Source organism: Pyrus communis, chromosome 2, assembly GCF_963583255.1.
Source record: "Pyrus communis chromosome 2, drPyrComm1.1, whole genome shotgun sequence".
Classification (NCBI taxonomy): Eukaryota; Viridiplantae; Streptophyta; class Magnoliopsida; order Rosales; family Rosaceae; genus Pyrus; species Pyrus communis.
The window spans coordinates 6150385-6272140 of record NC_084804.1 but is presented as its reverse complement, the minus strand read 5'-3'; the positions used below and the strand labels follow the sequence as shown (position 1 = coordinate 6272140).

At 36.4% G+C, this 121756-nt stretch overlaps 8 protein-coding genes and 3 pseudogenes across 8 annotated transcripts; 9 read left to right on the top strand and 2 right to left on the bottom strand.

Moving 5' to 3' along the window:
• The first annotated feature begins 4701 nt into the window (after positions 1-4701).
• LOC137725753 (berberine bridge enzyme-like 8) lies at positions 4702-6519 on the top strand. Its single transcript, XM_068464531.1, has one exon. The coding sequence runs from the start codon at positions 4746-4748 to the stop codon at positions 6366-6368; it is 1623 nt and encodes a 540-aa protein (XP_068320632.1). The 5' UTR covers positions 4702-4745; the 3' UTR covers positions 6369-6519.
• A 3961-nt stretch (positions 6520-10480) lies between these two features.
• Positions 10481-13450, top strand: LOC137726645 (berberine bridge enzyme-like 8). Its single transcript, XM_068465584.1, has 2 exons — positions 10481-10794; positions 11486-13450. The coding sequence occupies exon 2, from the start codon at positions 11662-11664 to the stop codon at positions 13378-13380; it is 1719 nt and encodes a 572-aa protein (XP_068321685.1). The 5' UTR covers positions 10481-10794; positions 11486-11661; the 3' UTR covers positions 13381-13450.
• Positions 13451-18412: 4962 nt separating this feature from the next.
• On the bottom strand, positions 18413-20252 carry LOC137724632 (berberine bridge enzyme-like 17). Its single transcript, XM_068463382.1, has 2 exons — positions 18554-20252; positions 18413-18446 (listed from the first exon to the last, which is right to left on the bottom strand). Exon 1 carries the CDS (start codon positions 20250-20252, stop codon positions 18666-18668), a length of 1587 nt encoding a protein of 528 aa, XP_068319483.1. The 3' UTR covers positions 18413-18446; positions 18554-18665.
• A 17066-nt stretch (positions 20253-37318) lies between these two features.
• Positions 37319-38973, top strand: LOC137724631 (berberine bridge enzyme-like 7; annotated as a pseudogene).
• Positions 38974-45601: 6628 nt separating this feature from the next.
• LOC137726417 (berberine bridge enzyme-like 8) lies at positions 45602-47514 on the top strand. The gene has a single exon (XM_068465344.1). The coding sequence runs from the start codon at positions 45706-45708 to the stop codon at positions 47326-47328; it is 1623 nt and encodes a 540-aa protein (XP_068321445.1). The 5' UTR covers positions 45602-45705; the 3' UTR covers positions 47329-47514.
• Positions 47515-56296: 8782 nt separating this feature from the next.
• Positions 56297-57936, bottom strand: LOC137724630 (uncharacterized). Its single transcript, XM_068463380.1, has 3 exons — positions 57107-57936; positions 56802-57040; positions 56297-56400 (listed from the first exon to the last, which is right to left on the bottom strand). The coding sequence occupies exons 1-3, from the start codon at positions 57934-57936 to the stop codon at positions 56297-56299; spliced, it is 1173 nt and encodes a 390-aa protein (XP_068319481.1).
• A 4466-nt stretch (positions 57937-62402) lies between these two features.
• On the top strand, positions 62403-64099 carry LOC137724629 (berberine bridge enzyme-like 8; annotated as a pseudogene).
• An 8399-nt stretch (positions 64100-72498) lies between these two features.
• LOC137724627 (berberine bridge enzyme-like 7) lies at positions 72499-77708 on the top strand. The gene is made up of 2 exons (XM_068463379.1): positions 72499-72607; positions 76309-77708. Exons 1-2 carry the CDS (start codon positions 72499-72501, stop codon positions 77706-77708), a joined length of 1509 nt encoding a protein of 502 aa, XP_068319480.1.
• Positions 77709-84014: 6306 nt separating this feature from the next.
• Positions 84015-85718, top strand: LOC137726599 (berberine bridge enzyme-like 8). Its single transcript, XM_068465536.1, has one exon. The coding sequence runs from the start codon at positions 84063-84065 to the stop codon at positions 85683-85685; it is 1623 nt and encodes a 540-aa protein (XP_068321637.1). The 5' UTR covers positions 84015-84062; the 3' UTR covers positions 85686-85718.
• A 16589-nt stretch (positions 85719-102307) lies between these two features.
• Positions 102308-104045, top strand: LOC137724626 (berberine bridge enzyme-like 7; annotated as a pseudogene).
• Positions 104046-110684: 6639 nt separating this feature from the next.
• LOC137726420 (berberine bridge enzyme-like 8) lies at positions 110685-112582 on the top strand. Its single transcript, XM_068465348.1, has one exon. It carries the CDS (start codon positions 110798-110800, stop codon positions 112418-112420), a length of 1623 nt encoding a protein of 540 aa, XP_068321449.1. The 5' UTR covers positions 110685-110797; the 3' UTR covers positions 112421-112582.
• Positions 112583-121756: the final 9174 nt, after the last annotated feature.

Genomic DNA, 121756 nt, shown 5'->3' with positions numbered 1-121756 from the left:
ACAAACTCAATATCTATAAAAACTAAAGGGGAAGAATTTTTACTGAAGCCGAACGATATCCTAAAGGAAAGGTAGCACCACAATCCACCTAGATGCGGTCATCTTAAATGGTTCGCGTAACGGCAGCGGAGGCGGGTTCAGGATAATCCATTCAATCTTCCTACCATCGATCCCATATGTAATGAACCAATTTTGGTACAATTTAGAAAATGATTGACTATTAGAAAAAACTTGACTAACTGCAAATTTGTATGTACCTTTATATTGTTTTGAGGTATTTGTTGATTTGTTTCTCAAACTTGTAAGGAAAAGCTAGTTTTTTTCCATGAGCTTTAATTTTAGCCAATTACTCAGAACTTTTATAATTGACCAATCTTCTCCCTTAACTTTAATTTTAGCCGATTATCTGCTTGAACTTTTATAATTGGCCAATTTCCCCCTAAACTTCAATTTTAGTCAATTACCCCACTTGAACTTTTATAATTAGCCAATTTTCCCCATAAAATTTAATTTTATAATTGCGAAAAAGGTAATTTCATTCTAATATGGACAACATCTTGTTTTTTTCTTTTTCTTCTCTTCCGCTAGTTCAACGTACTCTTTTTGTTTGAATTTTAGGAAGGAAGTTAAAGTGAGAGGGGAAAATGGCCAATTATAAAAGTTCAGTGGAATAATCGGCTAAAATTAAAATTAAAGAGATAAATTGACCAATTATAAAACTTTACGGGTAAACTAAATTCAAAACATTAAGAAAAAAAATTGACAACTCTTTACAAGTTCAAAAAAGAAGAAGAGAAATCGGCCAGTTGTTTATTATTCACGTTCAAATCTAGAAAGAAGAAATTATTTTGTTGAGGAAAGAAGTTGCATGGTGGAAAATTCCATTTCAAACTGTTTTCCATATGTCTATATAAAGTTTGATGGAAGGGAGTCTCTGGCTACTTTTATTGAAAAATAACGCGGAGGATGCAGCAATTTCGGCAGCCACAAAGATTATTTCGTCCTCACCACAAACACAAAAGAGTTTATCCACAAACATGAGGATTTGTGTCTCCACATACTCCATTCCATCATGCATGGCCACATATCACATTAAACCAAATTTATGGGTTATCTAGTGATGTCTGCATGCTCTCATGTATACGTACCTTGATATCAAAATAAAAAGAGCAATAAGTCAACGAAAGTTAGTCGAGTTGGTAAAGATCGCTCTCTTCGCTAGGCTAAGCTTTAAGTTTGAGTTTCGTTGCCGGTAAATTTTTTTGATGAACGATATGTAGAAACTCAAATATAAGCTAAGACTAATTCTGTAAATTCACAAAAAGACTTATTGTATGTCTTGACCATGGGATGGGATAACATCCCCTCTCCCCAGACTTTTCTTAACACAAAAAAAAAAAAAAAAAAAAAGGTAAGAGCAATAAAAGGTTTTATTATTATTTTCTTTTGCGTGTATTGTCAACTAGCTTCCAGAAATAATGCACGGCAGTTTGAAATTCAATTTACACGCAATAATACTTGAGATGTTCCCAGGTGATCTTCATTCTTTATAAATAAATAAAAATACTAATTAGCAGAGAGTAGTCTCGAACTTGAGTGTTGGACATTTTACCATTTCAACCAGAGGACTTAGATTTTCATTTTTTTTAATTTGATCGAATATAATAGGGATTGAATTGTTTACTAATAATTAATTTATATTTTGTTTTGAGAATGTTTATTTAGCAATTAAGCATGATTTGATTTGATTTTGCGTGACGTAGCGTTTGAGTTTTAAGCAACCTGTCTCACTTAGCATTATTCTCTCATTAGCATTAGTTGACATGGGATTTGGATCCTCGCCGGATCCCCTTCCTGGGGATCCTAGGGATCAACGAACATGGACCGTTGATAAAAAATCGTGCGGTCATAATTTTTTCTTTTTTTATATTTTTTACGCAAAACGATGATGTTTTACTTTTAAAAATATAAAAAGCATATAATTGGGACCATTCAATTTTTTATCAACAATTCATGTTTATTGATCCTTAGGATTCCAAGAAGGGTATCCGACAAGGATCCAAATCCGTTGACATGAACCCAGATTAATCTTTTAATAATATTTCCGAGCTCCAAAGGATTTATCTAGCCTGGTCAGTGATAATATATTTGACTTTTATCTATATAGTTTGTTTGACTATTTTGCTGTGTTTTTTTTTTTTACCATTTATTTAAAATAAAAAAAAAAAAAAAGATAACTTGTGGTAAATCACGGTTATCTATTCATTTGGAGGTCGGAAAGATTCACCGTGGCATTTTAGCCTTCCTTGGTCACAAACCTGACCTCTACACCAGCAACAAGTTTCGAACCTGAAACTTCTAATTTTTAATTAAAAAAATCTTTAAAATCTGTCATTTATCATTCAACCATCCGTCTGTAGTTATTATTTTGTTGTGCTTTGACTGATGCAAAACTCTCTTGGCAGCGCAGATTTTGCATTAATTAATAAGTGGAAAACGGATAACGTTGGCGCCATATATCGAAGTTATCTGCCTAACTATCTGGTTTAGTTGATCGATTCTTGATCACAAAAAGTAATGGAAATTACGTACTTGATCAGATGTATAGTTTGACCGTTTGACTGCTATTTGATGTTTTTTTTTATGTTACATTTTGATGAATCGATGTACGGGATCCATGTGATTTTTTAAGAAGAAATTGTAATAATAGTTTCTCAATTTTAATTGAGACGGAGTAATGGTTTTTTCAATTAAAAATTCATGATTATTGGTCTCTTAACTTATCAAAACGTGCAGCTATAGTCATTTTAATCAACTATATCGGAATTTGCGTCAAAATGAGCTACGTGCCACTCACGTGAGGTTGAATCAAAGGACAAATATGAAAAACAAAATAAAAAAAATTGTAGTAATTGTCACTTAACTTTAACCAATTGGAGTAATGGTCCATCGACTTTAACCTAATTGGAGCATGGTCCCCCAACTTTAACCTAATTGTAGCAATGATCATTCTACCATGACTCATTTTGACGGAAGTTCTGACGAAGTTGACAAAAATGTTCATAACTACAGAAATTGATGAATGAAGGGCCAATGGTGACAAATCCCAGCACATGAATATGTGTATGTAAGCACTCGACTTCGAATGGTGATTATATTGAGGAAATGATCTGGACCTTCCACTCTCGTCCTTATGGCTGTGTTTTTATTGTAGCAGTAGGAAAAACCAAGATGGATATTCATCCAAGACAAAGGAAAAGCAACAAGAAAATAAAGACAGTTAAACTTGGAGTTTCCATCAAAAGCCAAAGGAAACTGCACAAATCTGCACAGCCCCAAGTTAGTTCCTTACCAAGAAATCTAACCCTTCCGCATGCCACTTAGGCTTCAACCGTAAGAGGATCAGAGAGCTATGTTTAGTCCTATAGTCCTGCAAAAAATTATACCTTAATGAACAGTGTCAGATCATATTTTATATCATCTCCAACCGAGGGGGCCAAATGGCGGTAGGCCAAAATAGCCTTTTGACAAAAAACAATGTCTAACCAAGAAGGTCAAAGGGTTATAGGCCAAACATAATTTATTATTTTAATTGAATTAGTATAGTTAATTAAATTAAATTACCATATTAAAATAAGATTTTCGAACATATTAAAAGATTATTGAAAGAGGTGGCCATTTGAAAATTATTGAAAAAATTAAAGGAAAGATTATTGGAAGAGAATAGATGTGAAAAATTGAAATAAAATAAGGTAAGATAGTATGAAATGGTGAAAAGTGTGTGAGAAATGATGTAGAAAAAAAATTTGTCCAAAAAAATAAAAATAAAGTGGGCTGGGCTTATTGGGTTGGCTGGCTAGCTGGAAATGGCCAGCTGGCCGGCTTGATTTGGTGGTTTTGGCCCGATGGGGCTCACAAGTCCTTTGGCCTAGCCCTTGGTTAGAGATAGTTTTTGTGTCATTTCAAACTATTTTTAGCCTTATAGCCCTTTAGTCGAGTCGATTGGAGATGACCTTAATTATTTTCCTCCAAATTACAAAAGCATATAATATTGCATATATGTAGATGTAGTTGCAAGTTATACGAATGATGATCCTCTTCGGATCCTCTTTGTGAGGATCCTGAGATCCTTAAATCGTGTTCGTTCATCGTACATCGTACAGTCAGAAATCATTTTAAATACTTTTATTTAAAATTAAATATGAATAGTATCTGATGAAAACTAACTGCATAATGTACAATAAACAGACACAATTTGAAAATCTCTAGTACCCTCACAAAAGGATCCGGAGAGGATCCTCATTCAAGTCATACAGCCTTAATTTTGTACTAACATGATCACAGAAATAATTTAATATTTATTTTTTGCTTTGAATTTTCTACAGACGACAGGTCAAAATGGTGGAGGTGACGTACATAATTCCTATTCATAATTTGGGAAATTGTCACGGTCAAACCCATATCCTTTATAAATACTGAATTGGATCCTATTCGAGGCAATGCATCGGGATCCTCTTGATCGGACAACACAGATCGTTAGATTTTGATCTAACAGCTACAAACAAAAAGATTCCTCTAAAAGTTATAATAATTGTAGTCGTTGGATTGAAATCCAACGATCCGTGTTATCCGATCAGAGCATTCGAGGCATTGCCTCGAAGAGGATCCAATTCCTATAAATACCAACCCACATCTAGAGATAAGTCATATACATACAAACGAAAAACAATTTCCATTCAAAATATATGCTACAAATGGCATTTCCAAGGCTTCCACATATCTTACAGCTTTTAGTTCTTTTGGTTCTATCTACTTCATGGGCAACTTCAGCTGATCCTGAGAACTTTGTTCATTGCCTTCTAAACCATTCCCAACCTTCTCACCCAATTGCCCCAGCAATTTACTCTCCCAACAATGCTTCCTACTCATCCGTTTTGGAATCTTACATCCGAAACCTCCGATTCAACACATCTACAACCCGAAAACCCTTCCTCATCCTCACTGCATTGCATGAGTCCCACGTGCAAATATCCGTTGTTTGTGCCCAGATCCATAACTTCCAAATGAAGATTAGAAGTGGAGGCCATGATTACGAGGGTGTATCGTACGTGGCTGAAGTTCCATTCTTCATCCTCGACATGTTTAATCTTCGGTCCATCCACGTAGACATCAAATCCGAGACTGCATGGGTCCAGGCGGGGGCTACTCTTGGTGAAGTTTACTATAGAATTGCCGAGAAAAGCAAAACCCATGGCTTTCCCGCTGGTGTTTGCCCTACAGTTGGCGTTGGAGGCCATTTCAGTGGCGGTGGATATGGTAATATGATGAGAAAGTACGGCTTGTCAGTTGACAACATAGTTGATGCACAACTTGTGAATGTGCATGGTGAACTTCTCGACCGAAAATCAATGGGAGAAGACCTTTTTTGGGCCGTTACAGGAGGCGGAGGAGCCAGCTTTGGAGTTGTGATCGCGTATAAAATTAATCTTGTACGCGTTCCAGAAATAGTTACTGTTTTCAGGGTTTCAAGAATCCTGGAACAAAATGCGACAGACATTGTCTACCGTTGGCAATATATCGCGGATAAGCTTGACGATGACTTGTTCATCAGGCTTACCATGGATGTTGTAAATGTTACTAGTTCAAATAATAGTGGAGGAAACAATAAGACTCTTAGGGCTTCATTTATTGCCATGTTTCTCCGAGACTCTGAGAGGCTCCTTTCAATCATGAACAAGAGCTTCCCTGAATTGGGTTTGAAGCAATCTGATTGCGCCGAAATGAGCTGGGCTCAATCTGTGCTTTTCTGGACGAGCTTCCCAACTGGGACTGCTACTGAAGCTTTGCTTTCTAGAACACCTCAAGTTCTTACACGCTTGAAGAGAAAATCAGACTATGTCAAAAAACCAATTCCAAAAACTGGTTTGAAGTGGATTTTTCAGAAAATGATTGAGCTTGAGGCACCAATGTTGACCTTTAACCCCTACGGCGGAAAAATGAGTGAGATATCGGCGTCGGCAACTCCATTTCCTCATAGAGCTGGGAATCTTTGGAAGGTTCAGTATGCAACAAACTGGGACATACTAGGGACCAAGGCAGCAGATCATTATATTGAATTGACAAGAAAGCTCCACATGTACATGACTCCTTTTGTTTCCAAAAATCCAAGGGAAGCCTTTTACAACTACAAGGATCTTGACATTGGGATCAACCATAATGCTAATGGCATTTCAAGCTATTTGGAGGGGAGAGTTTATGGCATTAAGTACTTCAAGCATAACTTTGATAGGTTGGTGAATGTGAAGACCAAGGTCGATCCTGGTAATTTCTTTAGGAATGAACAAAGTATCCCAACCCTTCCACACTAAAGAGGAAATAGTTATAACTAGCATTATGATTGATTTGGTCATTGTTTAGCTTGTTTGTTATGTTCTTTTATGTATATCTTTAATATTGTTTGTAAAATAAAAAATTGTACTCTATGTTTTAATCAGCCAAAGAAATAAAGAAGAAGAAAGATATTGCTTCCAATATTCCAATTTGTTAGTACTTAATTATTACAAGTTTCAATAAAAATCACTCCAAAAATTGAAAAATTAGTAGGTTTTTCGGGGTTTCACTTTTCTATCTTCTTGTTAAAAAATTTACATGTTCATTTAAAGACATTCCGTCATACAAATTTAGTGGGGACTAATTGGCTTTTTTCTAACTTGCTTTGATCAACATGTTGTAAAGTTGAAGGCAATATTAATAGTGATTAGTAATGTAGATAAGTAAATTGTAATTAAATTATAGAACTTTGACACAACAACAGTTGTAATTAGATTATAAATACTTCCAATAATCTAGAAATAAGTACCACTAAACTAAAATGATCATATGCAGCTTTCTGCAACCTTACAAAATGCCAACTAGAGTTGCAACCATTGAAGGATGATTTGTCATATATATTATTCATATTCGTAATTTTTATTTGCTATTAAAAATTAATGCCATCCAAGATACTAGATAGCGGGCGTTACATTGGCAATACGTTGCAATGTTCAAATAGGGAAGTATTTAAACAAAAAGAAGAAAAAGGAGGTGATCTTATCCATTTTCTCATTTTACATCCTTGTTTAATATGGCCGTTGAATTGAATATAAATATAAAAAAAAAATTAAGTGACAAAAATAAGGGAAGAGGATCCTCTTTGGATTCTCTTTGTAGGAATTCGGAAGTTCAATTAATTGTGTCCATTCATCGTACATCATACGGTTAATTTTTATTAGGTAATGTTTATATTTAATTTTAAGTAAAAAATTATAATTTTTAACCGTCCAATGTACGATGAACATACACGATTAAACAGTGTATACCTTTATTTAATTTTGGCCCATTAAATAAAAAAAAGAAAAAAAGTCATATCTTTTGAAAATTCTTCTTGTATATGGGCAGCTCATCATTTCTATTTTCTTCTCTCTCTTGATGCGGAGATAAATAGCATATATAAAGGAGTTTGCTTCAACTGAAGGGATACCGTGATCATATATCAACAAGGAAATATATCCGCAACCCAGTTTGCCTATCACTGTAAGTCGGAGGGAGGCTATTCGCAGGCCTTAAAAGCCATTTACAACTGAAAAATAAAACATAATTCTGTCCAAAATTATATGTGACATCCCACATCGCTCAGGGGAGTGATCTTTAAATGTATATTTTCATCCCTACCTAGCACGAGGCCTTTTGGGAGCTCACTGGCTTCTGGTTCCGTAGGAACTCTGAAGTTAAGCGAGAAGAGGGCTAGAGCAATCCCATAATGGGTGACCCACTGGGAAGTTGCTCGTGCGTTTCCAAAAACAAAACCGTGAGGGAATGGTAAGCCCAAAGCGGACAATATAGTGCTACGGTGGTGGAGTGGGTCCGGAAAGTGATCCAGCCCGGGCCGGGATGTGATATTATAGTTCTATAAAAAATTATTTTAAAATCAAGTCATATTCATATATCATCTTCATCTAACCAAAGGGGCTAAACATATCCGTTTAATAATTTATTTGTTTTAAGCTTGTACTTTAAAATTATTAGTTAATTTAATTAAAATATCGTTATATGTTTTCAAATATAACTGTTGTATTTGAATAAATTATTGCAAAACTGATACTTCTTTGGTTAAATAATGACCTAGTGGATTCCATAGAATTATAACATAGTTATCAGTTAGTGATGAGTTTTTCAATAAATCAGACTATTTTTTTACTTTTAAAACTTTAACCCTGTCTATTAGAGATTGCCTAAGTGACCCTTGGCTCCCTCCTTTCTTTTTTTTTTTTTTTTTTTTTTTTTTTTTTAACCCTTTCCATAGATTGAGCCTCAATTATTTGACTCCCAACTCAATGACGGAGCCAAGTACAATGCTCCTTTGAGCTATGATATGGGGAGAGTTTTCGTTCTTTAAGCTTATAAATATTAAAGGAAATTTTATTTACACCCAATAATTCTCTTTTTACACCCAACTTGAAAATTTTGTTCGGCAAACTTACCTTTTTACCCTCAAATACAAAATTGACAAACTTAAAAATAAATAAAAAAATAAAAAAGAAAACAAACGCATAAACCCTCCCAACCACCTACAATGGCAGTAATCGGACATGATTCCGATTGTCATTACAAAATTTGTCGTCGCGGACCTACTCTTTATCTCATCAATGTTCTTTGTGCTCATCTCTATGGGACTAGATTTTGGTCCGAATACTATTTTCTTAAAATAAAAAAAAATTAATTTAAAAAAAAAGGATAATGAGTGGCAAACCACGGTTATTAATTCCTTTCGGAGCCCAGGAAGACTTATAGAGGCATTTCAGCCCCCTCTGACCACAAGTCTGGCTTCCACACCAGCAGTGGATTTCGAACCCGAGACCTCTACACATTTTTTGTAGTTTCCTTAAAACTTAATGGACCAATTAAAACATAAATAAAAAACTTGCAAATTGCAGCTCAAAAGACCGGTGTGATCCTGCAATTCGTGGAATAAGGATGCAGTCCCAAACGTGGACAAGTTAAAAAGCTATATATGCTTTCAAGGATGAAAAAGCTGGTAGTCATTTGAAATTGGATGAAGAAGGAATTGATGAGAGACCAAAATTTGAGAGAGAGAGAGAGAGAGAGATCAACATCAGAAGCCCTATATTTTTCTGACGAACCCAAATTAGCTCAGGCAACACGATCTCCCGATTTCGTTGAAGGCCACAACCCTCCTCCATTATCATTTTACCTTCTTCTCCACCCTCCATTAATCCCTCTTTTCGATTTCCGGCAACCCACCCAACCACCAACTGGGGCTCTCAGGACCACTTCGACCCACTCATTCGCTAGTTGATAATATCATTCTACACCCATCTTTTTATTAGGTCTACATAAAATTTCCCAAATATTAATCATTTAGCTATTTTATAATTTTAATTGTAATATTCCACTTAGGGAATTAAAATTTTGAATATTAAGGCTGTTTTTGAGGAAAAAAAGAGCTAATAGATGTTAAATAAATTCATCACTTTAACCAATATTATAATTTAAAGGTAATAAGTTAAAACTTTCATACTACAAATGGTTTCTTATTTTATTCACTTGAAAGTTTTGAGGTTAGAAGCTTAGAAAAATAGTATGAATTCCTTGCTTCAATTGTTACTTTCAAGTTTACTATTATATAACTTTATGTAGGCAATAAAAGATTGAAAATTTGATTTCATAGTAATAATTTTAGCTTAACCCTCCCACGAAATAATTAATGGCTACGCCATTATCCCAACTACATTAATAATTTTGGAGGCAGATTCTCTGCTCTCCCACTTCCCGTGCCCTCCCATGCCCTCCTGTTTGTGTGGTCACGGTTAACTTACGTCAACATTTTATATTACTATTCTTTTTTGTCTTATTATCTTTATAAAAAAAAATATATAAAATGTTGACGTGGCTTAACCGTGACCACACAAAATAAGAATTCACGAAAAATAAGAGGACAGAGAATCTGCCTCCAATAATTTTATGCTTGTGGCCCCAAACCCTTTCCATAGATTGAACCTCAATTATTTGACTCCCAACTACTTTAATAATTTTAAGCTTGTGGCCCTAAACATTGAGGATATGTACCTCCACGTACTCCTCTCCATTGTGCATGAACAGGGGTTGACTGTTGAAAATTAAAATAGGGCAGATACAACACCAAATCAGATTACTTTCGAAAATATACACAGAAAAATAAAATAAAATACTGATTAGCAGAGAGTAGTCTCTAAATTGTTTTCGAAATTGAGCGTGGACAATGTTTACCGATCAATCAGAGGACTTAATTTTTTAATTTGATGGAATATTGGGATTGAATTATTTACAAATAATTAACATTATATATTGTTTAGAGAATGGTTATTTAGCAATTAAACATGATTTTATTTGATCTTTAAAGCAACGTGTTTCACGAGCTTTGAGCTTTAAAGCAGACCTCACTCAGTTCACTATCTTGAAGACTCTCCCAGACTCAGACTGAATTTTCTCTCCTCAGTCCTCCCTCTCGTATCTCGATCTCTCTCTCCCAAAGTCCAGGCTGACTGTCACCCCTCTCGATTCTCAGTCTCTCTGTCAAACTCGAAGGGATAAACGACGAAGTCAGTCTCTCTCTCCCTCTCTCTCTCTGTCGAACTCGAGGGGACGAACGATGAAGTCGAACAACTCGAAACGATGAATCAGTCATGTCCTCCATCTGACTCAGACCCATATTTGCAGGGAAGACGAGCTCTGCTGACGGACCCTTTCAGTTTCAAGGTATTATGTTTTAAGGATTTTGTTGGTTTCCTGAATCTTGATCTCTGTTCTGTTCCAATTTCAAATCTTTTGTTGAATTGAATTTGAATTTTCTGTTGGGTATTATTAAGATTATGTTTGGTTGATTAGTGGAACGTTTCATGTAAATTGGGTTTGAATCTTCTGTTGGCAATTTATGAAACATGTATTCTCCTCTCTGAGAACTGGGAGAAGGCTGCGATTCCTGCCTTGTACTGACTTACAGTGATAATTGGACCGGTGGAAAACAGGCCGAGTTAAGTCCAGTTCCAAATCTCAGAATTCATATACCCACCCCAGTCTGCATTTTAAAACAGGTCCGGTGTGGTCTTTATAAATTTAGGCATGGACCGGTAGGAAAAACCAAGATGGACATTCATCCAAGACAGAGGAAAAGCAACAAGAAAATAAAGATACTTAAACTCTTAGTTTCCATCAAAATATGCCAAAGGAAAGCGCGCAAATCTGCACAGCCCTAGCTAGTTCCTTACCATGAAATCTAACCCTTCCACATGCCACTTATTTTCCTCCAAAATAACAAAAGCATGTCCAAACATATAATATTTTGCATATATGTGGATGTAGTTGCAAGTTATACCGCCATAGATGTAGATGTACCAATAGTATCATAGAAATAAATAAATATTTATTTTTTGCTTTGAATTTTCTACAGGTCAGAAGGGGGAGGTGACTTCTGCATAATTCCGGCCTAATGTATGTGCATAATTCCTGCCTAATGTATTCTTAATTTGGAAATTGTCTCACTCAAACCCATATCCTTTGTAAAACCCACATTTAGAGATAGATCATATATGCATACAAACCAATAACAATTTCCAATCAAAATATATGCTACAAATGGCAATTCCAAGGCTTCCCCATATCTTACAGCTTTCAGTTCTTGTGCTACTATCTATTTCATGGGCAGTTTCAGCTTCAGCTTCAGCTGATCATGAGACCTTTGTTGATTGCCTTCTAAACCATTCCCAACCCTCTCACCCAATTGCCCCAGCAATTCACACTTCCAACAATGCTTCCTACTCATCCATTTTGGAATCTTACATCCGAAACCTCCGATTCAACACATCTACAACCCGAAAACCCTTCCTCATCCTCACTGCATTGCATGAGTCCCACGTGCAAATATCCGTTGTTTGTGCCCAAATCCATAACTTCCAAATGAAGATTAGAAGTGGAGGCCATGATTTCGAGGGTTTATCATACGTGGCTGAATTTCCATTCTTCATCCTCGACATGTTTAATCTTCGATCCATCCACGTAGACATCAAATCCGAGACTGCATGGGTCCAGGCTGGGGCTACTCTTGGTGAACTTTACTATAGAATTGCTGAGAAAAGCAAAATCCATGGCTTTCCCGCTGGTGTTTGCCCTACAGTTGGTGTTGGAGGCCACTTCAGTGGCGGTGGATACGGTAATATGATGAGAAAGTACGCCTTGTCAGTTGACAACATAGTTGATGCACAACTTGTAAATGTGCACGGTAAACTTCTCGACCGAAAATCAATGGGAGAAGACCTTTTTTGGGCCATTACCGGAGGCGGAGGAGCCAGCTTTGGAGTTGTGATCGCGTACAAAATTAATCTTGTACGCGTTCCAGAAACAGTTACTGTTTTCAAGGTTCCGAGAACCCTGGAACAAAATGCAACGGACATTGTCTATCGTTGGCAATATATCGCGGATAAGCTTGACAATGACTTGTTCATCAGGCTTATCATGGATATTGTAAATGGTACTACTTCAAATAGTAGTGGAGAAAACAATAAGACTCTTAGAGCTTCATTTATTGCCATGTTTCTCGGAGACTCTGAGAGGCTTCTCTCAATCATGGACAAGAGCTTCCCTGAATTGGGTGTGAAGCAATCTGATTGCAATGAAATGAGCTGGGCTCAATCTGTGCTTTTCTGGACGAGCTTCCCAACCGGGACAGCAACTGAAGCTTTGCTTTCAAGAACACCTCAAGTGCTTACACACTTCAAGAGGAAGTCAGACTATGTCAAAAAACCAATTCCAAAAGCTGGTTTGAAGTGGATTTTTCAGAAAATGATTGAGCTTGAGGCACCATTGTTGACCTTCAACCCCCACGGCGGGAAAATGAGTGAGATATCAGCATCGGCAACTCCATTTCCTCATAGAGCTGGGAATCTCTGGATGGTTCAGTATGCAACAAACTGGAACATACAAGGGACTGAGGCATCAGATCATTATATTGATCTGACAAGAAAGCTCTACATGTACATGACTCCTTTTGTTTCCAAGAATCCGAGGGAAGCCTTTTACAGCTACAAGGATCTTGACATTGGGACCAACCATAATGCTAATGGCATTGCAAGCTATTTGGAGGGGAGAGTTTTTGGCATTAAGTACTTCAGGCATAACTTTGATAGGTTGGTGAATGTGAAGACAAAGGTCGACCCTGGTAATTTCTTTAGGAATGAACAAAGTATCCCACCACTTCCATACAGTCATTATTTAGCTTCTTGTTGTGCATGTTTTTTTTCTCTTGCTTTGGGGTTAGTTATGTACATCTTTAATCAGCCAAAGAACTAAAAAAGAAGAAAGATATTGCTTACAAGGTTGCAATTTGTTAGTACTTAATTATTACAAGTTTCAAGAAAAATCTCTCCAAAAATTGACAAATCAGTAGGCTTTCTGAATTTCACTTTTCTAACTTCTTGTTAAAAAATTTACTTGTTCATTTAAGGACATTCCGTCATTGAAAATTTAGTAGGGACTAATTGGCTTTTTCTAACTTGCTTTGATCAACATGTTGTACCATGTCTCACATTGGAATCTTGATTGAATTATACATACAACTTATATTGAACGATTCTATTACTGATTACATCGTGCCCTTTTGCATAAAATTTCACACATAGTGAATGACACACGTGGTTAAGTTTGAGATAATAAAATTATCTTCGTATGCGTGGCCCACTAAAGAGTGGTCACATGTGAGAGGACATGTTAAAGCATGAGGGGGGCACAATGTCGTTGCGTGGGGATGCGATTCACCAAGCTGAGCCAAACAAAATTGTCTGCCCCCTCATAATAAATAATTCATAATAAAAATCATATTAATTTCTGAGCCTTCGGAGCATCAGCTTCGAACCGTAATCTGAACCCCCCCACTTTTCATGGTGTTGGAGTTGAGCTCCATGGCGGGTGGGTCTTCATCTTTGAGAATCTGGTTGGGGAGCCAAAATGCAAGGTCATCCAACGTATCAGCCATCTGGGTAGTCTTTGAAATAGCTGAGAAGAGCACAAAGAGAGTGAAGTGGAGAAAAAAGTAGAGAGAGAAAGTGGGGTTTGAGATATGGAGGTTTTGCTACTTGGTGAAGGTATAATAATGGCGAAGCCAGCTGGGTTTGATGATCCTACAGAGAGACTTACAGGGACCCAGCATATATGGAGAAGCAGAGGTTAGTGAGAACGAGAGAACAGAGGATGCAGATATCTTTGGGACGATGATAGGCTTTATTGAAAGTTGAGAGGAAGCCCCTAATAAATGACATTAAAATATTAATAAAAGACATTTAATAAGGGGTGTGGTATCCACACATTCTATTTTACTTCTCACACACCCTTTGATAATTTATGTCCGTTGATCTTCTTCGATTCATCCGATCTGACGGTCGAAAATTAAAAAGGTGTGTGTGAGAAGTAAAATGGGATGTGTGGATATCACACCACTTTAATAATTAGTAAAAAAAAATTGAAGCCACTGTCAAATTTGACAGCAAGCTCCTTTGCTCCCATTCAATGTCATGCTACATAGGATTTGGCATTTCGGTTGTAAACAATTAGTGGCGGTTTTTTTTTTTTCCTTCTTATTATAGCTTATGTTAAAAATTTGACATCTTCTTTGAAGATACTCTTAGAAGATCATATATGGATCATTTCTATCTTCTTCTTTCTCTTGATCGGGAGATAAATAGTATACATAGAGGAGTTTGGTTCAACTAAGGTGACACCGTGATCAATATCAATATCTAGTCTACAAGGAAATATATACGCATCTAAATTGGATTTTTTTTTTTTTTTTTTGGTGAAAAAGAAAAATCCCAGTTGGTTGGTAACTTGGTATGGCCTAAGGGTCTTTTATTCCTAAAATTATGAAATCTCCATGTGCCAAAAAATTGAAAAGTTGTCAGCGATGCTGAAACTGTGGCCACTTACTCACTTGTTCCCCCTCCATCTCAGCCCTTGCCATAGATTGAACCTCAATTATTTAACTCCCAACTCCTCTAATAATTTCAAGCTTGTGGCCCTAAACATTTAACTCTTAACTCTTAGGTGAACGGGTTCACCGTTCACGTGCTAAGCCACTAATACAATGTATATGCAGATTTTTTTGAAAATAATTTGTATTAATTGTTTAAAACGTCATAACGGTGATAAACTTGTTTTATGAAAGTTTCTTTCATCAATTATCTCATGTGAACCTCATTTTTTATCAGATTTTGTCAGTGGAGACCTCGCCATTCACATGTGTTGCTTTTATTTTTATATATTTATAGGTAAATTATATAAAACTACTTCAAGTATGGATCGAACCACAATCTCATACCTGAGGTTTTAAACATTGCAATGTTATACCTTATCCTACGAATTCATTGTTATGTCATACTTCCATTAAATTTTCTGTTAACTTTGATTGTTAAATGATGAGACGGCAAATGCGGAACTCGCATACTCACCCAACTAAATTAAAAAATTGATTAAATATTAATAAATATAGAAAATTATGAAAGAAATTGTGGGACCCACCCCCACCACCCACTTTTTCCCCGCTCCATCCTTCTCCTCCCCTTTTTCCCTCTTTCCGTTCCAGAAACCCTCCCCCACCATTTTTCCTCCGCAATTCTCCCCCGCAGCACCATCAACAAAACCCACCGCCATTGTCTCTTCCTGGTACTCGGGGAAACTCTCTTCCTCACGCACTCACTCATTTATTCTCTTCCAATCCTGCAACTCCCAATTCACTGACTACCATTCCCCTCTTCGCCACTCTCTCTTCCCCTTTCGAAAACCCGCCTCTGGCCCAAGATGGGCCCAACGGCTCTACTCGGAAGCCTATTAGACTCTGGTGGGGAATGTACCAGTCGCCGGTGACAAATGCGTTGTGGGAAGCGAGGTCGAAGATCTTCGAGAATCGAGAGGTTCTTTATGGACCCGCCCAAAGACGCGCCGCCGCAGAGTGAGTTGCTGAAGAAAACGCCGTCACATAACAGGACGAAGATTCTCTACAATGCATTTGTTGGTGTTTCGAAAACGTCGTTGAAGGCGAGGAGGGAACCTCGGCAAACTCCAGTTGGTGTTGCGGGAAATTCCTCTGATTCGGGCCGGGTTGGGTCGTTTGTTGTACCTTCTGCATGCTCAGGTCTGCAAACTCCAGTTGGTGTTGCAGATTCGGCAGATCAGACCTGAAATCGAACCCAAAAACGGTTCGCCTCGAGCCAGGTGCACGGGTCAACGGAGGTGGAGTTCCAGGTGGTGATCTTGTTGGATGGTTAGACATGGCTTTGTCAAGTGAGAAACAAAGCTAGGTGGTGCGCTGAGGTTCGGCCATGGCTGCCTTTTTTCAAGTAACAGTCAATTGAGAAAATTTATCAGAAGTTTGACATTGTAACAAATTTATAATTAAGGAATGACATTGCAATGTTTAAAACATGACGTATGAAATTGTAGTTCGACTAATAGTTGAGATAATTTTATGTAATTTATCCTATATTTATTTATGAGAAATGTTATTGGCACTTCAAAAATCTTATTCTACACTCCTAGCAAATTGTATTTTTTTTTCTAAATATAAAAAGTTTGGAAGTGTAAAGTGAGAATTTTGAGGTGCCAATACAATTCCCTTATTTATTTATTAATTTTACCATTATTGTTCCAACCGTTGTGATTTAAACCATACTAGCCTCTCTGCACGCACTAACGTGCGTGCGAGAGGCATTTTTGCATCACAGGCGCTACGCGCCCCAAAGATGTGTTGTTTTAGATATTCTTATATTTCTTAAGTGATTATTTTATAAATTGTGTTTGTGTCCATCACAACAATTTCTTATTATTTTCAATTTTTTATTATGTTCAATCATCTAACTTAGTCTTTTTGCACCTGCCCATTGTACCCAAAAATGAAATTTATGAATTGTACACTAACCAATCCACCGTTTTTTTCTTTTTTTTTTGCTTGCTAATTATTATGGTGTCTTTTTTTTTTGTTTGGCTGATAGAATTTGATTTCACGAAATGAGCTATGCTTGATCATTATTATGACTTTGGTAATTAAGTTACTCAGTCTAGTTAGAATTTTGTTATCTCCATCAGTACCATTTTATCCTTATATATTGTACAGAAGATCAAGAGTTAGGTTCCTTAAACTCTCATATAAAAAATAAAAAAATATGCTTAATTATTTAATGTTGTATAGAAAATATGAAATGATCAATATATTTTGTAACATGAGGATTAGTGGTTGTATTAAAAGGGTGCACAACAACATTTTTTTATTATGGTGGACAAAAAGGTATTATGGCAATATTTGGCGTCATTCGAGCAGGTTGGCAGATCATTTGTTCAATGGTTGTGTGAATGGGATAGTTGATGCAGTTAGAGGAGTGAGTACATAATTATGGGTGTGCCATTTTGGGTTGGGACTGAGATGTTCAACATTAGAGCATGGGCCAGGCTACGTAGTTCCAATTGCTTGAGTTGAAGAAAGGTTGATGAGATAATGGTGTTACCGTACAATCATCCCATCATTCCAAAGTGATAATGGTGTTATCGCATGCCATGTTGTCATATTGCTACATTTGTTGAATAATTTAGGAGCATATATTCCATCCAATTTACACATATGTGAGTAATCTCTCATACATTTTTTACGATTTTTTCTTTAAAACAACAACGAAGATAAAATGGGAAAACATATACTATTTATAAATAAAAAAATATGAAAATATGACATGTAATTTGATTTCTAAATACATATTGACAACATTTAATGTCCTTAAATCAAAATGTTTCAGATTCATAAGTTTTCAATCAAAGTTATAGGCTTGCTAGGGATGAACTCCTAATATATGAAGCAAAGCAAAATATGGACAACATGTACATATGTAAACATAGCGCCTACGTGTGAAATCAAAGCCATGCTTGCCACCCATTTGCTTGCACTTGATGCTTTAGATTTTCATGGTTAATCTGCAAGCAATGATGATAAAATAAGAAGTCTAACTATAATGCACAATCCCAACTATAAAGATTGTAAGCAACTTAACCTAAATACCTTTAAGTTTGACAATTTTCTCATGGCAATACTTTTACTCCAGTTACTTGTACAATACTGAAAGATAAATATATTTGTCAAGTTTGAGGTAACAAATTGTAACCATATTTAAAAAATTAAATAATAAGAAATATTACCTTAATCTTGTACTTCAACCTTTGTACTTTGAGACGGGTGTGATGCTTGTAAAACTGACAAAAAATGCAATTTTATTTATATTTGAAAATTGAATGCAATTTGAATTTATAGTATACTTTTGTATGAAAATAAGAGAAGACTTACCGTATTTAGAAAAGTTGTTTGGCCACTGTTAATCTTTTTTCTGCATCCATAAATTGTTTTATTTTATTTTATAATTTGAGATAATTAATTTGTAGAATGATATAGAGGATGGCATTAAAAATAAATAGGTAAGAAATGGTGTTGTACCTTATTTGTTGGACTTTATTCCAAATACGTATGATCTCAGGAGTTGTTGAAGGTTTTAATTCTTCCACAGTCTTTTTCATGCGCCACCTATACATTGAAAGTATATATAATGTTAGATTTCTTGTAACAAATTTGTATATAATTTAGTCTGATTATCCAGATTAGCCCCAATTTCTAGATCCCGGTAGTTTTGGAAGGCCTCTCTTGGGTTCTTGGAGACATATGGAGTCATCAGGTCAAAAAACTTTCTTGATAATTGAAGGTACTTGCTGGCTGCCTTAACACCTTCCTCTACCCATACCGCATAGTATTGAATCAAAAATAGATTTCCAGCTCTGTGAGGGGACGGAGTAGCCGACTCAGAAATCTCGCCCATTCTTCCACCGTACGGGTTCCAGTCCATCCAAAAATTGTCTATCTTAATCATCTCCTTCCATAAGGATTCTATAACTCGTTTCGGAATCGGTTTCTTCACATAGTCAGACCTGGCTTTGAAGAAGCTTGGTTGTCCATTAGTCCTGTTGAGAAGAACAGTTATCGGAGTTCCAAATGGGTAATCAGCAAAGAACACTTTGTTTTCAATCCAGCTCATTTCGAAACAATCTCTTCGTTGCAAACCTAATTCGGGCAAGCGCTCCTTTACCAACGGAAGAAGCTTGTTAGTACGTCCCAAAAAAAGACCAATGAATGATACTTTCACAGTCTTCTTTCCCCCGGTGCTGTTCACTTGTAGTGGCCTTACTCTGATGAAGAGGTCTTTAGGCAGCTGGGGTGCTACGTATTGCCACTTATAAACGACATCTGTAGCCCCTTTCTCTAAGGTTATTGAGACGTTGAACACAGTCACTTTAGCTGGAACCGAAACCAACTTGAGCTTCCACGAAAGAATGACCCCGAAACTAGCTCCACCGCCTCCTCTAATAGCCCAGAAAAGATCTTCTCCCATTGATTTTCTATCAAGGACTCTACCATCTGCAACAACTATCTTAGCATCGATAATATTATCGATGCTAAGGCCATATTTACGCATCAAAGGGCCATACCCGCCGCCACCAAAGTGACCACCAGCACCAACCGTTGGACCAACCCCAGCAGGAAACCCTAGAACGTTGCTTTTCTCAGCAATTTTGTAATAAATTTGGCCAAGGGTAGCTCCGGACTGAACCCAAGCGGTCTCCTCCCCAACATTAACATTAACGGATTGGAGTTGAAACATGTCAAGAATGATAAAGGGTACATGAGACACGTACGACAGACCCTCGTAATCATGGCCACCACTTCGGATTCTGATTTGCAATCCTTGCTGTTTTGCACATAGAACAGTTGCTTGAACATTGAAATCGTGCTTGGCTGCTACAATGGCCAAAGGTTTTGGAGTTGTGGATGTAGAAAATCTGCGGTTTTTAATACGGTCCGACAGAACAGATTGAAAAGAGGTGTTTTGAGGGGTGTAAATGGCTGCATGGATTGAGCTGGTAGACTGAGATTGTTTAGAACATTGCAGAAAGTCATCAATATTGACAAGTGGATCTGAAGTTGCCCATGAAACTGTGACGACTGAAAGGATTGAGAGAATGGCGAGTTGAAATGGAGAGCTTGGGAAATCATTGTTGTTGATTTCTGGCAGTGTGATAAAACAAACGACTTTGGAGTATTTATAAAGAAGCCAATGCACCAAACTTTGACTCCGTTTGTGCATGGTAATTAAAATATCAATCAAATTTCATTGAGCAAAGGAGTTGATGTGTGGCGGAGAATTCAGGTTTATCTGTTACTTGTTTGGTGAGAGAATCTGACTTAATCAAATAATACAGGAGGGTGCGGCCAATTTGGCCACAAATTTTTTTTCTACGCAAACACAAAGAATATGGTCCCGTCCATATATAATTATATATGGTCGACCCACCCAAAAAATAAAAGCGTATGGTCCCGGCCAAAATAACCTTTTCTCTTTTTTTTAATCTATATGTACCTTGAGAGTTGGGATCATATATAGTTAATAAGATTATAAACTAGTACAAGATTTTAGGGGAACTTCGTTTTTTTATTATTATTTTATTTTATTTTTTATTTATCTGAGTATCGTAACAGAGGGCCTTGAAATTATTATTCTTTTCTTTTTAGTTTTATAGTTTGGTAAAATATGGGATTGAATTATGTTTTATGAAGAGAAGAATCATAAATAGAAAAGCGTCTAGGGTAATCAGTAAAGGATATAGGTCCAGTTGAAGAGCTTGTTGGGCACAAGCAGGAAAAGAGTCGAGCCAAATACAATTCGAGGATTTGTGATGACCTAAATTAGCTAAGGCATCAGCGGAAAATTGGTTTCTCTAAATGCTTGGACATTTAGGTTGAATTGCCCTCAATTTAACAAATTCATCTCCACCAGTTCCAAAAGAGAAGGGCAATTGGATCAAGTGCAGCAGCCCGTTGGACTGCCCTTGCAATAATTGCTGTGCCTTGAGCCCGCGGCTGAGCCATGATACCTTGAGCCACCGGTTCCAACGGTCTTCTCATTTGGACAGTCAAATTTCCAACATTAAATTTTTTTTTAAAAAAAGTACAGGTTGTGCCACATGGCACAATCTTGTTCATCTAATTTAAAATAATTTTGAAAATCAATGGTCAGTATTAATTCAAAGGTAAAAAAATAGAAAATATTTTAACAACACACTTAAAATTAACCATACTTAACAAACTTACAAAGTTCAACCATCTTCTTCATTCGCTTTTATTTTTAATTAATTATGCTTGTTTGTAATCCTATTTTTTTTTTTTTTTTTGACCAATCGATCTACACTAAGTGGGAGGAGGTGGGCTTAACCTCATAATGGGCTAGCAATAATGTAGTTCAAATTCGTCTTTAGTGAAAATCGAACCTAATGCCTCTCACTTACTAAGTACACCCTTGTAAGGCATACAATGTGTGTGTGTGTGTGTGTGTATATATATATGTGAATAGTAATTGTCATTATCCTTGCTCTTCCTCTTCTCAAACGGGTGGACTTGCACAAATACAATTACTATTCAGAATGAATGGTAAAAATAATTTAACTGCTCTTGTCCTTACCTTATCCTTGTCTATCTAAAACGGATGAAGTTGCTCTAAAGACGTGGCTAGTTAATGGAGATTTCAGAAAATAAACTAACTAAACACAAAATTTCATTGCAAATAGTTTTAATCCTCCAAGGAATCTTATGCTTCCCAAGTAAGCAGTTGATGAGCACAAGTGTTCTACGAGCAGCCGCTTCCGCCACAAGAGTGCATGTTTTGCATGTCCAATGGTTTCGGCCCAGGCAATAAAGCAAGCAGCCGCCGAAATAACATGGATGTTCATTTTTGGGGAATTGTTATTAACCAATCAAAGATGATCTTGTTTGCTTTCCCGTCACGTCTTGTAGTGCTAAAGTAGGTATCTTCTTTTCTTTTGCTTTTGAACGACTCTGGGAATGAGTACAAATATTTACTTTTAACGAAAATAACATTTTTATTTAAAAAAGTTGCTTCTGATATTATTTATTTAGAATAATTTTTTGTTTTTTTTAATTTTAACTCAAAGTTTTCAAACTATTTTCATTAATTTTCTTATGTTTTTCAAGATTTTAGTTTTGTACGTATTGTGGGATTTGTGATACTTTCACAAACTTTGTATGACTTTGCTGTGTTCTACAGTGATCTCTCTGTGGGATAGTATTCTTGAGTGTGACTTTGGTATAGATATGTTGTGCACCTATTTTTGGCGAATTTGTAATTACCCAAAATTTACTAGTATTCTTAAGTGTGATTTTCGTACAGATATGTTGCGTTACCCCTATTTTTAGCGAATTGGGCATTACCCAAAATTTACTCATAGGCATTGTCTTTTAGACAATGCCTATCTCACTTCACAATCGAGACTTTGGTTTTTCACTCTTAGATTTCAGTATTTACAAATTTGAGTAAGTGCCGTCGATGCCTTCTCATTTTTATACTTCAGTATTTATAAATTTGACACCTAAAATATCAACACCATCAAAATTTGTTTTTTCCGACGGTGACAACGCAATTTGGTGGCTGAATTAGGCTTTAATCTATTTGTTGGTTGTGTATGCGTGATTCTATTTAGGTCATGTTAAGGTGTTGGAATTCGTTTTAAAACTTATGTTGAAACTGGTCATAGAAAAGTTATACTCATTTTTTAACCCATGTTTGTTCTTCATTGTAATGTTTATTAATTGTCATTTGGTGGAGTGGAGATACATTTTGTTTTTTCAATTTATGTTGCTTAGTCGTTCCCTAATCTTGTCACATATTATATATATATTTTTTAAAATAGTATCTCACTATTACTTGGAATATCCACGGATTTCACATGGTCTAATATTATTCATCTAGTCCAAATATTTGACTTTCTTTTTCTTGGGTAGAGTTTGTCTGTCTGCACTTGGTTGGGTTTTACAGATGCATTCGCTCTCATGGCAGCAAAGGTGGTACTTATCTGCATAGCTACATGTTTTATAGTTGGTTGAAACTGGAGAAAAACTAATGGATATCAACGAGTATACATGAAGGACGTCCATAATATGCGTAGTTCATAACACGTGATCATTTTGACGATTGCTTTGATTGACTGGTTCTTTGGTTTGTTAGCTAATTAAAGACAAAATCTTTAGATGGTTTTTTCTTTGTCAAGCAAATCTTTTGGAAAGTCGCACTTTTCTTGTTAGCTAATCAAAGATATAAATTTTGTTAGACGACGGTACCTCTAAAAGAAAGTAACATAAAAATTTAGTTTCGTAAAGATAAAATTGATTACATCATTACATTTTGTTATATAAAAATCCATGTATACTGTAATTATCCGTGACATCATTATTTTCACACAACTTTTGACACACGGTTTTTATAAGATCTACTTTGTAATGTATTTCAATGATCTGAGTCATCTATCTTTTAGGTCTTCCTTCAAAATCATGTCTACCAAAAACATTCAAATCTGAATCCATGCCCATTGGATTAAGGGTTTATGTTTCTTTATAGAAATATATTCGTCTATTTTATTCACTACAAATGAATGTCTTAATGATTTTGTATTTGTATAATTGTTTGTAAGGATGATTTATGAATGGCTTTCTAAAAAATAAACGATTTAGATCGTTAAAATACTTTACAAAATATGCCCCACAAAATATATGTCAAAAATAATGTAAAAAAAAAAAATAGTGTCCCGAACTTGTATATAGTATTACAAGGTTGACTGACTCTTTTCAAAAACCTTAAACCAGTAGGTTTGCTGGGACTTAATAATTGGTGTTATATTTATATATTATCCCTCAATTAATGATTGATACATTTGGTTGCGTACACTCCATCCGTATTTTCGTTAGATTCTCTTTGTGAAGATTTCGAAAATTCGTCAATCATATTCGTTTATTGTACATTTTGAGGTCAGAAATTATTTTAAATATTTTTATTTAAAATTAAATATAAACAATACTTGACAAAAACTGATCGCACGATATACGATAAACGAATCTCTAAGATCCTCACCAAAAAGGTCCAAAGAGGATTGTGTTGGGCGTACACTATCATGGCCATTATTGAGTATGAATTCAGATATAAGGGCTTGGACATATAACTCACATATATCATCACACATGAATTATATTAGTGGATAATCCAATTATCAATATCCACATCATTTGGTTTACAAATTTAGTTTAAAATTTTAATCTTTCAAGATTACCCCTTTCTCAGACTTTCATGAATTGAGTTAGACTCAACCAGACTTTGATATATACACATATATACACATGTATGACTTGGTCTCATTACGCGTGTGGAAAGGAAACCACTTACAAAGGAGACCACTAATATGTCTTTTGAATACAATGATATTCGAAGTTATTTTGACAATGTTACGTAAATGACTAGATGTGAGAACGAGAATGACCGAACGTCCCCGACTCCACAAAGATAAGTAACTCAAATCCTTGCACATCAAGAAAAACCTATATTGGAAAACAATAATGTGTCCAGAACGAAAAGAAACAAAGAAGCATAATATTTCTCAAAATATTGATCAAATGAGCCGGACTCAACCTAACATGTTTCTTGAATGTATAGTGGTTTGCTATTTAGCTGGGAAAAGATTGAAAGGGAGTTCCTACAAGACACATTTGTGTACATTATACACATCACATGATTTGCAAATTTGATCTAAAAAATTGGTTTACCTAGTATTACTCTTTGATAATATTTGCTCTCATTACTTGTGTGTAAAGGGAATTGCTAATTTGTTTTTTGGATACAATGAAACCGAATTATTTCTATTCTTTAAGAATATTATGCACGACCAAAGTTGAACTAAACAGAGTTACAGAGACAAGGGTAATCATGAAGATAGAAGATAATGAATTAAAGTAGTATTCTTCCTTATATATAGAGGATTAAGTGTTATTTTCCTTCATTATTAGAGGTAGTTTTATCTGTATATGTTAATTATTGTTAGATGCATTTATTGTTAATTTTCGCCTTTAAATTCCAGGAGGAGCGAATAAGATATTTGTCCCTAAAAGTATTGTGGCTATTACTATATCTGCACCTAATAATAGCAATTTTCGCCCCTATTGCTTTTTCTGCCATGCTGACAGTTAAAACAATAGTCATACAATTAAGCCCCTATTGTAGTTAACTATTCTAATCATTTAAATTTAATTTCGGAAAATTTTATTTAAACTCATGTAACCTATTTTTACACCTAATTTACTCTTTGCATCCATTTAATTTTTAACTAAACTATTAATATCTCTTTAAATCTAAATTTAATACCTAATATACCCTCATAAACCCAATTCAATATGTGAATTTATTTTTACACCCATTGGACATCAGTTAATGTCGGTCTTTGTCCCTGTTATGCTCTGCTCTGCGAAGCTAATAACTTTCCTCTGCATAAATGTGTCATCATGATTTGCTTGTACTAGGTTTTGGGGGCAATGGCTGGGTAAAGTATCAATGTGTCATCATGATTTGCTTGTACTAGGTTTGTTTGTGAATTACAAACCTTAAGGGTTGAAGGTGCAATTTCCGTAATGCTTGCGTTATTAAAAGAACAAAAATTAAGCTTTCATAAGATCTGTAATGCAGATTCATTGTGTTGCATTGCACAAGGAAATCAGATATGTACTGATTGGAACTGGAGCTGATCCTCGAGCATTGATGCCATCATCTGGACGTTTTGTTCCTCCTCTGCCAATTTGCTGGTGATGTTTTTTAACATTTACTTGCTCCAAAACATAGAATATTTAACACAAACCCAGATAGGGAACAAGAATTTCTGAGTGAGTTGCTACTGTGATATTTGATAGCAATGAATAATGCCGTTGGGCGTGTTTGTAATGGTAATTCCCCAAGTAAAAGGGCAATTATGCCCTGTTAGGCAAACTACTGTGATATTTGGTAGCAATGAAAATCAAATGAGATGTTATTTGTAAGTCACTGTAGAAAATTTGAATTGATACTTGTATTAACGAACGAGATAACAAAAATGAAGAACACAGATGCCAATTCATAAATTGTAATCAAATGAACAAAAAATTCATAAATTGAGTCATACCTAGGTTGGAGGATTCAAAACTTCAAAATCACCATCCATCATTAAAAAAAACTTATTTTTCTCTATGAGAACTATTAGGGTTTTAGCTAGAATGAACGTAGGATAAACAAAGAGTGATTGTAGAGTTTAATTATAGTGTTGGTGTTTATTGATAAATTTGAGTTTTATTATTAATTTCATTTTGTACTTAATATTAATTATGCAATAAGGTAAAATAGACAATTAACATTTAAAACTTAAATTAAGTGTAAAAAAAGGTTAAATGAATTTAAATAAAATTTCCCTTTAATTCCCTCGTAAATTAGATTTAAGGAGCAATTACACATGCATCCAAATTATAAGACTATATTATGGAGAAGCACAAAAAAATTTATTGATCTTAAAGAGGGACAAAATTTATCCATGTGGCATGATGTCACGACTGATTGGTTTTTTTTTAATTATTTTTACATTCATAAATTTTACCCTTGTATAATTGAGAGATAGTCTCTATCTCTTTATTAGCACTAGTTCTTTCTCTCTCCTCCCTTATCTTGTTCGTGATTTTCTCTCTGTTCCTTCTCTTCGTTCCCCTCTCTCTCTCTCCTCTCATTCTTCCTACCTTTCTCTCCCTTTTTCTCACTCTCCTTGTCCTTCCTTATTCTTCTCTCTTATTTCTTCTTTCCTCATCTTCTTCTTCTTGTTCCTATTATTCCTTGGACTCATAAGTGGTTTCTTTTCTAATAACGATTAGGATTTTTTTATTCTTTTTTTTTTCTTAAATATTGATTTGGATGCATGAATTTTGAAACTGATATTGTAGAAATGTTGAAATTTTGAAACTGATCTTGCATGAGTACTAAAAAATTTGAAACTAATCTTGTGAAAGTGCTAAAATTTTGAAACTAATGTTGTAGAAGTGTCACATCCCGGCCCGGGCGGGACCACTTCCCGGGCCCGACTCCACTACCGTAGCACGATATTGTCCGCTTTGGGCCCCGACCACGCCCTCACGGTTTTGTTTTTGGGAACTCACATGAGAACTTCCCGATGGGTCACCCATCCTGGGAATGCTCTCGCGCGCTACTCGCTTAACTTCGGAGTTCCCATGGAACCCGAAGCCAGTGAGCTCCCAAAAGGCCTCGTGCTAGGTAAGGATGGGAATATACATTTAAGGATCACTACCCTGGGCGATGTGGGATGTCACAATCCACCCCCCTTAGGGGCCCGACGTCCTCGTCGTCACACACGCGACCAGGGTTAGGCTCTGATACCAAATTGTCACATCCCGGCCCGGGGGCGGATCACTTCCCGGGCTCGCTCCACCACCGTAGCACGATATTTTCCGCTTTGGGTTTACCATTCCCTCACAGTTTTGTTTTTGGGAACTCACGAGCAACTTCCGAGTGGGTCACCCATCATAGGATTGCTCTAGCCCCCTTCTTGCTTAACTTCGGAGTTCCTACGGAACCCGAAGCCAGTGAGCTCCCAAAAGGCCTCGTGCTAGATAGAGATGTGAATATACATTTAAGGATCATTCCCCTGGGCGATGTGGGATGTCACAATCCACCCCCTTAGGGGCCCGACGTCCTCGTCGGCACATTTCTGGCCAGGGATTGGCTCTGATACCAATTTGTCACATCCCGGCCCGGGATGGATCACTTCCCGGGCTCGCTCCACCACCGTAGCACGATATTGTCCGCTTTGGGCTTACCATTCCCTCACGGTTTTGTTTTTGGGAACTCACGAGCAACCTCCCAGTGGGTGCATCATGGGATTGCTCTAACCTCCTTCTCGCTTAACTTCAGAGTTCCTACGGAACCCGAAGCCAGTGAGCTCCCAAAAGGCCTCGTGCTAGGTAAGGATGGGAATATACATTTAAGGATCACTCCCCTGGGCGATGTGGGATGTCACAATCCACCCCACTTAGGGGCCCGACGTCCTCGTCGGCACATTTCCGGCCAGGGATTGGCTCTGATACCAATTTGTCACATCCCGGCCCGGGACGGATCACTTCCCGGGCTCGCTCCACCACCGTAGCACAATATTTTCCGCTTTGGGCTTACCATTCCCTCACGGTTTTGTTTTTGGGAACTCACGAGCAACTTCCCAGTGGGTCACCCATCATGGGATTGCTCTAGCCCCCTTCTCGCTTAACTTCGGAGTTCCTACGGAACCCGAAGCCAGTGAGCTCCCAAAAGGCCTCGTGCTAGATAGAGATGTGAATATACATTTAAGGATCACTCCCCTGGGCGATGTGGGATGTCACAAGAAGTGCTAAAATTTTTGAAAGTGATATTGCAGAAATACTAAAAATTTATAACCATCTTAAAGAAGTGCTGAAATTTTGAAACAATAAGTGCTAGAAACTTTGAAACTGATATTGCGGAAGTATTGAAATTTTGAAACTGATCTTGTACAAATGCAAAAAATTTTGAAACTGATTTTATAAAAATGAAGAAAATTAGTGTTGGCCTTTAAAACTGATCATGCATAAGTAATAAAAGTTTTGAAACATTTTTTTTTTATCAAGGTAAATTTTTTGAAACTAATGCACGTAGTACAAAGCTTGGAAGAAAAAGAACACATCCATACTACTAAAAATGTATGAGAAATTCAATGTCAAATTGTAGTCTGACCTATCTATACTCTAAAACTATTAAGATTTCACAAATCACAAAAGGAACACTAAACACCTGCATAACCTGGCAAGTATTCAGTTTGATCACAAATCATAACGATATTTTCACAAACTTAACCACTTGTACAACTCGACATGTGTTGAATTTTATTACAAAAAGTATCATGCAATTAAGAATGAAACCATTCAATATGAATTGCAATTTATTCTATCAAGTTTTCGATGTGGAATTACAGTCTTCAACAAAAACCGGTATATCTGTGACATGTTGTTCCCTTTATTTTCAAAAAGTTTAAAATACTTTTTATTTAATTTTAAGAAAAGTATGATATTTCATTCATTGATAAAGGCCTTTACAAATATTTATCATGAAGAACTCGGCCCCAAAAGAGTCCTGGCAAGCTAGGTATAAAAATATTACAATAAAGCATCACTAATCGGCAAATAATGAGTAGACTTCAAGCACTCGTTTGAACTCATTGAAAACCGCACGATTACACAGATCAATAAAACTGTTAATTTTCGTGTTACATGGAAATTATGTGAGAACAAAATCTCAAACCATAAATTGGAACATGGAGTACGATGTCAATGGATCAATCACATCATCTAACCGTCCCCACAATCCTTGAACACCATATGAAGTAGATCCAGCTAATCAAACAGCTCCATCCTTTACACTTAGATCCAAAAGAGGTAGCACACCCAAAAAAAAATAAATTTAAATGAAGCAACTCTCCTATAGAGAGAAATCAAACTAGCAAACTCAAATCGAACCAAAGTCCAAGACAATTCTTGAAAAATATTAAATATAAACAAAATAAGAGGATAAAATCATGTCGCCGCACCACATCCTCCAAACATCCGAAAGTCATATCACTACACCAGCCAAACCCAAGTGTCGTAGTGACTAAACTTGATCCCTATGTAATTAGGCATCTTCCATGGCTTCCAGCTTCAACTCTATATCAAATGTGATAACTAAATTCAAAACTTTGTATTAACTATGTGCATAGGTCAAAAGACGACGATTACCATGTTGACTAAAGTGTTTCACGGTGACAATTTAACGTCAAAATAGAATAAACGGAAATTAAAAGGGAAGAGACTAAGAATGATTTTCAAGCAGATTGCCCCAAACCCCAAAGCCAAAGGCAGGGCTCGATGGCAGAGGAATTTTCCTGGGTTTTCTCTAGACGGCTACGGTTTTTCGTCAGATTTGTTAACACCGTTATACAATGAATTATTTACTATCATCCTAAACAAAACTTTACGGTACAAATAAAACCAGATTTGTTAACAACGTTATACAATGAATTATTTACTATCATCCTAAACAAAACTTTACGGTACAAATAAGTTTAAAATACTTGAATCCGTTTTTTTTTTTTTTTTTTTTCCGACTATTTTTTGTGCGTTGCAATTTCTCAAAATCCTTGAATCCGTTTTCTTTTTGCATTCTTCAACGTTGAATTAATAATGACATTGCAAGTCTCAAGCAATTAATTTTTGCAAGTTCACGACTAATTAATCTGATTTTGTTCTTTTAAGTAAAGGTTACTTAATTGATTTTCAATGCGAAAAAAAGAAGAAAAATAGCTTAGATGTTGCAACTGATCGCAAATCGTTAAACAATAAATTTGACATCAAGACAACTTAACCAAATGACTTTCGTTAGGAGGATTGCTGAAGTTCTCTTTTGACTGCAGAGCTTTTGCTGTTGTACAACATTGAGGAACACAAATGTCTCTGCCACTAATTAGCCACGTTGCTATATTTATATCATCTTTGCCATGCAAAAAATGACATTATTGCTAACTCACTTCTCTTATCTTGTACATAATTACAAATGAGTCCAACGCACATTTCCACGACTCACTTGTATTAAAAAGTGTGTCAACAATAATATCAATTTAGTGTGTCTAAATATAATTACTGATACCATATCGACTTGCAACATTTCAATTTACAAATTAATTTAAACTGAATAACGACATGTTTTTTTTTTCTTTTCTAGAGCAACAACTAGTATCTATTTAAGAACTTGCAACGTTCTAAATTAATTGTTTTGAGAAAAAGAAAACAGTTTTTAGGCAGAAATATTATTTGTTATTATTACTTCTTTGCAACATACTTTGTAAGTAATTGGTCATAAACATTACGTTTTCTCATCAAAAGGCAAAAAAAAACATTATGCTTTCAAGAACTCAAGAAGAAAATACTGCAGTAGAAAAAATTGCAAGACAATGAAGGGACGAAGCTCTGCAACAATACCCTTCATTCTCTCATTCCTTTTGCTCTTTGGAAGCACTGTTTATTGTCTCACTCCTTTCTGTGCATCTATTGATCCACCAATAAAGGATAAAATACACCCCCATACCGCTTCCGAAACATTCCCTGTAAGAATATGAGTATGAGATAAAGAAGTTTTGAGAACAGTTAAAGGTATTCAATTAGAGATGGAAAGTCCTATTGATAAGAGGAGTGCTGATCCTTTACAGTAAAGGATTTGGTTAGCATACGGAAAACAAGAGGTGGTTTCCAATTAGGATTTGATAGGGAATCCTGATCAGTCTTGGAAAAGTCTATATGTATATATATAGTGGCCTCTCTTCTCACAGAAATAATGCTCATACTGGACCATAACCTATCTGTGAGTCGAGCTCTTGATATTCTGCAAGAGAAGAGAAGGTTCACTGGATTGCTGCGATGGCTTCAAGTGCTGGTGTTGCTGCAGGTATGATTCACTTTCTGTTTTGTAATGTGCATATATTTGATTAGTCCTTTTGTGTTTGTAGTTCATGTTTTGGTCTTGGTGATTGGTTGCTAGTTACATCTTACATGTGGTATCAGAGCCACAAGACATACAAACTTGAGTTCAAATCTGTAAAGGTTAAAAGATGTGTGTATTCATTAAAAAAAAAAAAAAAAAAAAAAAAATTTGCCCTGACAGAAAATCGAAGTTGGGTTCTCGAGACCAATAGAACGGCTGTGGCAGAAAACAACGGCTCTTTTTGAAATTGAAAAATTTTGACCGTTGGAGCCACTAAACCACAACCGAATGGGATTTCCTCGGATTGGGGTCAAATTTTGATCTGGGTTTTCATAAAATTCGAAACCTTATGTTTTCAAATTCTAAATTCGCTTCCGCTATCTTCATCGAGAATTTGAAATCAGTAATTAAAAGGTATGGTTGTGTTCTGCAAGTTTTGAAATTCCAGTATCTGGTTGAATATGTATAAATACATGTTGCTGCATTATGTGTTCATAAATTGATCATGATAATCGATATTAAACATAATATAATTGTTGGTTTTGGAAGTAGATTAAAAGATTCTAGATTTAACCTTGTTTATTTTGCATCTATGACATGATTGCGAGGACTCCATGCTCAATAAATGTTTAAAGATACATGGCTGCTGCGACATGTTGATTGGATCCTAAGTATATCATATGTTCTATATATGCTTATCAACAAATTGTTGATTAAGACTATGTATATGAATCTATGATTATAGTCATGATGTGCAAAGGGATGTTGGAATGAAATCTGGAACTAATGAGTTCTTATTGGTGATTTCATTGTTGCTGCAGCATCTGCAATATCATTGAGGACTATGAACTTAGCCAATATACCTATTCTAACTGGAGGAAGCAATTACAAGAAGTGGAGGCGAGAGATTGGCCTCTTGTTGACACTTAATGAGTTTGACATTGCTCTTGACACTCCCAAGCCGGTTTTAACTGATCAAAGCACTCGGGCTGAGAAAACTGATGCAGAGAGATGGATTAGAGCCAACAAGGTGGCACTTTCTATACTTGAAAGTGCCATGACAGACACTGTTCGTGGGGGGATCAAGAAGCATGAATTGGCTGTTGATTATTTAGGTGCAATTGAGAGGAAGTTCAAGGAATCTCAAAAGGCAGAAATCAGTCAATATATGGCAATGCTTACCACGTACAAGATTGAAGGCACAGGTTCCATTCGGGATCACATCATGAAAATGACCGATGCAGCTGAAAAGTTAAATTCCCTAGATGTCAACATTGGAGAAAAACAACTTGTTTTTATGATTCTCCAAGCGCTTCCAAGTAAATTCAGCCAATTGAAAGTGTCCTATAACACTCAAGACAAGAATTGGGATGTTGATGAGCTTATTGCACAGTGTGTGCAAGAAGAGACTAGACAGAAGCAAGAAAGATCAAAGGATACTGAAATAGTAAACTTTGTGCATCCGGACAAAGGGAAAAGGACATTCAATTCTTTCCCAGGAAACTATGGTAAGAATTCCAATACTAAGACTACTTCTTTTAAGCCAATTGCATCTGCTAAAGTAAGAGACTCTGTTAAGGGATCTAACAATCTTAAATTCAAACCTAAAAATATTGCCAAACTTAGATGTTTCTTCTGCAAAACTAAGGGACATTTAAGGAAAGATTGTCAAGTCTTCAATGATTACCTCAAAAGCAAGGGTGTGGAACATATCAATGTGTGTGTTGAGTCAAATTTGATTGAGATACCTGTGAATTCTTGGTGGTTTGACACTGGATGCTCAGTCCACATTACAAATTCTTTAGAGGGCTTCACAATGTCAAAACAAACTGGTTTCAAGAATTATAATGTTTTTGTGGGTGAAGGAACTAAGGTTGCAGTAGAAGCCATAGGAACGGTATTTTTAAAACTGTCTTCTGGTTTTATAATGAGTTTAAATGATGTGCTTTATGTGCCTAAAATGAGAAGAAATTTGGTCTCTGCTTCAAGAATTGTCAAGGAAGGTTTTGCTTTTCTAGGAGATGATGAAAGCTTGAAAATTTTTGAAAAGGGCAAGTTAGATCATGTACTGGGAGATGCTTACCTGAGTGACAACCTGTGGTGTTTGAACTGTACTTTAGAGTCTCATAATCAATATGTCTTAAACACAAGTACTAAAAGGATGCATTGTGGTGATGATTCATTTATTCTTTGGCACAAAAGGTTAGGACATATATCTAAAGAAAGAGTCCTGAAGTTATCCAAGGAAAACTTAATTCCAGAATTGAATTTTGATACTGCAATCGAATGTGTTGATTGTGTCAAGGGAAAGATGACTAATTTTAGAAAACTAGATGCTAAGAGAAGTCATGACTTGCTGGAAATCATACATACTGATATTTGTGGACCTTTTTCTACCAAAACCATATGTGGAAACTCTTATTTTGTTAACTTCATTGATGATTTTTCAAGATTCAGTTATACTTATCTGATATGTGAGAAGTCATCAGTTCTTGATTGTTTTAAAGTCTACAAAACTGAAGTTGAGAAACAACTAGGAAAGGTCATTAAGATTGTTAGATCCGATAGAGGAGGAGAATACTTTGGCAGGTACACTGAGGCTGGACAGAAGAAGGGGCCTTTTGCTCAATATCTCGAGCAACAAGGTATCGTTGCTCAATACACCACACCTGGGACACCACAACAGAATGGAGTTTCTGAGAGGAGGAATCGAACTTTGATTGGAATGGTGAGAAGCATGATGACAAGGTCAAAGTTACCTGGTTTTCTTTGGGGAGAGGCATTAAAGAAAGCAACTTATATCTTGAATAGAGTGCCTTCCAAAGCAGTTTCATCCACACCTTTCGAAATCTGGTGCAAGAGGCAGCTTAGCTTTGATCATTTTCATGTTTGGGGATGTAAAGCTGAGGCTCGAATGTATAATCCGAATGAGAAGAAACTTGATGCAAGGACTGTCACATGCTACTTCATCGGATATTCAGAGAAATCCAAAGGCTATAAGTTCTATTGTCCTCAAAGTCACACTCGGATTCAAGAAACTCATAATGCCAGGTTCTTTGAGGATCAAGATGTTGCAGAATTGTCACAAGGAATTTTCATATTTGAAGAACAAAATCTCACTGAGGCAGCTTCTTCCGAAACAAACTATAAAGAAATCTTGATACCTTTCTCAGCTGCAGTTCCGTTAGATGAGAATCAGTCTATTCAGGACAGAATGGAATCAGATCCTAGTTCTGAAATTCAACAAGGATCAACCACTGGAGTTATCAATGAACCATCTGCTTCATTAAGGCAATCAACAAGAATCAGGAAGACCACCATGTCAAATGACTATGTTTATTTGCAAGAAAGTGAGTTTGATTTTGGCGATATAGATGATCCTTTTACATACACTCAAGCTATGAACAGCCCTCAACATGCATTATGGAACACAACAATCAAGGCTATAGGATGCAAATGGGTCTACAAGACCAAGAGAGATGTTCAGGGCAAGGTTGAAAGGTACAAGGCAAGATTGGTTGCCAAGGGTTTCAATCAGAGAGAAGGAGTCGACTACAATGACACATTCTCACCTGTTTCTTCCAAAGACTCTATGAGGATGATTATGGCATTAGTTGCAAATTTCGATCTAGAGCTACATCAAATGGATGTAAAAACTGCCTTTCTCAATGGTGAACTCCAGGAAAACATATACATGCTACAACCTCCTGGATTTGTTGAAAGGGGGAAAGAGAACAAGGTCTGCAAACTCAACAAGTCCATTTATGGACTGAAGCAAGCATCAAGACAGTGGTTTTTGAAATTTGATCAGGTTGTCACAGGTTTTGGCTTCGTGGAAAATAAATTGGATGATTGTATTTATATCAAATGGTCAGGATCAAACTTCATCATTTTAATCCTGTATGTCGATGACATTCTCCTTGCAAGCTTTAATGTTAAGCTTCTTAATGACACCAAGGATATACTGAGCAAAAATTTCGAGATGAAGGATCTTGGTAAGGCACACTATGTACTTGGTATTGAAATCATTAGGGACAGATCCAAAAGGTTACTTGGTCTATCACAGAAAGGTTACATAGACAGAGTATTGCTAAGATTCAATATGGAAAGATGCAATAATGCTGAAGTACCTGTGAATAAGGGAGATAAGTTCTCTAAAGATCAGTGTCCCAAGACATCAGTTGAGGTAGACAAAATGAAAAACAAACCTTATGCCTCCTTAGTAGGTAGTTTGATGTACACTACAATCTGCACAAGACCAGATAAAGCATTCATAGTAGGAATGTTAGGAAGGTTTCAAGCAAATCCAGGAGAGTCTCATTGGATAGCTGCAAAGAAGGTTCTGAGGTACTTGCAGAGAACCAAAGGATACATGTTGGTTTATGGCAAAGAAGAGAATCTGGAATTAGTTGGTTATACCGATTCAGACTTAGCTGGTGATATAGATGACAGAAAATCCACAGGTAGCTATGTGTTTATGTTTGGTGGTGGTGCAGTTTCTTGGAAGAGTGCAAAACAAACAATAATAGCAACCTCTACTATGGAGGCAGAGTTTATAGCTTGTTTTGAAGGAATGAAATAGGCTGTGTGGTTAAGGAACTTCTTAACAGATTTAAAGATTGTAGATTCTGTTCAACGGCCGATTAAAATGCACTGTGATAATAATTCTGCAGTATTTTTTGCCAAGAATAATAGAAGAACTTCAGCCTCTAGATTGATGGATGTGAAGTTTCTTAAAGTTAGAGAAAAGGTGAGAGAAGGGGCTATACAAGTGGAACATTTGAGCACTGATTTGATGATAGCAGATCCCTTGACCAAGGCGTTACCAATAGGGGTTTTTAAAGCTCATGTTTCGCGGATGGGGGTACATGAATCATTTGATCAGTGGGAGTAATCTCTTGTTGCGTATTTGACTGTCGAAGTTGCTGCTGTGAAGTTCAAAGAGCTGGTGCAGCAATGAAAACAGGTTTTATGTATTTTAATAAAGCTTAAGGCTAATATTTGTTTAGGTAGCTTTATTTTAGAGTTTTTATTTTCTAGTGAGATTTGTTACAATGGTCTATTGTGTTTCTGAAATAAAAAACTTGATAGTTCATTTGATGCTTGAAAAACAGCTTGTCTGTATAAGCAGTTGTTGTTGAACTATTGTTTCACATGTTGTCTGGAGCAATTGGTTATTTTGCTGTCAATAATGTGAAATAGTGGGAGCAAATTATTTTGCTTATCTGATGAAACTAATTGAAGTTCACAACAGTACAGATACAAATTGGATGTATGTGACTCGTGAAAAACCTTGTTGCATTATGGTTGTAATGAAGATTTTCAGAGTTCTACATTTTGAAATGTATGTAAGATTGGTTGTGATTGAAAAACTTTTGTTAACAGGACTAAGTGTACACTTCTGTCTGAGTATGATTGAATAAACTGTGTACTTAAAACTTTTCTCATACTCAAGTGGGAGAATGTAAGAATATGAGTATGAGATAAAGAAGTTTTGAGAACAGTTAAAGGTATTCAATTAGAGATGGAAAGTCCTATTGATAAGAGGAGTGCTGATCCTTTACAGTAAAGGATTTGGTTAGCATACGGAAAACAAGAGGTGGTTTCCAATTAGGATTTGATAGGGAATCCTGATCAGTCTTGGAAAAGTCTATATGTATATATATAGTGGCCTCTCTTCTCACAGAAATAATGCTCATACTGGACCATAACCTATCTGTGAGTCGAGCTCTTGATATTCTGCAAGAGAAGAGAAGGTTCACTGGATTGTTGCGATGGCTTCAAGTGCTGGTGTTGCTGCAGGTATGATTCACTTTCTGTTTTGTAATGTGCATATATTTGATTAGTCCTTTTGTGTTTGTAGTTCATGTTTTGGTCTTGGTGATTGGTTGCTAGTTACATCTTACATTCCCAACAAATTCTCAATGACTTCCTCCAATGCCTTGCGGTAAAATTTCAGTCCACCACCCACCCTATCATGGAAGCCATTTACACCCCACAAAATACCTCATTTCACCAAGTTTTGCTGGCACACACTAAAAACCGCAGATACACAATGCTTGATACTCCAAAACCTTTGGCTATTGTAGCAGCCAAGCACGAACGCCATGTGCAAGCAACCGTAATTTGCGCAAAACAACATGGGTTGCAGATTAGAATCCGAAGTGGTGGCCATGATTATGAGGGTCTATCATATGTATCGGATGTCGCCTTTGTCATTCTTGACATGTTCAATCTTCGATCCATTGATGTTAATGTGACGGAAGGGAGGGTTTGGGTTCAGTCAGGGGCTACAATTGGTGAACTTTATTATGAAGTTGGAAAGAAAAGTAGGGTTCATGGGTTTGCAGCTGGATCTTGTCCAAGTGTCGGTATTGGTGGTCACTTTAGTGGTGGTGGGTATGGTCCTTTGTTGAGAAAATATGGGCTTACAGTGGATAATGTTGAACATGCTAGACTAGTTAATGTGAATGGTGAAATCCTTGATCGAAAGTCAATGGGAGAAGATCTATTTTGGGCCATTAGAGGAGGTGGTGGAGCAAGCTTTGGAGTCATTCTTTCGTGGAAGATCAAATTGCTTCCAGTTCCAGCCAAAGTAACTGTGTTTCAGGTAGAAAGGACGCTGGAACAAGGCGCTAAGGATGTGGTTCATCGATGGCAATACGTTGCACCTAAGCTCCCTGAAGACCTCTTCATTAGAACAGCAATAAAAACCAAGAATGGCTCCCAAGAGGGCACGAAGACTGCGGTAGCAATATTCACTTGTCAATTTCTGGGACGAGCAGACAAGCTTCTTCAATTGATGAATGAAAGTTTCCCTGAGTTGGGTTTACAGCAAAAAGACTGCTTTGAAATGAGTTGGGAAGAATCCATGGTATTCTTGGCTGGTTGCCCAGTTGGAACTCCCCTAGAAGTTCTACTTTCTAGGCCAAAATTTCCTGTAATTTTCTTCAAAAGTAAGTCCGACTACGTTAAAAAACCAATTCCAAAACATGGCTGGAAATCTTTATGGAAAAATCTGATTAAGATAGATCACTTGTTAATGCAATTGAACCCTTACGGCGGAAGAATGAGTGAGATTTCTGAATCAGGAACTCCATTCCCTCACAGAGCTGGAAACCTGTTTTCAGTTCAGTACTTTATTTCTTGGAAGGAAGAAGAGATTGAGACTATCAAGCCGAATATTCACATGTCAAGAAAGTTGTACAAAAGTATGGCTCCATATGTCTCCCAGAACCCAAGAGAGGCTTTGCAAAACTATAGGGATCTTGACATAGGTGCCAATCTGCACAACCGGACTAACTTTCGAACAGCTAGACGTTATGGTAGCAAATATTTCAAGGGTAACTTTGATAGATTGGTACGTGTGAAAACTATGGTAGATCCCCATAATTTTTTCCACCATGAACAAAGTATTCCTCTCCTTTAAGAGATGCATAGAATCATAAAGTCAATTGCATTGGTAATGTACCAACAAACTTGTAGGTAAGGATACAACAGGGTGGAGTGGGCAAAAACATACAAGCAATTGGAGTTATGAAATTAAAAATTCTTGTTAGTATGGCGTTTCCTATGACACAATTGATTAGTTCTGAGAGTTTTGATCTCTGACATGATCTTTGTAGTACTAGATTCATTGGCTTCAATGGATCCTTCATCAGTTTCAGTTTCTTGCAATATTTGGGATTAGTTGTTAATTAACTTTCATTTTTGTTTTTTGTTTTTGTGTAAGGGCCCTCTTACCGGGAGTCATGTTCTTCACTTTGTTTTAATCTTAAATCTTCTCCTTTAATGAATAAAATATGTTGTATTCTTGTTAATAAAAAAATTATGACATTAAAACAAATTGAAAATTAATACAGTTAATTATTGAAAGTAGTGGACTGCTCTGGTGTTATTCTTTTGACCCCTTTAATGAAGTTATTTTCTAAGCAAAAATAAAAAATAAAATTAAAACCAACACGCAATGTACTGCTACATTGTCACATGCACAAGCCTTCACTCATCACATGCGCAATTCCCTTCTCTTTCTCTCCATCTATTTCGTAATTTTTTTTTCTTTTTTATTTTCCTCCTTTCTTTCTCCCTATCTGTCACATCGCGGCCTGGGACGGATCACTTCCTGGGCCCGCTCCACCACCGTAGCACGATATTGTCCGCTTTGGGCTTACCATTCCCTCACGGTTTTATTTTTGGGAACTCACGAGCAACTTCCCAGTGGGTCACCCATCATGGGATTGCTCTAGCCCCTTTCTCGCTTAACTTCGGAGTTCCTATGGAACCCGAAGCCAGTGAGCTCCCAAAAAGCCTCGTGCTAGGTAGGGATGGGAATATACATTTAAGGGTCACTCCCCTGGACGATGTGGGATGTTACAATCCACCCCCTTTAGGGGCCCGACGTCCTCGTCGGCACACTCGTGACCAGGGTTAGGCTTTGATACCAATGTCACATCCCGGCCCGGGGCGGATCACTTCCCGGACCCGCTCCACCACCGTAGCACGATATTGTCTGCTTTGGACTTACCATTCCCTCACGGTTTTGTTTTTGGGAACTCACGAGCAACTTCCCAGTGGGTCACCCATCATGGGATTGATCTAGCCCCTTTCTCGCTTAACTTCGGAGTTCCTACGGAACCCGAAGCCAGTGAGCTCTCAAAAGGCCTCGTGCTAGGTAGGGATGGGAATATACATTTAAGGATCACTCCCCTGGACGATGTGGAATTTTGTCCCCACATGAGGTATTTACAACAAATTAAAATAACAATTAGAGTGCAAAAAAAATTAATTTAACATAGTACATTCTTATATTACTCAATATTATAAGTTTATGTTATATTTAATATTGTTAATTTAACATAAATTCTTATAAATATTATTCATTCCATTTTCTCATAACAATTCAAGTGACAAAATTAATTAATTCGACTAAATTTTTATTAATTTAACAAAAATAGTAGAAATTTATCTAAGTACTTAAATTAAAATTTTTAAATAAATAAACTTGTGTATTATACAATTTAAAAATTAAAGAATTTAGTGATAGAAACCTGATTTGTGGAAGAATTCCGTCGTTGATCAATTCTTTATGTACTCAGCCAGCTCAAATAAATTCCCTACAAAAACAAATTGTAACTAAAAATTAAACATAAGAGGAGAAAATAAAAATATTACAAGCAAGAAAAACTTACTGTTGTGAAGAAGGAACAAATGAAGTTGGAAGAACAAATAAGAAAGGTGACAGGGAGAGAACACGGGGAGGCTTTATAAATTGGAAGAACGAATAAGAAAAATGCAAGAGAAGAAGAAGAAAACACGGGGGAGAGTATATATAGACCATCAATCTGTCGCTTACAACAGACACCGGGTTTCAAAATATTTTAAAAAAACTAAAATCTATGTCGCTCAGAACCGACGCAAGCTTTAAAATATTTAAAAACAAGAACTAGTGTCGCTCAGTGTCGCCTACAAGTGACACCCATAATTTATGTCGCTGAAAAGCGACACTATTTTATTTAAAGCAACGCCAGTATTTAAAAATTATTAAAATGTGTGTCGGTTATAAGCGACATTAAATGTTTACGTCGGTTTAAAAGTGATATAGACATTTTATGATGCTTTTAAGTGACAGTAAATCCGACGTCATGTTCAGTGGATGTCGCAACTCTCTTGTCTGTCACTATATTATATTAAATCGACACAACAATTGAGACAATAAGACCCATTTGTAATAGTGTTCAACAGCAGGTTAGGTCTCTCTCTCTCTTCATATGATATGCACATATAAAATACAGGAGATCAACTGCTAACTAGCTATCTTTCTCCTTCGAAATGTTAAAGTTCATCCTCAACTGTGTAACCAACAGATGCATTCAAAAGCAGTACATTTCCCTATTTGTTCGCTTAGTTTAAAAAATTTAATATACAGCTGTGGTTTGGCAATATCTAATTATTATTTATATATTTTATATATTATCCATGATCAAACTTATTTAACTTTATGGAAAACTCATCAACTCGGGCCGCAACCTGATCGCACTGCACGTGCAAGCTACGTGTCTTTACACAAATATAACTTGGCAGAGTACGTGTATTACTTTCCCTTCCTACACAATTTGCATAACTGGTTAATAAAAACTGTAAGTTTAATTTTATGCAAAAAGAGATAAACTTAGGGTAATGCTATTTACGTACTTATTTTTACTTTTTATATATTTTTTTAATTTCGAATCGTTGGATCAAATGAATTAAAAAAGATAAATTGAAAATAGCATTACCCTTTGATTATTGATACGATTGCGAGAATGAGCATGAGTCTACGATATGAACAGTATTTCCCCCCTAACATTGAAAAGGAGAAAATCAAAGTACTGGTTTGTGAATTATGACTAATTTGTAGTTTTAGTCTACAAATTAAAGATCTATTATAAGTAGTGCATGAGTTCGACAAATGTGAAGCGTTAGTCCTTTACGATAACCCCGTAAGAATCTTTGGCCAAAATCTGAGGAGTATCTTTAAGAAGAGTAAATTAGAGAAGGGGTCTTTTGATATGGGTCCAATTTTATAAGCTTGTTCTGATATGGGTCAAATGTATTACACAGTCATAGGTGAGGTCTAATAAGTAGAGCAATCATCCACGTCAGTAATTAAGGTGTTCATACTTTGATTTCAAATTACATTAATTGCCATTGAATGTTTTATTAGGACTCTTCCAGAAATTGACTTGAACTTTAAATTACAAATCACGGTTTCAACAACCCTAATCCACTCTTGTTTTGAATATTCCTTGCGATTCCTACGGATTAGCATCCAAATTTGAATTTCGAATTCGTATGAAGCTATTAGAACTATAAGGAACATCTCTGTAGATGATGAAAGCAAACATGACAAATATCTGATTTGGGGTTTTTTGGTTTTTGCTACCTGGATAACAGGTATGGCACTTCCCCACGAGATTTCAAATACATGATTTGCGAGCTTTATATGTGATTGTGTTATATAAGTATTGCTCCACTGGCTTTTAACATTGATTGTGTGTTCAGGGGCTTTTGACATTACCAAGATGGAGGACTGCACCTTATTGTTGAAAACGAGAATCATGTAAAATTACATGTTTCTAATCAAAAAAATAAAAAATAAAAAATGTATAATTACATATTCCACCAGGATAGGTGGTTATAATACGATAGGTAGTTTAGCTTGTACAAGTACTTATATGACAAATAGTTTAGATTGTAAAAATACTAATATGACAGGTAGCTTAGATTGTCAAAAATCTAACAGAAATTTGGGTTATGCCGTCAAATAGGGAATCTAACATAAGTAATTAAAAGCCTCCTTAAAATAGATTGATAAGTATTTCAAATTCAAAAAAATATTATCAAGAAATTGGAAAGCAGAAGATGAAAGAAACTGAAGAATTACTCTTTTTTATGATGGATAACTAATGATGATACAAATCTACAGCGTGGGAAATTTGTAGACAACGTTTAAAAGCTATAAAAGGGTAAAATAGTGATCACAGTGTAAAAAGGTTAACCTAACAACAAAAAGTGCTGATATTGTGTCCTAGGACCTAAATAAAAAATAACTAAAAATTGGACTAATCCTAATGTTGGGCCATAAAATTAGATCTATTTCAAGTTACCTCATTAAGGAGTTGCCTGTATGCTCCATTTAATAAGAATCCTCAAAGAATTAGTGTCAATAACCAGTGTTCCATATTTTGTTGAATACATGTATAGCTATAATGAATTTTTAGTTTATAGATTAAAGCTACAATTGAGGACGAGCTTTGGTATAGTAGAAATGTTGCTTATTTATGACCTAAAGGTCATGAGTTTAAGTTGTCGAAACAACCTCTTTGTAAAGTTAGAGTAATATTATATACGTTAGACGTTCTCCCCAACTCTCATAAAACGTAAAATCTTATTGGTTTGAGCTGCCATTTTTAGATTAAAAGTATAATTCAATGATAGTTCATTGCATCAATTAAGTTATACATACTTTTAATTAAGTACATAATTAATGCCAATTAAAATTATTAATTAAATACCGATTCCATCAAAACGTCAGTACAGCAATTCATCACCCACCTCCTCTTGCTTTAAACAAAAACAAGCCATCGCAATAATTAAGCCAAGGTGGGTGGGATGGTTGTGGGTTCATACATGGCAGTGACAGTTCGACGTTCTGTCATCAAAGCATTATCCTCTTCTGACTTTGTCGCAGCATCATTGAACTCAACTTGCAGATAATTTCATCCCCACCGAATTTCAGTTCAGCCACAACTTTTGAAAATTCCACCAGAGATTTTTCTTTTTTTTTTTTTTCGAAAAAATCCACGTCAACTTATCAAAAATTCATTTTAACGTTGTATTTATACGCAAAATTATGAATGAACTATTATTCTTTTACCGGACAAACTTACAACATACATGCATTTTAGCAATATTTTACACTAATTGTGAAAATCCTGTGTTCGATACTTTGTAATCTGCGTACTTACTTGAACGAGGCCATCGGTAGGTAAGGTACAATTTTCAACTAGCCTCTTCTGAGTTTGAAAGAAATGGATAACCGTGGTTCGTCACTAATTGCTCATCTTTTTAGGGAAAAAAAAAAAATTCGAATAATGTATCATGCTTTTTGTCAAACATAATAATATGATTAGTTGTCACAATAACATCCTCGTTTAATGTAATATCAAAATCACCAACTAACAAAGAATTATCCTTCGTTCTTTCACTATCGAGAAAAATCCCTCTTACAATTCAACTAATATGATCAAAGTCTTGGTCAACTCCAGGTGGGAAATTAAAAAAGTGGTCCATTTGAACAGGCAACTTGGATAAAGTCTTTTTCAACTCCAGGTGGGAAACTAAAAAAGTGGTCCTTTTGATCAGGCAACTTGGACAAAATATATCATATATGAGTGCATCGGATTATCTTAGATTGAATTAATTTCAGAAATTAAATTGAACTGACTTAAAATGAATTAAATCGGATGAAGTTAATGAAATATTTGATACATTTTGTTGTGCTTTGACTGATGCAAAACTCTCTTGGCAGCGCAGATTTTGCATTGACTTTAACCAATTGGAGTAATGGTCCATCAACTTTAACCTAATTGGAGTATGGTCCCCCAACTTTAACCTAATTGCAGCAATGATCATTCTACCATGACTCATTTTGACGGAAGTTCTGACGGAGTTGACAAAATTGTTCATAACTACAGAAATTGATGAATTAAGGGCCAATGGTGACAAATCCCAGCACATGAATATGTGTATGTAAGCACTCGACTTCGAATGGTGATTATATTGAGGAAAAGATCTGGACCTTCCACTCTCGTCCTTATGGCTGTGTTTTTATTGTAGCAGTAGGAAAAACCAAGATGGATATTCATCCAAGACAAAGGAAAATCAACAAGAAAATAAAGACAGTTAAACTTGGAGTTTCCATCAAAAGCCAAAGGAAACTGCACAAATCTGCACAGCCCCACGCTAGTTCCTTACCAAGAAATCTAACCCTTCCGCATGCCACTTAGGCTTCAACCGTAAGAGGATTAGAGAGCTATGTTTAGTCCTATAGTCCGGCAAGAAATTATACTTTAATCAACAGTGTCAGATCATATTTTATATCATTTCCAACCGAGGGGGTCAAATGGCGATAGGCCAAAATAGCCTTTTGACAAAAAACCATCTCTAACCAAGAAGGCCAAAGGGCTATAGGCCAAACATAATTTATTATTTTAATTGAATTAGTATAGTTAATTAAATTAAATTACCATATTAAAATAAGATTTTCGAACATATTAAAAGATTATTGAAAGAGGTGGCCATTTGAAAATTATTGAAATTGTCTCGGTCAAACCCATATCCTTTATAAATACGGAATTGGATCCTATCCGAGGCAATGCCTCGGGATCCTCTTGATCGGACAACACAGATCGTTAGATTTTGATCTAACAGTTACAAACAAAAAGATTCCTCTAAAAGTTATAATAATTGTATTCGTTGAATTAAAATCCAACGATCCGTGTTATCTGATCTGAGCATCCGAGGCATTGCCTCGAAGAGGATCCAATTCCTATCAATACCAACCCAAATCTAGAGATAGGTCATATACATACAAACGAAAAACAATTTCCATTCAAAATATATGCTACAAATGGCAATTCCAAGGCTTCCACATATCTTACAGCTTTTAGTTCTTTTGGTTCTATCTACTTCATGGGCAACTTCAGCTGATCCTGAGAACTTTGTTCATTGCCTTCTAAACCATTCCCAACCTTCTCACCCGATTGCCCCAGCAATTTACTCTCCCAACAATGCTTCCTACTCATCCGTTTTGGAATCTTACATCCGAAACCTCCGATTCAACACATCTACAACCCGAAAACCCTTCCTCATCCTCACTGCATTGCATGAGTCCCACGTGCAAATATCCGTTGTTTGTGCCCAGATCCATAACTTGCAAATGAAGATTAGAAGTGGAGGCCATGATTACGAGGGTGTATCGTACGTGGCTGAAGTTCCATTCTTCATCCTCGACATGTTTAATCTTCGGTCCATCCACGTAGACATCAAATCCGAGACTGCATGGGTCCAGGCGGGGGCTACTCTTGGTGAAGTTTACTATAGAATTGCCGAGAAAAGCAAAACCCATGGCTTTCCCGCTGGTGTTTGCCCTACAGTTGGCGTTGGAGGCCATTTCAGTGGCGGTGGATATGGTAATATGATGAGAAAGTACGGCTTGTCAGTTGACAACATAGTTGATGCACAACTTGTGAATGTGCATGGTGAACTTCTCGACCGAAAATCAATGGGAGAAGACCTTTTTTGGGCCGTTACGGGAGGCGGAGGAGCCAGCTTTGGAGTTGTGATCGCGTATAAAATTAATCTTGTACGCGTTCCAGAAATAGTTACTGTTTTCAGGGTTTCAAGAATCCTGGAACAAAATGCGACAGACATTGTCTACCGTTGGCAATATATCGCGGATAAGCTTGATGATGACTTGTTCATCAGGCTTACCATGGATGTTGTAAATGGTACTAGTTCAAATAATAGTGGAGGAAACAATAAGACTCTTAGGGCTTCATTTATTGCCATGTTTCTCGGAGACTCTGAGAGGCTCCTTTCAATCATGAACAAGAGCTTCCCTGAATTGGGTTTGAAGCAATCTGATTGCGCCGAAATGAGCTGGGCTCAATCTGTGCTTTTCTGGACGAGCTTCCCAACTGGGACAGCTACTGAAGCTTTGCTTTCTAGAACACCTCAAGTTCTTACACGCTTGAAGAGAAAATCAGACTATGTCAAAAAACCAATTCCAAAAACTGGTTTGAAGTGGATTTTTCAGAGAATGATTGAGCTTGAGGCACCAATGTTGACCTTTAACCCCTACGGCGGAAAAATGAGTGAGATATCGGCGTCGGCAACTCCATTTCCTCATAGAGCTGGGAATCTTTGGAAGGTTCAGTATGCAACAAACTGGGACATACTAGGGACCAAGGCAGCAGATCATTATATTGAATTGACAAGAAAGCTCCACATGTACATGACTCCTTTTGTTTCCAAAAATCCAAGGGAAGCCTTTTACAACTACAAGGATCTTGACATTGGGATCAACCATAATGGTAATGGCATTTCAAGCTATTTGGAGGGGAGAGTTTATGGCATTAAGTACTTCAAGCATAACTTTGATAGGTTGGTGAATGTGAAGACCAAGGTCGATCCTGGTAATTTCTTTAGGAATGAACAAAGTATCCCAACTCTTCCACACTAAAGAGGAAATAGTTATAATAGCATTATGATTGATTTGGTCATTGTTTAGCTTGTTTGTTATGTTTTTTTTATGTATATCTTTAATATTGTTTGTAAAATAAAAAATTGTACTCTATGTTTTAATCAGCCAAAGAAATGAAGAAGAAGAAAGATATTGCTTCCAATATTCCAATTTGTTAGTACTTAATTATTACAAGTTTCAATAAAAATCACTCCAAAAATTGAAAAATTAGTAGGTTTTTCGGGGTTTCACTTTTCTATCTTCTTGTTAAAAAATTTACATGTTCATTTAAAGACATTCCGTCATACAAATTTAGTGGGGACTAATTGGCTTTTTTCTAACTTGCTTTGATCAACATGTTGTAAAGTTGAAGGCAATATTAATAGTGATTAGTAATGTAGATAAGTAAATTTTAATTGAATTATAGAACTTTGACACAACAATAGTTGTAATTAGATTATAAATACTTCCAATAATCTAGAAATAAGTACCACTAAACTAAAATGATCATATGCAGCTTTCTGCAACCTTACAAAATGCCAACTAGAGTTACAACCATTGAAGGATGATTTGTCATATATATTATTCATATTCGTAATTTTTATTTGCTATTAAAAATTAATGCCATCCAAGATACTAGATAGCGGGCGTTACATTGGCAATACGTTGCAATGTTCAAATAGGGAAGTATTTAAACAAAAAGAAGAAAAAGGAGGTGATCTTATACATTTTCTCATTTTACATCCTTGTTTAATATGGCCGTTGAATTGAATATAAATATAAAAAAAATTAAGTGACAAAAATAAGGGAAGAGGATCCTCTTTGAATTCTCTTTGTAGGAATTCGGAAGTTCAATTAATTGTGTCTGTTCATCGTACATTATACGGTTAATTTTTATTAGGTAATGTTTATATTTAATTTTAAGTAAAAAATTATAATTTTTAACCGTCCAATGTACGATGAACATAAACAGTGTATACCTTTATTTAATTTTGGCCATTAAATAAAAAAATAAAAAAAGTCACATCTTTTGAAAATTCTTCTTGTATATGGGCAGCTCATCATTTCTATTTTCTTCTCTCTCTTGATGTGGAGATAAATAGCATATATAAAGGAGTTTGCTTCAACTGAAGGGATACCGTGATCATATATCAACAAGGAAATATATCCGCAACCCAGTTTGCCTATCACTGTAAGTCGGAGGGAGGCTATTCGCAGGCCTTAAAAGCCATTTACAACTGAAAAATAAAACATAATTCTGTCCAAAATTATAGTTCTATAAAAAATTATTTTAAAATCAAGTCATATTTATATATCATCTTCATCTAACCAAAGGGGTTAAACATATCCATTTAATAATTTATTTGTTTTAAGCTTGTACTTTAAATTTATTAGTTAATTTAATTAAAATATCGTTATATGTTTTCAAATATAACTATTGTATTTGAATAAATTATTGCAACACTGATACTTCTTTGGCTAAATAATGACCTAGTGGATTTCATAGAATTATAACATAGTTATCTGTTAGTGATGAGTTTTTCAATAAATCAGACCATTTTTTTACTTTTAAAACTTTAACCCTCTCTATTAGAGATTGCCTAAGTGACCTTTGGCTCCCTCCTTTTTTTATTTATTTATTTTTTTTTTTTTAACCCTTTCCATAGATTGAGCCTCAATTATTTGACTCCCAACTCAATGATGGAGCCAAGTACAAGGCTCCTTTGAGCTATGGTATGGGGAGAGTTTTGGTTCTTTAAGCTTAAAAATATTAAGGGAAATTTTATTTACACCCAATAATTCTCTTTTTACACCCAACTTGAAAATTTTGTCCGGCAAACTTACCTTTTTACCCTCAAATACAAAATTGACAAACTTAAAAATAAATAAAAAAATAAAAAAGAACACAAACGCATAAACCCTCCCAACCACCTACAATGGCAGTAATCGGACATGATTCCGATTGTCATTACAAAAATTGTCGTCGCCGACCTACTCTTTATCTCATCAATGTTCTTCGTGCTCGTCTCTATGGGACTAGATTTTGGTCCGACTACTATTTTCTTAAAAAAAAAAAAATTAATTTTAAAAAAAGGGATAATGAGTGGCAAACCACGGTTATTAATTGCTTTCGGAGCCCAAGAAGACTTATAGAGGCATTTCAGCCCCCTCTGACCACAAGTCTGGCTTCCACACCAGCAGTGGATTTCGAACCCGTGACCTCTACACATTTTTTGTAGTTTCCTTAAAATTTAATGGACCAATTAAAAAATAAATAAAAAACTTGCAAATTGCAGCTCAAAAGACCGGTGTGATCCTGCAATTTGTGGAATAAGGATGCAGTCCCAAACGTGGACAAGTTGAAAAGCTATATATGCTTTCAAGGATGAAAAAGCTGGTAGTCATTTGAAATTGGATGAAGAAGGAATTGATGAGAGACCAAAATTTGAGAGAGAGAGAGAGAGAGAGAGAGAGAGAGAGAGAGAGAGAGAGAGAGAGAGAGAGAGAGAGAGAGAGAGAGAGAGATCAACATCAGAAGCCCTATATTTTTCTGACGAACCCAACTTAGCTCAGGCAACACGATCTCCCGATTTCGTTGAAGGCCACAACCCTCCTCCATTATCATTTTACCTTCTTCTCCACCCTCCATTAATCCCTCTTTTCGATTTCCGGCAACCCACCCAACCACCAACTGGGGCTCTCAGGACCACTTCGACCCACTCATTTGCTAGTTGACAATATCATTCTACACCCATCTTTTCATTAGGTCTACATAAAATTTCCCAAATATTCATCATTTAGCTATTTTATAATTTTAATTGTAATATTCCACGTAGGGAATTAAAATTTTGAATATTAAGGCTGTTTTTGAGGAAAAAAAGAGCTAATAAATGTTAAATAAATTCATTACTTTAACCAATATTATAATTTAAAGGTAATAAGTTAAAACTTTCATACAACAAATGGTTTCTTATTTTATTCACTTGAAAGTTTTGATGTTAGAAGCTTAGAACACACAGTATGAATTCCTTGCTTCAATTGTTACTTTAAGGTTTACTATTATATAATTTTATGTAGGCAACAAAAGATTGAAAAATTGATTTCATAGTAATAATTTTAAATTAGCCCTCCTACAAAATAATTACTGACTACACCATTGTCCTAACTGCGTTAATAATTTTATGCTTGTGGCCCCAAACCCTTTCCATAGATTGAACCTTAATTATTTGACTCCCAACTACTTTAATAATTTTAAGCTTGTGGCCCTAAACATTGAGGATATGTACCTCCACGTACTCCTCTCCATCGTGCATGAACAGGGGTTGACTGTTGAAAATCAAAATAGGGCAGATACAACACCAAATCAGATTACTTTCGAAAATATACACAGAAAAATAAAATAAAATACTGATTAGCAAAGAGTAGTCTCTAAATTGTTTTCGAAATTGAGCGTGGACAATGTTTACCGATCAATCGGAGGACTTAATTTTTTTAATTTGATGGAATATTGGGATTGAATTATTTACAAATAATTAACATTATATATTGTTTAGAGAATGGTTATTTAGCAATTAAGCATGATTTTATTTGATTTTGCATGACGCGGGCTTTGAGTTTTAAGCGACGTGTTTCACGGGCTTTGAGCTTTAAAGCAGACCTCACTCAGTTCACTATCTTGAAGACTCTCCCAGACTCAGACTGAATCTTCTCTCCTCAGTCCTCCCTCTCGTATCTCGATCCCTCTCTCCCAGAGTCCAGGCTGACTGTCATCCCTCTCGATTCTCAGTCTCTCTGTCAAACTCGAAGGGACAAACGACGAAGTCAATCTCTCTCTCTCTCTCTCTCTGTCGAACTCTAGGGGACGAACGATGGAGTCGAACAACTCGAAACGATGAATTAGTCATGTCCTCCATCTGACTCAGACCCATATTTGCAGGGAAGACGAGTTCTGCTGACGGACCCTTTCAGTTTCAAGGTATTATGTTTTAGGGATTTTGTTGGTTTCTTGAATCTTGACCACTGTTCTGTTCCAATTTCAAATCTTTTGTTGAATTGAATTTGAATTTTCTGTTGGGTATTACTAAGATTATGTTTGGTTGATTAGTGGAACGTTTCATGCAAATTGGGTTTGAATCTTCTGTTGGCAATTTATGAAACATGTATTCTCCTCTCTGAGAACTGGGAGAAGGCTGCGATTCCTGCCTTGTACCGACTTACAGTAATAATTGGACCTGTGGAAAACAGGCCGAGTTAAGTCCAGTTCCAAATCTCAGAATTCATATACCCACCTCAGCCTGCCTCGTTGCATTTTAAAACAGGTCCGGTGTGGTCTTTATAAATTTAGGCATGGACCGGTAGGAAAACCAAGATGGACATTCATCCAAGACAGAGGAAAAGCAACAAGAAAATAAAGATACTTTAACTTTTAGTTCCTTACTATGAAATCTAACCCTTCCACATGCCACTTATTTTCCTCCAAAATAACAAAAGCATGTCCAAACATATAATATTTTGCATATATGTGGATGTAGTTGCAACTTATACCGCCATGGATGTAGATGTACCAATATTAGCATAGAAATAAATAAATATTTATTTTTTGCTTTGAATTTTCTACAGGTCAAAAGGGGGAGGTGACTTGTGCATAATTCCTGCCTGATGTATTCTTAATTTGGAAATTGTCTCGCTCAAACCCATATCCTTTCTAAAACCCACATTTAGAAATAGATCTGTAAGAAACCTAATTGGACTAAACTAAATTGTATAAGGAAGATATGCAGTTGCCAATTGTATAAACTGGTGGGAGTTGTAAACGTGTAAAACTGCTTCCTATAATCAAGGAATACGTGGTGATTATGATCACAAAACAACTTGCAATCTGAAACTGCTAATAATTGTAAAGAACCAACACTCCATGATAGATGGAAGTTGGCAAAGGTTATACTTATAAAAGGACTCCCTGCTCACAAAGAAAACGTTTGGTAATCAGGGTCCTATCACCATTGGAACATAAGGTCTTGAGTGAGTAGAAGAATTCTTATGTGTTACCAGTAAACACAGCCTGCACCAGGTTTTTCAGTTGGTGTTGATGCTGTCTTTGTTGCTGGGCAGATGGGTTCTCAGGTATGGTCGATCTCTTTTTAATGCCAACTCTTGTAATGTTATATATAAGATATGTTGTTTGTGATCCTTGTTGAAGACTAACAATTTATAGTTCCTACATTTGGTATCAGAGCAAGGTTAGTCTACTTGGATTCAAACTTAATTATCTTAACATTTATACCTATATCATTAACTGGGAATATTTGTTGTACAGGGAAGAAAATTGCCTCAACCTAGCCCCTATTGTTGGCATCGGTGATTGTTGCCTTGATTCATGACAACATCTAATTCCCTACATCATGGCTGCCTTGGTTAATGATGGTTTCATTTATTATTTTGAGGCATTTATTTATGACTATTTTGATTTCTTGGTTCATGGTTGCCTTGATATATTGTTGCCTAATTCCTAATTACAAGTTCCTGTAATGTTTCTTGATTGTTTATATATGCAAGTACAAGTAAAAAGACGATTAGGTCACCAAACTTGTGAAACCCAATCTCTGCTTAGAGAACCTGCATGTGGCGTTCATCTTGGTTGAAAAGACACAGAATTAGGCAAATTCTACAAAGAAGGGAAATTTTGAATGGTTTGTTTTTGTGCAATGTTGGATGCTTGTAAATTTTTCTCTTCATAAGCATGCGTATTTTTTATTTATTTCAATTTTCTTCCTTGATCTCCTTGGGTGCATGCAAGTAAAGTTGAAACTAAACTATTTTCATGCACTGGTTGATGGTGTGTAAATGAACATTGCGAGAATGTATCTTGGTAAAATTATACTGCAGTGTGTGTGCTATCAGCTGCTGTGATTCTTCTGGTAAAGTTTCCTCGTTAAACAACATATTGAGTGCATGCTCTGGGACATGACAAATCCAATGATGTTTTTCATTAGTTTATTAGTATGATTATATTGTTGGGGTTTAAAAATGCTTCACTACTTGGAGAGGTTTATCTTACAAAGAAAAATGTAACGCAGCGGAATTGATAGGCAAGAGAAAGAAAGAATTCTCAAAGTATTACACAAGGTTTTTATTCACTCACAAACTTAGTACAAAAGGAAACACTCAAACACTCTTAGAAGCTTTGTTGCTTCTTCTTACTTCTTACTTGACACTCTCACTTCTTGTTACTTTCTCTCTCGGTTGTTCCAAATGGTGTGGATGCCTTCTCCTTTTATAGGCATGGATGGAACCTTGGAGAAGCATGAAAACATCATGCTAGAGATATCTAGATAATTCCACTACCTTCCTAAGCTAGAATTATCTATACTAATCTTGTATGTTGGTGGAATCCTCACCATTCTTCTAGACTCTTCCACCAACTTGAACTTTGCTAGAATTCTCTAGCATGTGCATGGATCTTTCTTTGTGTATGGGCCGGATCAATTATCTTTGGGCCAAGACAAGATTACAATTCAACATCCCCCCTTAATCTTGTCTTGTGACGCCAATTGAGTTTCTTAGTCTGACAAAGTCTTCTTGTTTGAGTGGCTTGGTGAATATGTCGGCAACTTGGTCTTGAGACTTCACGTATTCCACTTGCACATCCTTTCTTACAATGCATTCTCTTAAGAAATGATAACGGGTATCTATGTGTTTGCTCCTGTCATGGAATACTGGATTCTTTGCTAGAGCTATTGCAGACTTGTTGTCGACATAGATCTTTGTTGGCTCTTCTTGTCGCATTCTTAATTCTTTCAGCAAGTTTCTTAGCCAGATTGCATGGCAGACACATGAAGTAGCAGCTACATATTCAGCTTCACAGGTAGAGAGAGTGACAATTGGTTGCTTCTTCGACATCCATGTGAATGCAGTGTCTCCCATGAAGAACACAAATCCAGTAGTGCTTTTTCTATCGTCGGAATCTCCTGCCCAATCACTGTCGCTATATCCAACAAGTTTGTAGTTATCAGAACTTGAATAAAACAAGCCAAAGTTAACAGTACCTTTGAGGTATCGAAGAATTCTTTTGGCCGTTTTCAAATGTGTAGTTGTGGGATTCTCCATGTGGCGACTGATTAATCCGACAGCATAGAGAATATCTGGTCTTGTGCAAGTCAAGTAGCGCAAGCTTCCAACTAGACTTTTGAAAAATGTTGGATCTACGCTTTCTCCTTTGTCATACTTGGTTAGTTTGACTCCGCACTCCATTGGCGTGCTCACGGGCTTGCAGTCATCCATTTTGAACTTTTTCAGTATCTCCTTTGTGTAGCTTTCTTGGGAGATGAGAATTCCTTTTTCGTTCTGCTTGACTTCAATGCCTAGGTAATATGCCATCAACCCGATGTCGGTCATCTCAAATTCTTTGGTCATCACTCTCTTGAACTCTTCAAACATGCTTGGATTACTCCCGGTGAAGATTAGATCATCCACATATAAGCACACAATCAAAATATCTCCATCTTTGACTTTGACGTAGAGAGCATGTTCATGAGGGCACTTGATGAAGTTGTTTTCCTGAAAGTACTTGTCGATGCGACTATTCCATGCTCGTGGCGCTTGTTTTAACCCATAGAGGGCTTTCTTCAGCTTCAGAACTTTGTCTTTATGCCCTTTGATCTCATAGCCTGACGGTTGCTGAATGTAGACTTCTTCTTCAAGGACTCCATTTAGGAAGGCGAACTTCACATCCATTTGTTGAATCTTCCAACTGTTTTGAGCTGCCAAAGAAATTAGTAATCGTATAGTTTCCAACCGAGCAACGGGTGCGAATACCTCATCATAGTCGATTCCGGCTCTTTGACTATAGCCTTTCGCCACTAGTCTTGCCTTGTATCTTTCGACCTCTCCATTGGCATTTTTCTTTGTCTTGTACACCCACTTGACTCCGATGGCTTTGTGTCATTTCGGAAGAATAGCGAGTTCCCATGTATCATTCTTCTGGATTGCTTCAATTTCTTCATCCATTGCTTTCCTCCACTTAGTATCTTGCACTGCTTCTTGGAAGTCGACTGGTTCACAATCAGCAAAAAGACAGAAAAGTGTAGGATTATCAAGTCTTTCAGCTACCTCATAAAGATCTCGTATACTTCTTGTGCGTGGTACTTCTCTTTCATTTAGACTCCCACTTGACAATGCTGATACTGATGAATTACCATGATTGGTTGATGTTGGTGAAGCAGGTGGAGTAGTGGATTCTTGTTGAACCTCTCTTGCTTGCTCCATCATCCCTTGTTCATTCTCTTCTTCAAATTGAGGAAAGAAGTGAAGATCACCTGCATGCGGGCCAAAATCCCATTCTCCTTCTTCATCGAACATCACGTCTCGACTGATCACCGTCTTCCCATTGTTTGGATTATACAGCTTATAGCCTTTTGAATTGGTGTCATAGCCGATGAAGATGAACTTCTCACTTTTGTCGTCGAGTTTGGTTCTCCTCTCGTCTGGTACGTGTACATGGGCTATGCTTCCAAAAACTCTTAGATGAGAAATACCTGGTTTTCTTCCACTCCATGCTTCTTGTGGAGTTTTTCCCCACACACTCCTTGTTGGAGACCGATTGGATAGGTAGACAGCACATGCTACAGCTTCTGCCCACAATTCCTTAGGCAATTTCTTGCTTTTGAGCATGCTTCGAGCCATGTCGAGGATGGTTCGATTTTTTCTTTCCGCCACTCCATTTTGTTGAGGGGATCTTGGAACTGTCAAAGGTCGACGAATTCCATTTGCTTCACAAAACTCTTGAAATTCCTTCGAAGTGAATTCTCCTCCTCGATCAGATCTCATGGATTTGATCTTGCAACCACTCTCCTTTTCTACAGCGACTTTGAACTTCTTGAATGCTCCAAAGACTTCTGATTTCTGCTTCAAGAAATACACCCAGGTTTTTCTTGAAAAATCATCAATGAAGAGAAGGAAATAATTATTTTTACCCAAAGAGCTTGGTTTTATTGGACCGCACACATCGGTGTGAATGAGCTCGAGTGGCTTCTGGGCTCTTGTGGTCGACTCCTTTGGAAAGCTTTTCCTGAACTGTTTCCCAAGTAAACATCCTTCACAAACTTGATCAGGGTGGCTGATGCACGGTAAGCCTCGCACCATCTCCTTCTTAGATAATAACTCCAATCCCCCAAAGTTAAGATGCCCAAAACGAAGATGCCAAAGCCAAGATATGTCTTTGTACCATTTCTTGAGACACTTTGCAACATCGTTTTGAATGTTCATGGGAAACATCCTATTCTTTGACATTTTCGCCTTGGCAATTAATCTTCCTTTGTCATCTCTAAGAAAAAGGATATAATTTTTCGTATGAAAATCATAACCTTTTTCTAAGAGTTGACCCAAACTCAAAATGTTGCTTTTCATATTGGGCACGTAGTAGACATTTGAAATTAATTGGTGACCGCCATTTTCCAAGGGAATAAGGATGTTACCTTTTCCTTTTACGGGTATTTTGGATTCATCTCCAAAAGAAACGTTACCACTCACTGATTCATTGAGCTCTACGAAGATGCTTCTTCTTCCGCACATGTGGTTGCTAGCGCCGGTGTCAAGGTACCATGTATAGTCTTGGTCTCCATCATTGTTCTTGCATGCTAGTAGCACAACACCATTCTCTTCTTTCTCTTCTTTCACATAATTGACCTTCTCATCAAGTCTGTTGTTTGGAGCTCTACATTCCCAAGCATAATGCCCAAACTTTTGACAATTATATCATTGAACATGAGATTTTTCATACCTCGAGTTTGAGCGTCCTCTTCCGCGACCTTTTGTTGAGCTTTCTCCTCTTTCGTAGTTGGTATGGTTGTTTAAGTTCCAACCACATCCACGCCCATGTCCTCGTCCGCGACCTCGACCACGACTTCTTCCGTATCGGCTTCTCTCGTTGTCGAAGCTTTCTTCTTTCTTCTTTGGCTGAACATGCGTCTTAAGGAGCTGCTCATCATTCCCTTGCCTCTTCTTATGTTTCTCTTCATATGCTTGTAGTGAACCCATTAATTGCTCTATACTAATTTCTTCCAAGTTTTTAGTTTCTTCAATCGTCACGACAATGTGCTCGAACTTGGGGTCCAACGAGCGTAGTATCTTCTCCATAATTCTAACATCTTCTAACTTTTCTCCGTTTCTTTTTAATTGATTGGAAACGGCTAAGACTCTTGAGAAATAATCAGAGATTGATTCAGACCCTTTCATTTGTAGAGATTCGAACTCACCTCTTAATACTTGAAGACGAACCTTTTTCACTTGTTCGGCTCCTTTGTAAGAGGTTTGAAGCTTCTCCCATGCTTGCTTGGCAGAGGTTGCACTCGAGACCTTCTCAAAGCCATTGTCATCTAATGCTTGGTAGATGAGGTAGAGAGCCTTCTTGTCTCTCTTTCTTGAATCTTTCAAACTCTCCTTCTGGGGTTGAGACAGAGTAGCTTCATCTTCTGGCTCAGTGTAGCCTTTCTCCACAACTTCCCAGACATCGTGTGCACCCAAAAGGGCCTTCATTTTGATACTCCAATTATCGAAGTTGTTGCTGTCGAGCACTGGAACTTGGAAGGCTGCCATAGCATTGCTAGCCATAGCTCTGGTACCACTTTGTTGGGGTTTAAAAATGCTTCACTACTTGGAGAGGTTTATCTTACAAAGAAAAATGTAACGCAGCGGAATTGATAGGCAAGAGAAAGAAAGAATTCTCAAAGTATTACACAAGGTTTTTATTCACTCACAAACTTAGTACAAAAGGAAACACTCAAACACTCTTAGAAGCTTTGTTGCTTCTTCTTACTTCTTACTTGACACTCTCACTTCTTGCTACTTTCTCTCTTGGTTGTTCCAAATGGTGTGGATGCCTTCTCCTTTTATAGGCATGGATGGAACCTTGGAGAAGCATGAAAACATCATGCTAGAGATATCTAGATAATTCCACTACCTTCCTAAGCTAGAATTATCTATACTAATCTTGTATGTTGGTGGAATCCTCACCATTCTTCTAGACTCTTCCACCAACTTGAACTTTGCTAGAATTCTCTAGCATGTGCATGGATCTTTCTTTGTGTATGGGCCGGATCAATTATCTTTGGGCCAAGACAAGATTACAATTCAACATATATCCCATTTATTTAAAAATGGAAGATGAAGTGGCTTTATGATCTGAATATGCAACGTGTTTGGCTGCAGTGAGAATGCATTTTTCATCTATTTCTGTTGTGATCAATATAATGATCCGTATATTGTTGGAACTATATCACTTTGAGTTTTATCTTTTTTGCCACTATACTAACAATTGGGTTTGCAGTAAATGTTAAGAACAATTAAGAACATTGTTCGATTACAGTAAAGGAAGAATGGTTGGGGTTTAAAACTCAAGAAATGTTCACATTCTTTTCCAAAGAAGGGGATGTATAAATTGTTGGTGGTTTTAATCAGTGTATGGCATCATGTAGATCAGGCCATATTCTTGTCCAAAGACTTGTAATAATTGCATGATAAGATCCTTGAATGATGGCTATACAATGAAGGTCAATGTCAGTTTATATCTCTTGCCCAAAGGTGTGATATAAACATGCATTTAACAATCACTAATGATTGTTTCAAGTTTTCCATGTCTTCTTAAGATAGTCCTTGCAGTTTTCCAGATGATTTCAACTGGCGTATCAGGATAGATTTAAGGACTGGGAATCTTCACGTTTTGAGATTGTGCCGCTGCTGTGTTATGCGGGCAGAAGCAGATGCTGAGGTTTTCAACACTAATAATCTCTATACTTGAACAAATGTTTGAATAAATCTTCACCAAAGTGGGATTTTATGGAAATTTTGGTCTGGGAAAAGATGCATGAAGTGATTCAATTTCTAAGGCTTTAACTCTTGTTGACGATGAAACCAAGCGAAGATCGCAGGGCCTCAGGAAGATCTTACTGGCCTCGGTCTTGCCCATGGTGGCGGAGACGACGTTTCCGGTAGACGTTACGAAGACTTCCATTTTGCTGCGATAATGACTGCTCCAACGATCATGGATTCAATTGGGGGAAATGCCGAAAATGGCAAACTCGTTTCTCGAGGAGGTGCTGGACCATGTGTTCTCATTCATATAGATGGACCAGGACCGGAACTTGATCTCGATAGTGTGTGCAAGTTGTGGTACGAGATCAAACGATGGTGCTGGCAGCGGATTTTCGGTAGAAACTGCTATGCCGTCAGCCCTAAGATAGTGATAAGGCGATTCCTGGACGTTAGATTCATCGGGCTCAAGGGACAGCCTCCATGCACAGACTTCAATCTGGTTCCCCGAGATTGGGTTGGTACGTGTACCCTTGGATCGCCGTCACTGCTACCAATTGCAGGGTTCTCTCTCTTGGGTTCTCGGTGCATTCTTCACCATCTCCAATGGTATCTCCAGGTACTTGTATACTATCGTTGAAACACTACTGAGTATACCTATGCAAACCCTTTTCCCTAATAGCATATTTCTTCCAGCCATGAACATGCACTTACATATACGATAATTGAATAACTGAAATGCAAACTTTTCAACTTGCACTGCATTAAACGAACCTTTATTGTACTCATGCATGTGTGTGGATTCTCAAAAAGGGAGCCATGTTTATACAATAAGTCTGAAAGGGTATTCATGTATTGTTACTTGAAAAGAATAGTATGTAAAGTTGGTCAGTGCTTCGGTTCGGCATAGTCATTATGCAGTTGGCCTTCGTTGTTTAAAGGAAGCTTGGCAATTTAAGCAGAAAGACACAAGGATTTTCTACGTACGGATCTTACAAAATGATAAAAACTGGGCACTACTATTTATCTACATGTATCTACGTACAACAAAAAAAAAAAAAAAAAAAAAAAAAAGAAGCAAAATATAGAATTGGTTCGAGTTCGATGTCCGTACAATATTGCACAGTGGTTCTTTATTATTTTGGATGTATTAGTATGTTGTCATGCTTTGGTTTCAATATGTAGTGCCATATTCTAATGTAAAGTAAATTATGTGGCCAAATAGAAACTACACATATCCTGGAACTACTGGAAGGTTCTCCTACTTACCATATTAATGGTTGAAGTTTTATTTCAGTTATTGTGTATATGTACAAATATATGTATGCAGTATATTGAAATGTTGTGGACTGATGAAAGATTCAGACCGAATGAGCTTGGTATTATAAGCATTCCATTGAAACTAAACAAAAGCTTTACAATGGTGGACCAATATGATTAGTGGGAGCTTGGAAACAGAGCTTTAAATTTGTTTCGGTATTTCTATCATGCATAAGTTATTTTGGGCGATGTGATCTTAGGGTGCTTGTACGAGTTGATGTATAAGATTTTCTAAGGTTCATTTCTTTGAAATAATTTATGGCAAATATGCAAAGGGATTAATTTGATTCAAAACGTTGATTAAGGATTTGATCAGTGATAATTCAAGTGGGAGAATGTTAGGACTCTATTGAATTGTCACTGAGCATAATAAGGACAATCAAACGTGGAATTAATTAATTAATAACAAAGACATGATTTGAGTTGTAACTTGAAATTTTTGTGAAATAGCTTATGCAAATAAGGATGCATGATTAAGATTGCATATAATTGATATTTTATGTCTCTTGCCCAAAGGTGTTACATAAAATTGCATGTCATGGTTATTCACTGAATAACTAATTTATCTGCATAGTGCAAAATTGAGGCTTCATTGGAAGCATTAGGCAAACTCATTGGAGTTTGATAAAGGATCGAATATGAATGTATCATATTTTGATGTTGTTTCATGGGGAGGAATGCATGAATGGTTTGAGATGTTTTCAGAGTATAACATTTTTAAGAGAATTAAGTTAATTGTTTTCTTGTCCAAAGACTTGAAATACCAGTTGTTTTCTTAATCTTTTACATGGTTGTTATACAATGAGGTTACATAATCGATTATCAAATAGTGGTTGTTTATGTTTCTTGCCCAAAGGTGTAACATAAACATGCATGAATTATGGACATGAAAAATTTGTCTGCAAAGGAAGAAGTGAGAAAAGGGTCGATAATGATTGAACTCATTGATGCAAAATCAATGGTTGCTAATCCACTCATGAAACCATTGCCTCTAGAGTGTTCAAAGAACATATCACGAGGATGGGGCTCGAATCCTTGGAGTCCACTGAAATGTGGGAGTAAGAAATGTGCATTTACATATATATGTTTGTATGCTTATATGTGCATATATGTATGCATGACATTTCGATTAAGTTCTAGTTCCTATAATCTGTCAATTTAAGTGGGACCTATTGGATTGTATGCATCATTTAATCTTAGTGATTAATCATATTGCAAAACATACAGATTAGTTTTGAATGTATGTAATTTCAGAGTGCATGTGCCAATCAGCTGCATATGATTTTCTGGAGTTCAATGTTTGAACTAATCCTGGTGGATGTGAGGATGATGGTAGCTCAATGTGATCACTAAGGAATCAGTGTTGTAATCGGCATATTATTTCAATACAATGACTAGTTTACGTCCAAGTGGGAGAATGTAAGAAACCTAATTGGACTAAACTAAATTGTATAAGGAAGAAATGCAGTTGCCAATTGTATAAACTGGTGGGAGTTGTAAACGTGTAAAACTGCTTCCTATAATCAAGGAATATGTGGTGATTGTGATCACAAAACAACTTGCAATCTGAAACTGCTAATAACTGTAAAGAACCAACACTCCATGATAGATGGAAGTTGGCAAAGGTTATACTTATAAAAGGACTCCCTGCTCACAAAGAAAACGTTTGGTAATCAGGGTCCTATCACCATTGGAACATAAGGTCTTGAGTGAGTAGAAGAATTCTTATGTGTTACCAGTAAACACAGCCCGCACCAGGTTTTTCAGTTGGTGTTGATGCTGTCTTTGTTGCTGGGCAGATGGGTTCTCAGGTATGGTCGATCTCTTTTTAATGCCAACTCTTGTAATGTTATATATAAGATATGTTGTTTGTGATCCTTGTTGAAGACTAACCATTTATAGTTCCTACAAGATCGTATATGCATACAAACAATTTCCAATCAAAATATATGCTACAAATGGCAATTCCACGGCTTCCCCATATCTTACAGCTTTCAGTTCTTGTGCTACTATCTATTTCATGGGCAGTTTCAGTTTCAGCTTCAGCTGATCATGAGACCTTTGTTGATTGCCTTCTAAACCATTCCCAACCCTCTCACCCAATTGCCCCAGCAATTCACACTTCCAACAATGCTTCCTACTCATCCATTTGGGAATCTTACATCCGAAACCTCCGATTCAACACATCTACAACCCAAAAACCCTTCCTCATCCTCACTGCATTGCATGAGTCCCACGTGCAAATATCCGTTGTTTGTGCCCAAATGCATAACTTCCAAATGAAGATTAGAAGTGGAGGCCATGATTTCGAGGGTTTATCATACGTGGCTGAATTTCCATTCTTCATCCTCGACATGTTTAATCTTCGATCCATCCACGTAGACATCAAATCCGAGACTGCATGGGTCCAGGCTGGGGCTACTCTTGGTGAACTTTACTATAGAATTGCTGAGAAAAGCAAAATCCATGGCTTTCCCGCTGGTGTTTGCCCTACAGTTGGTGTTGGAGGCCACTTCAGTGGCGGTGGATACGGTAATATGATGAGAAAGTACGGCTTGTCAGTTGACAACATAGTTGATGTGTAAATCTGCACGGTAAACTTCTCGACCGAAAATTAATGGGAGAAGACCTTTTTTGGGCCATTACCGGAGGCGGAGGAGCCAGCTTTGGAGTTGTGATCGCATAAAAAATTAATCTTGTACGCGTTCCAGAAACAGTTATTGTTTTCAAGGAACAAAATGCAACGGACATTGTCTATCGTTGGCAATATATCGTGGATAAGCTTGACAATGACTTGTTCATCAGGCTTATCATGGATATTGTAAATGGTACTACTTCAAATAGTAGTGGAGAAAACAATAATACTCTTAGAGCTTCATTTATTGCCATGTTTCTCGGAGACTCTGAGAGGCTTCTCTCAATCATGGACAAGAGCTTCCCTGAATTGGGTATGAAGCAATCTGATTGCAATGAAATGAGCCGGGCTCAATCTGTGCTTTTCTGGACGAGCTTCCCAACCGGGACAGCAACTGAAGCTTTGCTTTCAAGAACACCTCAAGTGCTTACACACTTCAAGAGGAAGTCAGACTATGTCAAAAAACCAATTCCAAAAGTTGGTTTGAAGTGGATTTTTCAGAAAATGATTGAGCTTGAGGCACCATTGTTGACCTTCAACCCCCACGGCGGGAAAATGAGTGAGATATCAGCATCGGCAACTCCATTTCCTCATAGAGCTGGGAATCTCTGGATGATTCAGTATGCAATAAACTGGAACATACAAGGGACTGAGGCATCAGATCATTACATTGATCTGACAAGAAAGCTCTACATGTACATGACTCCTTTTGTTTCCAAGAATCCGAGGGAAGCCTTTTACAGCTACAAGGATCTTGACATTGGGACCAACCATAATGCTAATGGCATTGCAAGCTATTTGGAGGGGAGAGTTTTTGGCATTAAGTACTTCAGGCATAACTTTGATAGGTTGGTGAATGTGAAGACAAAGGTCGACCCTGGTAATTTCTTTAGGAATGAACAAAGTATCCCACCACTTCCATACAGTCATTATTTAGCTTCTTGTTGTGCATGGTTTTTTTCTCTTGCTTTGGGGTTAGTTATGTACATCTTTAATCAGCCAAAGAAATAAAAAAGAAGAAATATATTGCTTTCAAGGTTGCAATTTGTTAGTACTTAATTATTACAAGTTTCAAGAAAAATCTCTCCAAAAATTGACAAATTAGTAGGTTTTCTGGATTTCACTTTTCTAACTTCTTGTTAAAAAATTTACTTGTTCATTTAAAGACATTCCGTCATTGAAAATTTGGTAGGGACTAATTGGCTTTTTCTAACTTGCTTTGATCAACATGTTGTACCATGTCTCACATTGGAATCTTGATTGAATTATACATACAACTTATATTGAACGATTCTATTACTGATTACATCGTGCCCCTTTGCATAAAATTTCACACATAGTGAATGACACACGTGGTTAAGTTTGAGATAATAAATTTGTCTTCGTATGCGTGGCCCACTAAAGAGTGGTCACACGTGAGAGAACATGTTAAAGCATGAGGGGGGCACAATGTCGTTGCGTGGGGATGCGATTCACCAAGCTGAGCCAAACAAAATCGTCTGCCCCCTCCTAATAAATAATTCATAATAAAAATCATATTAATTTCTGAGCCTTCGGAGCATCAGCTTCGAACCATAATCTGAACCCCCCACTTTTCATGGTGTTGGAGTTGAGCTCCATGGCGGGTGGGTCTTCATCGTTGAGAATCTGGTTGGGGAGCCAAAATGCAAGGTCATCCAATGTATCAGCCATCTGGGTAGTCTTTGAAATAGCTGAGAAGAGCACAAAGAGAGTGAAGTGGAGAAAAAAGTAGAGAGAGAAAGTGGGGTTTGAGATATGGAGGTTTTGCTACTTGGTGAAGGTATAATAATGGCGAAGCCAGCTGGGTTTGATGGTCCTACAGAGAGACTTACAGGGACTTAGCATATATGGAGAAGCAGAGGTTAGTGAGAACGAGAGAACAGAGGATGCAAATATCTCTGGGACGATGATAGGCTTTATTGAAAGTTGAGAGGAAGCCCCTAATAAATGACATTAAAATATTAATAAAAGACATTTAATAAGGGGTGTGGTATCTACACATCTTATTTTACTTCTCACACAACCTTTGATAATTTATGTCCGTTGATCTTCTTCGATTCATTCGATCTGACGGTCGAAAATTAAAAGTTGTGTGAGAAGTAAAATGGGATGTGTGGATATCACACCACTTTAATAATTAGTAAAAAAAAATTGAAGCCACTGTCAAATTTGACAGCAAACTCCTTTGCTCCCATTCCATGTCATGCTACATAGGATTTGGCATTCCGGTTGGAAACAATTAGTGGCCGTTTTTTTTCTTCTTATTATAGCTTATGTTGATAATTTGACATCTTCTTTGAAGATACTCTTAAAATATCATATTAATATACGGATCATTTCTATCTTCTTCTCTCTTGATCGGGAGATAAATAGTATACATAGAGGAGTTTGGTTCAACTAAGGTGACACCGTGATCAATATCAATATCTAGTCTACAAGGAAATATATACGCATCTAAATTGGATTTTTTTTTTTTTTTTTTTTTTTTTTGGTGAAAAAGAAAAATCCCAATTGGTTGGTATGGCCTATGGGTCTTTTATTCCTAAAAGTATGAAATCTCCATGTGCCAAAAAATTGAAAAGTTGTCAGCGATGCTGGAACTGTGGCCACTTACTCACTTGTTCCTCGTCCATCTCAACCCTTGCCATAGATTGAACCTCAATTATTTAACTCCCAACTCCTCTAATAATTTCAAGCTTGTGGCCCTGAACATTTAACTCTAACTCTCAGGTGAACGGGTTCACCGTTCACGTGCTAAGCCACTAATACAATGTATATGCATATTTTTTTTTAAATAATTTGTATTAGTGGTTTAAAACGTCATAACGGTAATAAACTTGTTTTACGAAAGTTTCTCTCATCAATTATCTCATGTGAACCTCATTTTTTATCAGATTTTGTCAGTGGTGACCTCGCCATTCACATATATTGCTTTTATTTTTATATATTTATAGGTAAATTATACAAAACTACCTCAAGTATGGTCGAACCACAATCTCATACATGATATTTTAAATATTGCAATGTCATAGTTTATCTTACAAATTCATTGTTATGTCATACTTCTATTAAATTTTCAATTAGTTTTGATTATTAAATGATGAGATGACAAGTGTGGGACTCGCATAGTCGCCAACTAAATTAAAAAATTAATTAAATATTAATAAATATAGAAAATTATGAAAGAAATTGTGAGACCCACCCGCACCACCCACTTTTTCTCCACTCCATCCGTACCCCCCACTTTTTCCCCACTCCATCCGTTCCAGAAACCCTCCCCCACCACTTTTCCTCTGCAATTCTCCCCCGCAGCCCCAACAACAAAACCCACCGCCATTGTCTCTTCCTGGTCCTCGGGGAAACTCTTTTCCTCACTCACTCACTCATTTATTCTCTTCCACTCCTGCAACTCCCAATTCACTCACTACCATTCCCGTCTTCGCCACTCTCTCTTCCCCTTTCGAAAACCCGCCTCTGGCCCAAGATGGGTCCAACGGTTCTACTCGGAAGCCTATTAGCCTCTGGCGGGGAATGTACCAGTCGCCGGTGACAAATGCGTTGTGGGAAGCGAGGTCGAAGATCTTCGAGAATCGAGAGGTTCTTTCTGGACGCGCCCAAAGACGCGCCGCCGCAGAGTGAGTTGCTGAAGAAAACGCCGTCGCATAACAGGACGAAGATTCTCTACAGCGCATTTGTTGGTGTTTCGAGAACGTCGTTGATGGCGAGGAGGGAACCTCAGCAAACTCCAGTTGGTGTTGCGGGAAATTCCTCTGATTCGGGCCGGGTTGGGTCGTTTGTTGTACCTTCTGCATGCTCAGGTCTGCAAACTCCAGTTGGTGTTGCAGATTCGGCAGATCAGATCTGAAATCGAACCGAAAAAACGGCTCGCCTAGAGCCAGGTGCACGGGTCAACGGAGGTGGAGTTCCAGGTGGTGATCTTGTTGGATGGTTAGCCATGGCTCTGTTTCTCTGCGAGTGAGAAACAAAGCTAGGTGGTGTGCTGAGGTTCGGCCATGGCTGCCTTTTTTCAAGTAACGGTCAATTCACATAAAATTTAACAGAAGTTTTACATTGCTATAAATTTATAAGTTAAATGTACGACATTGCAATATTTAAACCATGATGTATAAAATTGTAGTTTGATTATAGTTGAGGTAATTTTGTGTAATTTACTCTATATTTATTTATTTATTAATTTTACCATTATTGTTCCAACAGTTGTGATTTAAACCATAGAACATGAAGTACAATGAAGTACAATGAAGTACAATTCCAACTGTGATTAGCACCTAATTAAAATATCGTATAAAAGTGTTTGAACCTCAAATTTAGGTTTATATTATATGGATATTCGCATTGAAGGCAATATTTCTTTATGATCCTAGGAGTGGTGGTGAAGACCATGTCATCTATTGGATACTCTAACAAAATTATTTTGTTAGATGGACCATGAAACTCATCTGTTTAAAAAAGGGAAAAGGAAAAGAAAGGGACCAATGCTAAACAATCATGGAATTCATTTTAGGAAAACTAGCGAAAAGTAAAAAAAAAACTTCACTTTTAATGAAAATTCATTTTTAAAGGTATAGTGAATAATATCAAGAAAATGTATAAATGTGGTTTTTCGTTAAAAGTAAACAGTACCGAGAGTGTTTTGTTAAACATCCTTTTTATTTTTTCTTGAGACAAAACGAGGTCTCCAAGTCAAAGTAGACCATGCCCCAATAGGCTACAGAATTTAGGTAAATTAAGCAAATCCACCCCCAGCTAATTGTACACCAGGGGCTTCCATTACAATACATCGAATCAATAATATTACAAACATCAATGTAATTATCGAGCACGACGTGACATACCATACTGCATGTAATTCATTGTCAAACCTTCCGTTCTGTCTCGTAGCTAAACCGGTGGGATACTTTGTTCATGCTTGAAAAAATTATGAGGATCAACCATGGTTTTCACACGTACCAGTCTATCAAAATTACCTTTAAAATACTTGCTCCCATAAATCTTCGCAATCTGAAAGTTAGTCTGATTATCCAGATTAGCCCCAATTTCTAGATCCCGGTAGTTTTGGAAGGCCTCTCTGTTGGGGTTTAAAAAATGCTTCACTACTCTGGAGATGTTTATCTCACAAAGAATAATGTAACGCAGCGGAATTGATAAGCAAGAGAAAGAAATAATTCTCAAAGTATTACACAAGGTTTTTATTCACTCACAAACTTAGTACAAGAGGAAACACTCAAACACTCTTAGAAGCTTTGTTGCTTCTTCTTACTTCTTACTTGACACTCTCGCTTCTTGCTACTTGCTCTCTTGGTTGTTACAAATGGTGTGGATGCTTTTTCCTTTTATAGGCATGGATGGAACCTTAGAGAAACATGAAAACATTATGCTAGAGATATCTAGATAATTCCACTACCTTCCTAAGTTAGAATTATCTACACTAATCTTGTATGTTGGTGGAATCCTCACCATTCTTCTAGACTCTTCCACCAACTTGAACTTTGCTAGAATTCTCTAGCATGTGCATAGATCTTTCTTTGTGTATGGGTCAGATCAATTATTTTTGGGCCAAGATAAGATTACAATTCAACACTCTCTTGGGTTCTTGGAGACATATGGAGTCATCAGGTCAAACTACTTTCTTGATAATTGAAGGTACTAGCTGGCTGCCTTAACACCTTCCTATACCCATACCGCATAGTATTGAATCAAAAATAGATTTCCCGCTCTCATGGCAGCAAAGGTGGTACTTATCTGCATAGCTACATGTTTTATAGTTGGTTGGAACTGGAGAAAAACTAACGGATATCAACGAGTACACATGAAGGACGTCCATAATTAATATGCGTAGTTCATAACACGTGATCATTTTGACGACTGCTTTGATTGCCTGGTTCTTTGGTTTGTTGGCTAATTGAAGACAAAATCTTTAGATGGTTTTTTCTTTGTCAAGCAAATCTTTTGGAAAGTCGCACTTTTCTTGTTAGCTAATCAAAGATATAAATTTTGTTAGACGACAGTACCTCTAAAAGAAAGTAACATAAAAATTTAGTTTCGTAAAGATAAAATTGATTACATCATTACATTTTGTTATATAAAAATCCATGCATACTGTTATTATCCGTGACACCATTATTTTTACACAACTTTTGACACGCGATTTTTATAAGATATACTCCGTAATGTATTTCAATGATCTGAGTCATCTATCTTTTAGGTCTTCCTTCAAAATCATGTCTACCAAAAACACCCAAATATGAATCCATGCCATTGGATTAAGGGTTTATGTTTCTTTGTTGAACTATATTTGTTTATTTTCTTCACTACAAATGAATGTCTTAATGATTTTGAATTTGTATAATTGTTTGCAAAGATGATCTATGAATGGCTTTTTAAAAATAAACGGTTTAGATCGTTAAAATACTTTACAAAATATGCCCCACAAAATATATGTAAAAATAACGTAAAAAACATAGTGTCACGAATTTGTATATAGGATTACAAGGTTGACTGACTCTTTTAAAAAACTTTAAACCAATAGGTTTGCTGCGACTTAATAATTGGTGTTATATTTATATATTATCGCTCAATTAATGATTGATACATTTGGTTGCGTGCATTCCATCTGTATTTTCGTTGGATTCTCTTTGTGAGGATTTCGGGAATCCGTCAATTATGTTCGTTTATCGTACATCGTAAGGTCAGAAATTATTTTAAATATTTTTATTTAAAATTAAATACAAACAATACTTGATAAAAACTGACCGCATAATGTACGATGAATGAATCTTCAGAATCTTCACCAAAAAGATCCGGAGAGGATCCTGTTGGGCGTACACTACCATGGCCATTATTGAGTATGAATTCAGATATAAGGGCTTGGACATATAACTCACATATATCATCACACGTGAATTATATTAGTGGATATAATTATGTGAGAACATGCATGTGATGGATACATAGATGACCGTACGTATTCCAAACCATCTAAAATAAGTAACTCAAATCCTTGCACATCAAGAAAAACCCAAATGGGAAACCAATAACGTGTCAAAACCAAAAGCAACTAGGAACACAATAATTTCTCCAGGATAATGTTAGGAAGATAATTTTTAAACTGAATTTACAAACCAAATAATGTGTCACCGATAGAAAAATAAGCACGTTAATCAATACTTAAGTAATAACTCAATTATCAACATCCACATTATTCGGTTTACAAAATTTAGTTTAAAAATTCAATCTCTCAAGATTACCCCTTTCTCAGACTTTCATGAATTGAGCTAGACTCAACCAGACTTTGATATATACACACAAACACATATGTATAACTTGGTCTCATTACGCGTGTGGAAAGGAAACCACTTACAAAGGAGACCACTAATATGTCTTTTGAATACAATGATATTCGAAGTTATTTTGACAATGTTACGTAAATGACTAGATGTGGGAACGAGAATGACCGAACGTCCCGACTCCACAAAGATAAGTAACTCAAATCCTTGCACATCAAGAAAAACCTAGATTGGAATGCAATAATGTGTCCAGAACGGAAAGAAACAAGGAAGCATAATATTTCTCAAAATATTGATCAAATAAGCCGGACTCAACCTAACATGTTTCTTGAATGTATAGTGGATTGCTATTTGGCTAGCAAAAGATTGAAGGGGAGTTGCTACAAGACACATTTGTGTACATTATACACATCACATAGTTTGCAAATCTGATCTAAAAAATTGGTTTACCTAGTATTACTCTTTGATAATATTTGTTCTCATTACTTGTGTGTAAAGGGAACTGCTAATTTGTTTTTTGGATACAATGAAACCGAATTATTTCTATTCTTTAACAATATTATGCACTACCAAAGTTGAACTAACAGAGTTATAGAGACAAGGGTAATCATGAAGATAGAAGATAATGAATTAAAGCAGTATTCTTCCTTATATATAGAGGATTAAGTGTTATTTTCCTTCATTATTAGAGGTAGTAGTTTTATTTGTATATGTTAATTTTCGCCTTTAAATTCCAGGAGGAGCGAATAAGATATTTGTCACTAAGGGGGCGTTTGTTTGCCCTCACTAAGTTGGACTGGATTGGACTGGACTAGCTATTAGTCCAATACTGTGTTTGTTCCATGATGGGACTAACATTAATGAGACTAAAGGGGACTAACATGGACAAAACCCTTCACTAAGAGGTCTTAGCGAGACCCCCCAATAACCATGGGACTAGCTAAGACTATCCTCTCTTTCTCGTCCTCGTCATGCTCAACGACCACTCCCGACAAACTCCTCATCATCTCCGGTCACCTAGATCAATCATTAACTTTCCGACTCTCTTTCAGATCCATTTCACAACCAACTTTCATATAAAATATACCAAATTGAAGCTGGGAGTGACAAGATTACGATTTTACCTGAATCGAGGCTAAAATGTGGTCGAATGTGGCTGGAAAATGGCCTGGAAGTCTCGGCCTGTTTGGGCTTCTTCAAATCCATGACAGATTCGAGCATTCAAAGCTAAGATCTCGGTCTAGGGATGGTGATGAATTTTTTGGCGGTGCTAACTTCATCCAATTTAACGAGGGTTGGCCAGAAAACACATCGGGAAACCTACAACTCATCGGGAAAATTGAAGCCGTGAGGTTCCGATCGAACAATGCATAGTTAGAGAGGGAGGGAGGACAAAGAAATATAGACTGGAATCAATAAGGAGTTTGACCAGGAATGAGAAAGAGACATGAATTGAGAGGTCTAAGAGGAAAAAAAAGAGGGAGAGGGTGGGACGATGAGAGAAGAGGAAAAGAGTGGGACGGAAATGGTAGGAAAAGATGGAGAAAAAGATAAGATCATAATAAAATATTAATAATTTATATATTAAATAATATAATATTAGAATTTGTTATTATCCAGATTCTTAGTCTAATACTGCACCAAACGCTTCACTAAGTTAGTCCAGTTTAGTCTAGTCTAAGCCAGTCCAGCTTAGTCCTTGAAGCTAATCCAGTCCGAGATAGTCCGGCGCAACAAACGCCCCCTAAAAGTGTTGTGGCTGTTACTATATCTGCACCTAATGATAGCAATTTTCGCCCCTATTGCTTTTCCTGCCATGCTGACAGTTAAAACAATATAGTCATACAATTAAGCCCCTATTGTAGTTAACTATTATAATCATTTAAATTTAATTCCCTCGTGAATCAGATTAAGGAACAATTACACAAACATCCAAATTATAAGACCATATTTTGGAGAAGGACAAAAAAATTTTATTGATCTTAAAGGGGGACAAAACTTATCCATGTGGCATGATGTCACAACTGATTGGTTTTTTCAATTGTTTTTGCATTTATAATTTTACCCTTGTATAATTAAGAGATGAGTCTCTATAGCAGGAGTTCTTTCTCTCTCCTCCCTTGTCTTCTTCGTGATTTTCTCTCTCCCTGTTCCTTTTCTTCTTACCTCTCTCTCTCTCTCTCTCTCCCCACCCCTCCTTCTTCCTTTCTCTCCCTCTTTCTCACTCTCCTTGTCCTTCCTTATTCTTCTCTCTTATTTCTTCCTCCCTGCTCTTCTTCTTCTTGTTCCTGTTATTCCTTAGACTCAAAAGTGGTTTCTTTTCTAAGAACGATTAGGATTTCTTTTTCTTTTTCTCTTTTATTCTCTTTTTTTTTTTTTTTTTTTTTTTTTTAATATTTGATTTTGAAGTTTTGATTGATTTGGATGCATGAATTTTGAAACTGATATTGCATAAATTCCAGAATTTTTAAAACTAATCTTGTAGAAACGTTGAAATTTTGAAACTGATCATGCATGAGTACTAAAAAATTCGAAACTAATCTTGTGAAAGTGCTGAAATTTTGAAACTAATGTTGTAGAAGTGTGACATCCCACATCGTTCAGGGGAGTGATCCTTATATGTATATTCTCATCCCTACCTAGCACGAGGCCTTTTGGGAGCTCACTGGCTTCGGGTTCCGTAGGAATTCCGAAGTTAAGCGAGAAGAGGGCTTGAGCAATCCTATGATGGGTGACCCACTGGGAAGTTGCTCGTGAGTTCCCAAAAATAAAACCGTGAGGGAATGGTAAGCCCAAAGGGGACAATATCGTGCTACGGTGGTGGAGTCGAGCCGGGGAAGTGATCCGCCCCGGGTCGGGATGCGACAATTTGGTATCAGAGCCTAACCCTGGTCGCGTGTGTGCCGACGAGGACGTCGGGCCCCTAAGGGGGGTGGATTGTGACATCCCACATCGTCCAGGGGAGTGATCCTTATATGTATATTCCTATCCCTACCTAGCATGAGGCCTTTTGGGAGCTCATTGGCTTCGGGTTCCGTAGGAACTCCGAAGTTAAGCGAGAAGAGGGTTAGAGCAATCCCATGATGGGTGATCCACTGGGAAGTTGCTCGGACAATATCGTGCTACGATGGTGGAGTCGGGTCCGGGAATTGATCCGCCCCGGGCCGGGATGCGACAAGAAGTGCTAAAATTTTTGAAAGTGATATTGCACAAATACTGAAAATTTATAACTATCTTAAAGAAGTGCTGGAATTTTGAAACAATAAGTGCTAAAAACTTTGAAACTGATATTACGGAAGTATTGAAATTTTGAAACTGATCTTGTAAAAGTTCAGAAAATTTTGAAACTGATTTTGCAAAAATGAAGAAAATTTTGCAATTGATCGTGCAGAAGTGTTGGACTTTAAAACTGATCATGCATAAGTAATAAAAGTTTTGAAACAATTTTTTTTAATCAAGGTAAATTTTTTGAAACTAATGCACGTAGTACAAAGCTTGGAAGAAAAAGAACACAGCCATACTACTAAAAATGTATGAGAAATTCAATGTCAAATTGTAGTCTGACCTATCTATACTCTATAACTATTAAGATTTCACAAATCACAAAAGGAACACTAAACACCTGCATAACCTGGCAAGTATTCAGTTTGATCACAAATCATAATGGTATTTTCACAAACTTAACCATTTGTACAACTTGACATGTGTTGAATTTTATTACAAAAAGTATTATGCAATTAAGAGTGAAACCATTCAATATGAATTGCAATTTATTCTATCAAGTTTTCGATGTGGAATTACAGTCTTCAACAAAAACTGGTATATTTGTGACATGTCGTTCCCTTTATTTTGAAAAAGTTCAAAATACTTTTTATTTTATTTTAAGAAAAGTATGATATTTCATTCATTGATAAAGGCCTTTACAAATATTTATCATGAAGAACTCGGCCCCAAAAGAGTCCTTGCAAACTAGATATAAAAATATTACAATAAAGCATCACTAATCGGAAAGTAATGATTAGACTTCAAGCACTCGTCTGAACTCATCGAAAACCTCACGATTACATAGATCAATAAAACTGTTAATTTTCGTATTACACGGAGATTATGTGAGAACAAAATCTCAAACCATAAATTGGAACATGGAGTACGATGCTAATGGATCAATCACATCATCTAACCGCCCCCACAATCCATGAACACCAAATGAAGTAGATCCAGTTAATCAAATAGCTCTATCCTTTACACTTAGATCCAAAAGAGGTAGCACACACAAAAAAAAAAAAAAAAAAAAAAAAAATTACATGAAGCAACTCTCCTATAGAGAGAAATCAAACTAGTAAACTCAAATCAAACCAAAGTCCAAGACAATTGTTGAAAATTATTAAATATAAACAAAATAAGAGGATAAAATTATGTCACCGCACCACATCCTCCAGACATCCGAAAGTCATATCACTACACCAGCTAAACCCAAGTGTCGTAGTGACTAAACTTGATCCCAATGCAATTAGGCATCTTCCATGGCTTCCAGCTTCAACTCTATATCAAATGTGATAATTGAATTCAAAACTTTGTATTAACTGTGTGCGTAGGTCAAAAGACGACGATTATCATGATGACTAAAGTGTTTCACGGTGACAATTCAACATCAAAATAGAATAAACAGAAATTGAAAGGGAAGAGACCAAGAATGATTTTCAAGGAGATTGCCCCCAACCCCCAAAGCAAAAGGCAGGGCTCGATGGCAGAGGAATTTTCCTGGGTTTTCTCTAGACGGCTACGGTTTTTCGTCAGATTTGTTAACAACGTTATACAATGAATTATTTAATATCATCCTAGACAAAACTTTACGGTACAAATAAGTTTAAAATACTTGAATCCGTTTTTTTTTTTTTTTTTTGTGCGTTGCAATTTCTCAAAATCCTTGAATCCGTTTTCTTTCTGCACTCTTCAACGTTGAATTAATAATGACATTGCAAGTCTCAAGCAATTAATTTTGCAATTTCACGACTAATGAATCTGATTTTGTTCTTTTATAGGAACAATTAATTGATTTTCAATGCGAAAAAAAGAAGAAAAATAGATAGATGTTGTAACTGATCGCAAATCGTTAAATAATAAATTTGACATCAAGACAACTTAACTAAATGACTTTGGTTAGGAGGATTGCTGAAGTTCTCTTTTGACTGCAGAGCTTTTGCTGTTGTACAACATTGAGGAACACAAATGTCTCTGCGACTAATTAGCCACATTGCTATATTGATATCATCTTTGCCACACAAGAATAACACTATTGCTAACTCACTTCTCTTATCTTGTACATAATTACAAATGAGTCCAATGTACATTTCCACGGCTCACTTGTATTAAAAAGTGTGTCAACAATAATATCAACTTAGTGCGTCTAAATATAATTACTGATACCATATCGACTTGCAACATTTCAATTTACAAATTAATTTAAACAGAGTAATGACATGTTTTTTTTTTCTTTTCTAGAGCAACAACTAGTTTCTATTTAAGAACTTGCAACGTTCTAAATTAATTGTTTTGAGAAAAAGAAAACAGTTTTTAGGCAGGAATATTATTTGTTATTATTACTTCTCTGCAACATACTTTGTAATTAATTGGTCATAAACATACGTTTTCTCATCAAAAGGAAAAAAAAAAAAAAACATTATGCTTTCAAGAACTCAAGAAGAAAATACTGCAGTAGAAAAAATTGCAAGACAATGAAGGGACAAAGCTCTGCAACAATACCCTTCATTCTCTCATTCCTTTTGCTCTTTAGTAGCACTGTTTATTGTCTCACTCCTTTCTGTGCATCTATTGATCCACCAATAAAGGATATCCCTGATCTCAAATACACCCCCATACCGCTTCCGAAACATTCTCAACAAATTCTCAATGACTTCCTCCAATGCCTTGCTGTAAAATTTCAGTCCACCACCCACCCTATCATGGAAGCCATTTACACCCCACAAAATACCTCATTTCACCAAGTTTTGCTGGCACACACTAAAAACCGCAGATACACAATGCTTGATACTCCAAAACCTTTGGCTATTGTAGCAGCCAAGCACGAACGCCATGTGCAAGCAACCGTAATTTGCGCAAAACAACACGGGTTGCAGATTAGAATCCGAAGTGGTGGCCATGATTATGAGGGTCTATCATATGTATCGGATGTCGCCTTTGTCATTCTTGACATGTTCAATCTTCGATCCATTGATGTTAATGTGACGGAAGGGAGGGTTTGGGTTCAGTCAGGGGCTACAATTGGTGAACTTTATTATGAAATTGGAAAGAAAAGTAGGGTTCATGGGTTTGCAGCTGGATCTTGTCCAAGTGTCGGTATTGGTGGTCACTTTAGTGGTGGTGGGTATGGTCCTTTGTTGAGAAAATATGGGCTTACAGTGGATAATGTTGAAGATGCTAGACTAGTTAATGTGAATGGTGAAATCCTTGATCGAAAGTCAATGGGAGAAGATCTATTTTGGGCCATTAGAGGAGGTGGTGGAGCAAGCTTTGGAGTCATTCTTTCGTGGAAGATCAAATTGCTTCCAGTTCCAGCCAAAGTAACTGTGTTTCAGGTAGAAAGGATGCTGGAACAAGGCGCTAAGGATGTGGTTCATCGATGGCAATACGTTGCACCTAAGCTCCCTGAAGACCTCTTCATTAGAACAGCAATAAAAACCAAGAATGGCTCCCAAGAGGGCACGAAGACTGCGGTGGCAATATTCACTTGTCAATTTCTGGGACAAGCAGACAAGCTTCTTTACTTGATGAATGAAAGTTTCCTTGAGTTGGGTTTACAGCAAAAAGACTGCTTTGAAATGAGTTGGGAAGAATCCATGGTATTCTTGGCTGGTTGCCCAGTTGGAACTCCCCTAGAAGTTCTACTTTCTAGGCCAAAATTTCCTGTAATTTTCTTCAAAAGTAAGTCCGACTACGTGAAAAAACCAATTCCAAAACATGGATGGAAATCTTTATGGAAAAATCTGATTAAGATAGATCACTTGTTAGTGCAATTGAACCCTTACGGCGGAAGAATGAGTGAGATTTCTGAATCAGGAACTCCATTCCCTCACAGAGCTGGAAACCTGTTTTCAGTTCAGTACTTTATTTCTTGGAAGGAAGAAGAGATTGAGACTATCAAGCGGAATATTCACATGTCAAGAAAGTTGTACAAAAGTATGGCTCCATATGTCTCCCAGAACCCAAGAGAGGCTTTGCAAAACTATAGGGATCTTGACATAGGTGCCAATCTGCACAACCGGACTAATTGAAAATTATGACATTAAAACAAATTGAAAATTAATACAGTTAATTATTGAAAGTAGTGGACTGCTCTGGTGTTATTCTTTTGACCCCTTTAATGAAGTTATTTTCTAAGCAAAAATAAAAAATAAAAAATAAAATTAAAACCAACATGCAATGTACTGCTACATTGTCACATGCACAAGCCTTCACTCATCACATGCGCAATTCCCTTCTCTTTCTCTCCATCTATTTCGTAATTTTTTTTTCTTTTTTATTTTCCTCCTTTCTTTCTCCCTATCCTCTCTACTCTCACCCCTAGCCACTCTCTCTATCCTGTTTCCTCTCACCCGTCCTCACTCACTCTCTTCCTTTATGTGTCATGTCACTCGGTTTGTATTACGGGTGGGTATGGTTCCAATTGGTTCGGTATTTTGCTAAAATAAAAATCAAACCGAATTTTCAATTTGGTTCGGTTCAAATTTTTTCGATTTTTGTTCGGTTCGATTTTTTTCGGTCCGATTTTGGTTCGGTTTTGGTTTTTTTGGGTCTTAAACAATTCAAAATCAACTCCTTGTGTAGAGGTTTTAATTTGAAATGAAAATTCATGCTTGAGCTTAAATGTTTAGACTCAAACAAATTTTTGAAGATTTCTAACTGTTTTTGGTGATAAAATTTGCTTTGGTTAAGGGGAATAACTAACAAAGAAGAATAAAATTACGAGGTTCCTCAAATGAACATAAATATTCATCATCAATTGAAAGTGGATACACCAAAAGAAAATGGCCAAGGAAGAATATGTGTCAAGTTAATTTCCCAGGTTGACGGCTTTGTTTAGCATGTTAATTCATTTTCATAATTGATATATATTAAATACCTAATAATATATATATATATATATATATATATATATATATATATATATCGGTTTGGTTTGGTTTCCAGATCACCAAAATCGAAATCGAACCAACCAATTTCGGTTCGATTCGAATTTTTTTTTAGTTCGTTTTTTTCAGCATCCACCACTCTCTACAAATTCCGGCAATACCTGCCTTTAGCTGTAGCCCGTTCATCGAAGTAGGATTCTCTCCCTTCCTAATACTATTCCCTTCAATCATCTCCTCCTATGATGCATGGACACGGACACGGATATGCGGATACGATACGACACGACACGGAGATACGTCAAACTTCTAAAAATAAAGACACAATACGGCAATTAAAAATAATATAAATAAATAAATCTAAATATTATAAAATAAGCATTCAAATATACTATTCAAGTTCAAATTTATTTCGATAAACTTCAAACATTTAAAAAGATAATTCACTAAACAACTAAATTAGTCTTCAAAGTTGAAAAACTAAAAATCATCCAAACGACTTAAAAATTTCCTTTTAAAATATTAGTTATAATATTATATTTTCAAATCTTATAGTTACTGCGAACCTTGACAATTAACTCACCTAAGATTACATCTATATCGTCCATCCACACACTATGATATCCTTAAAAACAACCTATCACTCCAAACCCTCCCACCACTGACACAACTTTCTGATGTGTTCTCTAATCGTTCCTCTCACCACTTCCTCGCATTCTACAAAACTGGTATACATAAGAAATGAGAGGAAGATACTGAAGAGAAAAATTGAAGAGAAAGAAAGGTATTTATAGCTAATGAATAGAGGTTTACCCGATGGACTTCCGTCAGTTAAGTCGCGCGTGTTAGTGGAATTTTGTCCTCACATGAGGTATTTACAACAAATTAAAATAACAATTAGAGTGCAAAAAAAATTAATTTAACATAATATATTCTTATATTACTCAATATTATAAGTTTATGTAATATTGTTAATTTAACATAAATTCTTATAAATATTATTCATTCCATTTTCTCATAACAATTCAAGTGACAAAATTAATTAATTCGACTAAATTTTTATTAATTTAACAAAAATATTAGAAATTTATCTAAGTACTTAAATTAAAATTTTTAAATAAATAAACTTGTGTATTATACAATTTAAAAATTAAAGAATTTAGTGATAGAAACCTGATTTGTGGAAGAATTCCGTCGTTGATCAATTCTTTATGTACTCAACCAGCTTAAATAAATTCCCTACAAAAATAAATTGTAACTAAAAATTAAACATAAGAGGAGAAAATAAAAATATTACAAGCAAGAAAAACTTACTGTTGTGAAGAAGGAACAAATGAAGTTGGAAGAACAAATAAGAAAGGTGAAAGAGAGAGAACACGGGGAGGCTTTGTAAATTGGAAGAACGAATAAGAAAAATGCAAGAGAAGAAGAAGAAAACACGGGGGAGAGTATATAAAGACCATCAATCTGTCGCTTACAATAGACACCGGGTTTCAAAATATTTTTAAAAAACTAAAATCTATGTCGCTCAGAACCGACGCAAGCTTTAAAATATTTAAAAACAAGAATTAGTGTCGCTCAGTGTCGCCTACAAGTGACACCCATAATTTATGTCGCTTAAAAGCGACACTATTTTATTTAAAGCAATGCCAGCATTTAAAAATTATTAAAATGTGTGTCGGTTATAAACGACATTAAATGTTTACGTCGGTTTAAAAGTGACATAGACATTTTATGATGCTTTTAAGTAACAGTAAATCCGACGTCATGTTCAGTGGATGTCGTAACTCTCTTGTCCGCCACTATATTATATTAAATCGACACAACAACTAAGACAATAAAACCCTTTTGTAATAGTGTTCAACAGCAGGTTGGGTCTCTCTCTCTCTCTCTTCATATGATATGCACATATAAAATACAGGAGATCAACTGCTAACTAGCTATCTTTCTCCTTCGAAATGTTAGAGTTCACCCTCAACTGTGTAACCAACAGATGCATTCAAAAGCAGTACATTTCCCTATTTGTTCGCTTAGTTTAAAAAATTTAATATACAGCTGTGGTTTGGCAATATCTAATTATTATTTATATATTTTATATATTATCCATGATCAAACTTATTTAGCTTTATGGAAAACTCATCAACTCGGGCCGCAACCTGATCGCACTGCACGTGCAAGCTACGTGTCTTTACACAAATATAACTTGGCAGAGTAGGTGTATTACTTTCCTTTCCTACACAATTTGCATAACTGGTTAATAAAAACTATAAGTTTAATTTTATGCAAAGAGAGATAAACTTTGGGTAATGCTATCTACATACTTATTTTTACTTTTTATCTATTTTTTCAATTTTGAATCGTTGGATCAAATGAATTAAAAAAGATAAATTGAAAATAGCATTACCCTTTGCTTATTGATACGATTGCGAGGATGAGTATGAGTCTACGATATGAACAGTATTTTCCCCCTAACATTGAAAAGGAGAAAATCAAAGTACTGGTTTGTGAATTATGACTAATTTGTAGTTTTAGTCTACAAATTAAAGATCTATTATAAGTAGTGCATGAGTTCGACAAATGTGAAGCGTTAGTCCTTTACGATAACTCCGTAAGAATCTTTGGCCAAAATCTGAGGAGTATCTTTAAGAAGAGTAAATTAGAGAAGGGGTCTTTTGATATGGGTCCAATTTTATAAGCTTGTTCTGATATGGGTCAAATGTATTACACAGTCATAGGTGAGGTCTAATAAGTAGAGCAATCATCCACGTCAGCAATTAAGGTGTTCATACTTGGATTTCAAACTACATTAGTTGCCATTGAATGTTTTATTAGGACTCTTCCAGAAATTGACTTGAACTTTAAATTACAAATCATGGTTTCAACAACCCTAATCCACTCTTGTTTTGAATATTCCTTGCGATTCCTACGGATTAGCATCCAAATTTGAATTTCGAATTCGTATGAAGCTATTAGAACTATAAGGAACATCTCTGTAGATGATGAAAGCAAACATGACAAATATCTGATTTGGGGGTTTTTTGGTTTTTGCTACCTGGATAACAGGTATGGCACTTCCCCACGAGATTTCAAATACATGATTTGCGTTACGATAACTCCGTAAGAATCTTTGGCCAAAATCTGAGGAGTATCTTTAAGAAGAGTAAATTAGAGAAGGGGTCTTTTGATATGGGTCCAATTTTATAAGCTTGTTCTGATATGGGTCAAATGTATTACACAGTCATAGGTGAGGTCTAATAAGTAGAGCAATCATCCACGTCAGCAATTAAGGTGTTCATACTTTGATTTCAAACTACATTAATTGCCATTGAATGTTTTATTAGGACTCTTCCAGAAATTGACTTGAACTTTAAATTACAAATCATGGTTTCAACAACCTTAATCCACTCTTGTTTTGAATATTCCTTGCGATTCCTACGGATTAGCATCCAAATTTGAATTTCGAATTCGTATGAAGCTATTAGAACTATAAGGAACATCTCTGTAGATGATGAAAGCAAACATGACAAATATCTGATTTGGGGGTTTTTTAGTTTTTGCTACCTGGATAACAGGTATGGCACTTCCCCATGAGATTTCAAATACATGATTTGCGAGTTGTATATGTGATTGTGTTATATAAGTATTGCTCCACTGGATTTTAACATTGAGGTTCAGGGGCTTTTGACATTACCAAGATGGAGGACTGCACCTTATTGTCGAAAACGAGAATCATGTAAAATTACATGTTTCTAATCAAAAAAATAAAAAATAAAAAATGTATAATTACATGTTCCACCAAGATAGGTGGTTGTAATAGGATAGGTAGTTTAGCTTGTACACGTACTTATATGACAAATAGTTTAGATTGTAAAAATACTAATATGACAGGTAGCTTAGATTGTAAAAAATCTAACAGAAATTTGGGTTATGCCGTCAAATAGGGAATCTAACATAAGTAATTAAAAGCCTCCTTAAAATAGATTGATAAGTATTTCAAATTCAAAAAAATATTATCAAGAAATTGGAAAGCAGAAGATGAAAGAAACTGAAGAATTACTCTTTTTTATGATGGATAACTAATGATGATACAAATCTACAGCGTGGGAAATTTGTAGACAACGTTTAAAAGCTATAAAAGGGTAAAATAGTGATCACAGTGTAAAAAGGTTAACCTAACAACAAAAAGTGCTGATATTGTGTCCTAGGACCTAAATAAAAAATAACTAAAAATTGGACTAATCCTAATGTTGGGCCATAAAATTAGATCTATTTCAAGTTACCTCATTAAGGAGTTGCCTGTATGCTCCATTTAATAAGAATCCTCAAAGAATTAGTGTCAATAACCAGTGTTCCATATTTTGTTGAATACATGTATAGCTATAATGAATTTTTAGTTTATAGATTAAAGCTACAATTGAGGACAAGCTTTGGTATAGTAGAAATCTTGCTTATTTATGACCTAAAGGTCACGAGTTTAAGTTGTAGAAATAATCTCTTTGTAAAGTTAGAGTAATATTATATACGGTAGATGTTCTCCCCAACTCTCATAAAACGTAAAATCTTATTGGTTTGAGCTGCCATTTTTAGATTAAAAGTATAATTCAATGATAGTTCATTGCATCAATTAAGTTATACATACTTTTAATTAAGTACATAATTAATGCCAATTAAAATTATTAATTAAATACCGATTCCATCAAAACGTCAGTACAGCAATTCATACATGGCAGTGACGGTTCGACGTTCTGTCATCAAAGCATTATCCTCTTCTGACTTTGTCGCAGCATCATTCAACTCAACTTGCAGATAATTTCATCCCCACCGAATTTCAGTTCAGCCACAACTTTTGAAAATTCCACCAGAGATTTTTCTTTTTTTTTTTTTTCGAAAAAATCCACGTCAACTTATCAAAAATTCATTTTAACGTTGTATTTATACGCAAAATTATGAATGAACTATTATTCTTTTACCGGACAAACTTACAACATACATGCATTTTAGCAATATTTTACACTAATTGTGAAAATCCTATGTTCGATACTTTGTAATCTGCGTACTTACTTGAACGAGGCCATCGGTAGGTAAGGTACAATTTTCAACTAGCCTCTTCTGAGTTTGAAAGAAATGGATAACCGTGGTTTGTCACTAATTGCTCATCTTTTTAGAAAGAAAAAATAAATAAATCGAATAATGTATCATGCTTTTTGTCAAACATAATAATATGATTAGTTGTCACAATAACATCCTCGTTTAATGCCTTGGGATCCTCATGATCGGACAACACAGATCGTTAGATTTTGATCTAACAGTTACAAACAAAAAGATTCCTCTAAAAATTATAATAATTGTAATCGTTGAATTAAAATCCAACGATCCGTGTTATCTGATCAGAGCATCCGAGGCATTGCCTCGAAGAGGATCCAATTCCTATAAATACCAACCCACATCTAGAGATAGGTCATATACATACAAACGAAAAACAATTTCCATTCAAAATATATGCTACAAATGGCAATTCCAAGGCTTCCACATATCTTACAGCTTTTAGTTCTTTTGATTCTATCTACTTCGTGGGCAACTTCAGCTGATCCTGAGAACTTTGTTCATTGCCTTCTAAACCATTCCCAACCTTCTCACCCGATTGCCCCAGCAATTTACTCTCCCAACAATGCTTCCTACTCATCCGTTTTGGAATCTTACATCCGAAACCTCCGATTCAACACATCTACAACCCGAAAACCCTTCCTCATCCTCACTGCATTGCATGAGTCCCACGTGCAAATATCCGTTGTTTGTGCCCAGATCCATAACTTGCAAATGAAGATTAGAAGTGGAGGCCATGATTACGAGGGTGTATCGTACGTGGCTGAAGTTCCATTCTTCATCCTCGACATGTTTAATCTTCGGTCCATCCACGTAGACATCAAATCCGAGACTGCATGGGTCCAGGCGGGGGCTACTCTTGGTGAAGTTTACTATAGAATTGCCGAGAAAAGCAAAACCCATGGCTTTCCCGCTAGTGTTTGCCCTACAGTTGGCGTTGGAGGCCATTTCAGTGGCGGTGGATATGGTAATATGATGAGAAAGTACGGCTTGTCAGTTGACAACATAGTTGATGCACAACTTGTGAATGTGCATGGTGAACTTCTCGACCGAAAATCAATGGGAGAAGACCTTTTTTGGGCCGTTACAGGAGGCGGAGGAGCCAGCTTTGGAGTTGTGATCGCGTATAAAATTAATCTTGTACGCGTTCCAGAAATAGTTACTGTTTTCAATGTTTCAAGAATCCTGGAACAAAATGCGACAGACATTGTCTACCGTTGGCAATATATCGCGCATAAGCTTGACGATGACTTGTTCATCAGGCTTACCATGGATGTTGTAAATGGTACTAGTTCAAATAATAGTGGAGGAAACAATAAGACTCTTAAGGCTTCATTTCTTGCCATGTTTCTCGGAGACTCTGAGAGGCTCCTTTCAATCATGAACAAGAGCCTCCCTGAATTGGGTTTGAAGCAATCTGATTGCGCCGAAATGAGCTGGGCTCAATCTGTGCTTTTCTGGACGGGGTTCCCAACTGGGACAGCTACTGAAGCTTTGCTTTCTAGAACACCTCAAGTTCTTACACGCTTGAAGAGAAAATCAGACTATGTCAAAAAACCAATTCCAAAAATTGGTTTGATGTGGATTTTTCAGAAAATGATTGAGCTTGAGAAACCAATGTTGACCTTTAACCCCTACGGCGGAAAAATGAGTGAGATATCGGCGTCGGCAACTCCATTTCCTCATAGAGCTGGGAATCTTTGGAAGGTTCAGTATGCAACAAACTGGGACATACTAGGGACCAAGGCAGCAGATCATTATATTGAATTGACAAGAAAGCTCCACATGTACATGACTCCTTTTGTTTCCAAAAATCCAAGGGAAGCCTTTTACAACTACAAGGATCTTGACATTGGGATCAACCATAATGGTAATGGCATTTCAAGCTATTTGGAGGGGAGAGTTTATGGCATTAAGTACTTCAAGCATAACTTTGATAGGTTGGTGAATGTGAAGACCAAGGTCGATCCTGGTAATTTCTTTAGGAATGAACAAAGTATCCCAACTCTTCCACACTAAAGAGGAAATAGTTATAACTAGCATTATGATTGATATGGTCGTTTAGCTTGTTTGTTATGTTTTTTTTATGTATATCTTTAATATTGTTTGTAAAATAAAAAATTGTACTCTATGTTTTAATCAGCCAAAGAAATAAAGTGACACACCTCGATTGAGATCAGGGCATGCTGGCCGTCACGTGGAAGTGACGTAACCATATGCACAGTGCATAAGCTAATAAAATAATAATAAAAGTAATAATACGAATAAATAAAATCCAGCTTAACACAAGGTAAAAACATACATGTGCAAGCAATGTGTGACAACAAAGTTCAGAGCACGAAGACCTAATGCAGTCCGGGAGAAAACGACACTACAAAAGCACACCCGAAGATGGTCCTACACTGGTGATAGTCTGTCAGATATGCCGGGGAAATCCTCGGGGAAGCCACCAAACGTGCTAGCCAACTAGAACCTGGAGGGGCGCAAAACAAAAGCGTGAGTGGGCAAAAACAAAGCTTTTCAAAAACCATTTCAAAACAAGTTCTAACCCCTCGCCATAAAACCCGTATACTTCCCAGAAAAAAATATAATATACATACATATATAAGTCATGCTCAGAAATATGTCGTGCCATATGCCTCGAAGTAAAATGCAAGTGCTCAGGAAATGCCAAATCAAATGCCTTGAAATCTATCAGCCGGAGTCACCTAATGTGACCTATACGGCTGAATCTAGAGCTCGAATCTCCATCTCACTAACTATACCTGCACACGAGTCGGAACCACCTAAAGTGGTCTGTACGACAGGCCTGGGTGTAACATAAGTACGCTCAAGTGCTACGATCACGTGAAGGCTGGGCGAATAATCGCGGGTCACCTACGAGTCGGAACCACCTAAAGTGGTCTGTACGACAGGACTGTGCACCTAACTTGGATCCAAGATGAGCGTGTGGTGCGGGAGGTGAACATCACGTGAAGGACTGTGCCCAACTCTGGGCGGGAGCACTAACACCGAGGGTGCAGGTTATGAGCTCTCTATGTATCTAGAATCACTACTGAACGTAAATATAAATCATACTCACCTGGCACTTACCTGTGCGTCCGCAGAGCCAAACATATATATATATATGCAACTAATAATGCGTAAATGATGGCAAACAATAACCATGGCATATAAATGAATAAACGTTTCAAATCAATTTCTGGGAAAACATGAGTATATAGGTATATACGGAAAACTAAAAGTCCACTCATTGGTATGTAGAAAGGTCGTAACCCCCTTGCCTCGAGTGACCACGCTCGTCCTCGGGATAGGTCTCACCTATATGCGAAACAACTATAAAAACGTTAATTTTAAAGCACATAACCAACCTTATGAAATAACTTCTCATACAATGCTCAAATGGGGTGTATGAATAAACCAACGTGATCTACTCAACCTCAGGAACATCCCTAAATTTTTAGAAAATTTTTTCACCGTCGCATGCGCCCCCACGCGCCGGCCAAGGCACGGCCACGCGCAGGCACGTGCCTAGCACGCTGACGGCATCAGTTAACGCCGTCAGGAATATTCCGTTAACGCCGTTAGGAATATTCCGTCTGTTTTGACGAAATATTCCGTCATCTTCTCCGGCGAGGCTCCGGCGCCGTCGTCGATGCCAGAAAATCGGGAAAACTTTAAATCCTCCTATCTTCTTCGTTTTTCAACCAAATTTCACAAAATTGGTACCAAATTGAAGCTTACAACGAGAGGAACAAGTTCATACCACTTTCAAGTGCTAAAATCCACGAAATCTTGCCAGGAAAACACCACCAACTCCGGCCAACTTCGAAACTTACGATCCCGACGTCCAAAACCTTCAAACGAACCACCCTGAGCCTCCTAAGGACCTCACCAAGCTTCCTACAAGCTTGAAATTCCCAAAAACATAAGAATTTACGTGTGCATGAACAGTGACAAAAATCGGGTATCCCGAGTTCGACGTGAAAATGAAGGTATCCTTACCTGAAATGGGTATGGTTGAACTTCTACGGACCTCACGAGCATGGATATGTACTTTGTTTCTTCGATCTGTGAAGATTACAGGGGTTTTGGGGTATGACAGTACAAATGGAGGGGAAAATGGGAAGGGAAATGGCACGGGACAGGATGCAGGGCAGGGAAAGGGTGAAGGAAATGTGTGGGGGAATGTGTGTGGTCCACAACCAGCCACACCAAGCTCAAAACAACCATACAACGTAAAAATCACACTAGGGGCAAAATCGTCCTTTCATGCGTACGTTTTAAAAATTCCGGAACGGGCTGTCACATAAAGAAGAAGAAAGATATTGCTTCCAATATTCCAATTTGTTAGTACTTAATTATTACAAGTTTCAATAAAAATCACTCCAAAAATTGAAAAATTACTAGGTTTTTCGGGGTTTCACTTTTCTATCTTCTTGTTAAAAAATTTACATGTTCATTTAAAGACATTCCGTCATACAAATTTAGTGGGGTCTAATTGGCTTTTTTCTAACTTGCTTTGATCAACATGTTGTAAAGTTGAAGGCAATATTAATAGTGATTAGTAATGTAGATAAGTAAATTGTAATTAAATTATAAAACTTTGACACAACAACAGTTGTAATTAGATTATAAATACTTCCAATAATCTAGAAATAAGTACCACTAAACTAAAATGATCATATGCAGCTTTCTGCAACCTTACAAAATGCCAACTAGAGTTACAACCATTGAAGGATGATTTGTCATATATATTATTCATATTCGTAATTTTTATTTGCTATTAAAAATTAATGCCATCCAAGATACTAGATGGCGGGCGTTACATTGGCAATACGTTGCAATGTTCAAATAGGGAAGTATTTAAACAAAAAGAAGAAAAAGGAGGTGATCTTATCCATTTTCTCATTTTACATCCTTGTTTAATATGGCTGTTGAATTGAATATAAATATAAAAAAAAATTAAGTGACAAAAATAAGGGAAGAGGATCCTCTTTGGATTCTCTTTGTAGGAATTCGGAAGTTCAATTAATTGTGTCCGTTCATCGTACATTATACGGTTAATTTTTATTAGGTAATGTTTATATTTAATTTTAAGTCAAAAATTATAATTTTTAACCATCCAATGTACGATGAACATACACAATTAAACAGTGTATACCTTTATTTAATTTTGGCCATTAAATAAAAAATAAAAAAAGTCACATCTTTTGAAAATTCTTCTTGTATATGGGCAGCTCATCATTTCTATTTTCTTCTCTCTCTTGATGTGGAGATAAATAGCATATATAAAGGAGTTTGCTTCAACTGAAGGGATACCGTGATCATATATCAACAAGGAAATATATCCGCAACCCAGTTTGCCTATCACTGTAAGTCGGAGGGAGGCTATTCGCAGGCCTTAAAAGCCATTTACAACTGAAAAATAAAACTTTTTTTTTTTTTTTTTTGAAAACCGAAAAATAAAACATAATTCTGTCCAAAATTATAGTTCTATAAAAAATTATTTTAAAATCAAGTCATATTCATATATCATCTTCATCTAACCAAAGGGGTTAAACATATCCGTTTAATAATTTATTTGTTTTAAGCTTGTACTTTAAATTTATTAGTTAATTTAATTAAAATATCGTTATATGTTTTCAAATCTAACTGTTGTATTTGAATAAATTATTGCAACACTGATACTTTTTTGGCTAAATAATGACCTAGTGGATTTCATAGAATTATAACATAGTTATCAGTTAGTGATGAGTTTTTCAATAAATCAGACCATTTTTTTACTTTTAAAACTTTAATCTGCTCTATTAGAGATTGCCTAAGTGACCTTTGGCTCCCTCCTCCTCTTTTTTTTTTTTTTTTTTTTAACCCTTTCCATAGATTGAGCCTCAATTATTTGACTCCCAACTCAATAACAGAGCCAAGTACAAGGCTCCTTTGAGCTATGGTATGGGGAGAGTTTTGGTTCTTTAAGCTTAAAAATATTAAGGAAATTTTTATTTACACCCAATAATTATCTTTTTACACCCAACTTGAAAATTTTGTCGGGCAAACTTACCTTTTTACCCTCAAATACAAAATTGACAAGCTTAAAAATAAATAAAAAAATAAAAAAGAACACAAACGCATAAACCCTCCCAACCACCTACAATGGCAGTAATCGGACATGATTCCGATTGTCATTACAAAAATTGTCGTCGCCGACCTACTCTTTATCTCATCAATGTTCTTCGTGCTTGTCTCTATGGGACTAGATTTTGGTCCGACTACTATTTTCTTAAAAAAAAAAAAAAAAAAATTTTAAAAAATGGATAATGAGTGGCAAACCACGGTTATTAATTGCTTTCGGAGCCTAGGAAGATTTATAGAGGCATTTCAGCCCCCTCTGACCACAAGTCTGGCTTCCACACCAGCAGTATTATCTGTATATGTTAATTATTGTTAGATGCATTTATTGTTAATTTTCGCCTTTAAATTCCAGGAGGAGCGAATAAGATATTTGTCCCTAAAAGTATTGTGGCTATTACTATATCTGCACCTAATAATAGCAATTTTCGCCCCTATTGCTTTTTCTGCCATGCTGACAGTTAAAACAATAGTCATACAATTAAGCCCCTATTGTAGTTAACTATTCTAATCATTTAAATTTAATTTCGGAAAATTTTATTTAAACTCATGTAACCTATTTTTACACCTAATTTACTCTTTGCATCCATTTAATTTTTAACTAAACTATTAATATCTCTTTAAATCTAAATTTAATACCTAATATACCCTCATAAACCCAATTCAATATGTGAATTTATTTTTACACCCATTGGACATCAGTGAATGTCGGTCTTTGTCCCTGTTATGCTCTGCTCTGCGAAGCTAATAACTTTCCTCTGCATAAATGTGTCATCATGATTTGCTTGTACTAGGTTTTGGGGGCAATGGCTGGGTAAAGTATCAATGTGTCATCATGATTTGCTTGTACTAGGTTTGTTTGTGAATTACAAACCTTAAGGGTTGAAGGTGCAATTTCCGTAATGCTTGCGTTATTAAAAGAACAAAAATTAAGCTTTCATAAGATCTGTAATGCAGATTCATTGTGTTGCATTGCACAAGGAAATCAGATATGTACTGATTGGAACTGGAGCTGATCCTCGAGCATTGATGCCATCATCTGGACGTTTTGTTCCTCCTCTGCCAATTTGCTGGTGATGTTTTTTAACATTTACTTGCTCCAAAACATAGAATATTTAACACAAACCCAGATAGGGAACAAGAATTTCTGAGTGAGTTGCTACTGTGATATTTGATAGCAATGAATAATGCCGTTGGGCGTGTTTGTAATGGTAATTCCCCAAGTAAAAGGGCAATTATGCCCTGTTAGGCAAACTACTGTGATATTTGGTAGCAATGAAAATCAAATGAGATGTTATTTGTAAGTCACTGTAGAAAATTTGAATTGATACTTGTATTAACGAACGAGATAACAAAAATGAAGAACACAGATGCCAATTCATAAATTGTAATCAAATGAACAAAAAATTCATAAATTGAGTCATACCTAGGTTGGAGGATTCAAAACTTCAAAATCACCATCCATCATTAAAAAAAACTTATTTTTCTCTATGAGAACTATTAGGGTTTTAGCTAGAATGAACGTAGGATAAACAAAGAGTGATTGTAGAGTTTAATTATAGTGTTGGTGTTTATTGATAAATTTGAGTTTTATTATTAATTTCATTTTGTACTTAATATTAATTATGCAATAAGGTAAAATAGACAATTAACATTTAAAACTTAAATTAAGTGTAAAAAAAGGTTAAATGAATTTAAATAAAATTTCCCTTTAATTCCCTCGTAAATTAGATTTAAGGAGCAATTACACATGCATCCAAATTATAAGACTATATTATGGAGAAGCACAAAAAAATTTATTGATCTTAAAGAGGGACAAAATTTATCCATGTGGCATGATGTCACGACTGATTGGTTTTTTTTTTAATTATTTTTACATTCATAAATTTTACCCTTGTATAATTGAGAGATAGTCTCTATCTCTTTATTAGCACTAGTTCTTTCTCTCTCCTCCCTTATCTTGTTCGTGATTTTCTCTCTGTTCCTTCTCTTCGTTCCCCTCTCTCTCTCTCCTCTCATTCTTCCTACCTTTCTCTCCCTTTTTCTCACTCTCCTTGTCCTTCCTTATTCTTCTCTCTTATTTCTTCTTTCCTCATCTTCTTCTTCTTGTTCCTATTATTCCTTGGACTCATAAGTGGTTTCTTTTCTAATAACGATTAGGATTTTTTTATTCTTTTTTTTTTCTTAAATATTGATTTGGATGCATGAATTTTGAAACTGATATTGTAGAAATGTTGAAATTTTGAAACTGATCTTGCATGAGTACTAAAAAATTTGAAACTAATCTTGTGAAAGTGCTAAAATTTTGAAACTAATGTTGTAGAAGTGTCACATCCCGGCCCGGGCGGGACCACTTCCCGGGCCCGACTCCACTACCGTAGCACGATATTGTCCGCTTTGGGCCCCGACCACGCCCTCACGGTTTTGTTTTTGGGAACTCACATGAGAACTTCCCGATGGGTCACCCATCCTGGGAATGCTCTCGCGCGCTACTCGCTTAACTTCGGAGTTCCCATGGAACCCGAAGCCAGTGAGCTCCCAAAAGGCCTCGTGCTAGGTAAGGATGGGAATATACATTTAAGGATCACTACCCTGGGCGATGTGGGATGTCACAATCCACCCCCCTTAGGGGCCCGACGTCCTCGTCGTCACACACGCGACCAGGGTTAGGCTCTGATACCAAATTGTCACATCCCGGCCCGGGGGCGGATCACTTCCCGGGCTCGCTCCACCACCGTAGCACGATATTTTCCGCTTTGGGCTTACCATTCCCTCACAGTTTTGTTTTTGGGAACTCACGAGCAACTTCCGAGTGGGTCACCCATCATAGGATTGCTCTAGCCCCCTTCTTGCTTAACTTCGGAGTTCCTACGGAACCCGAAGCCAGTGAGCTCCCAAAAGGCCTCGTGCTAGATAGAGATGTGAATATACATTTAAGGATCATTCCCCTGGGCGATGTGGGATGTCACAATCCACCCCCTTAGGGGCCCGACGTCCTCGTCGGCACATTTCCGGCCAGGGATTGGCTCTGATACCAATTTGTCACATCCCGGCCCGGGATGGATCACTTCCCGGGCTCGCTCCACCACCGTAGCACGATATTGTCCGCTTTGGGCTTACCATTCCCTCACGGTTTTGTTTTTGGGAACTCACGAGCAACCTCCCAGTGGGTGCATCATGGGATTGCTCTAACCTCCTTCTCGCTTAACTTCAGAGTTCCTACGGAACCCGAAGCCAGTGAGCTCCCAAAAGGCCTCGTGCTAGGTAAGGATGGGAATATACATTTAAGGATCACTCCCCTGGGCGATGTGGGATGTCACAATCCACCCCACTTAGGGGCCCGACGTCCTCGTCGGCACATTTCCGGCCAGGGATTGGCTCTGATACCAATTTGTCACATCCCGGCCCGGGACGGATCACTTCCCGGGCTCGCTCCACCACCGTAGCATAATATTTTCCGCTTTGGGCTTACCATTCCCTCACGGTTTTGTTTTTGGGAACTCACGAGCAACTTCCCAGTGGGTCACCCATCATGGGATTGCTCTAGCCCCCTTCTCGCTTAACTTCGGAGTTCCTACTGAACCCGAAGCCAGTGAGCTCCCAAAAGGCCTCGTGCTAGATAGAGATGTGAATATACATTTAAGGATCACTCCCCTGGGCGATGTGGGATGTCACAAGAAGTGCTAAAATTTTTGAAAGTGATATTGCAGAAATACTAAAAATTTATAACCATCTTAAAGAAGTGCTGAAATTTTGAAACAATAAGTGCTAGAAACTTTGAAACTGATATTGCGGAAGTATTGAAATTTTGAAACTGATCTTGTACAAATGCAAAAAATTTTGAAACTGATTTTATAAAAATGAAGAAAATTAGTGTTGGCCTTTAAAACTGATCATGCATAAGTAATAAAAGTTTTGAAACATTTTTTTTTTATCAAGGTAAATTTTTTGAAACTAATGCACGTAGTACAAAGCTTGGAAGAAAAAGAACACATCCATACTACTAAAAATGTATGAGAAATTCAATGTCAAATTGTAGTCTGACCTATCTATACTCTAAAACTATTAAGATTTCACAAATCACAAAAGGAACACTAAACACCTGCATAACCTGGCAAGTATTCAGTTTGATCACAAATCATAACGATATTTTCACAAACTTAACCACTTGTACAACTCGACATGTGTTGAATTTTATTACAAAAAGTATCATGCAATTAAGAATGAAACCATTCAATATGAATTGCAATTTATTCTATCAAGTTTTCGATGTGGAATTACAGTCTTCAACAAAAACCGGTATATCTGTGACATGTTGTTCCCTTTATTTTCAAAAAGTTTAAAATACTTTTTATTTAATTTTAAGAAAAGTATGATATTTCATTCATTGATAAAGGCCTTTACAAATATTTATCATGAAGAACTCGGCCCCAAAAGAGTCCTGGCAAGCTAGGTATAAAAATATTACAATAAAGCATCACTAATCGGCAAATAATGAGTAGACTTCAAGCACTCGTTTGAACTCATTGAAAACCGCACGATTACACAGATCAATAAAACTGTTAATTTTCGTGTTACATGGAAATTATGTGAGAACAAAATCTCAAACCATAAATTGGAACATGGAGTACGATGTCAATGGATCAATCACATCATCTAACCGTCCCCACAATCCTTGAACACCATATGAAGTAGATCCAGCTAATCAAACAGCTCCATCCTTTACACTTAGATCCAAAAGAGGTAGCACACCCAAAAAAAAATAAATTTAAATGAAGCAACTCTCCTATAGAGAGAAATCAAACTAGCAAACTCAAATCGAACCAAAGTCCAAGACAATTCTTGAAAAATATTAAATATAAACAAAATAAGAGGATAAAATCATGTCGCCGCACCACATCCTCCAAACATCCGAAAGTCATATCACTACACCAGCCAAACCCAAGTGTCGTAGTGACTAAACTTGATCCCTATGTAATTAGGCATCTTCCATGGCTTCCAGCTTCAACTCTATATCAAATGTGATAACTAAATTCAAAACTTTGTATTAACTATGTGCATAGGTCAAAAGACGACGATTACCATGTTGACTAAAGTGTTTCACGGTGACAATTTAACGTCAAAATAGAATAAACGGAAATTAAAAGGGAAGAGACTAAGAATGATTTTCAAGCAGATTGCCCCAAACCCCAAAGCCAAAGGCAGGGCTCGATGGCAGAGGAATTTTCCTGGGTTTTCTCTAGACGGCTACGGTTTTTCGTCAGATTTGTTAACACCGTTATACAATGAATTATTTACTATCATCCTAAACAAAACTTTACGGTACAAATAAAACCAGATTTGTTAACAACGTTATACAATGAATTATTTACTATCATCCTAAACAAAACTTTACGGTACAAATAAGTTTAAAATACTTGAATCCGTTTTTTTTTTTTTTTTTTTTCCGACTATTTTTTGTGCGTTGCAATTTCTCAAAATCCTTGAATCCGTTTTCTTTTTGCATTCTTCAACGTTGAATTAATAATGACATTGCAAGTCTCAAGCAATTAATTTTTGCAAGTTCACGACTAATTAATCTGATTTTGTTCTTTTAAGTAAAGGTTACTTAATTGATTTTCAATGCGAAAAAAAGAAGAAAAATAGCTTAGATGTTGCAACTGATCGCAAATCGTTAAACAATAAATTTGACATCAAGACAACTTAACCAAATGACTTTCGTTAGGAGGATTGCTGAAGTTCTCTTTTGACTGCAGAGCTTTTGCTGTTGTACAACATTGAGGAACACAAATGTCTCTGCGACTAATTAGCCACGTTGCTATATTTATATCATCTTTGCCATGCAAAAAATGACATTATTGCTAACTCACTTCTCTTATCTTGTACATAATTACAAATGAGTCCAACGCACATTTCCACGACTCACTTGTATTAAAAAGTGTGTCAACAATAATATCAATTTAGTGTGTCTAAATATAATTACTGATACCATATCGACTTGCAACATTTCAATTTACAAATTAATTTAAACTGAATAACGACATGTTTTTTTTTTCTTTTCTAGAGCAACAACTAGTATCTATTTAAGAACTTGCAACGTTCTAAATTAATTGTTTTGAGAAAAAGAAAACAGTTTTTAGGCAGAAATATTATTTGTTATTATTACTTCTTTGCAACATACTTTGTAAGTAATTGGTCATAAACATTACGTTTTCTCATCAAAAGGCAAAAAAAAACATTATGCTTTCAAGAACTCAAGAAGAAAATACTGCAGTAGAAAAAATTGCAAGACAATGAAGGGACGAAGCTCTGCAACAATACCCTTCATTCTCTCATTCCTTTTGCTCTTTGGAAGCACTGTTTATTGTCTCACTCCTTTCTGTGCATCTATTGATCCACCAATAAAGGATAAAATACACCCCCATACCGCTTCCGAAACATTCCCTGTAAGAATATGAGTATGAGATAAAGAAGTTTTGAGAACAGTTAAAGGTATTCAATTAGAGATGGAAAGTCCTATTGATAAGAGGAGTGCTGATCCTTTACAGTAAAGGATTTGGTTAGCATACGGAAAACAAGAGGTGGTTTCCAATTAGGATTTGATAGGGAATCCTGATCAGTCTTGGAAAAGTCTATATGTATATATATAGTGGCCTCTCTTCTCACAGAAATAATGCTCATACTGGACCATAACCTATCTGTGAGTCGAGCTCTTGATATTCTGCAAGAGAAGAGAAGGTTCACTGGATTGCTGCGATGGCTTCAAGTGCTGGTGTTGCTGCAGGTATGATTCACTTTCTGTTTTGTAATGTGCATATATTTGATTAGTCCTTTTGTGTTTGTAGTTCATGTTTTGGTCTTGGTGATTGGTTGCTAGTTACATCTTACATGTGGTATCAGAGCCACAAGACATACAAACTTGAGTTCAAATCTGTAAAGGTTAAAAGATGTGTGTATTCATTAAAAAAAAAAAAAAAAAAAAAAAAAATTTGCCCTGACAGAAAATCGAAGTTGGGTTCTCGAGACCAATAGAACGGCTGTGGCAGAAAACAACGGCTCTTTTTGAAATTGAAAAATTTTGACCGTTGGAGCCACTAAACCACAACCGAATGGGATTTCCTCGGATTGGGGTCAAATTTTGATCTGGGTTTTCATAAAATTCGAAACCTTATGTTTTCAAATTCTAAATTCGCTTCCGCTATCTTCATCGAGAATTTGAAATCAGTAATTAAAAGGTATGGTTGTGTTCTGCAAGTTTTGAAATTCCAGTATCTGGTTGAATATGTATAAATACATGTTGCTGCATTATGTGTTCATAAATTGATCATGATAATCGATATTAAACATAATATAATTGTTGGTTTTGGAAGTAGATTAAAAGATTCTAGATTTAACCTTGTTTATTTTGCATCTATGACATGATTGCGAGGACTCCATGCTCAATAAATGTTTAAAGATACATGGCTGCTGCGACATGTTGATTGGATCCTAAGTATATCATATGTTCTATATATGCTTATCAACAAATTGTTGATTAAGACTATGTATATGAATCTATGATTATAGTCATGATGTGCAAAGGGATGTTGGAATGAAATCTGGAACTAATGAGTTCTTATTGGTGATTTCATTGTTGCTGCAGCATCTGCAATATCATTGAGGACTATGAACTTAGCCAATATACCTATTCTAACTGGAGGAAGCAATTACAAGAAGTGGAGGCGAGAGATTGGCCTCTTGTTGACACTTAATGAGTTTGACATTGCTCTTGACACTCCCAAGCCGGTTTTAACTGATCAAAGCACTCGGGCTGAGAAAACTGATGCAGAGAGATGGATTAGAGCCAACAAGGTGGCACTTTCTATACTTGAAAGTGCCATGACAGACACTGTTCGTGGGGGGATCAAGAAGCATGAATTGGCTGTTGATTATTTAGGTGCAATTGAGAGGAAGTTCAAGGAATCTCAAAAGGCAGAAATCAGTCAATATATGGCAATGCTTACCACGTACAAGATTGAAGGCACAGGTTCCATTCGGGATCACATCATGAAAATGACCGATGCAGCTGAAAAGTTAAATTCCCTAGATGTCAACATTGGAGAAAAACAACTTGTTTTTATGATTCTCCAAGCGCTTCCAAGTAAATTCAGCCAATTGAAAGTGTCCTATAACACTCAAGACAAGAATTGGGATGTTGATGAGCTTATTGCACAGTGTGTGCAAGAAGAGACTAGACAGAAGCAAGAAAGATCAAAGGATACTGAAATAGTAAACTTTGTGCATCCGGACAAAGGGAAAAGGACATTCAATTCTTTCCCAGGAAACTATGGTAAGAATTCCAATACTAAGACTACTTCTTTTAAGCCAATTGCATCTGCTAAAGTAAGAGACTCTGTTAAGGGATCTAACAATCTTAAATTCAAACCTAAAAATATTGCCAAACTTAGATGTTTCTTCTGCAAAACTAAGGGACATTTAAGGAAAGATTGTCAAGTCTTCAATGATTACCTCAAAAGCAAGGGTGTGGAACATATCAATGTGTGTGTTGAGTCAAATTTGATTGAGATACCTGTGAATTCTTGGTGGTTTGACACTGGATGCTCAGTCCACATTACAAATTCTTTAGAGGGCTTCACAATGTCAAAACAAACTGGTTTCAAGAATTATAATGTTTTTGTGGGTGAAGGAACTAAGGTTGCAGTAGAAGCCATAGGAACGGTATTTTTAAAACTGTCTTCTGGTTTTATAATGAGTTTAAATGATGTGCTTTATGTGCCTAAAATGAGAAGAAATTTGGTCTCTGCTTCAAGAATTGTCAAGGAAGGTTTTGCTTTTCTAGGAGATGATGAAAGCTTGAAAATTTTTGAAAAGGGCAAGTTAGATCATGTACTGGGAGATGCTTACCTGAGTGACAACCTGTGGTGTTTGAACTGTACTTTAGAGTCTCATAATCAATATGTCTTAAACACAAGTACTAAAAGGATGCATTGTGGTGATGATTCATTTATTCTTTGGCACAAAAGGTTAGGACATATATCTAAAGAAAGAGTCCTGAAGTTATCCAAGGAAAACTTAATTCCAGAATTGAATTTTGATACTGCAATCGAATGTGTTGATTGTGTCAAGGGAAAGATGACTAATTTTAGAAAACTAGATGCTAAGAGAAGTCATGACTTGCTGGAAATCATACATACTGATATTTGTGGACCTTTTTCTACCAAAACCATATGTGGAAACTCTTATTTTGTTAACTTCATTGATGATTTTTCAAGATTCAGTTATACTTATTTGATATGTGAGAAGTCATCAGTTCTTGATTGTTTTAAAGTCTACAAAACTGAAGTTGAGAAACAACTAGGAAAGGTCATTAAGATTGTTAGATCCGATAGAGGAGGAGAATACTTTGGCAGGTACACTGAGGCTGGACAGAAGAAGGGGCCTTTTGCTCAATATCTCGAGCAACAAGGTATCGTTGCTCAATACACCACACCTGGGACACCACAACAGAATGGAGTTTCTGAGAGGAGGAATCGAACTTTGATTGGAATGGTGAGAAGCATGATGACAAGGTCAAAGTTACCTGGTTTTCTTTGGGGAGAGGCATTAAAGAAAGCAACTTATATCTTGAATAGAGTGCCTTCCAAAGCAGTTTCATCCACACCTTTCGAAATCTGGTGCAAGAGGCAGCTTAGCTTTGATCATTTTCATGTTTGGGGATGTAAAGCTGAGGCTCGAATGTATAATCCGAATGAGAAGAAACTTGATGCAAGGACTGTCACATGCTACTTCATCGGATATTCAGAGAAATCCAAAGGCTATAAGTTCTATTGTCCTCAAAGTCACACTCGGATTCAAGAAACTCATAATGCCAGGTTCTTTGAGGATCAAGATGTTGCAGAATTGTCACAAGGAATTTTCATATTTGAAGAACAAAATCTCACTGAGGCAGCTTCTTCCGAAACAAACTATAAAGAAATCTTGATACCTTTCTCAGCTGCAGTTCCGTTAGATGAGAATCAGTCTATTCAGGACAGAATGGAATCAGATCCTAGTTCTGAAATTCAACAAGGATCAACCACTGGAGTTATCAATGAACCATCTGCTTCATTAAGGCAATCAACAAGAATCAGGAAGACCACCATGTCAAATGACTATGTTTATTTGCAAGAAAGTGAGTTTGATTTTGGCGATATAGATGATCCTTTTACATACACTCAAGCTATGAACAGCCCTCAACATGCATTATGGAACACAGCAATCAAGGCTATAGGATGCAAATGGGTCTACAAGACCAAGAGAGATGTTCAGGGCAAGGTTGAAAGGTACAAGGCAAGATTGGTTGCCAAGGGTTTCAATCAGAGAGAAGGAGTCGACTACAATGACACATTCTCACCTGTTTCTTCCAAAGACTCTATGAGGATGATTATGGCATTAGTTGCAAATTTCGATCTAGAGCTACATCAAATGGATGTAAAAACTGCCTTTCTCAATGGTGAACTCCAGGAAAACATATACATGCTACAACCTCCTGGATTTGTTGAAAGGGGGAAAGAGAACAAGGTCTGCAAACTCAACAAGTCCATTTATGGACTGAAGCAAGCATCAAGACAGTGGTTTTTGAAATTTGATCAGGTTGTCACAGGTTTTGGCTTCGTGGAAAATAAATTGGATGATTGTATTTATATCAAATGGTCAGGATCAAACTTCATCATTTTAATCCTGTATGTCGATGACATTCTCCTTGCAAGCTCTAATGTTAAGCTTCTTAATGACACCAAGGATATACTGAGCAAAAATTTCGAGATGAAGGATCTTGGTAAGGCACACTATGTACTTGGTATTGAAATCATTAGGGACAGATCCAAAAGGTTACTTGGTCTATCACAGAAAGGTTACATAGACAGAGTATTGCTAAGATTCAATATGGAAAGATGCAATAATGCTGAAGTACCTGTGAATAAGGGAGATAAGTTCTCTAAAGATCAGTGTCCCAAGACATCAGTTGAGGTAGACAAAATGAAAAACAAACCTTATGCCTCCTTAGTAGGTAGTTTGATGTACACTACAATCTGCACAAGACCAGATAAAGCATTCATAGTAGGAATGTTAGGAAGGTTTCAAGCAAATCCAGGAGAGTCTCATTGGATAGCTGCAAAGAAGGTTCTGAGGTACTTGCAGAGAACCAAAGGATACATGTTGGTTTATGGCAAAGAAGAGAATCTGGAATTAGTTGGTTATACCGATTCAGACTTAGCTGGTGATATAGATGACAGAAAATCCACAGGTAGCTATGTGTTTATGTTTGGTGGTGGTGCAGTTTCTTGGAAGAGTGCAAAACAAACAATAATAGCAACCTCTACTATGGAGGCAGAGTTTATAGCTTGTTTTGAAGGAATGAAACAGGCTGTGTGGTTAAGGAACTTCTTAACAGATTTAAAGATTGTAGATTCTGTTCAACGGCCGATTAAAATGCACTGTGATAATAATTCTGCAGTATTTTTTGCCAAGAATAATAGAAGAACTTCAGCCTCTAGATTGATGGATGTGAAGTTTCTTAAAGTTAGAGAAAAGGTGAGAGAAGGGGCTATACAAGTGGAACATTTGAGCACTGATTTGATGATAGCAGATCCCTTGACCAAGGCGTTACCAATAGGGGTTTTTAAAGCTCATGTTTCGCGGATGGGGGTACATGAATCATTTGATCAGTGGGAGTAATCTCTTGTTGCGTATTTGACTGTCGAAGTTGCTGCTGTGAAGTTCAAAGAGCTGGTGCAGCAATGAAAACAGGTTTTATGTATTTTAATAAAGCTTAAGGCTAATATTTGTTTAGGTAGCTTTATTTTAGAGTTTTTATTTTCTAGTGAGATTTGTTACAATGGTCTATTGTGTTTCTGAAATAAAAAACTTGATAGTTCATTTGATGCTTGAAAAACAGCTTGTCTGTATAAGCAGTTGTTGTTGAACTATTGTTTCACATGTTGTCTGGAGCAATTGGTTATTTTGCTGTCAATAATGTGAAATAGTGGGAGCAAATTATTTTGCTTATCTGATGAAACTAATTGAAGTTCACAACAGTACAGATACAAATTGGATGTATGTGACTCGTGAAAAACCTTGTTGCATTATGGTTGTAATGAAGATTTTCAGAGTTCTACATTTTGAAATGTATGTAAGATTGGTTGTGATTGAAAAACTTTTGTTAACAGGACTAAGTGTACACTTCTGTCTGAGTATGATTGAATAAACTGTGTACTTAAAACTTTTCTCATACTCAAGTGGGAGAATGTAAGAATATGAGTATGAGATAAAGAAGTTTTGAGAACAGTTAAAGGTATTCAATTAGAGATGGAAAGTCCTATTGATAAGAGGAGTGTTGATCCTTTACAGTAAAGGATTTGGTTAGCATACGGAAAACAAGAGGTGGTTTCCAATTAGGATTTGATAGGGAATCCTGATCAGTCTTGGAAAAGTCTATATGTATATATATAGTGGCCTCTCTTCTCACAGAAATAATGCTCATACTGGACCATAACCTATCTGTGAGTCGAGCTCTTGATATTCTGCAAGAGAAGAGAAGGTTCACTGGATTGTTGCGATGGCTTCAAGTGCTGGTGTTGCTGCAGGTATGATTCACTTTCTGTTTTGTAATGTGCATATATTTGATTAGTCCTTTTGTGTTTGTAGTTCATGTTTTGGTCTTGGTGATTGGTTGCTAGTTACATCTTACATTCCCAACAAATTCTCAATGACTTCCTCCAATGCCTTGCGGTAAAATTTCAGTCCACCACCCACCCTATCATGGAAGCCATTTACACCCCACAAAATACCTCATTTCACCAAGTTTTGCTGGCACACACTAAAAACCGCAGATACACAATGCTTGATACTCCAAAACCTTTGGCTATTGTAGCAGCCAAGCACGAACGCCATGTGCAAGCAACCGTAATTTGCGCAAAACAACATGGGTTGCAGATTAGAATCCGAAGTGGTGGCCATGATTATGAGGGTCTATCATATGTATCGGATGTCGCCTTTGTCATTCTTGACATGTTCAATCTTCGATCCATTGATGTTAATGTGACGGAAGGGAGGGTTTGGGTTCAGTCAGGGGCTACAATTGGTGAACTTTATTATGAAGTTGGAAAGAAAAGTAGGGTTCATGGGTTTGCAGCTGGATCTTGTCCAAGTGTCGGTATTGGTGGTCACTTTAGTGGTGGTGGGTATGGTCCTTTGTTGAGAAAATATGGGTTTACAGTGGATAATGTTGAACATGCTAGACTAGTTAATGTGAATGGTGAAATCCTTGATCGAAAGTCAATGGGAGAAGATCTATTTTGGGCCATTAGAGGAGGTGGTGGAGCAAGCTTTGGAGTCATTCTTTCGTGGAAGATCAAATTGCTTCCAGTTCCAGCCAAAGTAACTGTGTTTCAGGTAGAAAGGACGCTGGAACAAGGCGCTAAGGATGTGGTTCATCGATGGCAATACGTTGCACCTAAGCTCCCTGAAGACCTCTTCATTAGAACAGCAATAAAAACCAAGAATGGCTCCCAAGAGGGCACGAAGACTGCGGTAGCAATATTCACTTGTCAATTTCTGGGACGAGCAGACAAGCTTCTTCAATTGATGAATGAAAGTTTCCCTGAGTTGGGTTTACAGCAAAAAGACTGCTTTGAAATGAGTTGGGAAGAATCCATGGTATTCTTGGCTGGTTGCCCAGTTGGAACTCCCCTAGAAGTTCTACTTTCTAGGCCAAAATTTCCTGTAATTTTCTTCAAAAGTAAGTCCGACTACGTTAAAAAACCAATTCCAAAACATGGCTGGAAATCTTTATGGAAAAATCTGATTAAGATAGATCACTTGTTAATGCAATTGAACCCTTACGGCGGAAGAATGAGTGAGATTTCTGAATCAGGAACTCCATTCCCTCACAGAGCTGGAAACCTGTTTTCAGTTCAGTACTTTATTTCTTGGAAGGAAGAAGAGATTGAGACTATCAAGCCGAATATTCACATGTCAAGAAAGTTGTACAAAAGTATGGCTCCATATGTCTCCCAGAACCCAAGAGAGGCTTTGCAAAACTATAGGGATCTTGACATAGGTGCCAATCTGCACAACCGGACTAACTTTCGAACAGCTAGACGTTATGGTAGCAAATATTTCAAGGGTAACTTTGATAGATTGGTACGTGTGAAAACTATGGTAGATCCCCATAATTTTTTCCACCATGAACAAAGTATTCCTCTCCTTTAAGAGATGCATAGAATCATAAAGTCAATTGCATTGGTAATGTACCAACAAACTTGTAGGTAAGGATACAACAGGGTGGAGTGGGCAAAAACATACAAGCAATTGGAGTTATGAAATTAAAAATTCTTGTTAGTATGGCGTTTCCTATGACACAATTGATTAGTTCTGAGAGTTTTGATCTCTGACATGATCTTTGTAGTACTAGATTCATTGGCTTCAATGGATCCTTCATCAGTTTCAGTTTCTTGCAATATTTGGGATTAGTTGTTAATTAACTTTCATTTTTGTTTTTTGTTTTTGTGTAAGGGCCCTCTTACCGGGAGTCATGTTCTTCACTTTGTTTTAATCTTAAATCTTCTCCTTTAATGAATAAAATATGTTGTATTCTTGTTAATAAAAAAATTATGACATTAAAACAAATTGAAAATTAATACAGTTAATTATTGAAAGTAGTGGACTGCTCTGGTGTTATTCTTTTGACCCCTTTAATGAAGTTATTTTCTAAGCAAAAATAAAAAATAAAATTAAAACCAACACGCAATGTACTGCTACATTGTCACATGCACAAGCCTTCACTCATCACATGCGCAATTCCCTTCTCTTTCTCTCCATCTATTTCGTAATTTTTTTTTCTTTTTTATTTTCCTCCTTTCTTTCTCCCTATCTGTCACATCGCGGCCTGGGACGGATCACTTCCTGGGCCCGCTCCACCACCGTAGCACGATATTGTCCGCTTTGGGCTTACCATTCCCTCACGGTTTTATTTTTGGGAACTCACGAGCAACTTCCCAGTGGGTCACCCATCATGGGATTGCTCTAGCCCCTTTCTCGCTTAACTTCGGAGTTCCTATGGAACCCGAAGCCAGTGAGCTCCCAAAAAGCCTCGTGCTAGGTAGGGATGGGAATATACATTTAAGGGTCACTCCCCTGGACGATGTGGGATGTTACAATCCACCCCCTTTAGGGGCCCGACGTCCTCGTCGGCACACTCGTGACCAGGGTTAGGCTTTGATACCAATGTCACATCCCGGCCCGGGGCGGATCACTTCCCGGACCCGCTCCACCACCGTAGCACGATATTGTCTGCTTTGGACTTACCATTCCCTCACGGTTTTGTTTTTGGGAACTCACGAGCAACTTCCCAGTGGGTCACCCATCATGGGATTGATCTAGCCCCTTTCTCGCTTAACTTCGGAGTTCCTACGGAACCCGAAGCCAGTGAGCTCTCAAAAGGCCTCGTGCTAGGTAGGGATGGGAATATACATTTAAGGATCACTCCCCTGGACGATGTGGAATTTTGTCCCCACATGAGGTATTTACAACAAATTAAAATAACAATTAGAGTGCAAAAAAAATTAATTTAACATAGTACATTCTTATATTACTCAATATTATAAGTTTATGTTATATTTAATATTGTTAATTTAACATAAATTCTTATAAATATTATTCATTCCATTTTCTCATAACAATTCAAGTGACAAAATTAATTAATTCGACTAAATTTTTATTAATTTAACAAAAATAGTAGAAATTTATCTAAGTACTTAAATTAAAATTTTTAAATAAATAAACTTGTGTATTATACAATTTAAAAATTAAAGAATTTAGTGATAGAAACCTGATTTGTGGAAGAATTCCGTCGTTGATCAATTCTTTATGTACTCAGCCAGCTCAAATAAATTCCCTACAAAAACAAATTGTAACTAAAAATTAAACATAAGAGGAGAAAATAAAAATATTACAAGCAAGAAAAACTTACTGTTGTGAAGAAGGAACAAATGAAGTTGGAAGAACAAATAAGAAAGGTGACAGGGAGAGAACACGGGGAGGCTTTGTAAATTGGAAGAACGAATAAGAAAAATGCAAGAGAAGAAGAAGAAAACACGGGGGAGAGTATATATAGACCATCAATCTGTCGCTTACAACAGACACCGGGTTTCAAAATATTTTAAAAAAACTAAAATCTATGTCGCTCAGAACCGACGCAAGCTTTAAAATATTTAAAAACAAGAACTAGTGTCGCTCAGTGTCGCCTACAAGTGACACCCATAATTTATGTCGCTGAAAAGCGACACTATTTTATTTAAAGCAACGCCAGTATTTAAAAATTATTAAAATGTGTGTCGGTTATAAGCGACATTAAATGTTTACGTCGGTTTAAAAGTGATATAGACATTTAAAAGTGATATAGACATTTTATGATGCTTTTAAGTGACAGTAAATCCGACGTCATGTTCAGTGGATGTCGCAACTCTCTTGTCTGTCACTATATTATATTAAATCGACACAACAATTGAGACAATAAGACCCATTTGTAATAGTGTTCAACAGCAGGTTAGGTCTCTCTCTCTCTTCATATGATATGCACATATAAAATACAGGAGATCAACTGCTAACTAGCTATCTTTCTCCTTCGAAATGTTAAAGTTCATCCTCAACTGTGTAACCAACAGATGCATTCAAAAGCAGTACATTTCCCTATTTGTTCGCTTAGTTTAAAAAATTTAATATACAGCTGTGGTTTGGCAATATCTAATTATTATTTATATATTTTATATATTATCCATGATCAAACTTATTTAACTTTATGGAAAACTCATCAACTCGGGCCGCAACCTGATCGCACTGCACGTGCAAGCTACGTGTCTTTACACAAATATAACTTGGCAGAGTACGTGTATTACTTTCCCTTCCTACACAATTTGCATAACTGGTTAATAAAAACTGTAAGTTTAATTTTATGCAAAAAGAGATAAACTTAGGGTAATGCTATTTACGTACTTATTTTTACTTTTTATATATTTTTTTAATTTCGAATCGTTGGATCAAATGAATTAAAAAAGATAAATTGAAAATAGCATTACCCTTTGATTATTGATACGATTGCGAGAATGAGCATGAGTCTACGATATGAACAGTATTCCCCCCCTAACATTGAAAAGGAGAAAATCAAAGTACTGGTTTGTGAATTATGACTAATTTGTAGTTTTAGTCTACAAATTAAAGATCTATTATAAGTAGTGCATGAGTTCGACAAATGTGAAGCGTTAGTCCTTTACGATAACCCCGTAAGAATCTTTGGCCAAAATCTGAGGAGTATCTTTAAGAAGAGTAAATTAGAGAAGGGGTCTTTTGATATGGGTCCAATTTTATAAGCTTGTTCTGATATGGGTCAAATGTATTACACAGTCATAGGTGAGGTCTAATAAGTAGAGCAATCATCCACGTCAGTAATTAAGGTGTTCATACTTTGATTTCAAATTACATTAATTGCCATTGAATGTTTTATTAGGACTCTTCCAGAAATTGACTTGAACTTTAAATTACAAATCACGGTTTCAACAACCCTAATCCACTCTTGTTTTGAATATTCCTTGCGATTCCTACGGATTAGCATCCAAATTTGAATTTCGAATTCGTATGAAGCTATTAGAACTATAAGGAACATCTCTGTAGATGATGAAAGCAAACATGACAAATATCTGATTTGGGGTTTTTTGGTTTTTGCTACCTGGATAACAGGTATGGCACTTCCCCACGAGATTTCAAATACATGATTTGCGAGCTTTATATGTGATTGTGTTATATAAGTATTGCTCCACTGGCTTTTAACATTGATTGTGTGTTCAGGGGCTTTTGACATTACCAAGATGGAGGACTGCACCTTATTGTTGAAAACGAGAATCATGTAAAATTACATGTTTCTAATCAAAAAAATAAAAAATAAAAAATGTATAATTACATGTTCCACCAGGATAGGTGGTTATAATACGATAGGTAGTTTAGCTTGTACAAGTACTTATATGACAAATAGTTTAGATTGTAAAAATACTAATATGACAGGTAGCTTAGATTGTAAAAAATCTAACAGAAATTTGGGTTATGCCGTCAAATAGGGAATCTAACATAAGTAATTAAAAGCCTCCTTAAAATAGATTGATAAGTATTTCAAATTCAAAAAAATATTATCAAGAAATTGGAAAGCAGAAGATGAAAGAAACTGAAGAATTACTCTTTTTTATGATGGATAACTAATGATGATACAAATCTACAGCGTGGGAAATTTGTAGACAACGTTTAAAAGCTATAAAAGGGTAAAATAGTGATCACAGTGTAAAAAGGTTAACCTAACAACAAAAAGTGCTGATATTGTGTCCTAGGACCTAAATAAAAAATAACTAAAAATTGGACTAATCCTAATGTTGGGCCATAAAATTAGATCTATTTCAAGTTACCTCATTAAGGAGTTGCCTGTATGCTCCATTTAATAAGAATCCTCAAAGAATTAGTGTCAATAACCAGTGTTCCATATTTTGTTGAATACATGTATAGCTATAATGAATTTTTAGTTTATAGATTAAAGCTACAATTGAGGACGAGCTTTGGTATAGTAGAAATGTTGCTTATTTATGACCTAAAGGTCATGAGTTTAAGTTGTCGAAACAACCTCTTTGTAAAGTTAGAGTAATATTATATACGTTAGACGTTCTCCCCAACTCTCATAAAACGTAAAATCTTATTGGTTTGAGCTGCCATTTTTAGATTAAAAGTATAATTCAATGATAGTTCATTGCATCAATTAAGTTATACATACTTTTAATTAAGTACATAATTAATGCCAATTAAAATTATTAATTAAATACCGATTCCATCAAAACGTCAGTACAGCAATTCATCACCCACCTCCTCTTGCTTTAAACAAAAACAAGCCATCGCAATAATTAAGCCAAGGTGGGTGGGATGGTTGTGGGTTCATACATGGCAGTGACAGTTCGACGTTCTGTCATCAAAGCATTATCCTCTTCTGACTTTGTCGCAGCATCATTGAACTCAACTTGCAGATAATTTCATCCCCACCGAATTTCAGTTCAGCCACAACTTTTGAAAATTCCACCAGAGATTTTTCTTTTTTTTTTTTTTTCGAAAAAATCCACGTCAACTTATCAAAAATTCATTTTAACGTTGTATTTATACGCAAAATTATGAATGAACTATTATTCTTTTACCGGACAAACTTACAACATACATGCATTTTAGCAATATTTTACACTAATTGTGAAAATCCTGTGTTCGATACTTTGTAATCTGCGTACTTACTTGAACGAGGCCATCGGTAGGTAAGGTACAATTTTCAACTAGCCTCTTCTGAGTTTGAAAGAAATGGATAACCGTGGTTCGTCACTAATTGCTCATCTTTTTAGGGAAAAAAAAAAAATTCGAATAATGTATCATGCTTTTTGTCAAACATAATAATATGATTAGTTGTCACAATAACATCCTCGTTTAATGTAATATCAAAATCACCAACTAACAAAGAATTATCCTTCGTTCTTTCACTATCGAGAAAAATCCCTCTTACAATTCAACTAATATGATCAAAGTCTTGGTCAACTCCAGGTGGGAAATTAAAAAAGTGGTCCATTTGAACAGGCAACTTGGATAAAGTCTTTTTCAACTCCAGGTGGGAAACTAAAAAAGTGGTCCTTTTGATCAGGCAACTTGGACAAAATATATCATATATGAGTGCATCGGATTATCTTAGATTGAATTAATTTCAGAAATTAAATTGAACTGACTTAAAATGAATTAAATCGGATGAAGTTAATGAAATATTTGATACATTTTGTTGTGCTTTGACTGATGCAAAACTCTCTTGGCAGCGCAGATTTTGCATTGACTTTAACCAATTGGAGTAATGGTCCATCAACTTTAACCTAATTGGAGTATGGTCCCCCAACTTTAACCTAATTGCAGCAATGATCATTCTACCATGACTCATTTTGACGGAAGTTCTGACGGAGTTGACAAAATTGTTCATAACTACAGAAATTGATGAATTAAGGGCCAATGGTGACAAATCCCAGCACATGAATATGTGTATGTAAGCACTCGACTTCGAATGGTGATTATATTGAGGAAAAGATCTGGACCTTCCACTCTCGTCCTTATGGCTGTGTTTTTATTGTAGCAGTAGGAAAAACCAAGATGGATATTCATCCAAGACAAAGGAAAATCAACAAGAAAATAAAGACAGTTAAACTTGGAGTTTCCATCAAAAGCCAAAGGAAACTGCACAAATCTGCACAGCCCCACGCTAGTTCCTTACCAAGAAATCTAACCCTTCCGCATGCCACTTAGGCTTCAACCGTAAGAGGATTAGAGAGCTATGTTTAGTCCTATAGTCCGGCAAGAAATTATACTTTAATCAACAGTGTCAGATCATATTTTATATCATTTCCAACCGAGGGGGTCAAATGGCGATAGGCCAAAATAGCCTTTTGACAAAAAACCATCTCTAACCAAGAAGGCCAAAGGGCTATAGGCCAAACATAATTTATTATTTTAATTGAATTAGTATAGTTAATTAAATTAAATTACCATATTAAAATAAGATTTTCGAACATATTAAAAGATTATTGAAAGAGGTGGCCATTTGAAAATTATTGAAATTGTCTCGGTCAAACCCATATCCTTTATAAATACGGAATTGGATCCTATCCGAGGCAATGCCTCGGGATCCTCTTGATCGGACAACACAGATCGTTAGATTTTGATCTAACAGTTACAAACAAAAAGATTCCTCTAAAAGTTATAATAATTGTATTCGTTGAATTAAAATCCAACGATCCGTGTTATCTGATCTGAGCATCCGAGGCATTGCCTCGAAGAGGATCCAATTCCTATCAATACCAACCCAAATCTAGAGATAGGTCATATACATACAAACGAAAAACAATTTCCATTCAAAATATATGCTACAAATGGCAATTCCAAGGCTTCCACATATCTTACAGCTTTTAGTTCTTTTGGTTCTATCTACTTCATGGGCAACTTCAGCTGATCCTGAGAACTTTGTTCATTGCCTTCTAAACCATTCCCAACCTTCTCACCCGATTGCCCCAGCAATTTACTCTCCCAACAATGCTTCCTACTCATCCGTTTTGGAATCTTACATCCGAAACCTCCGATTCAACACATCTACAACCCGAAAACCCTTCCTCATCCTCACTGCATTGCATGAGTCCCACGTGCAAATATCCGTTGTTTGTGCCCAGATCCATAACTTGCAAATGAAGATTAGAAGTGGAGGCCATGATTACGAGGGTGTATCGTACGTGGCTGAAGTTCCATTCTTCATCCTCGACATGTTTAATCTTCGGTCCATCCACGTAGACATCAAATCCGAGACTGCATGGGTCCAGGCGGGGGCTACTCTTGGTGAAGTTTACTATAGAATTGCCGAGAAAAGCAAAACCCATGGCTTTCCCGCTGGTGTTTGCCCTACAGTTGGCGTTGGAGGCCATTTCAGTGGCGGTGGATATGGTAATATGATGAGAAAGTACGGCTTGTCAGTTGACAACATAGTTGATGCACAACTTGTGAATGTGCATGGTGAACTTCTCGACCGAAAATCAATGGGAGAAGACCTTTTTTGGGCCGTTACGGGAGGCGGAGGAGCCAGCTTTGGAGTTGTGATCGCGTATAAAATTAATCTTGTACGCGTTCCAGAAATAGTTACTGTTTTCAGGGTTTCAAGAATCCTGGAACAAAATGCGACAGACATTGTCTACCGTTGGCAATATATCGCGGATAAGCTTGATGATGACTTGTTCATCAGGCTTACCATGGATGTTGTAAATGGTACTAGTTCAAATAATAGTGGAGGAAACAATAAGACTCTTAGGGCTTCATTTATTGCCATGTTTCTCGGAGACTCTGAGAGGCTCCTTTCAATCATGAACAAGAGCTTCCCTGAATTGGGTTTGAAGCAATCTGATTGCGCCGAAATGAGCTGGGCTCAATCTGTGCTTTTCTGGACGAGCTTCCCAACTGGGACAGCTACTGAAGCTTTGCTTTCTAGAACACCTCAAGTTCTTACACGCTTGAAGAGAAAATCAGACTATGTCAAAAAACCAATTCCAAAAACTGGTTTGAAGTGGATTTTTCAGAGAATGATTGAGCTTGAGGCACCAATGTTGACCTTTAACCCCTACGGCGGAAAAATGAGTGAGATATCGGCGTCGGCAACTCCATTTCCTCATAGAGCTGGGAATCTTTGGAAGGTTCAGTATGCAACAAACTGGGACATACTAGGGACCAAGGCAGCAGATCATTATATTGAATTGACAAGAAAGCTCCACATGTACATGACTCCTTTTGTTTCCAAAAATCCAAGGGAAGCCTTTTACAACTACAAGGATCTTGACATTGGGATCAACCATAATGGTAATGGCATTTCAAGCTATTTGGAGGGGAGAGTTTATGGCATTAAGTACTTCAAGCATAACTTTGATAGGTTGGTGAATGTGAAGACCAAGGTCGATCCTGGTAATTTCTTTAGGAATGAACAAAGTATCCCAACTCTTCCACACTAAAGAGGAAATAGTTATAATAGCATTATAATTGATTTGGTCATTGTTTAGCTTGTTTGTTATGTTTTTTTTATGTATATCTTTAATATTGTTTGTAAAATAAAAAATTGTACTCTATGTTTTAATCAGCCAAAGAAATGAAGAAGAAGAAAGATATTGCTTCCAATATTCCAATTTGTTAGTACTTAATTATTACAAGTTTCAATAAAAATCACTCCAAAAATTGAAAAATTAGTAGGTTTTTCGGGGTTTCACTTTTCTATCTTCTTGTTAAAAAATTTACATGTTCATTTAAAGACATTCCGTCATACAAATTTAGTGGGGACTAATTGGCTTTTTTCTAACTTGCTTTGATCAACATGTTGTAAAGTTGAAGGCAATATTAATAGTGATTAGTAATGTAGATAAGTAAATTTTAATTGAATTATAGAACTTTGACACAACAATAGTTGTAATTAGATTATAAATACTTCCAATAATCTAGAAATAAGTACCACTAAACTAAAATGATCATATGCAGCTTTCTGCAACCTTACAAAATGCCAACTAGAGTTACAACCATTGAAGGATGATTTGTCATATATATTATTCATATTCGTAATTTTTATTTGCTATTAAAAATTAATGCCATCCAAGATACTAGATAGCGGGCGTTACATTGGCAATACGTTGCAATGTTCAAATAGGGAAGTATTTAAACAAAAAGAAGAAAAAGGAGGTGATCTTATACATTTTCTCATTTTACATCCTTGTTTAATATGGCCGTTGAATTGAATATAAATATAAAAAAAATTAAGTGACAAAAATAAGGGAAGAGGATCCTCTTTGAATTCTCTTTGTAGGAATTCGGAAGTTCAATTAATTGTGTCTGTTCATCGTACATTATACGGTTAATTTTTATTAGGTAATGTTTATATTTAATTTTAAGTAAAAAATTATAATTTTTAACCGTCCAATGTACGATGAACATAAACAGTGTATACCTTTATTTAATTTTGGCCATTAAATAAAAAAATAAAAAAAGTCACATCTTTTGAAAATTCTTCTTGTATATGGGCAGCTCATCATTTCTATTTTCTTCTCTCTCTTGATGTGGAGATAAATAGCATATATAAAGGAGTTTGCTTCAACTGAAGGGATACCGTGATCATATATCAACAAGGAAATATATCCGCAACCCAGTTTGCCTATCACTGTAAGTCGGAGGGAGGCTATTCGCAGGCCTTAAAAGCCATTTACAACTGAAAAATAAAACATAATTCTGTCCAAAATTATAGTTCTATAAAAAATTATTTTAAAATCAAGTCATATTTATATATCATCTTCATCTAACCAAAGGGGTTAAACATATCCATTTAATAATTTATTTGTTTTAAGCTTGTACTTTAAATTTATTAGTTAATTTAATTAAAATATCGTTATATGTTTTCAAATATAACTATTGTATTTGAATAAATTATTGCAACACTGATACTTCTTTGGCTAAATAATGACCTAGTGGATTTCATAGAATTATAACATAGTTATCTGTTAGTGATGAGTTTTTCAATAAATCAGACCATTTTTTTACTTTTAAAACTTTAACCCTCTCTATTAGAGATTGCCTAAGTGACCTTTGGCTCCCTCCTTTTTTTATTTATTTATTTTTTTTTTTTTAACCCTTTCCATAGATTGAGCCTCAATTATTTGACTCCCAACTCAATGATGGAGCCAAGTACAAGGCTCCTTTGAGCTATGGTATGGGGAGAGTTTTGGTTCTTTAAGCTTAAAAATATTAAGGGAAATTTTATTTACACCCAATAATTCTCTTTTTACACCCAACTTGAAAATTTTGTCCGGCAAACTTACCTTTTTACCCTCAAATACAAAATTGACAAACTTAAAAATAAATAAAAAAATAAAAAAGAACACAAACGCATAAACCCTCCCAACCACCTACAATGGCAGTAATCGGACATGATTCCGATTGTCATTACAAAAATTGTCGTCGCCGACCTACTCTTTATCTCATCAATGTTCTTCGTGCTCGTCTCTATGGGACTAGATTTTGGTCCGACTACTATTTTCTTAAAAAAAAAAAAATTAATTTTAAAAAAAGGGATAATGAGTGGCAAACCACGGTTATTAATTGCTTTCGGAGCCCAAGAAGACTTATAGAGGCATTTCAGCCCCCTCTGACCACAAGTCTGGCTTCCACACCAGCAGTGGATTTCGAACCCGTGACCTCTACACATTTTTTGTAGTTTCCTTAAAATTTAATGGACCAATTAAAAAATAAATAAAAAACTTGCAAATTGCAGCTCAAAAGACCGGTGTGATCCTGCAATTTGTGGAATAAGGATGCAGTCCCAAACGTGGACAAGTTGAAAAGCTATATATGCTTTCAAGGATGAAAAAGCTGGTAGTCATTTGAAATTGGATGAAGAAGGAATTGATGAGAGACCAAAATTTGAGAGAGAGAGAGAGAGAGAGAGAGAGAGAGATCAACATCAGAAGCCCTATATTTTTCTGACGAACCCAACTTAGCTCAGGCAACACGATCTCCCGATTTCGTTGAAGGCCACAACCCTCCTCCATTATCATTTTACCTTCTTCTCCACCCTCCATTAATCCCTCTTTTCGATTTCCGGCAACCCACCCAACCACCAACTGGGGCTCTCAGGACCACTTCGACCCACTCATTTGCTAGTTGACAATATCATTCTACACCCATCTTTTCATTAGGTCTACATAAAATTTCCCAAATATTCATCATTTAGCTATTTTATAATTTTAATTGTAATATTCCACGTAGGGAATTAAAATTTTGAATATTAAGGCTGTTTTTGAGGAAAAAAAGAGCTAATAAATGTTAAATAAATTCATTACTTTAACCAATATTATAATTTAAAGGTAATAAGTTAAAACTTTCATACAACAAATGGTTTCTTATTTTATTCACTTGAAAGTTTTGATGTTAGAAGCTTAGAACACACAGTATGAATTCCTTGCTTCAATTGTTACTTTCAGGTTTACTATTATATAATTTTATGTAGGCAACAAAAGATTGAAAAATTGATTTCATAGTAATAATTTTAAATTAGCCCTCCTACAAAATAATTACTGACTACACCATTGTCCTAACTGCGTTAATAATTTTATGCTTGTGGCCCCAAACCCTTTCCATAGATTGAACCTTAATTATTTGACTCCCAACTACTTTAATAATTTTAAGCTTGTGGCCCTAAACATTGAGGATATGTACCTCCACGTACTCCTCTCCATCGTGCATGAACAGGGGTTGACTGTTGAAAATCAAAATAGGGCAGATACAACACCAAATCAGATTACTTTCGAAAATATACACAGAAAAATAAAATAAAATACTGATTAGCAAAGAGTAGTCTCTAAATTGTTTTCGAAATTGAGCGTGGACAATGTTTACCGATCAATCGGAGGACTTAATTTTTTTAATTTGATGGAATATTGGGATTGAATTATTTACAAATAATTAACATTATATATTGTTTAGAGAATGGTTATTTAGCAATTAAGCATGATTTTATTTGATTTTGCATGACGCGGGCTTTGAGTTTTAAGCGACGTGTTTCACGGGCTTTGAGCTTTAAAGCAGACCTCACTCAGTTCACTATCTTGAAGACTCTCCCAGACTCAGACTGAATCTTCTCTCCTCAGTCCTCCCTCTCGTATCTCGATCCCTCTCTCCCAGAGTCCAGGCTGACTGTCATCCCTCTCGATTCTCAGTCTCTCTGTCAAACTCGAAGGGACAAACGACGAAGTCAATCTCTCTCTCTCTCTCTCTCTGTCGAACTCTAGGGGACGAACGATGGAGTCGAACAACTCGAAACGATGAATTAGTCATGTCCTCCATCTGACTCAGACCCATATTTGCAGGGAAGACGAGTTCTGCTGACGGACCCTTTCAGTTTCAAGGTATTATGTTTTAGGGATTTTGTTGGTTTCTTGAATCTTGACCACTGTTCTGTTCCAATTTCAAATCTTTTGTTGAATTGAATTTGAATTTTCTGTTGGGTATTACTAAGATTATGTTTGGTTGATTAGTGGAACGTTTCATGCAAATTGGGTTTGAATCTTCTGTTGGCAATTTATGAAACATGTATTCTCCTCTCTGAGAACTGGGAGAAGGCTGCGATTCCTGCCTTGTACCGACTTACAGTAATAATTGGACCTGTGGAAAACAGGCCGAGTTAAGTCCAGTTCCAAATCTCAGAATTCATATACCCACCTCAGCCTGCCTCGTTGCATTTTAAAACAGGTCCGGTGTGGTCTTTATAAATTTAGGCATGGACCGGTAGGAAAACCAAGATGGACATTCATCCAAGACAGAGGAAAAGCAACAAGAAAATAAAGATACTTTAACTTTTAGTTCCTTACTATGAAATCTAACCCTTCCACATGCCACTTATTTTCCTCCAAAATAACAAAAGCATGTCCAAACATATAATATTTTGCATATATGTGGATGTAGTTGCAACTTATACCGCCATGGATGTAGATGTACCAATATTAGCATAGAAATAAATAAATATTTATTTTTTGCTTTGAATTTTCTACAGGTCAAAAGGGGGAGGTGACTTGTGCATAATTCCTGCCTGATGTATTCTTAATTTGGAAATTGTCTCGCTCAAACCCATATCCTTTCTAAAACCCACATTTAGAAATAGATCTGTAAGAAACCTAATTGGACTAAACTAAATTGTATAAGGAAGATATGCAGTTGCCAATTGTATAAACTGGTGGGAGTTGTAAACGTGTAAAACTGCTTCCTATAATCAAGGAATACGTGGTGATTATGATCACAAAACAACTTGCAATCTGAAACTGCTAATAATTGTAAAGAACCAACACTCCATGATAGATGGAAGTTGGCAAAGGTTATACTTATAAAAGGACTCCCTGCTCACAAAGAAAACGTTTGGTAATCAGGGTCCTATCACCATTGGAACATAAGGTCTTGAGTGAGTAGAAGAATTCTTATGTGTTACCAGTAAACACAGCCTGCACCAGGTTTTTCAGTTGGTGTTGATGCTGTCTTTGTTGCTGGGCAGATGGGTTCTCAGGTATGGTCGATCTCTTTTTAATGCCAACTCTTGTAATGTTATATATAAGATATGTTGTTTGTGATCCTTGTTGAAGACTAACAATTTATAGTTCCTACATTTGGTATCAGAGCAAGGTTAGTCTACTTGGATTCAAACTTAATTATCTTAACATTTATACCTATATCATTAACTGGGAATATTTGTTGTACAGGGAAGAAAATTGCCTCAACCTAGCCCCTATTGTTGGCATCGGTGATTGTTGCCTTGATTCATGACAACATCTAATTCCCTACATCATGGCTGCCTTGGTTAATGATGGTTTCATTTATTATTTTGAGGCATTTATTTATGACTATTTTGATTTCTTGGTTCATGGTTGCCTTGATATATTGTTGCCTAATTCCTAATTACAAGTTCCTGTAATGTTTCTTGATTGTTTATATATGCAAGTACAAGTAAAAAGACGATTAGGTCACCAAACTTGTGAAACCCAATCTCTGCTTAGAGAACCTGCATGTGGCGTTCATCTTGGTTGAAAAGACACAGAATTAGGCAAATTCTACAAAGAAGGGAAATTTTGAATGGTTTGTTTTTGTGCAATGTTGGATGCTTGTAAATTTTTCTCTTCATAAGCATGCGTATTTTTTATTTATTTCAATTTTCTTCCTTGATCTCCTTGGGTGCATGCAAGTAAAGTTGAAACTAAACTATTTTCATGCACTGGTTGATGGTGTGTAAATGAACATTGCGAGAATGTATCTTGGTAAAATTATACTGCAGTGTGTGTGCTATCAGCTGCTGTGATTCTTCTGGTAAAGTTTCCTCGTTAAACAACATATTGAGTGCATGCTCTGGGACATGACAAATCCAATGATGTTTTTCATTAGTTTATTAGTATGATTATATTGTTGGGGTTTAAAAATGCTTCACTACTTGGAGAGGTTTATCTTACAAAGAAAAATGTAACGCAGCGGAATTGATAGGCAAGAGAAAGAAAGAATTCTCAAAGTATTACACAAGGTTTTTATTCACTCACAAACTTAGTACAAAAGGAAACACTCAAACACTCTTAGAAGCTTTGTTGCTTCTTCTTACTTCTTACTTGACACTCTCACTTCTTGCTACTTTCTCTCTTGGTTGTTCCAAATGGTGTGGATGCCTTCTCCTTTTATAGGCATGGATGGAACCTTGGAGAAGCATGAAAACATCATGCTAGAGATATCTAGATAATTCCACTACCTTCCTAAGCTAGAATTATCTATACTAATCTTGTATGTTGGTGGAATCCTCACCATTCTTCTAGACTCTTCCACCAACTTGAACTTTGCTAGAATTCTCTAGCATGTGCATGGATCTTTCTTTGTGTATGGGCCGGATCAATTATCTTTGGGCCAAGACAAGATTACAATTCAACATATATCCCATTTATTTAAAAATGGAAGATGAAGTGGCTTTATGATCTGAATATGCAACGTGTTTGGCTGCAGTGAGAATGCATTTTTCATCTATTTCTGTTGTGATCAATATAATGATCCGTATATTGTTGGAACTATATCACTTTGAGTTTTATCTTTTTTGCCACTATACTAACAATTGGGTTTGCAGTAAATGTTAAGAACAATTAAGAACATTGTTCGATTACAGTAAAGGAAGAATGGTTGGGGTTTAAAACTCAAGAAATGTTCACATTCTTTTCCAAAGAAGGGGATGTATAAATTGTTGGTGGTTTTAATCAGTGTATGGCATCATGTAGATCAGGCCATATTCTTGTCCAAAGACTTGTAATAATTGCATGATAAGATCCTTGAATGATGGCTATACAATGAAGGTCAATGTCAGTTTATATCTCTTGCCCAAAGGTGTGATATAAACATGCATTTAACAATCACTAATGATTGTTTCAAGTTTTCCATGTCTTCTTAAGATAGTCCTTGCAGTTTTCCAGATGATTTCAACTGGCGTATCAGGATAGATTTAAGGACTGGGAATCTTCACGTTTTGAGATTGTGCCGCTGCTGTGTTATGCGGGCAGAAGCAGATGCTGAGGTTTTCAACACTAATAATCTCTATACTTGAACAAATGTTTGAATAAATCTTCACCAAAGTGGGATTTTATGGAAATTTTGGTCTGGGAAAAGATGCATGAAGTGATTCAATTTCTAAGGCTTTAACTCTTGTTGACGATGAAACCAAGCGAAGATCGCAGGGCCTCAGGAAGATCTTACTGGCCTCGGTCTTGCCCATGGTGGCGGAGACGACGTTTCCGGTAGACGTTACGAAGACTTCCATTTTGCTGCGATAATGACTGCTCCAACGATCATGGATTCAATTGGGGGAAATGCCGAAAATGGCAAACTCGTTTCTCGAGGAGGTGCTGGACCATGTGTTCTCATTCATATAGATGGACCAGGACCGGAACTTGATCTCGATAGTGTGTGCAAGTTGTGGTACGAGATCAAACGATGGTGCTGGCAGCGGATTTTCGGTAGAAACTGCTATGCCGTCAGCCCTAAGATAGTGATAAGGCGATTCCTGGACGTTAGATTCATCGGGCTCAAGGGACAGCCTCCATGCACAGACTTCAATCTGGTTCCCCGAGATTGGGTTGGTACGTGTACCCTTGGATCGCCGTCACTGCTACCAATTGCAGGGTTCTCTCTCTTGGGTTCTCGGTGCATTCTTCACCATCTCCAATGGTATCTCCAGGTACTTGTATACTATCGTTGAAACACTACTGAGTATACCTATGCAAACCCTTTTCCCTAATAGCATATTTCTTCCAGCCATGAACATGCACTTACATATACGATAATTGAATAACTGAAATGCAAACTTTTCAACTTGCACTGCATTAAACGAACCTTTATTGTACTCATGCATGTGTGTGGATTCTCAAAAAGGGAGCCATGTTTATACAATAAGTCTGAAAGGGTATTCATGTATTGTTACTTGAAAAGAATAGTATGTAAAGTTGGTCAGTGCTTCGGTTCGGCATAGTCATTATGCAGTTGGCCTTCGTTGTTTAAAGGAAGCTTGGCAATTTAAGCAGAAAGACACAAGGATTTTCTACGTACGGATCTTACAAAATGATAAAAACTGGGCACTACTATTTATCTACATGTATCTACGTACAACAAAAAAAAAAAAAAAAAAAAAAAAAAGAAGCAAAATATAGAATTGGTTCGAGTTCGATGTCCGTACAATATTGCACAGTGGTTCTTTATTATTTTGGATGTATTAGTATGTTGTCATGCTTTGGTTTCAATATGTAGTGCCATATTCTAATGTAAAGTAAATTATGTGGCCAAATAGAAACTACACATATCCTGGAACTACTGGAAGGTTCTCCTACTTACCATATTAATGGTTGAAGTTTTATTTCAGTTATTGTGTATATGTACAAATATATGTATGCAGTATATTGAAATGTTGTGGACTGATGAAAGATTCAGACCGAATGAGCTTGGTATTATAAGCATTCCATTGAAACTAAACAAAAGCTTTACAATGGTGGACCAATATGATTAGTGGGAGCTTGGAAACAGAGCTTTAAATTTGTTTCGGTATTTCTATCATGCATAAGTTATTTTGGGCGATGTGATCTTAGGGTGCTTGTACGAGTTGATGTATAAGATTTTCTAAGGTTCATTTCTTTGAAATAATTTATGGTAAATATGCAAAGGGATTAATTTGATTCAAAACGTTGATTAAGGATTTGATCAGTGATAATTCAAGTGGGAGAATGTTAGGACTCTATTGAATTGTCACTGAGCATAATAAGGACAATCAAACGTGGAATTAATTAATTAATAACAAAGACATGATTTGAGTTGTAACTTGAAATTTTTGTGAAATAGCTTATGCAAATAAGGATGCATGATTAAGATTGCATATAATTGATATTTTATGTCTCTTGCCCAAAGGTGTTACATAAAATTGCATGTCATGGTTATTCACTGAATAACTAATTTATCTGCATAGTGCAAAATTGAGGCTTCATTGGAAGCATTAGGCAAACTCATTGGAGTTTGATAAAGGATCGAATATGAATGTATCATATTTTGATGTTGTTTCATGGGGAGGAATGCATGAATGGTTTGAGATGTTTTCAGAGTATAACATTTTTAAGAGAATTAAGTTAATTGTTTTCTTGTCCAAAGACTTGAAATACCAGTTGTTTTCTTAATCTTTTACATGGTTGTTATACAATGAGGTTACATAATCGATTATCAAATAGTGGTTGTTTATGTTTCTTGCCCAAAGGTGTAACATAAAC

Bases quoted from the DNA above. Each gene is read 5' to 3' on its own strand.
- LOC137725753 (XM_068464531.1), top strand. From the start codon at position 4,746: ATGCTACAAATGGCATTTCCAAGGCTTCCACATATCTTACAGCTTTTA.
- LOC137726645 (XM_068465584.1), top strand. From the start codon at position 11,662: ATGCTACAAATGGCAATTCCAAGGCTTCCCCATATCTTACAGCTTTCA.
- LOC137724632 (XM_068463382.1), bottom strand. From the start codon at position 20,252: ATGCACAAACGGAGTCAAAGTTTGGTGCATTGGCTTCTTTATAAATAC.
- LOC137726417 (XM_068465344.1), top strand. From the start codon at position 45,706: ATGCTACAAATGGCAATTCCAAGGCTTCCACATATCTTACAGCTTTTA.
- LOC137724630 (XM_068463380.1), bottom strand. From the start codon at position 57,936: ATGGCTAGCAATGCTATGGCAGCCTTCCAAGTTCCAGTGCTCGACAGC. The intron at 57,041-57,106 runs GTATGAAAAATC...TTGGGAATGTAG, and splicing joins AGAGGACGCTCAAACTCGAG to AGCTCCAAACAACAGACTTG. The intron at 56,401-56,801 runs GTAACATCCTTA...CTTGGGAAACAG, and splicing joins AATACCCGTAAAAGGAAAAG to TTCAGGAAAAGCTTTCCAAA.
- LOC137724627 (XM_068463379.1), top strand. From the start codon at position 72,499: ATGAGTCTCTATAGCAGGAGTTCTTTCTCTCTCCTCCCTTGTCTTCTT. The intron at 72,608-76,308 runs CCCCTCCTTCTT...CGCTTCCGAAAC, and splicing joins TCTCTCTCTCTCTCTCCCCA to ATTCTCAACAAATTCTCAAT.
- LOC137726599 (XM_068465536.1), top strand. From the start codon at position 84,063: ATGCTACAAATGGCAATTCCAAGGCTTCCACATATCTTACAGCTTTTA.
- LOC137726420 (XM_068465348.1), top strand. From the start codon at position 110,798: ATGCTACAAATGGCAATTCCAAGGCTTCCACATATCTTACAGCTTTTA.